The following is a 114,243-nucleotide window of genomic DNA, read 5'->3' as shown; positions in this document are numbered from 1 at the left end:
GCTCTGGCTCCATCTCCGCAGTGGGTGCTGGGTCTGGCTCTGGGGTCATGATGGATGGGAAGTGGGGTTGGACGCTGGCAGTTGGATCCTCAACTACCTCACTCACTATAAAAGAAGATCCTTCCACCCATAAGGCAAAGTTGATATACTCAGCCAGGGTCCAGCAGGAGTTTCCTCTCGGCATCACCACCTGGCTTTGTCATCAAGTCCGACCCAGAACCCCTCCATGAGCATGATGTCACTGCTGGCGGCCCAATGGCAGATGCTCAGATAATTCCAAAATACAAATTGTGGCATAGAAAATTCCCCATAGGCGCTACATTTATGGAGGTAATCTCCATTCCTTTATGGTCTGGTATTCCACAAAGTTGTTGCCCTGCTTCATGTTCTTTATCAATCAACTGTATGAAATGTAAGATGACCTGTAGGTCTGTGGCGGGGCTGTTCTGAAAAGGAACTGTGCCACCAGAGAATGCTGCTAAGTGGCTGCCTTCACTTTTTGTCTGAGCCAGGATCTGGCAATTCTCAAAGCATTTTTTATTACTTCACAATTTTGTATTATTATTTTTTAATGGCTGTATAACAGAGTAACACTAATGGACAAATTTAGTTAAAACAACATTTTGGCTGGAGTGGTCTGGTATAGGAAGCGCAGTGTCCAAGTGGCACATACAAAGAAAGCATAAGATTGAGACAGATAATTAAGACATAAGAAAAGATTATAAAAAACAGAGAAAGAATTTGTTTTGAATGCATGAACCACAACATTCATGTTGAAACAGAAAATCACCTGGCTCACGTGATGATGATCACGCTCTTGACAAAGGTTAAACAGTAGACGTCACAAAGTGCGTCACTATAGGAACAAAGTAGGTGGCAAGAGAAGGGACCTACTGTATGTGAAGATAGCAAAAAAAGGTATAACCCATGGAAGCTGAACAGCGTAAGATGCTGTGAGAAGAATATTAGATGACCAATAAGGAGGAACAAGGGAGTGAGATGTGTTTAGATGTTAGTGTGCATCGTGTAGATCCAGTGAAAGACATTAGTGGTGATGTTTTAAATAATCATATGGTTCAGAGTCATGTTTGTTTTTGTGCTCAGTGGGTAGCACTGCTCTTCCACAATCCGAAGACATGCAGCATAGGTGAATTGGAGAGACTGCAATCGTCAGTATAGCTGTGAGTGTGAATTATTTACACAATGGCAAGAAAATGTTTTCTTCATGCCTAATATGATGGAAATAAAGATCTAACTAGGATATTGACAACAATGAGGGTATCAACTTTTTGATACTTTCAACTTTCTTTTGAAAATGTACAGATTTTGTATATTTTTAAGTGGATGAAATGCGTTAAAGTTTCAAATCCATGTCTAATAATTAGGATATTTGTGTTGTTGTTTCCCACCAAAAACATCACTTTGCTGGAGTGAAAAAAAGTAATACTAAAAGTTAAAATTAATATTCACAAGAACCTGTGTTTGTTTTAAACATTTTGATTGCAGAAAAGAAACAAATGTTTCTTGATAAATTGGTATCTTTTCATGCTAGAATATTTAAAGGGATAGTTCACACACACACACACACACACACACACACACACACAAAATGCAATCATTTACTCACCCTCATGCCATTCCAAACCCATATGACATTCTCTCTTCTGCGCAATACAAAAGAAGATATCCTGAAAAATGTCAGCAAGTCTATTTAGATTTACAGAATTTGACACATTACGTCTGATTCTCCTGGTTCTGTATTTAATTCAGTTTTTCTGTCAGTGTAATGATAAATGATTGTGATCTGTCCATCCAAAGGTAACATGATGGATGCAGGAAGTGATGAGGAGTGTTATGGCTGACGGTGATTATGGCCTGCTGTAAAGATGAGGAAGAGGTATAGGGCTGTTTTTTTTAAGATGCCATCAAACTAGACTTTGTGCTCCATTTACTTCCATTCAAAATGTGAACACAGGAGAATAGAATTGCATGCTCCTGTCCTTGCCTAACTTTGGTGAGCACTGACCTATGAATTTGCCTAGTGAAAAGGTATTTTACCAACAAAAAAAAAGGATCTAAAGGTCACAGATTGACTTCTTAACTCAGTACATTTAATAATAACACTTTTAATTGAAATTTTTTATGTGTGATTTATTATTTATTAAAGACAAAAGAAATAGAGCATGATGTCATATCCTATTGCCCATTCAGTTCAAGTCATTTCAGATGTTCAAAACTATTATGAAGCAAAGGAGCCAACTGCATTTGGCTGCTATTCTCACCCCCTCTCTGAGACATGTAAATAGCTTCTTTAGGCGTTTCTGATGAGCTCTAAATGTCCGCAGCTGTTTCTCTTGTCACACGATGAGTTGTTCTCAATCGGAAGGCTAAGTCCAATATGGCTGCATTGCTCGGCTGCCAGGTCAAACTCAAAGGACATCCCAATTTAAAGGATCCTTTGAAGGCAGCCTTCATTTGTGTTCTTCATTCTGCCTGTTTTGAGGAATGCATCAAGTGTATCCTTTGTATCCTCCAATCCCACAAACACAATTCGTTGCACACATTTCAATTCACAATAAAAGAATTAGCTTGTCCAATTTCACTATGTAATGCAAGAAAAAAAAAAAGATGACAAAAACATAAAGGCATTGTTTTCTTTTGTTTTGTTTTAAATTAATCAAATAATGCAAAACTGTGCATGATGTAAAATATTGGGAAACCACAGATGGTTGTTATTTACCTGTACTTCATTAATAGAAAGAAATATAATTTCAAATTATAATTTTAATAGTATTTCTGTGTAGTGACCATGGAGTGGAATCATTTATGACGAAGCCATGTGCACTTAGAATGTCTCATTCTTGCATTTAATGCTGTGGACTCTAATGTACAAGCCTCTGAAGGACTGGACTAAGGCCACAGCCTCACTATGGGTGCAGCCTTTTGTTTGAGAAGCACCCAACATTCCTCCTCAAAGATGGGCTTTTGTTGATCTGCTTAGACAGTGTGCGTGCAGTCTGAGATGTGTGTGCATTAACAGACACATGCATATATGTCAAAGTTCTGTTAATGAATCATTAGCTGAGACAAATGATAAGTAGCTGAGATTTTGAACACGTCTCACATTTAACACTGCCCCCTACTATTGCTCAAAAGCTGTGTGTACGTTAATGTTTTTATTATGTGTAAGTTATTCATATGTGGTTTTCTCCTGATATTCCTCATTAGTCTACTGTATAATCCAAAGCAACAGAAAGTGGGGAGTTGCAAAGGTAACAGCAGGTGAAGAGTAAATCAATCTACACACTAATTCTTTCAACAGTCTTTATACATGGGTTTTTTTTTCACCTAATTCAAGACTGTTAAAATGTATATCACGTGTTCTTTATCTGGGTGGTTTTCATGTATTTAAACAAGTTATTGTGCTTTCATTTGTTTTGTAAATGTAAACACCATTATCACAGATTTTATATTTAAAAACACAATGTGTGAATTGTGCTCTGCTGCAGTTGTAACTGCTTTTACAGGTAGGATATATATATATATATACAATAACTACTTGATCAAACATGTACACGTGTTAAAATAAATTCTAAAATCCATGTTATAGCTGGTTTTAAGATCTAGAGCTCATTTTCTTTAGTTTTTTTTTTTTCTTTATTCAAACAAGAACCAAATGTGCTTTTAAAAAAATATATATTTTTAAAGACAATGTAAAACCATCATCTGAAAGACAAAATGTTCCGAAAAATGTGATGTGTTTAAGAGACCTCTGTAAATAGATTGCAGGATGTGCTTAAAAACATCTTTGGTTAGCATTTATGGTTAGCAGAATGACACTTTTTCTGACAATTTGTTTTAAAAACATTCCTATAGCGCAAACAGTATATAGTGCATGTCACTAGCAACACCAAGTTTATGGGTTCGTTTCCCAGGGAATGCATGAACTGATAAAAAAAAAAAAAAACTGTATACCTTGAATGTGATTTTTCAAGTCACTTTAGATAAAAGCATCAACCAAGTGCATGTAAAGTTAAAATAAATGTAACGTTAAAGAAGATAGTACATACTGGCTTTATCATAAGCATGAGTTTACGACTCAGACATTGCGTGCTCCCCCTTAATTCGTAATTATGGCTGGGAAGCTCTGAGATCATTTTGATAACCAAGTTGATAGAATCCTTATCTTTAAAACATAGTGGTTGTATGGTTTCTGTACTAATGCAAAGTTTTATAAATGTTTTCATGCACAGATATCTTGTTAGCATTTGCTGTTTCGGTCATATACATTTTTATATCTTAACAACTATTTGATGCATATTGAATTTTTCTTTCCTATTTTTTTTTCCTATTAACAAAAATAAAATAAAAATAAAATAAAATAAAATAAAATTAAAATTAAAATTAAAATAAAATAAAATAAAATAAAATAAAATAAAATAAAATAAAATAAAATAAAATAAAAATAAAATAAAATAAAATAAAATAAAATAAAATAAAAATAAAACACGCTTCTGTGACACTGAATTGGTGTCTAGTTCAGTGGGACAAAACACTTGAATTGTAATAACCGAAGGTGTTGAGAGCACCTTCGGTGTGTAGCCGCGTCTGGGTATGAGTCTGACCATGCAATCATCCGGTCCGAACTGCATACATTCACTGTTCACTGACAGGGCATGCAAGTCTCCCACTCGTTTCCCGCAGGCTAGCGCGAGCAGAAGTGCCATCTTAACCGAGAGCACTTTAAGGTTGCTAGATTCGGCTGGCTCGAAGGGTGGGTCGAAGAGTGCACTGAGCACTAACGATAGGTCCCAAACTGGCATCTGGCGAAGGCGGGGAGGATTTAGCCGCCTTGCCCCCCGGAGAAAGCTCGTTATCAGGGGGTGCTTCCCCACCGAATGGCCATCTAGTGTGTCACGAAAAGCGGCGATAGCAGCTACGTAAACTTTCGCTTTAGACGGGGAGCTGCCAGCGTCCAGACGTTCCTGCAGGAAGGTCAGAATAATGGAAATCTCACAACCCTTGGGGTCTTCCCGTCTGCCAATACACCAGTTAGCAAACACCTTCCATTTCAGAGCATATAAGCGCCTTGTCGAAGGGGCTCTAGCTTCTGCTATCGTCTGCAGCACTCGCTATGATACTCCACATTGATCTGCCACACATGTAGGTCCCACAGCTCTAGGCTGGGGTGCCATATGGTGCCCCTCGCCTGGGATAAAAGGTCCCTTCTCGGCGGGACTCGCCATGGGGGGAGCTGCTACATGTTCACTAATTCCGGGAACCACGGCTGGTTGGGCCATTTGGTCGCTACCAGAATCAACGCACATCTCTCTTCCCTGATCTTTTGCAGCATTAGTGGCATTAATTTGACCGGGGGAAAAGCATACTTCTGCCCCTTGGGCCAGCGGTTCGACAGCGCGTCCCCTCCCAGGGGAGCTGTTGTCAGTCGATCTCCACTTTGCCAAAAAGATTCCAGATCATATTTATAGTTTGCGGGTGTAGCCTCCACTCTCCGTGTACAATGCCGTCCCAGAACAGCATGTCCACGCCGCAATTCAAACTGCCCGGTACGTGCACTGCTCGGATCGACAAAAGTATCCGATCCGTCCACAAGAGCAGCTGCCTCGCTAAGCCCTGCAGGGACCGCGAGCGCAACCCTCCCTGGCGATTGATATACGCAACCACCGCCATGTTGTCCGTTCTGATGAGAACATGACGGTCTTTCACGAACGGGAGGAAGCTCTGCAGAGCTAAACAAACCGCTTCCATCTCCAAGCAGTTTATATGCCAGCGCTTCTGGTCCCCTGCCCACTTACCGAAGCTCCCCAGCCTGATAGTGATGCATCCGTAGTGACCACCACCCGTCTGACCACTCTGCCCATAGCAGCACCCTGTTCGTACATGGTCGTGCCGGACCAAGGTGCCAGAGTCTCGAGACATGAACGCGTTATGATAAGGCGTTCTGTGCCCGCTCTCCACGCCTGCGGCTGCACTCGGCTTTGCAACCAGTCCTGCAGCGGTCTCATGTGTAGCAAGCCCAGTCTGCAGACGGAGGCTGTGGCTGCCATCAGACCCAGTAGCCTCTGAAACGTTTTTAAGGGGACAGCTCTGCCTTGAACGAAGAGGGCTAGAGTATTGTGAATGGACTGGATCCTCGGCTCTGATAAGCGCGCGATCATCGTGCGCGAGTCCATAACCATACCCAGGAATGTGATCGACTGGCTCGGCTGAAGCATGCTCTTCTGTATGTTCACATACAGTCCCAGGCATGTCAGATGGGCGAGGAGTCTGTGTCTGTGTTCCTCGAGAGCGCCTCTCGATTGAGCGATGACTAGCCAGTCGTCGAGATAGTCCAGTATGCGCATCCCACTGAGCTTCAGGGGTGCGAGCGCTGCATTCATGCACATTGTAAATACGCGGGGGGCCAGAGCCAGCCCGAACGGCAACACTTTGAATTGGTATACGACACCTTCGAATGCAAAACGCAGAAAGCGCCTGTGATGCGGGGCTATCTGAATGTGAAAGTACGCATCCTTCAGATCTACTGCGATGAAGTAATCCTCGGGCTAAATATGTGCAAGGATTTTCTTCACCGTAATCATCTTGAATGCGCGTTTCGCGAGCGCTTTGTTCAGTGATCTCAGGTCTAAGATGGGGCGCATACCTTCATCCTTTTTCGGGACTAGAAAATAGCGGCTGTAAAACCCGCGATTTCTCTGTTCCCCGGGCACTATCTCTACCGCTTGTTTGGCCAGGAGAGAGGAGATTTCTGCCCGTGGTTCTGCTAGAGGCTGGTTTCGTGCCGAAACGGGGCTTCCAGAATTGCCTCTGGTGAAGCGGCGGTTCAGGCTCACGTCGCTCTCTCGCGCTCTGGGATGCGCGCCATCCAGCCGGACGCTGAGCCGAGGACGATCTAGACCTCGCTCTAGGGGGGGCTTGAGATCGTTTAGGTAGGGGATGCGGTATCATCTTTGACTGCTTCAAAGTCTCAGCGTACTTCTCAGAAAAAGCCTCGACTGCAACGCCGAAAAGACCCGACGGGCTTACCGGTGCGTCCAGGGGCTGTTTTTATTCTCAGCATCGTGCATCTCCGTCAACGTCAGCCACAGGTGACGGTGCAACACCACAAGGCTGCCCATATTACTGCCGATACCCTGCGGAACCTTTTTAGAGGCAGCCAGAGCCAGAGCCAGATCCGCAGCCGTGCGCAGCTTCCTGAGAGACTCTGGGTCCGGGCCTTCCTCGTCCAGGGACCCCAAGAGTCGAGTTTGGAAGACCTGCAGCATTGCCATCGTGTGGAGGGCAGATGCTGCATGTCCAGCTGAGATGTATGCCTTCTCTGTGATGTGGGCAGTGGCTCTACATGGCCTGGAAGGCAATGAGGCGGTTTTCCATCTGGGAGAAGGACACAGGTGGGCCGCGACAGCGTCCTCGACGGGAGGTGGTCGTGTGTAACCCAATTTCTCTGCCCCTTCCACTGTTGTCAGCAGCTGGGTACCCTGTGCATGGGCTCGGGCTGAGTGAGGGGAGCGCCATGACCGGGTGAGCTCCTCGTGGAGCTCAGGGAAAAAGGGCGCGGGTCTCTGAGGGGCGAGGAAGGACCTGTCCATCCACTTCCTAGACGGCTGTTCTTTGGGGGCTGCCCAGTCCAGCTCCAAGTCCGCTTTTGCCTCCGTGAGAATAGCCATGAGCTCCGCATCCAGCGAGGTCGGGGTGGCTTCTGAAGGAGCCTCAGACCACGCTCCCGGGTCGGAGGCGCTCGTGAAGCCACCCCGACCGCGCTGGATGCGCTCTCTGCAGTCTCCCGGCCCGCTGTTACGGGTAACGGCCAGCCTTGAACGAAGGATCTTGATAGGGAGTTCCTGACAGGCTCGACAACCTGATCCTTCGAGTGCCGCCTCCGCGTGGGCTCGACCCAGACACAGCACCCACTGCTCGTGTGTGTCCGGGAAGTCGATAGGACCACCACACGTGCGGCAAAGAGACATTTCTTCGATTTAAAGCAAAAAATCCGCCAGAACGCGAGAGGGGATAATCCACTTTGTCCACTCTGTTTGCGTGAATCCATGGCTAAACCAGCCTCCAGGTGAAGAAGAAAGATTCTGAGGTTTTTGGCACCCGATGTCTCAGTCAAATAATAAAATTTCCTGTTGATTCAATAGAACGCGTGAGCTCACTAGGGAATACCAATATGGCAGCGAGGTGGCTTCACTGTTTATGGCGTCATGAGCTATCCAGTCATTCTATATAGATCAGTAGAGGTAACACTTTATTTTAATGGTCCAGAATTCTACTTACCATGAGTAACTTTGCAAGTTAACTTATTCTAACACCTAAAAACCTTGAGAAATTGACATTGTGGTTTTTGTATCATTCTATTTTTTTTTTAAACCAGTGAATCCCTATTTAAATCTCTGCATTACAAAGTGCCTCTTACATTTTCTGATAGATTTAAAATTATAATAATAATAATAATAATAATAATATAGGGGGACAGGGGTTAACTGTGATAAACCTTTGATTATTTCTCATTTTATTTTTGAAAGTCATTTTTTGACATACTTGCCTGCTGTTAAAAAGCTTATTTAGATTATTTTCAGTAACATTTAAAACATCAAAAATGTAATACATAAATACATACATTCAAATAATAATAACAGTTTTTGTTCAGAAGATTGCTTGCATGGTTTATTTGTTCACTTCTAACCCTGATCTCCATATTCAAAGTGCAGTCTGCTTGTTTGGATTTCCACTATTCACCTTAGCAACGTGGAAGTAAGCTATTTTCTGTGATTGTGTGGGGCACTTCCGACTCATTAACCGCTGTATTAAATAACTGGCAGACTAACAAAATGCATTAAATGGTCAAATAATTTGTGGTAAAATAAAAGTGTGGAAAGCACGTAACAATCTTTAAATAACCCGGAGCTGAATCTAGCGGACTGTGGTAGTAGTCGTCGTAGTTCAAAATGACGAAAAAGAGTAAACGAAAAAGAGGAGAGGAAGGCGTTTTTATTAAGCCCCTGAGGAGGAGAGAGATAGACAGACGAGAGCCCCTGAGAGACAGCTGAGGAGGAGAGAGACAGACAGGAAGGAAACATTAACAGGTATGTGTATGTGCGTTTGTGTATGAATAATGGAAGAATCTGATTTATAGAGGTGAGGCAGTATTTGCTTGCATATGCCAGTGAGTTACACTACACAGGGAAATGATATTGATATCTTGATATTTGATATCTTGATATTGTTGACTACAAAACATTGTGCCCAGGGGCACCTGAATTCTTAATCTGCTGCGTCCCCTAGAGGGCGCTATGAGGAACAGAAAACCCATGCCGCCATGCTGTAGGGATGTCGAAGGACTCAAAGGAGTCCTCATCCCTAAGGTGCACACCCGCAATGTGATCCCAATTCCGAAAAAGTTGGGACAGTATGGAAAATGCACAAAACAAACAAAAAGAGTCATTTGAAAATTCAATTCACCCTGTACTATATTGAAAACACATTATTTGATGTTTTACTTTGTGAATTTAATTTATTTTTTAAAATAAACACTGATTAAAATCTGATGACTGCAACACGTTGCAAAGAAGTTGGGACAGGGGCAATTTAGGACTAATAGCGATGTGACAAGTTGAAATAAGGTGAAGTGAAACAGGTGAGGCAATCGTGTAATCATATATAAGGAACCTCCAAAAAAAGGCCTTGTCCTTCAAGAGCAAGAATGGGTTGAAGGTCGCCAATCTGTCAACAGATGCGTCAGCAAATAATCAAACACTTTGAGAACAACATTCCCCAAAGACAAATCGGTAGGATTTTGGGCATTTCACTACGAATACACTACGTCCTACGCCTGTCAAGGAAGCTACATAACAGGGCAAGCAGCCTGACACAATGGGTGGTGCTCAGAGGAGCGGAGGTCTCTAGGGCCTCGTTTACACTGTCAGTGAAATGTGACCCAATTCCGATTTTTTGCTCATATGTGACACAGATCTGATGCGTTCTATGACAGTGTAAACAGGAAAAAAACGTTATAATAAATATTTCGAGATCGGTTTCAGGCCTCATTCATATGTGGAAATAAATCGGATATGTGCCAATGCGACTGTCATGTAAACAGGCAGATGGGATTTTTTGAGGCATTAGGCAACGTCTCCGCTGTTTAATGACGAGAGAAACCCCGACGTGCATCTGCAAAGGGACGGATGGCCCAACGAAACGTTGTGTCGTCGTAGGAGAGGAATGTGAACAAACGTTGACAACATATTGTTGTACACAACAAAATTTCGGACCCACTGCTCCTTGTTAAAGCCAATATTTAAACACAATATGCTCCCACCAGTCCTGAGATCTCTCTCACACACAATAACTGAAGCATAGCCTATGTGCAATGATGGCACTTTTCGTCCTCCTTCGCCTCAAAATCATGGTGATGTTTGGCGAACTTCGCATATATCGCAGAGCTAGCATCAAGCATATTTCGTGTCCGCCCATCTGTGCAAGATAATTTAACCCTTTAAGCATGCGCAATGTTTCAGATAGTATGGCAAGTGTAAACACATGAATCGGATATGGGTCACAGTTGAAAGAACGTGTAAACGGACGGTCAAAAAGAATCGGATAAAGGTAACAGATCAGAATTGGGCATCAAGACCTGCAGTGTAAACGAGGCCTAATAGAACGACTCTCTTTAGAGCTCTGAGGATGGAGGCCTTATGATAACAACTCTTCCAAGAAAGAGGAGGCCTAGCTACATTCAACTTCTGTCAGGGAAGCCTAAAGAAGGCCTAGCAACTTGACACAGATATAACAGATGGAGCTGAGGGGAGGGAACAAACAATGGTTAAAAAAGGACTCCCAACCTAGATGCAGGAAAAGAGTGCTACTACAAATCAGTGCTACTGCCCAATTCTGGCTCCTAACAGAGGCCTCAATATGCTGACTCTCTAAAACGAGAGGAGGCCTAACTACGTTCTATACTCAGGGCAGCTCAAAGGAGGCTCAAAGAGAGCCTACAACTTGGAATTGAATAAAGGGTGGAGCTCTGGGGGAGCAGAAGCTTAAGGCCACGTCCACACGAAGCCGGTGCGTTCCCGATCCGATATTTTTTTTTCCTCGTTCTAAAAAAAAATTCCGTAAACACGGCGTCGTCTCAAGAGATATCTGCGTACACACGAAACCACTGAAACCGACTGAAAACGGTGTAGTATATATGCCAGACCAGTATGGGGCGCTGTAATTCTGCCACAGAGATACACTATACACGGAGAAGAAGACTTTGAGCATGCGCATAACCTTGCGCGCTGTATACGAACCAAGAAGAAGAAGACAAAGATTATCGCTTTTTGCTCACCACAGTTGCAGAGAAGCAATAGATTTTGCTGTAATAAAGCTAGTAGGCTTAGTAGCTTCTGCAGCACGAATACAATCATATAAGTCCGCCTTTATTGTTGTTGCTGTTACTCGTGACACAGACGACACGTGATGTGATGACATCATCGTTTCACAAAATATACGGATTGGCTGTACACACGAAACCGCAAGGGTGTCGTTTTCAGATTTATCCACTTTGGGACCCGGTTTCAAAAAATAGCGGTTTCAGTCTCCCAAAATGCCGGATCCGTGTGGACGAAACGCCAATACGATAAAAAATGTATACAGCGAAACGCGTCTCCGTGTGGACGGGCCCTAAATGTACAATTCTCTTAGAAAAGAGAAGGCCTTGCAACATGTTATCAAAAGAGCAGTCAAGGGGGCTTAAAGGGAGCCTAACAACTCAGCAAAGTTACCACATCAAAGAGGCACGTACTGCACCTAACAACTTGATACTGCCCCAAGGGGAGCAATGAGAAGCAGTGTCAAAAAAAGCTGTACCAAGGAAGCTCAAAGGGAGCCTAACAACATGACAACACTACAAAGCAGGGGCCCCACAGGAAGATTCTCATAACAAGAAGAAGCCTAGCAACACTCCAGACCTAAGCAATAGCTAAGGAGGCTCAGAGAGCCCAAAACAGCTTCAAGAGGAGGCTTGATGGAGCTTAATCAACTCTTAAAAAAAAAAAAGCCCTAACTCGAGTTCGAGGGAGCGGAGGCCTGAAAAAAAGTGATTCTCTATAATGACAGGAGGCCTAACAATGCTCCACTACTGTAAAGGCAGTAGCCAAGGACAACCTAGAATACTGCCTAGCTGAGCTCTGAGGTCAGAGACCTCAGCATAACTCTCTAAAGCGAGAAGCGGCCTTACAAAGTCCAACGCTCAGGACAGCTTAACAAGGAGGGGCCTTAACCGCGGGGCCTGAACCGCAGAGTGCAGGTGCTCAACTCTCATTCCTCAGGAGAGAATCAAGCCCAGGTGGAACAATTACTGCAACTGCATTGTCATAGTCAATCGCACTAGTTCAAACATCAGATTCTATCACTCTGAAAGGAATCATACGAGAACAGACACGAATGCATCGCTATGAGTGCCTTAAACTCCCTTCAGATGAGAGCCGAACGCGCTCATGCAAACGCTTAATAGCCTACTATCTCTCTGGAGAGAGCAGAAAGGAAAAAGCTCCTTACCTGTCTCTTGTTGTCAGTTTTTGAATGCATCATAGCTAGCACATCCCTCAGGAGCTAAACGCACGTGCTCCTCATTCATATACAAACAAACAGTCTCCTGAAAACAAGAAAGAGGATCAAGTATTTCACAGGTGCCCTTTTATACTCTCGGTCACACCAGTGGTGACATCATAGGCTGCCGCCTGCCAATGTCAAGTTCATTGTCGTGTTTAGACTCAGACACTGCTTCAGACACTGTCACACTGGAGGTATTCCCCATAGCGCCCTCTAGGGGACGCAGCGCAAGTTCCCTTTCGAAAGAGAACCTAGTGTACATAACTGATTACAAAAAAGTAAAACTATAAAGGACCAGTTATTTCAACAAAATGCATCAAATGTGAGGTGTCACGCAGGGAATTCAAAGAATGTAATTTTATGGTTTTCACTGTAAATTATTCAGTGACTTGTTCTTTTTCACTACATTAAATGTATGGTTAAATCTATTACAGTTATTCACTGTATATAGTACGGAAACTTTCTGTTAACCAAATAACTGTTTTTCACTGTATTAGGTCTTTTACCATTAAAATCACAATAATTTTTTACATTGTAGAGTATGTGTAGACATGCTACTGACTATATAACTTTGCAAATACATGTCATCTTATTCTAATAAGATGAACCCTAACACTTAACCCTAACCTATCAGTCTTCTAACAGTCTATTAATACTCTTATGAGTTTAGTTGATATGTAGTTGCAAAGTTTCTTATAGTTAGTAGAATGAATAAAGTTGACCATTGAAATAAAGTGTAACCTTGCATTTTCCAGACAGAATTGGCATTTGAATTAAAGCACATTGGAATGAACACTGATTAATTGAAACTTCCTTACGTACACACTCCAAAACATGCTGTCCCTCTTATCTGAATACCAAACAGTGAAGATCTACAATTTTATAAGGATGTCATTTGAGGTTATGTCATGAAAGGCTCGAAAAATAGAATGTTAAAAGAAATCTTTAAAAGACCCAGATGTTATATTTTATTTAATACAGAAGAAAAGTATCATCATAGGGTCAAAGCCATTTGAACAGATTTAATGCTTTTATGAGCATATAAGCATAAAAAGCGTAGAAAAGGCTTTATTTATTTTATTTTTTTTAATGCTGTCTGACTGCTGGGAAAATAAATCACGAAAATGGGGCACAACACTAGCCTAGAAATCTAGACGCACCCTAGCGGCAGCAAAATTATTTTGCAGCCAGGGTGGGTCTAGCAACTCTCAATAGACCTTTTTGCTGCAAAAACCTAAATTGGGTCAGGCCAATCACGTCGTGTATAGAGTAGGCGGGGGCGGGCTTAACATATGACGACAGAGTTGCGACGGTTACCTGCTACTTGAAAACAAAGAATGGCAGCTGCGGATGGAGAACAATGGTCTTTCGAATCGGCTTTGGCCGCAACTCTGGAGGACTTGGAGTTAAGTTTTTCTTTGAGAAAAGAACAAAGAACGGCACTTAAGTCATTCTTAAAAAAGGAAGATGTGTTCGTAGTTTTGTCGGCCAGATTTAAAAGTTGAATCTATCAACTATAAGCTCCGCTGTTGGGAAAACGCTCTGGTTGGTTGAAGCGCTGTCCTATTGCGTGCAGAGGGAATTCGAAAGACTGCCGTTTATCCCGCCCATCAGATTGACCGTGTCTATGGTGAGTTTCCAGACTAAACATCTTGATGTACGTCTGGCTTGCCAGGCTAGCACAACAGGGCATAAGTGACTGAATTTAAGGCTTAGATCAAACCAGCAGTTGGAGATGAGATCTTTTTTTTTCTTTTTCTTCTGGGTCTGATTTGCCTCCTGGGGTGTTTACCAAAAGCATTGTTAGCCAACTGTGGTCACTGTCATTACTGTGGTTCTGTCATAACCAGTTGAATGATTTGGCATTTCCTGAAACCATAGTTTCAATGACCATTCGCAAACACTGTTGCAAACATACGTGGTTGGAACTGTTAGAAGCATCGTTTCTTGTTAAAATGACGTGATCTTAAATAGATCATGCTCTTGAGCACAATAAGCAAGCTAACATTCAGTACATTCTATATCTTTCATCCCATTTAAATATACACATTTTAATCTATATATTTTAGCATGTCATTAATCATCGTTTTTGAGGACTGCAATTGAATTGCAACGTGAATTAAATACAAAGTTCTGTCATTAAACTCCAGATGGTGTGGGCTGATAACTAAGTCCTTAACCCAATCTGCTTGCAATCACATCATTCTCTAGGGCACAGCTGATTGATTCCTTCTGTTTCATTAGCCAATAAACTTACTGCTCAACATTCAGATACTTCCTAATAGTTTGCTGTAGAAGTTTGCAGCGTGCTTTCAGTAACCCTACATCTTCCCCAGCTCCACCTGTATAGATCTGCTAAAGGGGTGATTCGCGCATGCTTGTACAGCAGCGGCATTGTCGTTTGTGTATTGGCAGTGGCAAGTTCCATACTTCCTCTGCAGCAGCAGCAGTTATAATAGTGGCAGCAATAAAAGCAGAAGCAGCAGCAGCATAGCATATTCATTACCATGCCAAACTCTCAGAGAGTTGTCATGACAGAACTATTATAATGTTAAATACATTAACTGCAATCTCAAAATGATTTATTAGCAGAAGTTATTTCTCCACCACCAGCACATGACGTCATTAACGACAATCATAAACTAACTACACTAAGCTAAACTGACGTTAAACTAACGACAATGTTGAACTAACGTGGTTCAAACGCTAGAGGTATTTTTAAATGACATGCCCTAATATGTCCTAAATTGAATATGGTTCACATGATGGTTAACATAAAAATCTTGTCTATAGATTAAAAACGTTCACTAACTTTTTACCCAAACCGTTATACTGTTATGTTCCTCTGGTTATTTAGCATACTTGAATAAGATCTTTTTTTAAATCAAAGATGGCCTGTGTAGAATGCGCAATGTCCCTGGTCATTCACTAGCAACTATCCTGAATTGTTACATGTCTATTATAACGTTATAACATCTATTTTATAAATGTACATGGGTTGCAAACAAAATTTTGCATGAATTAAATATCTTTCTATAATAATTGTGTTGAATTAGCTAATTTTAATAAGATTTGAACAGCAACATTTTGAGGATTTAGTATGATTAGCACTCCTAGTGTTACATCATCTCCTTCACAAATATTTGATTAATACTGTAACAACTGCATGTGCAAATAGTGCAGTCAAACACTTACTAAAATATATTTTCAGAAGATATCACCACTTTGAGAACAGAGTAAAAAAAGCCTTTATAGATTATCCCACAATTGCCACCAAAAAAGTATTACCTTCAAACCTTTTCATTTCAGAATTTATCTCATTCAATTATGTGTCTATTTCTCGAATTAAATAAATCAATCTGTCTTTCACAAATGGATAGTCTAACAGAGCAACAGCTTTTCAACATCACTAAAGAGTGCTTGATAGATTGATATGTTCTTAATATTTTTGACAATAACTTCAAGAAAACAATTTTCCACATGCTGTCTGCATCTTACATTAAATGTGTTTCTCACGACAAAATATATTTTAGTTTGCAGCTCATGTTACAAAAATAGAAACATCTCCAAGACCACCTGATGTATAACATTTTTAATAGTTTATGTATTTAAATTACAAGCAAACATAACATTTTTGGGTTCATTTATCATCTTTGAAATATATACATTGAATTCACAGGCACAGAGGAAACAGGCACAGGCTTAACATTTTACATTATCACCTCATAAATAAGTGTCACCCATATCGTTTCAATTAGTATTTCATTTAAGACCTATAACGGCTTCACATCTATAGAAATTACAACAGTTAATTCTTGCAGAACTATGAAAAATCCAAATAGACATTTATATCTACACACGGTGTGGACAAACACCCTCACACGCACTAACGTCACACAAGATCAAATAGCAACATAGAAATGTATTTTATGCATTAAAATAACTGTGCAACAATACATTCAGTTCTTCTGTGGCTGGATTTAATGGTATGTGGAAAATCCTCTTTTTGCAGCAGTTCAAAGCAAAACACCCACCCACTGGGCAAGAGTATCCTATAAGGATGATACAATACAACAGTCACCTCTGTGTTAGCTTGGTTTAAACAGTTGGCTCCCTTGACAAATCTCTCCGCAGACTAAATGTGCTTTTAGTGTATTTTTTACAATCCTATCACACCATGTCCAGTGCAAATAATTTCCCCAAATTTCCCCAAGCTGGGGCCACTGGAGCAGCCGCTGGGATAAGTGCCTTGCTTAAGGGCACAGTATATCTGCAGTAATTGAGCCAGTTACCTTCTAATTATCACCTCCATTACTGTAGCTGTATCATAGTATTACTGTAGACCTACATTAAAGTCAGGTCAAAGTAGGTAAATTATATTTGATTTATAGGTTTTGTTCACTAAGCATTTTTTTTTATTCTTTGCATATGCACATAAGAAAAGCCCCAGAAAGAGATTTCAAGACTTGGTCCATTGCATGTCATAAGCGGCAAAAAATACTGACAATAATTAACACTGTCAGATAAAGGCTACTGGTCAAAGTGGTCACATTAAACTGCACCAGTTATTCACACTCTCTGCTAGAGCAACGGGAGTTCAGTTCATACATACTTAATGGCGCAAGAATAATTTTAGCAAGTTGTGAATGAAAGCTCACCCCAGAGACCTGGCCAACCTATTATTTTTGCAATAAATACTAACACAGGTAGCATTATAAAAATATAATTGTTGTGATATATTTATATTTTATTTCTTAAGCTCAGATTGGGTACTCTGGGTTCGGGCAAAAATTTCGAGCTTGGAGCCCTCCCCTGGACAGCACGCCAAATGCGCATAATCTTTACTCTGTTTAATTTGATGTAAGTGTGAACTCGTGAAAAGCCCCTTTAAATCCTACCAAAGGTAGAAATACACTGTATGACTTTTGCCCCAGTTTACAGTCTGGACAAGTCGAAGCTTGTAGTCAGAAGCCAGAGACAATCAGCAGATTTTGGACAGGTGGAGTTGACAGATTTCACAGAAAATCACGTAGTGTATGATGTGCACAGACTCCACATTTTCCAGCTTCAGTCTACGATGATCCCCATCCATTAGTAGAAAATCAAACAAGTTTTTAGAACATGTTTTTTATTTATCACGTATCTCCTAGCAACAAGACGCATGTTTCTGAGTGAGTTTGTTGTGTTCAGAATAAATTGAAAGTCTATTAGTGTGTGATCCTCAGTTGTGTATGAGGCCCAGTTTTTCAGCAAGTGTATGATGTCAACGTCTTAAAATCTGTTCTGATTTTAAAAGTCATGTAGTGTGTTCCACTATGGAGTTGATTTGATTTTCTAGCTGTTAGGTAAACTTTTTTTCTTGAAAAATGGAACAGAGTTTCTATTTAACATCTTATACTTCCTGTATTTATGTAATCTCTTCCATGCAACACAGTTTTTTCGAAAGAGATGGTTTTAAGTGTCATTTTCAATAAGATGGAGAGGACTAAATGACAGCCGTGGGTGAGATAAAAATGATAAACCGCATCACCAGGATGGGAGACTGTTATACTGCTTTCATATGCAAATATGTGTTTATAAAAATTCTGAAATTCTAAAAGAGAAAATAGAATGGAGAAATCTTGGGTGCTTCCTTAGGACTGCTGGATGGCATTGCTCTTGACAATACGGCCAATTAGAGGCAGGGCTCTGAGTTCCGCACGGAAGCTGTGATTGAGCCAACAGTATATAAAGGGGTTATAACAGGTAGAGCTCATGGCCAACCAGTGGAAAGTAAAGTACAAGGCATTATTAGCCTGGATCATTTTACTTGACAGCAGCACAACATAACAGTTTAGAGGAAACCAGCAGATAGCAAACACAGCCACCACTGCGATCAGCATTTTCAAAGTCGTCTTCTTCCTCCTGCGATGAGCAGCCGATTGAGCCAGTGTGACATCACCGACGGCATTCCGGAACCAAACCTTCTTGGCCACCACGAGGTATGATAAGGAAATAATCGCTAAAGGCAACACGTAGAGGAGAACAAAGGAGGCAAGATCCAGATATTTCCAGAAGAGATCGGAGGGATGAGGGAAGCTGGGCAGACATACCATCCGTACTCTGTTATTGCTAAAAGAGTTAAGAAGAGAAATCTCTTAAATGGAAAGTACTTCTATCATCAATTACTCGCCCTCATTTTCTGCAAACCCCAAAAGGTTTTGGTTAATCTTCTAAAAAGCCTGGTTTCTCCTAAGTTTTTTTGTTTCTTTTTTCTCCACCCTGTCACCTGATGAAGTTTCAGTTCCTAGTCTTCGGCTTACTTAGTTGGGGACACTTAATATTCATTGACTTGACTGCACTGAAAAAATGTGTATTGTATAAAGCGCTATATAAATAAAGGTGACTTGACTTGACTTAAAACACTGAGAGGTTTTTGTCCGAAGTCTTGTGAAGAGATATGATCACTTTATGTGATTAATAGATTTAATTTAGGCTTTTATTTACATCTAAACATTGATCAACATAAATAAACAAGGCACACTGGTAAAATGGAAGCTCAAACATACATGTGTGATGCACAAGAACAAATGAAACATGCACAAGCTTCTGTGTTTGTCTGATGTGCGCTATGTCCAAGACCTGGATTAAACAGCTTGATTTATATGGATTCGTTTTACGAAGCCTTTGTGACGCGACCTTTCAGATCTTTTAAGTTTTGGTTACCTGGACATTCACTGGAGGGAAAGAAACCTCTCAGGTTTCGTTAAATATATCTTAATTTGTGTTTCGATGTTTAACCAAAGTCTTATGGGTTTGAAATGACATGAGAGTGAGTAAATTATGTCAGAATTTTCATTTTTGGGTGAACTATACATCACACTATTGTTAATGAAGAAAAGCCTATTAATTTTTCATTGTTTTAAGCAATTTCATGCAAAATAATTAATTAACTGTGATAAACTAAATTGCATTTTTCAAGCTCATAACTAGAACTCATTCAGTAGTACAATCAAGGATGACAGATTAAATACAATGAGAGGCTTCACTGGGCAAAAAACGTATCTCTCTGAAGCACTTATCTCTCTATTCAGGCATGACTTTGAATGCAGCTTTTTAATATTTTTTAATTTAACAGTGATTTCTTGTACCCCTGCACTGCAAAAATGTTTTCACTATGACATTATAACATTATTATTATTTCATCTAATTAAATTGTCACAAAGTAATTTTTACTTGATTTTCAAAATAAATAAGAAAGAATAAGAGAAAATTCATACATAAATTCAAAGCGCAGCAGTTTCTGGTAGATGGCATGAGGTAGAGAGAAGCAGGACCCCATCAGCCAGATAACACCGATCCAGGCTACGCCCTGAAGCCGAGACATCCGCTGTTTCATTGGATGCATCACCACCTGATGGACAGCAACAATCCCCATGACTGCACATTGGTATTCACTGATTTACTAAGTTTTGATAAGAGGTGTGAAAAAGCTATTCACTCTAAAGGTTTCATTGACAATATTTTACAAAAGGCTGTTTGTGAGAACATTTACCTGGTGTCTATCAATGGCGATGGCAACCAGTGTAAGAACAGAGACATGGACAGAACAATACTGTGCAAAGCGGCTCACATGGCACATCACTTTCCCGAACACCCATGTACTGTAAACAAACCGAACCTGAGAAAACAAGTGAAGTGGCCTTGGATCCAGATACATGTAAGAATTAAAAAGCATGCATGCACTTGTTCACCCCCACCCAATCACAGAGAGATGAATCATGCACATTCTCTAAGTCTTTGCTAAACAATTAACAATGTTATAGAGACAACACACCAAAAACTTTTGTTTGGAAACACCACCACCAAACACCAGTACATTATTAAACTGCTTCAGCTATTCATCGGCTCAGTGACAAATAAAGATGTCCAAGAAGATAACAGTGAGAAATATTTTATAAATCCTGTTTTAAACCCATGTGTCAAGTTCTTATATTAAACATTCTTATTCATGTTGGATGTATCATTTTAAGAACATTATTGTTGTTTGTTTTTAAAAATATTATGATGTCAAATGCTGTAAGAATAAAGTATTACATAGGCTATAATAATTATTCACGAGTGTACAACAAACATTTTCAAAAATATTTTTTACATTTATTTTTAAAGTAGGCCTAATTAATCAACTCAAAAAGACAAAAAAAAAAAATGTCAAAAAGGTGTAATATTTAATTGTTTTCTTGTCACATGATAAATAATGGCTTTTGTTGGTAAACCCACACATAGATTTGGCAGAAACCTATTAAGAAATAATAATAAATAGCCTACTTAGGTTAAAGGCTACTAAGATTTCAAGAATTTCAGCCTTTTCCAATCTAAGGACAGTTACACATTCAATTTATGTTTTCTTTTTTGAGCGAATTGTATTGTTTAATGCATTTCGAATAGACTAGATAAATCCAAGATTAGGACTATGAGCGATTGACCTGTAACAAAATTGTCTTTTGTATTGTATTTTGTATAAAATTGTATTTTAATAAAATAAAAATAAATTAATAAAAAATTAAGTGAATAAGTGAAACTCGTGTAAACTTACCAGTGTAAAAGGCGTGTTGAGGAGAGTTATAAGGATGTCAGCAATGGCTAAATTCATGATGAACAAACTTGTCACTGAGTGCATTCTTTTATTCTTAATAACAAAGTGACAAACCAAAACGTTTCCGAAAAGCGAGATGACGATAATAACGGAATATGAGACGATGAGAAGCACTCTAATCGTCGGTCTGTGAGATTCAGACTCATAATTCGCTCCTCTCTCGTACATTGCGTCCAAAGAGAAATTAAAAAACGTGGAGAAATTCTGAAAGATATAAAACTGCGAGAATAAATCCAAGGAGGTGTTTCTGAATGTCATCGTAACGAGATTATCCGGAGCAGGTGCAGTGTCAAAAACACCAAAGCGCAGTTCTGAGTCACCTTTGGACACAGTCCGGTGATGTTTGAGTCAGCCTCCTGCGAGACAAACGCTGCGCGAGCGTCAAGTGAAGCGGATTGGATGAAAGCCAGGATCAGTGATGCGTCTCAAACCCTGGCATGATTCTAATCACAGTCTTCGCTGCCACTTCACACTCACACAGTCAGATGTAGGCTACCATCACCACTTCTCAGTATAGCCTATGCGCCTCACTGAAGAAGGTCACTTTTAATTCAGTTGAAACAAGCCTCAATAAACCCATTTATCAAAAGGGGCTTTTTAAATTAAAAAACGTATCCAAAAGAGATATCAATTTAAGGGCTTTCTTATTTTTAACTAATTTTAAAGATTTGCACAAGAGATTAACCTCATTCATCCACTGATTAAAGTTGGGTTTAGATTTAAAGGGCACCTATTATGCAAAATTCACTTTTACATGGTGTTTGAACATAAATGTGTGTTGGCAGTGTGTGAGCAAAACCACCCTAGAATGATAAAAATCCACCCAGTGGTTTTTTTACAATCTCAATAAATCATAAGCACTGTCTCAGAATGAGCTGTTCTCAGATTCGGCGCAATGTGACGTAGAATTGAGCAGGCCCCTCCCACGACTGTTGAGTGACACTTCAGTTTGAGCATAGACCCGCCCTGAGTGAGCTGGACACAGAGTCTGCCATTGTTCGACGCTTGAGCAGCTGTAGACAAGAATGTCTCCTAAGCGATTGAGGTGTGTTGTTGATGGATGTAAGAATGCAACCCGGTATCACGACAAGACGTGAAATAATCACGTTGGTCCCCTTTGGAAAACGTGTAGATGTCACAGTTTAACGTCCTCAAACGTGAATCATACACGTTTGCCATTGAAGATATCTGTACAATTTCCTTACCATTTTCTAGATTATAAATGTAAGATCCCTTCTACTCCCACACCTAAACATACCCATTTTATGGACAATATTAAAATGATAAAACGTATGGACAGATATGTGTATGAAAATGGCATTTTTATGAACAATATGGCATTAAAAGATAGTTTGAGCCACGAATCCTACCCCTAAACCTAACCATAACCATTTCTTAAAACTACCTAGGCAACAATTATAAAGAAAAACAACAGACAGACGAGTATAATCACAATAATTTATTTATCGTTCCTAATAACCATAATATACTGACCTTACAACACAACATCGATTCACAAAATACATCAATTTTATTAGCTTGATGTAATCCAAACCTTCAGAATCCATATATTATTTGCAAGAAAAAGATCCAAACTCAGCCCTTTATCCAGTAATCGTCATCTTGACCGTAAACGTCAAACCCCGCGCTTGTTATGAATTCAAATTCAAAAATTGCGCCCTCAAGGTTACTATGGTTACGGCAATATCAAACGCTCATTGGCTCTCGCCTCGCCTGCTTCGTCACAGATTGCGTCATGCACATTCACATTTGAAATGAAGCGCGCAGCCCTCAGAGCGAACCGAACTACCGAACCGAAGACGGATTAACATTTTCATGGATTTGAATTAATAACTTAAATTCTGCTCTGTTACCTCATACTGCCAGAGAGGACTGCGACACATCGTCACGTGAACAACTTTTGGTACCGATTTTGACATTTTCTCAATAAATAAATTATTGTGGATTATACTTGTCTGTCTGTTGTTTTTCTTTATAATTGTAGCCTACGTAACTTAGTTTTAAGAAATGGTTATGATTAGATTGGGGTAGGATTAGCAAACGTCCCGGGTTAATGGTACGTGTAAGATTCACGTTTGAGGGTAACGTTACATGTGTATGATTCACGTTTGAGGACGTTTTAAGGGATACTCCACTTTTTTTCGGAAATATGCTCATTTTACAACTCCCCCAGAGTTAAACAGATGAGTTTTACCGTTTTAGAATCCATTCAGCCGAACTCCGGGTCTGACGGTACCACTTTTAGCATAGCTTAGCACAGATCATTGATTCTGATGAGTCCAGTAGCATTTCTTTCAAAATGACCAAAGAGTTTCAATATTTTTCCTATTTAAAACTTGACTCTTCTGTAGTTAAACCGTGTACTAAGATCGACGGAAAATGAAAAGTTGCGATTTTCTAAGCCTATATGGCTAGGAACTACTCTCATTCCAGCGTAATAATCAAGGAACTGTGTGGCTGTACCATGGGTGCAGCAGGCGTAATGATATGACACAGCGCCTGAAAATAGTCCCCAGCTCGGTAACTTCTTCCAACGTGACCGGGACTAAGTTTGTCTAACCTATTAGACCTATTTTCAGGCGCTGCGTCATATCATTACGCCTGCTGCACCCATGGTACAGCCGCACAGTTCCTTGATTATTACGCCGGAATGAGAGTAGTTCCTAGTCATATAGGCTTAGAAAATCGCAACTTTTCATTTTCCGTCGATCTTAGTACACGGTTTAACTACAGAAGAGTCAAGTTTTAAATAGGAAAAATATTGAAACTCTTTGGTCATTTTGAAAGAAATGCTACTGGACTCATCAGAATCAATGATCTGTGCTAAGCTATGCTAAAAGTGGTACCGTCAGACCCGGAGTTCGGCTGAATGGATTCTAAAACGGTAAAACTCAACTGTTTAACTCTGGGGGAGATGTAAAATGAGCATATTTCCGAAAAAAGTGGAGTATCCCTTTAAGATTCACGTTTGAGGGTACGTGTAAGATTCACGTTTGAGGGCGTTAAACTGTGACATCTACACGTTTTCCAAAGGGGACCAACGTGATTATTTCACGTCTTGTCGTGATACCGGGTTGAAGAATGAACATAGCAGTCTTCATTTACTCTCGTTGTTACTCAAGGATGGATCTGTAGGCTACTGTTTGTGATCAAGCTTACACTCTCCGGAGCAACAGGCCTAACGTGACTGGACACGGAAGAAATGAAAGTGCGAGCGTGCTCTTTATGACAGCTCTTCGAGTCATTTTACAGATATAAGGTTTACCAGTTTATTTAGCACCCACTGAAAAGGTGTGTATATTTGTTTACTGTTAGTTGTAACAAGTGTTTTGTGTACTTAGCTGTGTATGTTGTTGATAATGAAAGGGAGAGAGAGAGAGAGAGAGAGAGTTTATGGATAAGACTTTAATGCGCACTTCTTATACTATGTTTATTCAGCTCTTACAGAGATTCTCTGGAGTAAAACTAATGCTCATATTTAGTGTGATGTACAATAAACTTAACTGAACTCGTCAGTATATTTTGGTCATCATTCGGACGGGTTTTGCTACAGCAGGCTTGTATTAGTGGATAAAAGCAGATGACAAATAAGTTATAACCATAATTAAACTACACTATACCTGTTCTATCTCATACAGCATATATTCTCTGGCTCTGTGGGCATTACTGTCCGACTCCGAGTCGAAATGAACACTGCAACAGAGAGTTTCTGTTCTGATATTATCAGATGAGATTGTCCTGACTCTGAGCGAGCTCGTGAGGCTCCGCCCCCTGTGCCGTGCAGCAGCAGTTAATTTGCATTTAAAGGGCACACACTAAAACAGCGCGTTTTTCTGAGCCCCAAAAAATTACAATTTAAACATGCTGTAAAAAATGATCTGTTGGGTATTTTGAGCTAAAACTTCACATACATACTCTGGGGACATCAGAGACTTATTTTACATCTTGTGAAAAGAGTCATAATAGGTGCCCTTAAACCATCTGCATTTATGAATGAAAAAACTTTCCAAAACATTACAAGAAATGAATAACAAAATCACACTCTTTGTTTTCCAGACATACACCAAACCTAATTAACTTCACCGTGAGGGGTGGGAGTTCAATCCTCCTAGATCTTAACCAATTCTGCACCTCAATCCAAAAGGGTTGTACCCTGGTAATCCAGAGTTCTCGCGAGAGCACAAGTTGAATTTGCTCAGCAAGATACTCTGGTGTAGAGGCCTGCATTTCAGCCCGAGCCCGACGGGCCCCGACTTATTTACGCCCCTAGGGCCGGTGTCGTGCCGAATTTTGACTCCTGCCAAATTATTACCCCCCTAGTATTGGTAGGTTTAGGATTAGTTGTGGGGGAGGGGTTAGGATTAGGGGTGGGGTTAGGATTAGGCAATCAGGTACTGACTTCAACGAGGGGGGTAATAATTTGGCAGGAGTCAAAATTCGGCACAACACCGGGCTCGGGCCTAGATTTGAGGCCCGTGCAGGGCTCTACTCTGGTGTGGAGTAATGATGCTCATTAAATATGCCCCTCGATCTGAGCTGCACCAATCACATCGGGTTATCTGATATAGGCGGGCCAGAGGCGAGCTAAACAGATGATGACAGCGCTGTGACGTCGAAGTCATTAGTAAACATTGCAAGATGGCTATGGATGAATACCAGTTGTTTGAAACGGCTTTGGCCGCTACAATGAACGAGTTAAACTTGGCTTTTTATCTAAAACAGGAACAGAAGACGCTGCTCAAATCGTTCCTTTGCAAGAAGTTTTTGCTGTTTTGCCGACCGGATACGGTAAGAGTATAATCTACCAGTTAGTATGGAGTTTATTGTTGTGATTGGTCGTAGTGTTATCCAATTGCGTGCAGTGAGATTTTCAAATGCACGCTTGGTGCCGCCCCTCGAGCTGGGCGATTTTCATTAGTCGACGCCAGACCATTAATCTTTTAGATTTAGGTCTGGATTTCCAGGCTAAAAGGGTTGCACCATATCACAACAAAAGATAACGTTCTCTATTTTCAATATTTGTTTCACAAAAAAACACAATTATTCACATCAAAATTACATTTCAATCTTAAAAATTGATTAGTAGGAAAAATCTCATTTAAAATTTTGACGTTCACCTCCTTTAATGGCTCGTCCCTGTTGCCGTGTCCCACTTGTCGCATGTCAATGATGTAATATCCGCGTTATCCCTGGTTTCCGCTCGAACTGCCATAGTATAACCATGGTTAGTTCGTCCGTGACAAACTTCAACTTGATAGAGACGCGCAAATGTAGAGGTGAGCAAATCATAAAACTAATCAATGTTATAAAGCTCAACATGATGAAATGTTAGAATATGATCCGTATGTTATTCTAATATTGATCTAGCTTACTGCTAGTCTCATACAGATAAACTAACATACAAACTATAAACAATAACAAACTAACACATTATAACTTTCAACACACTCAAATGCAGTTTAGTGTGATAGTGTGTAGTAGACCAAATGAAACAGCGCTGCGTTACCTCACAAGTTTCATTCGTCTAATAAACTGACCTGTGTGAGTATTATTCAGCACTTGTGGGTAAGTTAAGTTTGGTAGAATGAATGTCTTTATTCCTTTATATCCACGGGACTCGCGTGTGGCGCTGATATCTGTCTCTCATTAGTAATTGCGCCCTGCTTCATTCCAAAGTCATGTTAAAAACATCAATGTATTCACTCATCCATAAACATTATTAGATCCTCCGGCATGACGGCAAGTTCCATAATTCCGCTTATGCGTCATCAACATACGCCTTTGTTATTGTAAAAGGTTAGTGACCCCTAGCGGCGAAAAAGTGCATAAATATTTTTGTGCATATGTACTTTTGAATTCAGCAGATGGAACCATTTTCACAGCTCCATCATCAACCAGAGAACACTAGCCAAGCCATTCCCCTTAAATGCTAAATGAAGGTTTGATAAGTGTAATCTGTTCAAGATTCTAATCTTGTTTATGCAAGGACCATTCTTTTTTTGTATCTGAATTCTACCAATGGCGACAGGTGAATAACAGTATTAGTGAATAAGTTGGTGCTGTTTAAAAGTGCACTCAGTCAGCCCTTAACACCATTAAGCCTAAAAAATGCAGATAAGCTGTCAATCTGTTCATCAAGGGCATACTCTCTGAGTATCTTAGTTTATGAACTTTTTCTCAAAAGACATCAGTTATGTTTGTTGTACAGAGACATATCTTTAAAAGATATTTCATATCTGAAATCAACACTTTCATAAAAGCTATAGTAAATGTCTGTAAGTAAGCATCTCACCTGGACTATTTAAACATAAATATTCTCCATGTGTATGATTTAGTTTCCTCAGTCATAGATGTGTTTGCGCCTTCAGTCTCTCCAGGTTGTTGGCACAGTGTGGTGGTTGTGTGCTTTCTGTGAAAGGGATGAATTTGAACTTTTACCCTTGATATTATTTGATTCTTGATATTTAATACTGCACTCCTTTTATGGGGCTTTTAGTTGTTGGCGATGCATTGCCTATATTAAGGTCAAGTGCTGATGCTTACTGCATGTTGAGACACCAACGTGTTACATTTGCTGCTTTTGGTTTTTAACTAAAAACGCATCTCTCTTTGTGCACTTTTGAAAATTGCTGCTTTATGTACAGTATGTAAAGGTTGCCATCTCATAGCCTCAAGCAATGTGCTTGGCTTTTAACTGTTGTAACTAAAACCTTACTTAATAGTAAACATATACTTTTATGTTTAGTTTAGTTAAATCTGTAAATTTTTCCAGTGAATTTCTGGCCACCACAGCTGCCAGTTTTTTACTGTAAATTTCACTGGATTATTATTATTTTTTACATTGTACAGGAGTCTCAAAGGCTTTATTCTGTGGAATTTTCAGGACCAAAACATTTTTGTCCAATCATTGCATTTGGTCCAACACTCCTACACTCCTACATTGATGTCCTACACTCAAAAAAATTTATTGTTGAATGAACGTGATTTAATCGTAGCACCCATTATGCATCTAATCAAATCAAGTAAACTTGGACTGCTTTGAATATTTTATATTGACACAATATTGATTTGTAGATTAAACATGATTTTAATATGTCAATGTAACTTCTTTGCAACTAATTGAATCAAAATGTTTGTATTGTGTTAGTCTAATAAAATATATTCTTATTCACTCAATGTTGGTGAAGCACTTCAATTCAACAAAATTCTGCCTTGTTACATCAACTTGTTAATGTCTAGTTCATGTATGTTTTTAGTTTAATGAATATCTATCTTGTTGTTTCAATTAGATTTGTTTTAGATGACAGCACTAAGAAGCATGACATTACCAAAACTTCAGTAATCTACAAAAAAAGCACAGAAAACATGTAAACAATTAAAGAAATGTATTTTATAATTAACATGCACCAATTAAGTTTAAACGGCTTTCTTCACTTTAAGTCTCCTATCCATTTGAGTGTTTCTAACAGAATGTATAAGAAACATTTAGCTAACATAATCTTGGCTCTTGAGAAAACTGATCCCCAAGCAACGCTTGTAGGACTTTAACGACCTTTTGTTCTTAAAACTTCAAAAAATACATGTGCATATACATAAGAAACTCCAAGTGCATTTTGTTTGACTTAAAGGTGTCATATTCTTCATACAGACTTCACATGCACTTTTACAAGTTGATTGTACTGAAATGTGTGTTGGCAGTGCCTGTACACAACCATCATAAAATGATAAAAATCCATCCAGTGTTTTTTTTTTAATCTCCTTATGTTTTCCCCTCTCTCAAATCAAGCCGTTCGATTTTGTGACGTCACAAAATCGACGCCCCTCCCACGATTGTTGATTGACAGCAGCGTTTCAACACAGACCCGCCCTCGCTCGTGAGCGAGCTGTCTGTCATCATAGTCTGCGCGTCATTGTTGATACGCTGGAGCACTGTCTATGAGCAGAATGGCGTCTAAGCGATTGTGGTGTTCTGTGCTTGGGTGTAATAAGGAACACAGCAGTCATTTTGATGTTTCCTAAATCCGAACCGCTGAAGACGAAGTGGCTGAGTTTTGTTTTCAAAGGGAATATTCCCCACGATCAACGTCAATGCTTTCATGTTTGCGCGAATCATTTCACCAGACTGCTTTATAAACGAGAACATTGAAAAAGGTATTAGCTCCTGTCTGAGTATGTGTTGTTTATGTGCCTAATGACTGTCATAGTCTCACAGACTGGTTATTTTTTAAACAGATCAGTAAAAGGTTAGTGCTTCAGCCCTGACAGTTGTACCTAACACTGCATAGATAACGTTACGCATCACGGACAAGCCTACATTTACAGAAAAAATTATTCTGCCATTACCGCTGCCATTCTTCAAAATATAATGTTACCCTCAACTGTTGTCAAGGCAACACTCCACGTGTGTTGTTGTGGCAAAACGCCCACAGAACAGAGGGGCGGGGTGAGCAAAGCTCATTATCATTTAAAGACACATGCACTTAAATGGCGTGCTGAAAACAGAGCTGTTTTTGACCAGGTGAAATTAGTGTTTTCTTACAATACTAATGAGAATTTTGAATTAAAGTATATTACAAACTTTTAATTTAGACCCTAAAGAATCATATTAGCTTGTACAAAAAAGGCATTATATGACCCCTTTAAAAGTCTTGTTCAAGGTTACTTGCTCCAGAAGCTTGTTTTAGAGAAATTGTGCCATTAATAACAGGTGTCCACATATCTACGGAACACCAGAACAGCAGAACTCCAATAGTGCTTTCTCTTTGACTTTTCAGTCTTTTTCAAGCTCACTTACTCCAAAAGCTTGTTTCTGAGAAACTGTGCCTTTGATGACAACATCTGTCCATTTAGATTTAGAAAGATCTTTTGCAAGACTTCAAAACTGCATTTGAGCTCTGGTGGGTATAGCTCAGGTTCAAATAGTATCAGTCCAAAAAACAGAGCACAAGCCTGTGCAATGCTACTCAAGTCACTGAGGACTTAGGACCACACCTTCAATTAGGACACCAATGTCTGCTGGGTCATCGTCAGGCAGCGCTCCCTCCTTCAGTATGACATACACTCCCATCACAATTTGCTCCATGGTACTTTGTGACTCAATGTCTGAATCCTGTGAGACGAAATACATGAAAGATCACAAATTCAAATATTTATTACAAGAATTGCACACTTACACACTCACTGGCCACTTTATTAGGTACATCTGTAAAGTAAACTTCAATCCAATACAGGAGCTAATTCTACTATGTTTATTATTGAGGTCACAGTGGGTGCTGGAGTGTTATTGCAGTGCATTATAATATAAGATTGTTGCCTCTGAGTGAGTTCACGTAGTGTAACAGCACAGCGCTTCTGGGTTGTACGTCACACGCATCACACACTTGACCAGCGTTGGCCAATAGTGAGCCTACGTTCTGACGTACAACACAGAAGCGCTGCGCTGTTACACTACGTGAACTCACTCAAGAGGCCCACATAGAAGAAAATTAATAGTTGAATAAAGTCGTTATTTTTGTGTTTTTTTGCACACAAAGTATCCTCGTCGCTTGATAAACTTTCCAACCTGATGACGTAATGCGTGGCGCATCTTAGAGATGGTACAAGACGGGCATTTGTGGTTAAAAAATATATAATTATCTTTTTTATTTTAGAAAATGTCAGATCGTTTCGCTAGATAAGACCCTTATTTCTCGGCTGGGATTGTGTCGAGCCTTTGAAGCTGCATTACTACTGACATTTACGACCTTCAAACCATTGGTTGGTTGCCATTGAAGTCCATTATATGGAGAAAAATCCTGGAATGTTTTCCTCAAAAACATTCATTTCTTTTCGACTGAAGAAAGAAAGACATGGACATCTTGGATGACATGGGGGTGAGTAAATTATCAGGAAATTTTAATTTGAAAGTGAACTAATCCTTTAAAGGTGCTCTAAGCCATGTTGGGTGATGTCACTTATTGTTGACGTTCTAAGTACTGTCAAACAAAACCCTCCCTCCTCCTCATCCCGTCCCCTCCCTCCCGTGCTTCTTGAAACAGTCATGAACCATTTAGAAAAACCAAACTGGATTTACACACCTGTTCAGCAAAAACAGAGCCACCTGAATGTCGGATCGGAAGCCCTTCTGCCTGTGGAGTTCTCACCACCTTTTGAACGCTTTTCCGATGTAAATTCGGGACTTTGCGCGTTCCTTCTCCTTTTCCCTATTCTTTGTTATGTGTTCATCGGAACGTCGTCTCTTTGGTCGTGTGTCGACCATATCAAAATTCTCAAGAATATAAAATTTTAACTTAAGTCGTTTTCGTTGTCTAGGACATCTCTCCTCTAGCTAACTTCCCTCTTCATGCTTCTCCCCCCCATTCATGTGCATGCGCACTAACCCCCCAACACCTACCCCCAAATCATTCTTGTCGGTTATTGGCTGGAACACTGTTAGTTATGTTTCGTGGTCCAGGCTGGGCCAGTTTGTTTTTCTTGCCGTTTGTGAGCCTGGGCTGTCTACAGAGACCGCGTTTTTTTACAGTGTGCTCAGGGGACAGGCATCTTGCGGATAGTGAGGAGATGTTTGCTGTATGTGACATGTGCTTCGGCCTAAAAAACGCGTGACATCGCTTAGAGCACCTTTGATGGACATGGCTCATGACTGCTCATGCTGTTTTCTCCTAGTCAGCAGAAAATGACTACCACGATCATTCAGTCCATCTTACATTTTCTAACAGCCACACATAAGCTAAGAGTGAAATGAATCATTTAAACCTAAAAGTATTTCTTCCAGAAAAGATGTTTCGTATTACTAATGACCTGCATTATTCATATGGTTTTGACTGTGATTGCAATCACTCACACCATTTAATATGCATCATTTGCATTTATACGACAGACTTCTCTAGATTTCTTCTTTGTCCCCATCTGTCGAAGATGACAATGCATGCGCCCGGTTATAGTCATATTTTAGAGCAGCGGAAACTGAGTGTTCTTTAGCGCACATATAGGTCTCTGCATTCCAGTTTGTTTATAATGGGCTGCATTTAAATGATCTGCCAAATAGGAGGCTCCACACAAATAAACCCATAACAGCTTATTGCTCTCTAAATGCACCACTCTAGCACTTGGGGATGTTTATATGTTGGTTTCTGGTTATTTTGGGGTATTTAATAGCACAATTAATGTCTGCTGTTCTTTGCATTTAGTGATCAGATTCATAACCTGGTCTCTATGTGAACATACCTGGTCTGTACTGCCATCTAGTGGTGTGGGGAAGCATGAAGTAAAGCAAATTATTTGTGAATGATCACATATGGATTGGTATTGCAAAATCACCAGTGTGTTTATTTGTATTTTATTTGGTTTATCCACAGCACACATCATTGCTTCATAAATGCAACCCAACATATGGGTTGCATTTAGGTTGAACTTAATAAATTTTAGTTCAACTTAATGCATTTGTTTAAATGTAGCTAAAATCAATTGTGTGCAACCACTTACCATAATTTTTTTTATTAAATTCAACGAATAATTGTTTTCAGTGTACAGATGTAGTGAAATTCATCTATCTCAATTTATATGAAAAAAAATTTCAAACACCTTTTACTTTGTTCCTGGTGGTTCAAAAGCAATGACAGGAATGTGCTTTGCTGCATTTTTGGCAATGTTCACATTTTTAGGTTATGACACATCTCATGGGCCTAATCAGTTGATAAATACCTTATTTTTGGGGTTGGGCAGAGTGGAGAGATAGAACATGGATGTTGGATGTATAGAAATCATACACAGAATTAGGCTAACTTTGAAGTTTTTCAAGCTCAAGTTCAGTTTCTGAAACATAAACTATTCAACAAGGCAAGCACACTGAAGATTAAGCAACATATCAAACCAGGCATCCAAATTAATTTTGAGTTGGCTAACGAAACCCCTTTCATTCTGATGAAGGACATCCAAATAACCTGATAAAAAAACACAGATAAATAGAAAATCTCCTATAATGAATGTGAGGATATAAACAGCAGAAGCAAATTGCTGTTTTATATTCTGGGAGTGCAAGTGAAAGTAAGTGTACTTTCAGTAAAAGTGAAAGAGATTTGAATGCTTAACTGGTGTGACAGGGTTCACAGTCAACAGCAGGAAAGGAGAAGACTACTCTGAACAATTACAACAAAATCACATACAGAATTATATAAACAAAACTCAAAGGTTTTTTGTTTTTTTTTGGACACAAAACTTGTGAGAGCTTCAGGTCCTCTGCACATTATTCAACTGACTGGAGATATTTCGACAGAAAAGGTAAAGAAAAAGCCCTGGGTCTGTTCACACACACACACACACACACGCACACATGTTCTGTGTTTAAAATGTGAACGAATGGAAAAGTCTTTGAAAGTAGACACTATGCAACATCTTAAAATGTGGCATTATTGTGTGAGACACAAAAAAACAATTCTGTCCATGATTCATGATACAAACATTCTGCTGTTAACAATAATAAGACTTATTGTGTTACTGTGACAATGACGTACATTTCAGTACTTAAACTAAAGACTGTAATAATAAGCACAAAACCAGTCATAAGCAGACAATTACAATAGTTGTTGATATTAGTTGTTGATTAATTCAACAAATGTCAGTATTCAGGTCATTTTGAAATATTTTTTTGTGATGCTGTGATTTTGAGTGGTTAGATGGAAATGTTTTATTTCTTCAACAGCTTTTTTTCTCCCTATATTTAGGAGAGAATAATGGCATCTGCAAGCAGCAGTAAGGCTTACAATTCTGTCACATGATATTATTTCATTAACACACAAAATATAGCATAATTTAGGTCGTGTACACAAGTCCATGTGTTTCTCTCTTCCTTCACAGACGAGTTTCGTCTTATTGTCCCTAATGATTCTCAGAGTGCTGAGGTCAAACTGGGGTCTGATGTCACCATACCGTGTCATCTGTCTCCTGAAATCAATGCTGTTGACATGGAGATCAGATGGTTTAAGGAGACAGACTGTGCTTGTCTCTATAAGAACAGAGAGGTGATAGAAGGAAGGAACTACGAGGGCAGAACAGGTCTGTCCACTAAAGAGCTAAACAGAGGAAATGTTTCCTTGAACTTCAGAGAGTTCAGAGAATCAGACATAGGGGTTTACCTGTGTCAGGTCATCAGTAAAGACAGAGCAGAGGAAATAACAATAGGATTAGAAGGTGAGCATCGGTCCCATAACTTCACACATCAGCTCAATGTCCTCAACGTCTCCTACTAGAAAGAAATGAACCTAGAGGTGATCAGTCAACTGATACACCAAATCCAATAAAACACATGCTCATGCTTTAAATTGTGTCTTGTTCCCTCAGCAAGGGAAGATTCTGATGGCAAACCAGTAAATCAGCCATCAAAGACTCAAGGTAGACAAGTTCATCTGACACTTCATGAGGTAAGTCGACTTAAGAACTACTGTACATTAACCATTAACGTAATGTAATTGCTTTAATGCATTACTGTTTCCCTGACTTATACTCAGTTTTTTTATAGCTTGATTTGATTTAACCATTATGCACAGGGATCCTAAATCCCACACAAAATCCCACCTCAGCAGGATTCATTATAAGCAGCTGTTTTGCTGTCCTTAATAGATTTTTATTTTATTTTATTGTATGTGCCCAGTATTTACATACGCTTTATATTGTAAGCAAGTTTAAATCAGGTCACATGTAATCTAATTAGAAAATGGATGTAAGACATGATTGTTTGACATGAGTGTCTAATGTACCAAAAGTAATATGAATCAGCTCTAATCAGAAGTGACTCTAAAATCAACAACATCAGCTCTATATGGTCATAGTATGGTCAAGACATTTTTGTTTACTGATTCCATGCGTAACTGTAGAAACATAATGGACTCTTAAGACTCTTTTTCTTTACTTCCACAGTCAAATAGAACATGTGGGGAGAATCAGAGAATGAAAATGGAGGAATCTGCTTTAATGACAGGTGAGTGTTGTTAAAGTTCACTATGTTTGTGTGTTATAAATCAGGACAGACACATTAGGGAGTGTTACAAGGTCTGACAGGGCTGCTCCACCACAGCTCTCAAAGAAATTAAAAACAAATTTGGGTTTAGAACATAGAACACCTCAACCCTGCAGACTGGACAGAGGTACCCGGAGTCTCATCTCCCACTCTGAAACTTATATATACATAAACCTCCAGGCAAGGAGTACAATTAAAGAATACGTTTATTTAAACATAGAAAAGCTTCTGGAGAGGGAAAGGCAAAAACAAAACAAAAACAAAGGTAGCCAGGTAACTATGGTTACACATCTTTCCATATAAGAGAGAAAAGGAAAATAAAAAACATGCTTACCTCACTGGCTAACCACATAACTGGAGAAAGCATGGTAAAAAAAATAAAAAAATAAACAGGCACCCTTCTCACTACAAGGTGTTCACAACACACTGTTCCCCTTCGAGGGAACTCGCACTGCGTCGTCGTCGTGACGACACTTTGGGGAACGCCCTTAGCATAGCGCATCTGAAGCATGAATGAAATCCATCCAATCCTGATTGGTGCTGCGTCATGACGTAGTAGATGACGGCATACGTGGAAGATACAAAGGGACGCCAGCACACACACACGTTAGCTTTTTGCTCTTCAGCTAAAGCGCTCTGTGTGAATTGTCTGTCTATTTGGTGTTGTCTGTCTCTATAAAACAGTTTCACAAGCATATAAATGGCAAGCAAGCAGTTTAGGAGGTGTGTGCACCTGTGTCCGCGTTATTTATCGGGCATGGACACACACCAGCTGTGTGTGCATTGCCTCGGTGTGCAGCACGCTGTAGCGAGTGTGAACGGCTGCCGCTCAGGGTGTTGCGCTCACGGCTGGCCGTGTTTGATGAGCACGGCCAGGCTCGCGAGCCCCGCGGTTCTGGGCCCTCATGCCTTCCGAATATATCTGCGTGGGCCCTGCGTACTGTAGAGCTGGGTTACAGACTGCAGTTCAGCTCCCCTCCCCCGAAGTTCAACGGGGTGGTCTGGACTGTGGTCTGCCCAGAGCAGGTTCGGGTTATGGAACAGGAAGTTCAATCCCTGTTGGTCAAGGAGGCCATAGAACGTGTTCCTCTGCCAGACAGGGAGTCCGGGTTCTACAGCCGGTACTTCATAGTTCCCAAGAAGGATGGGGGATTGCGTCCAATAATAGATCTCAGGCACTTGAATTGTTCTCTGAGGAGATTCAGGTTCAAGATGCTCACAATTCCAGCCATCGTGAGTCAGATCCAGTTCGAGGACTGGTTCGTCACGATAGATCTGAAGGACGCATACTTCCATATATCCATCCTTCCATGTCTCAGGAAGTTCCTAAGGTTCGCTTTCGGGGGCAAAGCGTACCAATATCGCGTTCTTCCCTTTGGCCTAGCTCTCTCCCCTCGCACCTTCACCAAGTGCATGGATGCAGCGCTGGCTCCGCTGAACCTCCAAGGCATCCGTGTACTCAATTATATCGACGACTGGCTAATATTGGCCAAGTCGCGCGAGATGGCAGTTCGGCATTGAGATGTCGTTCTGGCCCATATCAAGTGCCTGGGGCTGAGACTCAACACAAAAAAGAGTGTGTTGACGCCCTCCCAGAGGACTACGTTCCTGGGAGTTGTATGGGACTCCACGACGATGCGGGCACAAATGTCTCCCGCGCACGTGGAGTCCATACGGGCGATGGTCTCCAGAGCGAAGCTAGGCCACAACCTCACTGTGAAGCAGTTTCAGAGACTGCTGGGGCTCATGGCAGCAGCGTCCAACGTCATACCTTTTGGCCTGCTACACATGAGACCCCTACAGTGGTGGTTGAGAGGCAAGGGGTTTTCCCAGAGGGGAAATCCGTTCCGTATGATCAGGGTAACGCGCAGATGCCTTCGTTCTCTTGTCATATGGAGGAAACCTTGGTTCCTGTCCCAGGGACCGGTGCTGGGAGCATCATGTTGCCGGAAAACCGTTTCAACAGATGCCTCCCTCACTGGTTGGGGCACGGTCATGGACGGCCGCTTTGCGAGAGGCCTGTGGGAGACCCGGCATTCTTCCTGGCACATCAACTGCCTGGAAATACTGGCGGTCTACAAAGCTCTGAGGAGCTTTTTCCCGGACCTCCGCGGCCACCATGTCCTGATACGCTCGGACAACACATCTGTAGTCGCGTATCTGAATCATCAGGGGGGTCTGAGGTCGCGCCCTCTATGCAGATTGGCACACCAGATCCTTCTGTGGTCCCAGGGGAATCTGTCGTCTCTCAGAGTGATGTATGTCCCCGGGGACCAAAATCAAGGAGCAGATGCCCTGTCGAGGCAGGGGCTGAGGCCCGGGGAGTGGCGACTCCACCCCGAGGTGGTGGAGGCCATGTGCGTGAGATTCGGCCCAGTGGAAGTGGATCTGTTCGCGTTTCAAGAGACGTCCCACTGTCCACTGTGGTTCTCTCTCAGGTATCCAGCTCCGCTGGGGCTGGACGCCATGATGCAGACATGGCCGAGGCTGCGTCTGTACGCATTTCCCCCGATCGCTCTGCTCCCGGGAGTCTTGGAGTGGGTCCGCCGGGAGGGGATCAGCCTACTTTTAGTAGCACCCTGCTGGCCGACCCGGGTATGGTTTTTGGACATTGTAGCACTGCTGGACGGCCTCCCGTGGCAGGTCCCTCTGAGGAGGGATCTGCTGTCGCAGGCAGGGGGCACAATATTTCACCCCCGGCCAGAGCTGTGGAACCTCTGGGTCTGGCCCCTGAGGGGGCTCGGTACCTAGAGGTTGGCCTGTCATCAGGTGTTGTCGAGACCCTACTCAGCTCCAGGGCTCGTTCCAGCCTGAAGTGGAATGTGTTTTCCACTTGGTGTAGAGAGCGTGAGGTGGACCCAGTTAACTGCCCAGTGGCTTCAGTGCTGGAGTTCCTCCAAGATCGTTTCTCCGCTGGTCTTACCCTGTCCACACTTAAGGTGTATGTGGCTGCCATTGGGGCTTTCCACTCGCCTGTAGGTGATGGGCCCTTGGGAAAGCACCATCTGGTTGTATGTTTCCTCCATGGGGCTCGGAGGATGAGGCCTGCGGCTCACTCCAGAGTCCAAACTTGGGACCTGGCGGTGGTACTTGAAGGGTTGGCTGAGGCCCCCTTCGAGCCACTGGAGTTGGCTGAGGCAAAGAACCTGACCCTTAAGGTGGCCTTTCTCCTTGCTATCACCTCTCTGAGGAGAGTGGGGGATCTCCAGGCCTTGGCTATAATGCCAACTTGCCTGGAGTTTGCCCCCGGCGGAGTTAAGGCCATCTTACATCCTAGACCGGGCTATGTGCCCAAGGTGCCGTCTAGTGTGGCACGGTCAGTGGTTCTTCAGGCCTTCCATCCTCCACCTCACGTGACGGCGGAAGAGGGGAGACTTCACCTGCTCTGCCCAGTCAGAGCCCTAAGAGTGTACTTGGAGAGGTCTTCTCAGTGGAGGAAGTCAGACCAGTTGTTGGTGTGCTTTGGTTCACCCAAGAAAGGGCTGCCTGCATCTAAACAGACAATCAGCAATTGGATTGTCCAGGCTATAGCCACGGCTTATCAGGTGCGCATTTTGCCTTCACCTATGACCGTGAGGGCTCATTCCACCAGGGGCATGGCCTCCTCGGTGGCCCTCCTTTCTGGCGTCTCGCTTCAGGAGATCTGCGAGGCGGCCAGGTGGGCCACCCCGCACACCTTCATACGTTTCTACAGTCTGCAACTCCCTGTGACGCCTGGCGCCAGAGTGCTCGTGTCCTAAGTATGCCTGGTCTCCCAGCTTCACACTAGGGCGGGCGTGATTACGGTGTGGCATAGTGGGCATTACGTTCCCCAAAGTGTCGTCATGACGACGACGCAGTGCGAGTTCCCTCGAAGGGGAACGTCTCGGGTTACGACTGTTCCCCGAGAAGGGAACGAGACACTGCGTCTCGTCGCCACACCTATCACGGGCAGAGCGTTTGCTTCATCGCAAAAGAGCTAACGTGTGTGTGTGCCGGCGTCCCTTTGTATCTTCCAGGTATGCCGTCATCTACTACGTCATGACACAGCACCAATCAGGATTGGATGGATTTCATTCATGCTTCAGATGCGCTACGCTAAGGGCGTTCCCCAAAGTGTCATCACGACGACGAAGCAGTGTCTCGTTCCCTTCTCGGGGAACAAGGGTTACAGTCGTAACCCGAGACGTTTTCTTTTTTTCCTTTTGTTTTCTTTTTTTTCACGCTTTGTTTTTTTTTTGGTTTGACATTGCCTGAACCAGTCACATACATTTAATAAGTTATGTATCAGGGAGATATTAAATGCCATCTGGTAGATAAATGTTGACATCATTATGTGATTTCCTTTTTCAGAGCTTGAAGTGAATTATGTGAAGGTACTTCACCAAACGATATTCAGGCTTTTAAAAAATCAAGGGAAAAAACTGGAACAAACTGAACTACAGTTAAAGGCATCCAAGACTGACTTGGAAAGAGTCTTACAACAATTAGAAACAATCAGAGAAAAATCTGGTCTCCTAGAAAATAAAAAAGACCTTGATATGAAAGAATCACAGATGCAACAAATAGAAAAACAACTGCTACAAATAACCAAATACATTGAAGAGAAACAGAATCAGCTTGAAGAGAAAGACACACAACTGGAGGATATGAGCAAACAAATAAGCGAGAAAGAGAAACTGCTGGAGAGCACAATCAAAGAGATGGAAACCAGTAAACAACAATTACAGACACTGAGACAGGAGCAAATGAGACAGCAGGAAATACTGGAGAAGAAAGAACAGTTGAGGATTTCAGGTAAGAAATTTGATCGATATTTTACATTTTTAAATTTTATCAAGAACATATTCATATGGGTGTTTAAGGACAAAACCTTTTTGATCTAACATATGGGATTGTGTTTTTGCTTCTCTCAGAGTTTAATGAAAAATCCAAATGTCATGAAGAAACAAAATCTCTTCTAGAAGAAAGAGATGGAAAGATTAAAGATCTGGAGAAAGAGAAAGACAGACTTGATGAAGAACTTCAAGAAAAAGACAGACGTCTTAAGGACATTAATGCCAAACTGATGCAAACAGTCAGAGAGGTTGAAAAGAAACAGAATCAGCTTCAGGGGAAACACACACAACTGGAGAACATGCACAAAATGATGAATGAAAAAATGAGACGCCCAGAGAACTAATCGAAAGAGCTGGAAGCCGGTAAATGTCAACCAGAGGAACAGGAAACTAAAAGCACACATCTGGAGAAATACAGCAGTGTTTGAGACAGATTTTTTTTAAATACTACGCTGGCAGCTCCATTTTAAGGACATGCATTTGGGGTAGCGCTTTTTAAAATAATGACAATAATTGCAATGTTTCTGGTTGTGTTTATTTTGGTGGTATGTTTATTTCATTTGTGGTTTGTTTTCATATTTTATCTGCTACTGCGCCTTTCCTATAAAATCTCAGTAAATGTGGTGTATAATCGTAAATGTGTGTGTGTGTCTCCCACTGATCTATATTAATGACAGTGGTGCGTCTCCTTTTATTTTACTTTTGTACATGTAACAGGGTCAGATGACATTCCTGAGTTCAGGGCATTCCTGCAAGTCACTGGTTGTGTAAATGGGGTAGCAGCTGTTTAGTTTACTTGTTAACTAGTTTACTAGTTGACCCAGAACTTGGCTATGCAAAAAGCAGCAAAAACTACCCTTTGAAAATGGACTGAACCCTAAGTTTAATGAAATAATAATAATATTAGTTGCCAAGCATTTTAGGGTGAACCCGATGAAAATTAATAACTAAGCATTTTTAAATGGTAGCACTATACTGTATCACTGGTTGTATCTTGCACAGTTTAAAATGTAGGGTACAACAGGGCTAAAGGCAAACCTTAATAATTGTTTTTGCTTTTCACTGCTCCCATAGTGTGTGATTGCAAAAAAAAAAAAAAAAAACACAAAAAAAACTGTATTGAACATTTATGGAGCAACAGATTTTGTGTGAAAAAAAATCCTAACAGTGATTTATTTTGTTTAAATTTTTTATAAATGTATGAGGTGGCTACGGGGGCCTTTTACCTCTCACATGGCATGGGTCAAAAGGCACACAGTATTGATACAAATACTTTAGCTAAAATAATATGTTTTTAATAGCTAATGTCTTAAGTTAATACTTGTTCAAAACAATCACTTTTGCAAAGTTTGTACTATTTTCTGTTTATTTTGATAAATAAAATGATTCATTTTTGTTCAACAAATATATGCTGTCAAACCTAAGTAAAGGTTCTGAAAGCATTGATGGAGAGAGATCCCATAATAATATAATATAGATTTACAGCAACAATAAATTATATTTTATTATATGATATGATTAATATCATTTTGTGTGTGTGTGTGTATTATGGTTTCATTGTAAATATGGTGATTATCTCTAAGGTGGACACCCAACTTAATATATTATTTACCATCTGAATGTAACCATGTCATGTCAACAAATGGAAAAGTCAACCAGCTATTTATTATCATGTTGATTATTGTGCCCTTCGCACCAACAGCAGGTGTGCGTTTTACCCCAGTTACTATAGGCCTACTTTAACATATTCTTCTGTTATTGAAAAACTGTTGCGTTAATTACTGAAAATCATGAAGACCTTTGTCTCAAAATACATTCAATAATTGTAGCAATTCTCATTTGACTTAAATCTATAAAAAATATTAAAACACCAAATATTAAAAACTGATGTTTTGGAAAGTGCTGCGGTCAAGTTTTTGTTCCATTGTTTAGAAGAAAATAAAATAAAAGGCGATCAAAAATCCCCAAATCATCTTTTATTTTTAAATCATTATATGATAGTGATAATATGTCTACATGTTATTGGTAGAATGAAGCCTAGTAGTTGTCCAAAAATATGTGTCTGTTTTTATCCTCCTTGCAGGGTCAGGTTATAGACTACAAGGATGAAACCAAATGTGCAAAAACGCATCCAATTCCCTTTTTTTAGTGTCATTCATTCCATAATGTAACAGATGGCAACATCTAGGCTTATGCTTTATTATTCATATTAAATATTCCTCTCTCTATGCCCAATTTATTTAGTCTTAATAATTCATTTTAAAAATGCAAATGTGGTGTGCTGGAGTCTGACAATCTAATAGAAACACCCAGGATAAAAAAAGCCGTTGTGTTGATATAAAAAGCAAAAGCTACGTGTTTGCAATTGAAAAGTGCGTGGGAGGTGTTTAGCAGTTACGAGAAAGTGAAAGTGAAAGAATTTTTCCTCTGCGATCAGACCAGTGTGACGGCTTGTTCCCATAGGGTTGTTCCGCTCAGAAGAATCAGTTCTGCGCTGCACTTCAGCTGAGACAGAAGATTTGAAGATGGGTAAGAATGCTAACATGCATGCTAACCATACACAACATATGTCAATTAACAACCGAAATCTACAAGGTAACATTTATTGTAATTTATTTTCATTTTCGTTTCATCAACTGGTGTGACGATTTTAAAATACCCTACATCTGGCACAGTTTCAATCCTGGCTGGCAGCATCAGCCACTGAAGGTTTGGTCAATTAGAGAAGACCGTCCTCTTTATGCACAAATAGTCCTTCATAGCTCTATCTATTAACAGCCTCATATGTAGCTGCCTTGGCCATATATGGCAATATGGGCTGCAAACAAAGGTCTACTTTCGATTTTCGATTTGCAATGTCAACTCGAAACTTTAGAAGCGTTTGACCGATTCACAAAACCTGTCTGAAGGATTTGTTCACGAATCGGACTGAATTATTACGAGGGCGTCGCCAGTCGTCAACAACTCAACAGTCAACAAGCCGGGTCTCTGCAATGCAGTGTCTGCATGTGGTTTAAAGGTGCAGTCAGTCGACTGTTGATATTTGAAATCGACTGTATTGTCCACATAAAATAACCCCCCAAACAGCTTTCAATATCAAACAAAAATAATTATTTATCATCATCAAGTCCATCATGTAGGCCTATATTAATTGTCAATCATCAGAGATAAACCACTTAAAAGTAGTTTTTAACAATTCCATGTATTTGTTTTTATTTTTTTGTTATGGGTCAGATAGGGGTCTGACTGAAAATAACTTACAATTCTGCAAAAAAAAAAAAAACATAAAAAAAATAAATAAACAGTGTCTGTCCTTTGAAAAATGAGAGATGTCAGTTGTCAGTGTATCTGTGGCAAGTTCACATTGTTTGACTTTAAAAAAATCACTGTGTGAACTGGTACCGACTATTTTGATTGTTCAATCTGTGTAACAGTGCCTTTTAGAATTAGAATACTATTCATAATAAAGCATACTAAAATTAAAACTGAAATGCCAAATCAATATGCTCATGTTAGAAATTAAGGCTTCGCACCCCTTCTCATTACCCTTCATGGAACTTAGAGCTTGAAGCTCATTCTGTGTCACTTTGTGTGTCATGTTCCTGTTTAGGAGAAAAAATGGAAGTTGATAGCAACAGTAAGTTCTGTTAAAATTTATTTTATTTTATTTTCCTTCATAAAAAAAAAAGAATTCAATTAATATGATATAAATATTAATTTATGTAAGTCCACATTTTTCTCTTTTTTTCTCAACACAGATGAGTTCAAGATAGTTGTGTCTGAGGAAGCTCAATCAGGTGGCACCATTCTGTGTAAGCTGTCTCCTGAAATCAGTGCTGTTGACATGGAGATCAGGTGGTTTAAGGAGACAGACTGTGTTTGTTTCTATAAGAATAAACGGTTGATAGAGGGGGTGAACTTTGGGGGAGCGAGACTACCCAAGGAGGAGCTGGAGAGAGGAAATGTGTCTTTACAACTAAAGAAATTGGATGTTGGTGATTACCTGTGTCAGGTCACCAGTAAAGACAGAACAGAGGAGATAACAGTAAGAATTGGTGAGTGTTTCATATAACCTCATTCTACATCAGCTCTAATCTGTCAGAATGAACTGAAATCTAGAGGATTGCCAAGTGTTGGTTTGTCATGAGACCTATTGATCGAATGTATTTTTAAGATCAGCCCTATACGCACATTACGCAAGTTGCGTAGGGCCCCGCCTCCCCCTCGTATCAAAGTGCGTCAATAGACCTTATTCAGAGCAGTGCCATGACAGGTATGAATGTGAGGGATAAACTTGCCGTGTTTCCAATGGCATCCGCTGTAAAAAGCTGTATAAAGCTCCTAGATTTGTTCTAGCTCCTACAATTTTCCACAGTTTAAATGTCGGGAGTTTTTTGTCAACTGAAATTTCTTGGAAAGATATTTTTCCAGTGTTTCATTAGCAGAACAATCCAAAAACACATTAAATAACAGTACAGCCAATTGAAGAGATACATGTATGTCCCTCACAGCCTCGCTTTCATTACCATTAAAAGTCAAAGATGGCGCTGCTGTTAATAAGGTCTATCAAAGTTTACAACATCAATGAGAAAATTAAGTGGAACTATCCTTCTGGTCAAGAAGAGAGAGAGAGAGAAAAAAACACAATGAGAGTGAATTGCGGGAATAGCAATCAGGACTAATTCTCTCCTCTCCAAGTTTGATGTTGGCAAAGAACAGTTAAGTTGATGTGCTTCTCTCTCTCTCTAGTAGTCTGTCTGTCTGTCTGTCTAGCCTAGCTGGGCAGTGCATCTTTTGTCTTTCTGTCTTGCTTGCTAATGCCGGCCACTTCCAGGGCTGTGTTCTGTGACTTTGTGCCTGACAAAAAAGTGAAATACAATTATTTATTACTTTTAATAAACGACAAAGGGCAACGGTGTTTGTTTATAAACTGCAGCTTGGAAAAGATAACCGCGTCGCGCGTAACATGCGTTCATATGCGCGGGCACGAAATGAAACACGACCTTTCCAGCAAAACATCTGTGGGGACCAGACAATATGGGCGTGATGGCACTCCTCATTATGCGCATATACTTTTTTAAAAAAGACAATGATTATCTAGACTCCAAGTCAGTTCAGTCACAACTCTGCAATAAAGCAAGATAGAAAGCAATGTATTGACATTGACTATTGATTTATTGGCTATATTGCATTTAAAATGTTGATTGGCTGGACATACTGAACTGGGCCCGGTTTCCCAAAGCGTTCTTATCTCTAAGTAGTTCTTAACCTATTCCTTAACCTCTCTCTTAACCTTATGGGACGGTTCCCGAAACGTTCGTACGCTAAGTAGGCCTATATCTTTTGTAAGTCACACTTTTGTAAGGTTGGTCTGGACCATTCGTAGCTCTCTCTTAGCGTTGTTGCAGGTCTAAATGAATATAATTCTGAAGTTTTAATACACCCAGACAGTATTAAATTAGGCTAATTCAAGTGTTTTCATACAAAGAATAAAATTGTCATTACACTGATTGTTGTTAGATTTTTAATTATATTATTATACAATATTATTAATTGAATTAAAACGCTCTTTTAAAGGCCAGTGAAAGCATAGGCTACTGTCAGTTAAGTCCTATTCGGACGCTAATAGTTTCTCATGGGCTCGTCCGGTATTTTAAACATTTATAGGGGTAAGTCGGTGATTTTAGTGCCGTCCGAATCCATAATATCAGTGTTTTTCTCACCCAATCCGCGTAAAAATCCCTGGCCAAATTAGTACCTTCTGCTTTTTGACAAACAGGTCGTGTGGTAATTTAATTGCCGTCTGAATCCACATCTCCGAGTTTACAAGAGATTCAAAATTCACGGTTTAGATCCTTTTTGATCACTGCCGAGCACCGTACGCAAGATGTAAACTTTTATTACTGAAATGCTGTAAAGTATTTACACAAGAACAATATTTCATCGCAGCTCCACCTCAGCGAACAAAAATGGGAAAGAAAAGGCGGCACGTAAATTTTTGAAAAGGTTATTGTGGCAGCAATAGGCTATTTACAATTTTATGTAGGCTACGCTTTTATAGGCTATTATAGTTTGAATTATTTTTTATAATATCCAATAATCATAATAAATTGAAATTTCAACTATTTCTGAAGTGCTTCTTTTATAAAGATGACCGCTTTTTCACATAAACAGCCCCTGCACGAGAGAATAATTGATTCTCGAGCCATCGATTTCAAACAATTCAGCACCATCGCCACGGACAGCGCCGGGTAACGTCCCACGTAAGAAGGTATATCTTTTAAGCAGCTTCCTAAGGTATAGTTCGGGGAACACGCTTAGGAAAATAAACAAATTTGGTAAGATATATCTTTCGAGTCTTCTTAGCAGGCTAAGAGTGAGCGTTATCGGGAAACCGGGCCCTGGTCAATATGGATGTACATCCCTCAGTAAATAATAACCATCAAGTATCAAGTATTGCTTTTATCATTTAAAACACAGTGGCATGCTATGGCAAGCCATTTTAGCTTTTATTCATTCACAGGATGCATTTTTGATATCAATAATTAAATTTTGTACTATTTAAAATGTGAATGCTTGATATTAAGAATGTACTTTTTGTAGTAACAATGTCTATTTCTGATATCAGGAATTACATTTTCATTAGTACTAGTTAAAGAAGGGAGGATTGTAGTGGGAGCACTGGGGTGTCAGGTGTGACTGTGTGGCAATGGCAAATGGTTTACATGGCTCATCATGGGTCAGGTAGGAGGGCCCCTTAACAGGATTTTGCTTAGGGCCCCAGGGAGGCCAGGATCGGCACAATTTAAGACCAATGTGCCCAAAAAAACATTAATAAACCATCCAATGACATGGCATTTTTTTCTGATTACTCTATTACTTTAAATGTTTCATTGTGATTTCACTGTGTCTCAGCTGTGACTCATGAAGATCAGACTGTGCTGCCACAAACAACCAGACTATGTTCCGAAAAGGTAACAGAAATAATATACTACATTTTACTTTAAATACAGTGTTTTTATTACAATATTTGTATACATGAATACAGATTTTTTTTTCCTTAGTATTTATGAAACAAATATAAATAATTGAAATGAGGTTTTATTTAACAAAGTTCGGGAGGAGCAGGTTCAGATAATTAACCAAATTATGCACAGCTGGAGATTAATCAGTAATCAACTCAATGACAGAGTATAAATTCACAGCAGACCTATCTCTGTTCATTGAAAGTTTGTCAGCATCCCTCCTCCACCCCATCTCCTCACTTCCAGTTCCATCTACACTTCCAGTTCCATCTACACTTCCAGTTCCATCTACACTTACCAACTGGGGGGAGTACTTTGGGTTCGGGCCTAACTCCGAGCTCGGAGCCCTCCCCCCGGACAGCACGCCAAATACGCATAAACTTATTGTATTAATTATATGTAGATGTGAACTCGTGAAGTACTTGTTTTTAAAAGTACTTGAGTATCAAGAGTACAAGAGTACATTTTCTAAATATTGCATTACTACTGCCACAGTGCTTACATTGGTAAACACAGCAAACACTTGAGGCGAAAACTATCATTAACTTGTTCAGAAAATTGAAATAGTCTGGCGAGGTGGGGCCACGGGTTGGCACATTCCCGGGATGGACCTGCTGCGTCTTCATCCATTGTTTCGTCCATGGTTTCGTCTCTTATCTAAATCTGACCATGGAGTTGACTTTGGCGGAAAGCTGAAGGTGATTGCTGATAGGCTGTCCCAATCAGTGGCGCCTGCACAATCCAATCACGTTTGAGAGGGAAACAACAAATTGAGGGTTTCCGAGATTTTTTTTTAGAATAAGTAACGGGTACTCACGGTTATGGATAGAAATGTAGCGGAGTAAAGAGTACAATATTTGCCTCTCAAATGTACTTGAGTAAAGTCATGAGTACTCCCCAAAAATGATACTCGAGTAAAGTACAGATCCCTCAAAATTGTACTTAAGTACTGTACTCAAGTAAATGTACTCCGTTACTGTCCAGCTCTGGCCATTTGTCTGTATGGGCCATATGACTGTGGGCCATTTGGTTCACACCTTTACAGACACTGTTTTAAGTTGATTAAATCTAAGTCACAATGTAGATGAATCTGATGACAGACACTGTTTTCAGTTTATTAAATCTAAGTCACAATGTAGATGATTCTGATGACTGAAAATACAAAATCTTTCAGGCAGTACCCTTAAAGAGGCAACTTTGTATCTTATCTACAGCTAAAAGGTGCATATTAGTAAATTAGTGTAATGGTATGCCATGAGCCTTTGAGGGGTAAATCAGGTACAAAGATGTACCTTTAAGGGTATTTAACACGCTTGTTGCACCTCTGAAGGTAAGGTCGTTGCACATTTTTTTCTAAGAGTGTTGGATCATCAAACCAAGTGGAATTTGATTACTCACTTGTATAGTTGTCAGATTATATTCTTACTATATTCAACACTACTTGTATCATCAACCTAAACGGTCATATGAGTATTTCACACAGTTTATATTTGATAAAAGGTTGTTGGACAATGTTCTTTTCTTCAACAGATCGACAAAGAATGGACTTATAAGGAGAGAATGAAAATGGCAAATTCTGCTTTATTAGCAGGTAAGATCTGTTTGGACTAATATCATATTTTTTTGTCAATGATCATGACAGACACAAGGAACTCATTAGACTCCATCTGAAAAACAATAACAAAGCTTAAAGTAGTTTGACAAGAGGACTCTTGATTTATTCAATACAGAATAAATAAAATGTGGTTATCTTGTATATATGAACACTTTTTAAGGATATAATATGCTTGATTTTTTTTTAATCGGGAATTGTGTGTATAGTTTTCTATAATCTAGAAAAAATAGATGCACAGAAAGAAGATCAGCAGACAGAGAAACAGGCACAGACTGAGGAGAACGACAGTGAGAGACTCCCAGTGAAAACAATGAAAGGTATGGAAACCAGTAAACCAGAGGAACAGGAAACCAAACCAGAAAATAAAATAACAGATCAGAAAGTTCTGTTCAAATAAAAAATTACTGGACAATGGTGGGTGTTTGTCACATTTATAGTTTGTCAGGATACATCGAAATAAATCCTTTTTATGTATTCCAAAGTTAAATCTTTACATGCATATCCACATGAGTAGATAACAAACAATGTTGCAATTCATCACACATTCCAGAATGTATTTATCATATCTGCTAGAAACATACTGTCAGTTTAAGAACAATCATTAGAGTAGGTAGATCTCAACATAATCCAAGATGGCGGGATGTATGGTCTGATGTGTGTTTGTCCTCTTATCTATACTCATTTGTTTGCTTTTATGCTCATATATGGAGTACATTTTTTTGCAGATTCTATGATTGAGCTCTTTGGTTTTTAGATGAAATAATTTTTTATTGGATTATGGACTACTTTGCTGCAGAAAAGCTTCCAACTCCAGGCTCTACTTGGATCCTGAGGCCCTGTTAGCCTCTCTAGGCCCTAGCAGTCCAGCTACCATCTCTAGGCTCCAGGCCCTAGCAGCCCAGCTACCATCTCCAGGCTCTGCTTGGATACTGAGGCCCTCCTAGCCTCTCCAGGCCTTAGCAGCCCAGCTTCCATCTCCAGGCTCTACTTGGATACTGAGGCCCTCCTAGCCTCTCCAGGCCTTAGCAGCCCAGCTTCCATCTCCAGGCTCTACTTGGATCCTGAGGCTCTGTTAGCCTCTCCAGGCCCTAGCAGCCCAGCTACTGTCTCTAGGCTCTGTTTGGATCCTAAGGCCCTGCTAGCCTTTCCAGGCTTTACTTGGATCTTGAGGTTCTGCTAGCTTCTCTAGGCCCTAGCAGCCCAGCTAACATCTCCAGGCTCTGCGTGGATCCTGAGGCCCTGTCAGCTCCTCCTGGTTTTGCTAACATCTTCTGCTAACATGGCTCTTCTCTTAATGCTGCTTTGTTCATTGTTTGTGCAGAATCTAAGATCAAGTGATTTATGCTGGGTGAGTACATCTTACAACATTTGTGGCTCTTTGGACATAGCCTATGGATTCAACTGTTCAGCCTTTGTGCATTCCCCTCAAATGCCAAAAGAGTTGGCAGAGGACTTAAATTTAGCCTGGTTTTTACCCAGAGATATTCTTCAGCTTCAAAATCTTTTGATTTTAAATGACTATTTTGCATTTGATGGCAGACATTACTGGGACTCTCATTTTAAAGACTCTACACATTTCATACTGATGGTAAACAGAGATGGTTCATATTTTTATTGCTGCTTTTATCTGGCAATGTGCAGCCAAATCCAGGCCCTGAGTTGCAGTGTATTCCATTGCCATCTGATGTGAAATCCATGTCTGGTTTGAGTGTAATTCACCTTAATGTTCGCAGTTTGTTACCCAAAATGGATCTGCTTAGAATTTGGGTGAATTTAACAGATGCAGATATTGTTGTGCTATCTGTAACCTGGCTGACAAAATCAATCACTGATATGGATATTGGAATGGGTGGTTATAACGTGTTTCGTGCTGACAGACCAAAGAAGGGTGGTGGGGTTGCTATTTATGTCAAATCTAAATTTAATGTGATGTTAGTCTATTCAGAATCAATTGGTAAGCAGCTGGAATTTTTGGCAGTGAAGGTGGAGTTGGCCAAGGGCCTTTATGTTACTGTTGTTGGGTGTTATAGGCCTCCTTCTGCCTTGAGTACTGCATTGCAGACTCTTATTCAACTCCTATCCAGACTGGACTACTCTGAAATTATTTTAGCAGGTGATCTAAACTGGGACTGGCTGAAACCTTGTTCAGATGAATTTAAGTCATTTTGTGATTCTGTCAATTTTACACAGTTAATCAATTCTCCCACTCGTTTAAATCTTAAGTGCCATGATAAATCCACCTTAATTGATTTAATTTTGACTAATGTCCCGCACAAATTTTCTGCTGTTGGTGTTTTTTGCAATGACCTAAGTGACCACTGTGTTGTTGCTGCTGTAAGGAATACTAAGATGCCTAAATGTAAACCTCGCGTAATATGTAAGAGGAATCTCAAAAAATTTAATGAACAGGGCTTTTGCCATGATTTGTTTAATTGTAATTGGAGTAGAATAGAGCTGATTCCCGATGTGGAGTCACCCTGGATTTTTTTCCGGGATAGTTTTTTGCAAGTAATAAATAGACACGCCCCACTAAAGAGATTCAGAGTTAAGGGGCGGGACAATCCCTGGTTTTCCTCTGAGCTTGGAGATATTCTTCATGACCGCAATTTAGCTTGGGCCAAAGCAAGAAAAACGGGCTCTTCGTCTGATTGGCTTGTTTTTAGGCAGTTAAGAAATAAATGTTCTTCTTTTATTAAAAAAGCAAAATCTGACTTTTATCTGTCAGCCACTACTAACACCTTAAATGATCCCAGAAAAATTTGGAAGGCTATAAAATTACTTTCTCTAAACAAAGATAGTATTAATGTTCCTTCTTTTATTATGAAAGAGTCTGTAGTAGTTCATGACAAGCTGGAGATATTGAACCATTTTAATGAGCATTTTATTCAGTCTGGTTCTTTGTTTGACACTGCTTGTCCTTATACTGTGACACCTTGTAGAGATGTACCAGTCTCTACAAGTGTCTTTAATCTCACTCCATTCTTAGTGGCTGACGTTCAAAAAGCCCTAAAAGGGCTGGCTCCTGAAAAACCTCCAGGACCTGATCTTATAGAGCCCTACTTCTTAAAAATAGCTGCTGATTGTGTAGCACAGCCTCTAACGTACCTTTTTAATCTTACTTTAGAGAGCAACACTATTCCTAAAATATGGAAATCTGCATTTGTTTGTCCATTATTGAAAGGGGGTGACCCGTCAAATTTAAATAATTACAGGCCAATTTCTAATTTGTCTGTTTTGGCCAAAACGCTTGAATCCCTGGTGAGTGATCAGATGAAAGACTTCTTGCATGTACAGGACATTTTATCCCCAGTTCAGTCAGGTTTTAGAAAAAAACATAGTACCATCACAGCTGCAATGAAGGTGATAAATGACATCTCTGTCGCTCGTGATAAGAAGCAGCACTGTGCATCACTTTTTATTGATTTGTCAAAAGCTTTTGACACAGTTGATCATGATGTTTTAAAGATTAGGCTTCTTAATTCGGGGTTTTCAGAGAATACTGTCTCTTGGTTCTCAAACTATCTTAGTGACAGAACCCAGTGCATTAAGTATGATGGTGTTCAATCTGGTATTTTACCAATCCTTAAAGGGGTTCCACAAGGCTCTGTGTTAGGCCCTCTTTTATTTACTATTTATATAAATAACCTTAAACAGCATGTGTCTGATGCAAACTTTCATTTTTATGCAGATGACACAGTTATTTACTGCTGTGCACCTTAAACAAGCCATTGCACATTTACAGAATGCCTTCACTGTGGTCCAAAACACTTTGCTACAGCTGAAACTTGTGCTCAATGCAGACAAAACCAAATGTATGCTCTTCACGGGCCCTCGGAATAGACCACTGAATGTTCCCTAAATGATTACTCTTGACGGACGTGAAATACAGACTGTTACAACTTATAAGTATCTTGGTATTGTTATTGATGATTGCCTATCATTTAAGCCTCATGTTCACTGTCTAGTGAGAAAGTTGAGGCTAAAATTGGGTTTTTACTTTCGAAATAAGCTGTGCTTTTCTTTTAATGTTAAAAAACGGTTAGTGGCATCCACTTTTTTATCTGTGCTGGACTATGGTGATATATTATATATGCATTCATCTGCTCAATGCCTTCATATGATTGACGCAGCCTATCATGCATCGCTGAGATTTATTACTAATTGTAAAGCTCGTACTCACCACTGTGAGCTGTACTCTCGTGTAGGGTGGTCTGCTCTGGCCACACAGAGGCTTTGTCATTGGTATACATTTATATATAAGGCTATTCTTGGTGTGCTTCCATCATATTTATGTTCACTTCTTATGAAAAAAAGTGCTGGTCATTACTCTCTCCGTTCTCAGGCTGTTGTCTTGCTTTCTGTCCCACATGTCAGTACTGAGCTGGGTAAAAAGGCCTTTGTTTATTTTGCTCCCTTTACATGGAATTTGTTGCAGAACAACTTAAAACTTAGTAAATTGATTCCTTTGAGTGTTTTTAAGTTAAGAATGAGATGTTTTGAGTTGGACTCCCTTACGTCAATGTTTTTAATTGAGATTTCATTGTAAGTGCATAATTGGCTTTCAAACTGTTTCTATTATTAATTTATGTGTCTTTATTCTCATGTTTTTTGTGTGTATTTGTACGTATGTAATGATGTGATGTAATTCAGCTGCCTATCTTGGCCAGGTCTCCCTTGCAAAAGAGATTTTTAATCTCAATTGGCTTCTCCTGGTTAAATAAAGGATAAAAAAATAAAAATAAAATAGAGTAAATGATAGAAAGACAATGTTACAGATGTCTTCAGTCTTAGTCTTGCCACATGTTAACAGACACAGATTAGCTAGTAATGTAATTTTTATGGGAAAGAAAGAACAGAAACTGTAATGCTGTAATGTATGTCATAATATAAGGTTAAAAGGCTGATACACTGTACATTTGGGTGAAAATGTGGATTTGTATATGTGGAGTCAGAATAGATATGAACTGCATATAAATAACATACGATTTTCTTGTCTCTCTCTTTTTTTTATCTTTTTTTTTTTACTATGCTATTAAATTTTCCAGATGTCAATGTGTGCATATTTCGGACCGGAAAAGCAAAAGCCGCTGAGGAGGAATTTACTGGCATACTGGAAAGGCGAATTCTGAATCTGAGGGAAGTTCGTACAGTGGAAGAGAGTAACATTATTTTGGTTTTCTGTCCTGTTGTTTCCCAAACTGGAACTGATATTGATGAAGCACTTAAAAGATTCAATGGCAAGACAGGTTGTTTGAGTATATTTTCTCTCTATTTTAAGTAATAAATAATGTTTTTATTATTCAGAATATTCTGGACATGAAGTTTTTATCGTGAGGACGTTAGACAAATTTGTCTATTTCCTGAACAGACTCTAAGCTGGTTGTTCTAGTGGTGCTTCATCACACGTTTGACCCAAAGAAATTAGTACCAGACAGCAGCAGATGTGTTAACAGGACAGACATTCTCACAGTGGACTGTCTGTTCTATGAGGAAACAGGATTACTGAAGTGTCAGAAGAATTCAGATGCAATTGACAAAGCTGTGAACTGGTTAAAAGATCAGGTATTTAACAAGATGCAACTTAAAATATGCTCTGAACAATTAAATAAATAAAAAATGTCACTGTTTTCTCAGCAAGCTCATGTTGTAATCGTTCTCTGCAGGGGTGGAAAGCAGGTGTCGAAATATCTCTACGTCAAAGTAGGTTAAAATCACTTTTTAACAGCAAATATAACCTATATGATTTAATCAGTATTATTTATGTTGCTAATCATTTTACCTTATACAAAACCAATATCAAGCAAGGGAAAGCTCACACGAATCAAATAAGGTAAATTTTAAACTGTTACATTTCTCTGGTAAACATCTTATACAGTTTTTATCCAGATACTGTGACTACATTTACCATAAATTGTGTCTGTAGCATGAAGGTGAATTGCAGCAAGTGGTTATGAAGAAGCCGAGAACGGAGAACTACAGTTTTAATACAAGTAAGTTTATCTTATGATGGATTACACAACTGCTTGTTTAGTCACACATTACATTCTTGACTTTTTGATAATAGATCAGAATAACTCATCTTTCAGGACAGCATTCCAGAGACTGGAATTGATTTTTAAAACTGTTGTTATTATCTTGCATTATTTTTATGATCTTATTTGTACATTCCCCTGTTTTACTTGATTCATCCCAATTTATTTTCCAGAGGTCAAAGTGTTCTCCATTTTGGCTGGAAAGACAGATAACTGTGACAAGAAATTTATTGCCAGTCTGGGAAAACGAATTGAGAATCTGAAGGAAGTTGGTAGTGTGGACGAGAGTAACATTATTTTGATTTTCTGCCCAATTGTTTCTCAAACTGGAACTGACATCAAAGCAGCACTGAACAAATTCAATCACTTTACAGGTTATTTGATCATCACACTTTTGTAAAAAAAATATATATATATATATTTTTTTTACTCAAGATTATATATTTTTTAAAGGTGCCCTAGAATTTGAAATTGAATTTATCTTGGCATAGTTAAATAACAAGAGTTCAGTACATGGACATGACATACAGTGAGTTTCAAACACCATTGTTTTCTCCTTCTTATTTAAATCTAGTTTTTGAAAAACACCCCTGAAAAATAGGCGAATCTCCACATAACACCGACTGTGACGCAACAGTCGGGATTATTAATATGTACGCCTCCAAAAATTTGCATGTGCCAGCCCATGTTCAACTTAGTTCAAGGCCAGGCGGATCTGCGCAGCCGAATCATCGTCCGAATAATTTTTCCTCGAGAGACATCATGGCTTGCAAACGAGCGAAGCAGTTGCTCAGTGTTTGGATGTACAAACGAACACAAAGGTATTTTTTTAGTTCCTTCATCCGAGCCTCTGAAGAACCAGTGGGTTATGTGAATGTCTGATGTGTAATTGTTCAAGTTCAGACAGATAATCTTTCTCTCAAAGTCGTTCAGTACTGTTTATGCATCAGTAAATCAAGCCAGTGACTAAACTATGGAGGTATTTTTGGTGCAAAACTACTGGACGCCTGTGACAGTGAAATTTGTAGTTGTAGAGAATAGCCACACATGTGTATCAGTAAATTTGAAGTCACAGAGAGAAATGTTTTAAGAGTTGCAAACTTGTAGACTTTTTTTTATCTTCCACAAACACAACACAACAGTTACACCTTCTCAAATTCTTCATTGCAGGTGCACAAATCCTATTCTACAAATCACAAATTAAGAAACTCATACGCTCACATTTTTGCTACAGTTGCTGCAGTGAATATGGTGCAAAACGCATTTACACACCTGCATAAAAAAATGTGAAGTCACGGAGAAATTTAGCTCATCTGCAAATCAGTATGTGAATTCATCCAATGAGAGATGCACACTTGTAGAATATTTTCTCACAAATGTCTTGTATATTTTTCTAGCACAAACACAAGTACATAACTACAGCTGCTTGAATCTGCTGCGACGAATCTCAAACACTGTTTTTCGCTTTCAAGTGACAAGTTTCGCGCGCTCTCCCTTTTGCACCAAGTGCACCGTGAAATGTGGGGCAAAAGTGAGTTGTGCATCTGTAGAGGCAGTGGGCGGAGCCTACATGAATATTCATGAGTTTCCCGGGCATGCGCGTGGAACTGCTCATTCTAGTTCACGCTCCTCGTTTCTCAGCAGGTTTAATGGATTATTTCAAAAAAGGTAAATATAGTTTCAGCGCGAACTTAAACTACAATTGTGTATCGTTTTGTTAAATTCATAATGTTTTTATTAATTCGTCACTGACTGAATGATTGCTGGCATTCACTTCGTGTAGGCCTATATACAGTAGCTACAGAAAACTTCAACTCGTCGTATAAATTGCACCTTGCGAAGCTTTAAAACTGTGGCTTTTACTAATTGTTATCATTTGTTGATTGCAATTTTTAAATAAACCATCATAAATGTATCTGTGGGCTAACACTTTTTAATATATATATAATATATCCTGGTGTGATTGTTCTTAAATTCTTGTTCGTTTAAATAAGCCAAAATATTTAAGACCAAACTCAAGCATGAATGTGTTGCTTTAATACATACGTACAATTTGGATTAAACAAAATTGTATGGACAAAAGTGGATAAATTACATTTGATACAACTAGGTTACTGTAAATGAGAAACAAAAAAAACACTTAACATTATTTTACAGAATATAATAAGCCACCAATTTGATGTTCTAAAAAAATATTTACAAGCATACTGGCAAAATAATGTAACAATATTATTTTTAATGTTTTGATTGCAAGGTGTGCTTGTGCTGGTTTTGATATAATAATATATACACTGTTCAAAAGTTTGGTATTAGTAAGGTTCTTAGGTAAGGTACCTCTAAGACTACATATTTCTGAAAAACAGTAATATTGTGAAATATTTTTATCAACTGTTTTCTATTTGAATGTTTTTAAAAAAAAATATTGTGATGGCAGAGCTCATTTTACTCTAGATTTCAGTGTCACATGACCCTTCAGAAATCATTCTAATACTGATTTGCTGCTCAATAAACATTTCTGATTATTATCACAGTTGAAAGTGGTTGTGCTGCTTAATGAAGTGTGGAAATTGACCTTGCCTGCTTTAAAAGTATAACATTTCTTAAATCATAGTGATTCCAAACTTTTGTCATGCAAATCTTAAATGCCAGAATGTCATGTTTTAACATTGATCCAACAAAGTTTAAAGGTTTCATTTTCAAGAGTTCAAGTCAGAAGTAGATCATGCATTTGTATCAATGGTCATCATTGTGTATCATCCAGGCACACAGAGCAACACATAAGGTCAAAGAAAGAACATGACAAAGAGAAACATCAGTGTAGGGTGCAAAATGTTTATTTGGACACGGATATGGTTGTGGAGTTATTTCCCAGAGATTTTAGCCAGAGATGACACAGTTGTAAAGCTTCATAAGGTAAGTTATCAGAAGAGCTTAGCAATAAACAAATTAAATGGTAATGGTTCATGTATTTAGGAATATTCTGCTCCTCTGTTGGAAATAAGTGTTGCTGTAATCATTCAGGTGTTCTGGAATTTTTTTATTTTTATTGCAGTGACATTCAACAAATGATAACAAAAGACAGTTTAAAGCATTGCAATGTACAGAGGAAAAGCACAACGAAATGAACGAGTTGAAGTTTGCTGTGCTTTATATAGGCCTACACGAAGTGAATGAATGCCAGCAATCATTTAGTCATTAACGAATGCACAAAACGTGCAAACTAATAAAATCATTATGAACTTTATGAAATGATACACAATTGTAGTTTAAGTTCGCGCTGAAACTATATTTACCTTTTTTGAAATAATCCATTAAACCTGCTGAGAAACGAGGAGCGTGAACTAGAATGAGCAGTTCTACCAGAAAGACTCGAGAGTTATTTCAATAAACCATACATTTATTGACAGCTCAGCAAGCTGATAAACTACAAAGTCATTTGGCGTAGGCCCCGTCCGTAGTGCATAATCCGAGAGTATCGGATCTGCAATTCCTGCCTAAAGATGAAGGCAGGGGCGCAGCCGACCCCCCCTGGGAGGTATGGACGGGACCATCCTGGTGGTGGTGGGGAGGATGGGGGTAATCGTCGCTTCAGTATCTGCGAACTCAAACATGTGTAAGTACCGTGCTTTTATACAGTGAGCATAAGAATATGATTGGATAGAAGTGAAGGCAATAAGTGACGTAGTAATTGAGTCTTCCCAGCAGAACTTATGCTAAAGCTTTCATTTCCACGCGCATGCCCGGGAAACTCATGAATATTCATGTAGGCTCCGCCCACTGCCTCTACAGATGCACAACTCACTTTTGCCCCACATTTCACGGTGCACTTGGTGCAAAAGGGAGAGCGCGCGAAACTTGTCACTTGAAAGCGAAAAACAGTGTTTGAGATTCGTCGCAGCAGATTCAAGCAGCTGTAGTTATGTACTTGTGTTTGTGCTAGAAAAATATACAAGACATTTGTGAGAAAATATTCTACAAGTGTGCAACTCTCATTGGATGAATTCACATACTGATTTAAAGATGAGCTAAATTTCTCCGTGACTTCACATTTTTTTATGCAGGTGTGTAAATGCGTTTTGCACCATATTCACTGCAGCAACTGTAGCAAAAATGTGAGCGTATGAGTTTCTTAATTTGTGATTTGTAGAATAGGATTTGTGCACCTGCAATGAAGAATTTGAGAAGGTGTAACTGTTGTGTTGTGTTTGTGGAAGATAAAAAAAAGTCTACAAGTTTGCAACTCTTAAAACATTTCTCTTTGTGACTTCAAATTTACTGATACACATGTGTGGCTATTCTCTACAACTACAAATTTCACTGTCACAGGCGTCCAGTAGTTTTGCACCAAAAATACCTCCATACTAAACGATCAACTTCACGTCGTTTCTCTCAGTAGGATGAAAATAATCTCACTTAAACTGTGATTAATATACAGATAGCGATCAAAGAACGATCCCTTTCCAGTCGCCCAAGCTGTCAATCACACAGCGCGAGTTTCTGGACACTTGCCAAAACTCGTTATGAAATCAATGACGCTGTTACACTGCACAACGAAGCTCTTACTGTAGGTACATCATGTTTACATTGGTGAAATCATTAGTGAGAGTGCAGAAACTGCGTTGCAATGATAAGATCTTCATTCACGTGATCAACAGGCTTACACTGAAGTCTCACAACAGCCAATCACAGAAGTGGGCGTTTACACTGAAGTCTCACAGCAGACACGCCCCTTCAAACAGAGTGTTCAAATCAAAGGCTAAAATCAGGCTAGGAAAAAATGCCTTTTATTTCTAAATTATAAAAAAACATACTAACATTATAAGGGCACCCCAGGACACATTCTAAAATAATAAAATAATCCATGCAAGGGCACCTTTAAGTATTTCAGATGAATTCATCTTCAATAGATTTGTCTATGTCCTTGAACAGACTCTAAGCTGGTTGTTCTTGTGGTGCTTCATCACACGTTTGACCCAGAGAAAACAGTACTAGACAGCAGCAGATGTGTCAACAGGACAGACATTCTCACAGTGGACCTTCTATTCTATGAGGAAACAGGATTACTGGAGTGTCAGAAGAATTCAGATGCAATTGACAAAGCTGTGAACTGGTTAAAAGATCAGGTATTTAACAAGATGCTCTGAAATGTTCGAACATGTTACTGTTGACTAATTAAGCTCACGTTGCATTTTTTTTTTTTAGGGAAGGAAAATGGGCATCCCAATATCTCCATTTCAAAGTAGGTTAACGTCACTTTTTATCAATAAATAAAACTATAGGCCTATTTAATCTCAAGACATTTTTTGTTGTTGTTGTTCTTTAATATAGAAAATAGGATGCTGCTTATGATTTTAGTTTTTTTCTGCTGTATGTCCTAATTCACAGGAAAACAATAATTGTAAAACTGTTCTTTATTTAAAACAGACCAACGGAGTCGTTCAAGTTGGTTTTCATGGGTAAGAACAAACTCACTTTTGCTTAATACTGAAATTTACTGTCTAAAAAAAATTCTGTAAAACAGATCAAGTATTTCAGAACATACAACAGCTTTCTGAGGTCCTAGTTTGGCTTGAGGAACTGATGTAATTTAATAAATTGTCATTTATAAGATTACATTTTAAATGAACAAAGTAGAACAAATGATTTCACTAAATTAGCTTATTAATTTCAGACACTATATTAACAGATTGTGATTATGACTGAACAAAGACTGTCATAATCAAACTGTCATTATCAATATCTAACTGCACAACAAATCTCTTATTTACGTTGTGTCTACGCTTTGCTTGTTATAATAAGAGGATTTATGAGCGTGTAGAACGTACTCGGTTACTGACGTAACCTCGGTTCTCTCTAGAGAGGGAACGAGTACTGCGTAAGTCTTACGCTAGGGGAAAATCTCTTTTCCGCGAGATACTGAAGCCAAAAATTATCCTTAATTTTGAAATAATGTAAAACGCGTTGCGGCAGCATGCAGACACAGGCGAGACGGCTCGCGCACCTATTGGCTGCCCTGCGGCAACTGCAGCAGCCTTTCGATAAGGCCGTTTCGTGACGTCAGCTCCAATGGGGGCGCTTCGCGCCCAATACGTCACGTCCCGCCAGAATGGGCGTGGCCTAGGGCTATAAATATAGCTTCGAGAGGCTAGCTCACTGTTTTTTCATCGCCGAAGCGAACCAGAGCATGTGCAGGCACGGCAAGATACGCAGTACTCGTTCCCTCTCTAGAGAGAACCGAGGTTACGTGAGTAACCGAGTAAGTTCTCTTACGAGAGGTTCTCTCGTACTGCGTAAGTCTTACGCTAGGGGAACACAGTGTAAAACGCCGTGCATGCTAAGATCCAGCACCAAAGTCCCAAGGGCAAGTGCCCGGGCTTATATAGTACATGATCATAAGGGACTCACAGAGAGCCCAGGAAAGAGTGGCTAGAATAGCATCATTCCTGTAATAATATAACATCCTATAAGGAGCAGTTATACTGATGATGTGTCGTACAGTCAGGGCGACCCCCGGCCTGGACTGACGAATATAGTGGGTCTTACACACTGCCCATAGAGCTGCGCGATCAAACAGCGAGCATTTGCTCAAGCAGTTTCAGTATTCTGGCCCGAACACATCAGGGCAGACAGTACCGATTTTAGACCGAAAGCAGCTTAGCCTGCAAGGCAGGAACCTCTAGGTTATAAAACCTTATAAATGTAGACGGGGAGGCCCAGCCTGCCGCCATACAGATATCTTGCAAGGCAATCCCACTAGACCAAGCCCACGACGAGGCCACGCCTCTCGTGGAGTGTGCTCTGACACCTAATGGGCACTGTAAGCCCTTAGAGGTATAAGCCAGCGCTATAGCATCAACTATCCAACTGGATAGGCTCTGTTTCGACACGGGAAGTCCCTTAGAACGTCCGTAGAGTGAAAACAAAGAGCTGCTCTGTCTGTCTGAAAACAGACGTGCGGGACACATAAGCTCTTAATGCCCTGACTGGGCAAAGGAAGCTTGCGTCTCCTTCCTCGTCAGAGACCGGTAGGGCTGACAGGGAAATGACCTGCGCCCTAAACGGTGTGTTGAGGGATTTTAGAACATAACCGTGCTTAGGTTTGAGTATAACTCTTGAGTCATTAGGCCCAAACTCCATGCACGTCGCGCTTACTGAGAGCGCGTGTAAGTCCCCTATGCGCTTCACTGAAGTGAGAGCCAGAAGAAACACTGTCTTGAAAGACAGGTGTTTAAGATCAATCGTCTGTAAAGGCTCGAATGGGTCACCTTTCATGGCTTCCAGCACTGTAGAAAGGTCCCATACAGGGACTGAGGGAGGTCTGGGAGGATTCAGTCTCTTAGCTCCTCTAAGGAAGCGGATGACTAAATCGTTCCTTCCTACTGACTGACCCAGCGTTGTTTATGAGAACGCTGCTATGGCCGCCACATACACTTTGAGCGTGGAAGGGGTCCTGCCCTTGTCCAACAGCTCTTGTAGGAAGGAGAGAACCTCTGTCACCCCACAGTCTAGGGGCGACACGCCACGAGCTGTGCACCAGCTGGAGAACACTGACCATTTCGAGGAATAGAGACGTCGCGTAGACGGAGCTCTAGCCTGCGTGATCGTGTTTAACACTCCGCTTGGGAGGTCAGCGGGTACCCGTTGATGGCCCAAACATGAAGGGACCACAGCTCTGGACGCGGATGCCAAAACGAGCCCTTGGCCTGAGAGAGGAGGTCCCTCCTCACTGGCACTGGCCATGGGGCAGTGCTTGCTAGCTGCATCAGAACTGGGAACCAGGGTTGGTTTTTCCAGAACGGCGCTACGAGTAGCACTGAGCATCCTTCTCTGATCCGTTCTATCACCTGAGGCAGGAGAGAGACGGGAGGAAAGGCATAGAGCGGGCGGCGGGGCCATACATGAGCCAGCGCGTCCCTGCTCTTGGAGAAAAATTCCAGACAGTGAGCGTTTTCTTGAGACGCGAACAGGTCTACTTCCGCTCTGCCGAATTTCTTCCACAGCAGCTGGACTGTCTGTGGGTGTAGAGGCCACTCGCCTGTCGGAACATTGTTCCTGAACAGTCTGTCCGGTCCTACGTTTAGGAGCCCTGGCACATGTGTTGCTCTCAGCGAGAGCAGGTTGCGCTGAGCCCACACCAGGAGGCGTTCTGTCAGCCTGTGCAGGTTTCGGGACCTGAGGCCGCCCTGGCGATTTATGTAGGACACCACTGACATGTTGTCCGAGCGGACCAGGACATGGTGTCCTTGTATTTGGGGACAAAAACGTGTCAGCGCGTTGTCTACTGCCAACATTTCGAGGCAGCTTATGCAGCTTAAGCTTCTCCCGTTCTGACCATGGCCGAAGAACGGTCTGCCCTTGAGCAGTGCTCCCCATCCCAAGGTGGATGCGTCCGTAGACACTACCTTCACACTCGAGGAAGTCCCCAGGCTTACACCTGATTGGTACAAGTCGTTTGCTTTCCAAGGTTTCAGAGCTGCGATGCATTTCTGATTGACCTTGAGACGAAGCAGACCGGAAGCCCACGCTCGGCGCGGTACTCGCGCTTTCAGCCAGAACTGTAGCGGGCGCATGCGAAGCAAGCCCAGCTGAAGTACTGATGATGCTGAGGCCATGATACCTAGCATCCTCTTAAATTTCTTGAGCGGGACAGATGCGCCGCAGCGGAAAGAGCTCGCTGCATGCTGAATGTCTAGTACGTGCTGTGGTGACAGTCGCGCTATCATAGACAGCGAGTCCAGTTCTGTGCCCAGAAAATATATTATCTGTCTGGGAGACAGAGAACTCTTCGCCCAATTGACTCTGAGACCCAGATTCTCGAGGTGATCGGGCAAAATGGTCCTGTGCTCTATGAGCACCGAGTGAGACTGAGCTAGAATCAGCCAATCGTCCAAGTAGTTCAATACTCGCATGCCCTGTAAGTCTGAGGGGTGCGAGCGCTGCGTCCATGCACATCGTACATGTACGGGGTGCTAGAGACAAGCCGAACGGTAGGACTGAGCACTGATATGCCTGGCCCTCGAAGGCGAATCTCAAATGTCGCCTGTGACGTGACGCTATTTGTATTTTGAAAATATGCGTCTTTCAGATCTATTGACACAAACCAATCTCCTCGGCGAATCTGCGTGAGGATTTTTCTGGTCGTGAGCATTCTGAACTGTCGCTTCGCAAGCACTCTGTTCAGTTGCCTTAGATCTAGTATGGGTCTGAGACCCCCGTCTTTTTTCAGTGCCAGGAAGTATCTGTTGTATAGCCCTCCTTCGCTCTGAGCTTGAGATAAAGGCTCTATGGCCCCTTTGCTCAACAGTTTAAAAATTTCGGCTCGAAGTAGGTGGTGCTACTTCTGTTTTTACTTCTGTTTTTACCTGTTCCTTAATCAAAGGTCACTATCCTTCATTTCATAATTTTGACCCACCAACTGTTCAAGAGGTTCGTAATATTATTTTATCACTTAAAAATGCAGCCCATGGTCATGATGGCATTAAAAGTGTTCTTATTAAAGAGACAATTGATTATATCATTAAACCTCTCACTCATATTCTCTCCCTTTCTCTTAAAACTGGAATTGTTCCTCGGGATTTGAAGGTTGCTAGGGTTATACCAATTTTCAAGACCGGTGACTCCAAGGAATTCGGAAATTATAGGCCAATATCAATTCTTCCGTGTATATCGAAAATCTTGGAAAGACTCGTCTTTTCTAGATTATTTAATCATTTGGATGCTAATAATATTTTATACAAACATCAATATGGTTTTCGGAAGCGACACTCGACTGAGCATGCCCTCATTCAACTTGTGAATTATATTTCTTCAGCTCTTGACAATAAAAAATTTGCTCTTGGAGTCTTCCTGGACCTGAGTAAGGCATTCGATACGGTCAGTCACAATATTTTGATTGCGAAACTTAGCAGATACGGAGTGGAGGATGTTGCCTTGAAATGGTTTAGAAGCTATTTAGCTAATAGAGAGCAATATGTAGACCTGGAAGGCTATACCTCCATGAAGTCACAAATTATGATTGGCGTCCCTCAAGGATCAATTTTGGGGCCTCTTCTATTTTTAATTTATATTAATGATATGGCTATGACTTGTACTAAACTACTCCCAATACTATTTGCTGATGATACAAATCTTGTAGCTTCTCACCAAGACCTTAATATTTTAATTAAAACGGTTAATGAGGAACTATCTTCCATTGTGGAATGGTTTCAATGGAATAAACTTACTCTTAATATAAAAAAATTTAACTTTATGATTTTTTGTAATACTAACAAACATTACCCTATAGAATTATCTAAAATCTTTATAAATAACATTCAAATCGAATTGGTTCAGCATACCAAGTTTTTGGGAGTCATTATAGATAGTGGTCTTAAATGGTCTAACCATATCGACTTTGTATCTAAGAGGTCAGCTAAAATGTTGGGTATATTGAGGAGGGTTTGTCCTTTAGTTCATTTTTCAGCTTTTTTAACCTTATATTATAGTTTTTTGTTCCCATTCATTAATTATTGCAATATTGTCTGGGCAGCTACTTATCCTACTTGCCTTAAGAAATTAATAGTCATACAGAAGAAATATCTTAGATTTATTTCTCATTCAAATAGATATGCACCTTCGGTACCCCTTTATAACAAATTCAAAGTTCTCCCTATTGATAAGGTAAATATTTATCAAACATGCCTATTTATGCATAAGTTTATATATAGGAAACCAGATCTTCCAGATTCCTTTCAGAATTTTTTTATCCCCACTTCACATGTACACTCATATCAAACTAGACACAGCAATAATACTTTACTTTTACCTTACTCACGAACTACAAGACATCAATTTAATATTTCTTATAGAGGTCCTAAGCTCTGGAGTGATTTAAGTCCATCGTTGCGATCAATGTCCTCTTTTTCTGCTTTTAAGAAGCATTTGAAGAGACTACTATTGCCAGCCTGACGCCTTTATGTAGTCCTGTCTAAGTATTGTTTGCTCTTTTTGCGTTTTTACCCAGATTGATAATTTTTTATGTTATTGAATTGTTGCTTTGTATTTTTTTTTTTTTTTTTTTTTTTTTTTCTTCCTGTTGCTTCTGTTGTTTCTTTTTTGCTTAGGCTTTTGCTTTGTTTCGTTTGTTGTTTGTTTGTTTTTGTTTTCATTTTTTTTTAGTGTTTAGTCTGCATGTTTCATGAGCTAATATGAGTAGGAGTGGAACTTTGTACAAGCCTAGACTGGCTTCGTTCCCTCCTTGCATGGTTTTGTACTTGTACTAAACATGTGCTAAACAAATAAACTAAACTAAACTAAACTAAACTGTAGTTTCGACGCGCGTCACATAGTGGCGAGGGCGTTGGCGAAACTGTAGCGAATAGCCTCTTTCTATAATGTCTAGCACCCACTTCAAAACCCACTTGCCCATGCATCTGCACGAATGGCTAGGGGCTGAATGCGGAGCGCGCTCTGGTCGCTCAGCGACAGAGGGGCTTCGGTGTGCTGCAACATAAGCGTCGCGCTTTGAGGCAGGGGGCACGCTGATAACAGCGGGCAGATTGCCCGCGCTCGACTCCTTTGCGGTGGTCAACCGAGAGGGGAGGGCTGGGCGAGTCCCGTAGGACCTGTCATGTCTATGTGTGAATGTGGGCGCGGGATAGCGGGCACATTTACAACACTGAGAGCATTGTCCGCCTGAGCAGAGCGAATGCACGTTGGTTTTGTTTTTACAGAAACCTTGAGATATGCGGAACGTAGTGTTTGTGGGCACTGGGCAGTGGGCACATTTACCACGTTTAATGCGCAATCGATCTGGGTTGATTTCATGTGCGCGAGCCCTGACGGGCTGTGTTTGTGTGTAGGAATGAGCACTGGGCAGTGGGCATTTTGTCTACACTCGTAACACCATCGGCCGTGGCCGGGACACCAGAAAATACACTCTTATGGGATTTATCTGGGTAGCCGTAAAAGCGGCGTTTGTGTGCAGGCAAGCGGGCTGCTTCGCCGACTTGTTTACTGCAGAATACACTGGAACAGTCACATTTACTGAAACTGAACGAGCGAGAAGTTGCCATAGAAACAGAGAGCGTCAACATGCTGGCGTTTGTTTGCAGGCGTGTGTGTATCACAGCAGGCTTGTTCACTGCAATATTGACATTTCCAGTCGTCTGAACTTCAGAGGCGGAAACCATAGAAACAGTGTTTGGGTGCAGGCGAGCGGGTTGTACCACGCGCTCGTTGGCTGCAAAATACACATCTGCAGTCGCCTTTTCAGGGAACTGCCAGAGCGAGCATTGACGGCAAAAAAAAATTCTGCCGGTAGACCCGGGATTCGATCACGGGTCTCTCGCGCGAACACCTGATGATCTACCACTGGACCACAGAGGAAGACACATGGGTATTCAGTTAGCGCGAGTATTATCAGAGAGCGTCACGAAACGGCCTTATCGATAGGCTGCTGCAGTTGCCGCAGGGCAGCCAATAGGCGCGCGAGCCGTCTCGCCTGTGTCTGCATGCTGCCGCAACGCGTTTTACATTATTTCAAAATTAAGGATAATTTTTGGCTTCAGTATCTCGCGGAAAATAGATTTTCCCCTAGCGTAAGACTTACGCAGTACGAGAGAACCTCTCGTAAGAGAACTCAGTATTTTAAGTTCAAAACAGCGAATTTCGCTGAAAGGGGACAAGCTTGCATCCCTATGAGAAAATGTCATGTGTGTCATCTCATTCATTTTTAAAACAAGGTGCTATTTTTTTGTACATCATACGAGTGGAGACTGTAAATTCCCCCCATTACATGTTACTGAAATTTATCAAAAATAACCAATGAAAATAACTGTTCCTTTGTCTCTGGTAAGCACAGTGCTTTAAGTGGGCCGGTACGCGCCGGTACTCAGTACCGCCACTTCCAAATATAGCTCTTGAGCGTACCGCCACCTGTCCGTGGGCCCAGAACGTGCTTTTAGCGTACCGGTACGCTCGTTTGCACATCTGTTTTAATCCTTTGTCTGCGCTGCCGCTTTACTTCACAATGCACGCTTCCTCGTTGTTTATACTTTCGCCTGGCTCCGCAGCGCGAGTCTCCGCAGACTGCGCGCGCAATCCGCGAACCTCCCCAACCGGACAAGGTGTTTATACTTGACGCGCTCGCCGTTGAACTATTCTTTGAAACGATAGGGGCGACTCGAGTAATTGTCCTCTGTCTAAACCATCAGGAATCAGCGGTGAGAAGATGAAAGCTATACACACGTGACAATGTTTATTTTAGTACACCACCACCAATAACACACTACAAACAGAATCGTGTAAAACCCAGTAAACCCTGAGATTATTACTCGTGACAATAAAACAAAATATATGGATATGAGAATGTGTATACAAAATAAATTAACAATATCTTATATTTTCTAATTTCACTAAATATTTCATTAAGTTTCGTGAAGATTTTTACTAAACATGGACCTTTATGTTCATTAAAAATACTTTTTATGCTATTGTATGCTCATTTTTTAAATGTAAGCAACTAATTTAGACTTGCAATTGCAAACTGGGTGCCGGTGTGGTGAGAAGTTCGAGCTCGTTATTTATATTCAGTAGCTCTTTCTACAGTAGCTCTTTCTAAGGGTATTTTTTCAATACCATTTTGCACATTTTATTTATGTTCAGTAGCTCTTTCTAGCTCAAACAAATCCACAAACTAATAAAAGGATTTATTATTTTTTATAAGGTCGTCTGTTGACTGCTGTATATAAAACCCCTTCAGTTGTTGTTACCTCAGGGGAGGAGGGGAGTCAGCAAAAAAAAAAAAAAAAAAAAAAATTTAATAGAGTACCGGCACCTCTTTTGGGCCACTTAAAGCACTGGGTAAGCAAAGAAAAAGATCCATTTGCATGCAATGGACTTATGAGTGGTCTGAGGCTTTTTATTTTATTTATAATCACACTCTACTTCGATAACATGACTTTTGGGAAGAGATTAAGTGCAAACTTTCAAGTACAAAAACGGTCTGGTACAAAAATTCTACTTAGTGAAAACCTGACCAGACAGGCTTCATAATAATATAGTGTGAACTAACAACAGGGGCTGTGTGAGTGGACCAGGTATGTATACAGTATTGTATTTAAATTATACTGTACTGTCTGTTTGGGGTCTTCACTGATGATGAAGGACAGTGAAATGTTCATCTTATTCAGTGGGACACAGAATTAATAATATTTAATAGCAATTAAAGAGTGGCTGCCAAATAAACAGAAATGAAATTTCTAAAGTCTCAAACTTTCTACAGCAGATAAGGTGACCTGATTTTATAGAATAAGTATTACCTATTGCAGACTTTAAACATATATGTTTCAAATGATTAATCGTATATCACAATAACAGTAAAGTCTATGCTTTGTATATTTTAGTGATCTTTAAGGAGTGGGAGTAGAATGAGACTGAAGATAAATACACACCTATCGCTCCATCCACCATTCAGAGAGATCCTGTGCCTCTGAGAGCTACTACTGTACATCCTATGAAAAACTTTTTGACGAAAAGAAAAAAGTTTTATCAGATGTCATTGTCTCATTGTCTTTTGTTGACTTATAGCATGTGCTTAAAGTTGTATTGGCTACAATAGTCCAGTGTATTGACTAGCATTTACAAACCATATATACTGCATAATTCACACATCCTGCTGGTTACTAGTGCATGAAAATAAATAATTATTTGAAATAAATGAGCTGACAATAACTGTACCCTCGCCCCCTTGCTGCTTGGCAAAGCTCTTGAATGACCATCAAACTAATGTTCAGTTCTTCTGTCAATGCAATGCTTTATGTTCATGTAGTGGCAAATATATATAATTTGTTTTAGTTTTTTTGTATTTCATTGAGAGACTTTCATTGAAGTATCTCGGTGGTGTCCATTTTAATATACTGTATTTCATCTGTGTGTTGTATTGAGATTGTATCTGCTAATGTGCATTTCCTCTAAATCTTTGCCTGTAATAATAATAAAAAAAATACTGATCATTAAAAATCACAGTAAATAAGGTGTATAAATGTAAAAATCTGTTTGCATCTTTTGTTTAACTGTGGAAATGTAATTTGTGTATTTATTGTGGTGGTTATAGTAATAATAATAATGTTTAAATTAATAATAGGTAGACCTAAAATGTACAGATATATTCTGACTTGCCATTTTTTAAAAGTTCTTTTATATCATTCTGTTTAGGAGCAGTGCGTGGGTGTAGGTTTGGTTTGCCAATACGAGACGAAATTTGTAATGTAGACAAAAACCAAGCCCATTATTTTATACTTAATACATTCTTGAATGAGACCGTAAATAGGGTGTAATTATTAGACAATTTTAAACCTCTATGCTATGAGACTAATTATGAAATCACAGCTTGAAAAAAAGAATGGTTTTATATTTTACATAGCCTATATTTAAGGCTAAAATCATATTCCAAAATTAATTTTCAAAATCTGACCTTTGATTTTTTTTAGGGTTTCGTCATTCATAACTTTGTTATAGGGTAAATTCTTTGACAAATTGTTTTAATCTTCACACACATGCAAATGCAATAAAGATGCTGACATGCATGCTATTCTTGCCATGGAAGTAGAATAACATTAACTTCCTTAGATGAGAAAAAAAGTTCTTAGTTCAGATTAGTTCTTATTTTTTCTTTTATTTTTCAGTTTAAAACAGTATCTAACGGCATTAAAAAGACGATTAAAAACTCCTTCGCCCTCTGGTTGCTCCAACATGGTGCTAATCAGTGCTAATTACAAGTCAACAGTTAACAGGTGCTATGTGATTTGATGATTTGAACAACACGCTCTGCTCCCGCCTAAAGTGTGATGTGGGCCTAATTTGTATACAGATATCTGCAACGTCATTTGGCCTAGTCAAAACTCTAATTCAAGATATCTGTAATTACATTTTGACTAGGCAGAATGAGAGTTACAGATATCTCAAATTTCAGATATCTCTAATCAAAATTAATTTCAAGATATCTATAATTTGATAATAAATATCTACAATTAAATTATGACTATCCCTAACTCCAGTTTGAGATATCTACAACGCCATTTTGAATAGTCATAACTCCAGTTACAGATATCTATAACGTCATTTCGCCTAGTCAAAACTTAATTTAAGATATCTGAAAAGGAACATGTAGATATCTTGAATTGAGGTGAATTAAAGATATCTTGAACTGGAGTTATGACTAGTCAGAATCAAATTGAAGATATCTCAAACTAGAATTACAGATATCTACAATTCAGTTGCAGTTATCCGTAATTCACATAGTGAATATCTGCAACTGAATTGTAGATATCTGTAATGATAAACCCCATATGAATGGCAAAAGTGATGTCATTTGTCCTAGGAAGAATGTCTTTGTGGATATCTGAAATGACAATTATGGATAGGAAGAATGTAGTTGCGTATATCTGAAATGTTCTTTTTGACTAGGCAAAACTGAATTATAGATATCTGCAACACATATCCAGTCTAGCTGTTAAATGTTAAAATGGCTTGCCATAATACTCCGTAAGGCTGCGTTCCAGTCCAAAATTGTCATGCCCTTCACTCGCTAACTTCCCTCCGTCTCGTTCACTCGGATGTACGTCATTGCTTACGATGCACGAGTGCCCACCACTGGCGGAAACTGCAGTGGGCTGAATTGGATTGTCCTAAGCCCTTGATCACTTGGAATCAGCTATATCGAGTTTATTTATTATTTACATTTTTTTCCCTTTAAGAATTTGTTTAATGCAGCATCCAAATGTATATAGGTGTGTGTGGGTTGTTTTAATTTAAAAAATATATATAATTAATATATCATAGAGTTGTTTGTTGTAGTGGTGATTAGACAAGATTTGTGGTGACACAAATCTTGTGGTGATTGTGTGGTCACAATCGTACTGCATTGTGGGACATATATGTGCCTGAAGTGTACAAATGAAGTAGACTCGCTCCCTCAGTCAAAATTGAGGGAACAAGGGTCTGTCAATATAAACTTCACTCGTCCACTTCACGAAGTGGAACGCACTTCAAAATGGCGGCGGGAATTCCCCCGAGGGGAAGTGCTTAGGGAAGTTCGCAAGTGCGTATCTAAAAGTGGACTGGAACGCAGCACGTGTGTCTACAGAATGAGTTAATGAACGCTGGCGCACCCCGCCGCGCAGCGCGGGCATAAACATGGAAGCGGACGCAGGCACCTTTGTTTTTCGCTGAGGAGCTGAGATAGTTACAGCTGTATAGCGATGGCCAGCAACGGTGGTGACAGGACGTAACGTCTCCTGTTCCCTCCTTCAGGGAACGAGGGTTACATTAGGGATGGGCAAATGAAGCCTCATGAGGCACTGAGGCTTTCCCCTGAATGTTTTGGCCATTGAGAAATCTCAGATTTGATTGTAGATTTTGCAAGTTCAACATGGGTTATAGGTCGAAAGTTGAATGAACGAGTACTTATGTCCTTTCGATTTCTTACAGGTTGAGTTGTTGTTGCCCATAACACGCTAACATTCTGCTAATGAACGCTGATTGGTCAGTGAAGGACTGATTACGACCAGAGATACCGCTTGATGGCATCGTGGCATCCGAAGCGGACCAGAATGTTGTTTTTTTCAACGCAGCAACTTTTTTGGTTGCTGGCACTTTTATCTGCCAGAGCGCGAAAGAACCAAAGTGACTGAAGGATTGCCGTAAAGCAGTATTTCTGGTCGTACGATGTGTATGACGTCATTGAAATTTTTAAAAACTTTTTAAAGCAAATAAGTGACTCTAAAAAAATCTAACACCCAGCAATGTGTAATTTCTTTGCATCTCCTTTCGAATACAACATTCAAATTACTAGACAAAAAATTATATCCTGAGAAAAGTGGATTTTGAGGGGCTCCATAGACCTCCATTCATTCTGCACTCGTCCTGTGAGCACCCTCATATGGAACCAGAGTGGAACTGCAACCAGTTCAGAAGCCGGAAGTTTACTGAGAGTGGAAGTTCTCCCCTTATAAGACATTCTCTGGGGCTCCCTGAAGTGATCCCAATTACGTTGTCACGTCGACTTAACGTCGAATGTGAGCGACTGAAAGGGAACTGTATTTCATTTGGAACTCAAAAACTTGACACAAATTCAGATGCAACTTTGCTGCCTGGAAAGTAGTGAAACCATGTCTTAGTGATTTAAAAAATGTAACCTTGTTTCTTTCTTTGAATTCCAAATCAATGATTGTAGCACAAGTGAAAACCAACAAGACTCTTTCCACAAGTAACTTGATTCTGATTCTTGATTCCTGTTTAGTCATATTTTGATAATTTGCTTATAGACCAATAGGCAGTTGCATCTTTCCTGGCCTCTGGTTGTAGTATCACATCTTCCAAACTGGAATAATGTACCAAAATGCCTAACTGCCACAACAATCTATGACTTACAAGTAATATAAATATTAGAATATAGAATATAAATATTCTTCATCTCTGCCATCACAATCACTGCTTCCAGGGGCGTCCCAAACATGGGGCATGGTCCAGTGCGAGGGAGTGGAAGCGGGGCCCCCCCTCAGTCTGTTCGCGATTGCATTCCTTGGGGAACTTATTCCGTCCATTCACCGCGGGGTCCACTGCTGTCACTGCCCTAAGGACGGCCTTCTTCCATTACCTTATTTTCTGATGCACTGCCAACACTATCATCAATACTTTATGGAAAATGTAAATCTTTTCCTCTCTGTCTTTTATAAAATGTACTAACATCAACCAAAATCACTTTCCAGAACATTCTCATTCACGGTTTCATGCTGGGGGAATGCTATCCCCACCATCATCCGGAATGCAGAATCCCTGACAACATTCAAAAGACAGCTGAAAACCCATCTCTTCCGTGAACACTTAACCTCATAAAAAAAAAAAAAATTAATAAAAAAATATAATTTATAAAGAATAATAAATTCTTTCCTTTTCCTTTAATCCTCCCTTATCGGGCTTATGCTACTCTCAACAATGCCTGAACTTCGTTTTTTTTTTTTTTTTGGTTGAATACTATTATTGAGTTAAAAGCGATTTTCTCAGCGTCATTTGTAAATAGCCTTTTTATGAGAATAACCAGCATAGCTGATGGTTTGATTGATTTGTGAGTTGGAGGCATTAACTGCAACTAAAGTCAGAATTAAATAATACAGGTTCCTGGTTTTTAACTTGCATGAGGCCTGCAGGCAAATCACAGCAAATTTGATAAAAAGGTTTTCAAAAGACAGTGTAAGAATTTATTCATGAGTCTGATGTAAGCAAAAAACGTCAAATTCTCTCCAACATGTGAATTCTTAAAGGTAGGGTAGGCCTTTTTTTAATTTTTATAAACACTTTTTGTTGTACTGGTTGAAACTCTCTTCACATCCTGATAGAAATCAATAATAGAAGTGGTCTACATTTTAAAACATTTAATCCTCTGTGGACGTCTCAGGACCAATCATTGCATTTCATACAATAATAGGATGTCCTACCTGCCTGTCAACATGTATTTCCATACCTCCGGAGATTCTGGAACATAGAATGATGATCCAGTACGACCTCTGGCTTTCTTGGTCCATCTGTGTTGGAAGAAATGCATATAAACTGTTTTGATATATTCTGTTGTTATATTTTAATCTCTTGATTTTAATGTCTGTTGGACCCATTCTGAGTAATGGAATGAGATGGCGCTGTGTTTCTGCCACAGGTCTATTTAACACTGGGGTTAATTAGTGCAGGTGTGGCGTACAGCGAGGCATATGGTTTTTGACCGTGAAACCCATGCGTGAGCCGTGAGACACGGCGAATTGTAGATTGAATTGTTTATGTTTTTTTGTTATTTTATTAAATGGATTGATATATCCAACTTTAAGTTCACAGTTTTGAAAGTGTATTATTTATAGTTTAAGCTACAAGGAAACAGCACGCCGGTAAGCACGCGTGCAAAAACGACTTAAATGTGCGCCAACAATTAGTCAAAAACCACCTCTGTAAGAGAAAAAGACTGATCAAGTTTTAACTACACTATCCTTGTGCGGTGTGAACACCTTGTCTTTGACGGCGATCGGCTGAGTGGAAACGCTGGCGCGTGCATTGGATATAGTAGGCCTATGCTACTGGCGCAGCTGGTCTCACACTGGACAGTGAGGCAGCCATGCAGTGATGATGGGCGGAGGTCGGTGACGGATGAGCGGCGATCGGTAGCGGATGACGGATTAAAACCCTTTGAGCCTCACAGTGGATGGTGTGGCTGTCCGGGCACGGTCACGACGGAGGTTGGTGAGCGTTCTCGCATTGGTCAGTGAGGATTGGACACGGTCACGACGGAGGTTGGTGAGCGTTCTCGCATTGGTCAGTGAGGATTGGACACATCACCAAGTGAAGGAAAGTTCTGTTGGACCTGCACGAGTAAATGAGGTATGAGCAGATAACACACACACGTAAGAAGACATGAACCAGAACTGCCTGCAGTTACTAAAGTGTAAACGGCAAGAGTGACAAGAACACAATGCATTGACATTTGATTTATTGAACTTGACATTTTCAAACGAGGACTTGAAATAAGAGACATTTGTGTTTAAAAAAAAAAAAAAAAAATGATGAAAGTGTTTATGCTTTATTTCTGATTCTGATGCTCGTTTCCATGATATTTTGAAATGTTGCTGTTGTTTTTGGGTTGTTGATTTAAAAACGAGGTAAAATGGATGAAAATAGTCAAAGTACTGAGGTAACAAATGTGGTTTCAGCTGACTTACAAAAAGTTAATGAGGATGAAGCCTCTGTGAGGAAAAGATCTATAAAACTGACAGCAAAAGCACTGCTTTCTAAACTAAGTGACCTAGAGACGTTAAGAAAATCTAAATTAAGTAAAGCTGCCAACATAAAACAAACTGTTCAGGGTTTAATATGTCAGTCTGGTTATAAAACTGAAATAAAAAGTAGCTTCAGCAAATATCAAGCCTTGATTAAAGAAGCAAAAGTTGCACATAACAAGCTGCTTGAGTTGCTACCTGCGGATGAAAAAGAAAAGCATGAAACCTGGTTCAAAGCAAAGCTTTTAAGTGTGAATGAATTTTGCCAGTGTGTAGAAAATCATTTTAAGAGTACAAATGGTACTACTGAAACTGTTTCCCTTGTGGATGATATAAAGCCAACGGACAGTGTATCAAATGTTGAAACATCATCAAGCACTAAAAGCCGCACCAGTGAAAGATCAAGTCGATCAAGCAAAGTTGCATTGGAAGTTGCACATGCACAAGCAAAAGCCAAGAAAGCTGCACTCATAGCACGTGCAGCAGCATTAAAAAAGAAGCATGAATTGGAAGAGGAGGCGGAGTCAATACGTAAAAAACTGGAACAAGTGGAAATGGATGCTGAGATTGAAGCCTCAGATGCAGAGTTGGCAGTACTGCAAACATTTTCAGATCAGGATGGTATGGAATCTTACTTTGAGAAGCAAAAATTGAAAGAAAAATCTGACATTTCTGATGTAAAGTTTGAGAAATCTACCAGATTGATGAGTAGTAAAAATGTACCTATTGCAGTTGCAAGATCCACTGCTAATGTTGCACATGCAGTTGATGACAATTCTACACAACAGATTTTGCAAAGGCAAAATGAAATATCCGAGCTGCTCTTACAACAACACAAAGCAAGCCAACTGCCACCAAGACAAATACCTGTTTTTGAAGGTGATCCACTGAAGTTCGAAATGTTCATGCAAGCCTTTAAGCATTGTGTGGAGGAGAAAGCTGCATCTAAAGGTGATTGCATGTATTTTTTAGAAAGGTACACCAGGGGGCGCCCTCACGACCTTGTGCAAAGCTGTTTACATATGAGTGCGGAGAGAGGCTTTGAAACAGCTAAAGCTCTCCTACGTGAACACTTCGGTAATGAAACCAAGATTACAGCAGCATATATGGAAAAGGTTCTCAACTGGCCTGTGGTGAAGCCTGAAAGTGTTTTGTTACTACAGGATTATGCATTATTTTTACGTGGATGCTATAATGCAATGTCAGATTTGGAGGACATGAAAGAGCTGGACTTGCCGGCTAACCTCAAAATTATTGTTTCAAAACTTCCTTTTAAATTGAGGGAAAAATTTAGAAGTTCTGCATGTGATATTCGGGAGCGACACCTCCGCAGACCTAACTTTAAAGACGTTGTACACTTTGTGGAATATCAAGTCAAAATCTTGTCTGATCCTATTTTTGGTGATATTCAAACTACTGAAAGAGAAAAGCAGGTTAAAAGGGATGTGTATACAGCCAAGTCTAAGTTGAAGCGAGATAACTTTGCTACAAACGTCTGTGCTGTTAGCAAAGTGCAACACAAGGACACACAAGAAGGTAAACCAAGAGACCACAACATCAGCATCAATTGTTTATTCTGTTTACAAGATCACAGTATGGATGAGTGTCAACGATTTGCAAAGAACAAACATCGTGAAAAGATCAACTTCTTAAAGGAAAAAGGGGTATGTTTTGGGTGTCTCAACATTGGGCATTTGAGCAAAAATTGCGATAAGCGTAAAACCTGTAAAAAATGCAAACAGAGCCATCCAACAGCTTTACACATTTACGTCAAACAAGAAGACAAATCGATGAACATCAGCGGCAACATCTATGAACCTAAACCAGCTGTAAACCATACACTTGTGTCAGCTCAGACATTTGGGAGCCAGACCGGGGCCGGTAGTAGTGGAATGCTCTCCATCCTCCCAGTTCAGGTAAAAGCACAAAAGGGCAACAAGGTCATTCAGACTTATGCTTTTCTGGACAATGGCTCAACATCCACATTTTGCTCTGAAGCTCTTATGCGTAGACTTAATCTCTCTGGGACAAAGTCAAAAATATGTTTGTTAACAATGAGCCCAAAAACATCAGTGTCAACCTACATTGTAAATGGACTTGAAGTAGCAAGCCTTAATGGAACAAGGTACTACAGTCTTCCAGATGTTTACACACAGAAAACGATGCCAGTTGATACAGCAAACATCATAAAACAAGAGGACATTACTCAGTGGCCTTACCTTGATCACATTGAAATCCCTGAAATTGATGCTAACGTGGAGTTATTAATAGGTACTAATGCTTCAAAGTTGCTAGAACCATGGGACATTGTGAATAGCCAAGGTGAGGGTCCCTTTGCTGTTAAAACCCTATTAGGGTGGGTGATCAATGGCTTAGGAAAGGATTCCAAAGACAACATGAATGACATTGGTTATCCTACTGTTACTGTAAACCGATTATCTGTAGAATCACTTCAGCTGCTATTGGAGAAGCAGTACCAAAGTGACTTCAATGAAAAAATCACAGACGACAAAGAAGAAATGTCAAGGCAAGAGGCAAAATTTATTGAAATAATGGACCAATCTGTAAAGTTAAAGGACGGACATTACAGTTTAAAGTTGCCATTCAAAGCCCAAGAGGTTACTCTGCCAAACAATCGTTGTATTGCTCAACAGCGCCTCATTGGACTAAAAAGGAAAATGGAAAGAAATGAGAAGTTCCATCAAGAATACACAAGCTTTCTTGAAAATGTCATCAGTAGTGGCTATGCAGAAATAGTACCACAGGATGAATTGCGTTGTGGAGAAGATAACCTGTTTTATATTCCTCATCATGGAGTATATCACTCACAAAAGGGCAAGTTGCGAGTTGTTTTCGATTGTGGAGCATCAGCCTCCTCAGACCTCAGGTGCAGCACGCCGAGGATCGTCTGCAGTTTGCGTACCAGCCAGATGTTGGTGTGGATGATGCCATCCTCTACATGCTGCATCGGGTACACTCCCATCTGGATAGGGGGAACGGCACAGTGAGGATACTTTTTTTGGACTTCTCCAGTGCCTTTAATACCATCCGGCCCCCTATACTCCAGGACAAACTGATGAGGATGGGAGTGGACCCCGTTCTGGTAGACTGGATCAGAGACTACCTCACGGACAGGCCACAGTACGTCAGGATGAAGGACATCATGTCTGACACGGTGGTCAGCAGCACTGGAGCCCCTCAGGGGACAGTGCTGGCACCTGTTCTCTTCACCCTGTACACCTCAGATTTTTGTTACAACTCGGAGCTGTGTCACATACAGAAGTATGCGGATGACACAGCCATCGTTGGGTGTATTAGGGGTGATAGGGAGGAGGAGTATCGGAGTCTGGTGGGGGACTTTGTTCTCTGGAGCCGCACTAACTGCCTACAGCTCAATACCTCTAAGACAAAAGAGCTGGTCGTTAACTTTGGGAGGACCAGATCAAGTCCGCGACCGGTCCTGCTGGAGGGAATGGAGGTGGAGGTAGTCAATTCATACAAATACCTTGGATTGTGGCTGGATAACAAACTGGACTGGACAATACACACAAGCCACCTGTACAGGAAGACACAAAGCAGGCTGTACTTCCTGAGGAGACTGCGCTCCTTTAACATCTGCAGCAAACTGCTGTGCATGTTTTACCAGTCTGTGGTTACCAGTGTCCTTTTCTACTCTGTGGTGTGCTGGGGGAGCAGCATATCCAATAAGGACACCCACAGGCTGGATAAACTGATCAGGCGGGCCGGTTCTGTGATCGGTATGAAGCTGGATACACTGGTGATGGTGGCAGAGAGGAGGACACTGGATAAACTGTTGGACATTATTGGCAATGTTAGTCACCCTCTGCACACCATCATCAGCACTCAGAGGAGCCGGTTTAGTGGAAGGCTGCTCCTTCCCAAGTGCCGGACTAACAGACTTAAGGACTCCTTTGTCCATCATGCTATCAAACTATACAACTCCTCACTTGGGGGGAGGAGGAAATAGGGCAGAGAGGATAACACAACACAAGACAATAGAATACATATACATATACACATATATACACACCTGGACTTACATTATGCTTGGTCACTATATCATCATAACACTGGACTCAACACTGACTCCTTTTAAAATAATTTATGATCATGAATGTTATATGTAAATTTATATTGTTTGTATTGTTAAAATTTGTACTGTTTGAAATTTGTACTGTTTTTGTTTCTCTTTTTTCTTTTTGCTAAAACTGTAGCTGGAACTTTCAATTTCCTTGCGGGAGTCATCCCAAAGGATTAATAAAGATAAGTCTAAGTCTCTAAGTCTAAGTCTAAGTCTAAGTCTTAAAGGAACTTCTCTGAATGAACAACTTCTGCAGGGTCCGAACCTCACAAATTCCTTAATAGGAGTGTTTCTACGATTCAGGCAAGAACCAGTTGCTTTTATGTCTGATGTGAAATCTATGTTCTACCAAGTTAGAGTGGCTGAGGAAGACAAAGACTTTCTACGGTTCCTGTGGTGGCCTAATGGAGATCTGTGCAAGCAAGTAGAAGAATACAGAATGACTGTACATCTCTTTGGAGCAGTGTCGTCGCCTAGTTGTGCATGTTATGCTTTAAGGAAGACTGCAGACGACAATCGGAAGAGTTATTCAGATGAAGTAATTGACACAGTACATAGAAATTTCTATGTGGACGATTGTCTGAAAAGCTCACCGTCTGTGCAGAAAGCAGTAAAGATCGTCCATGACCTGGCTGACCTTTGCCAGAAAGGAGGGTTTCATCTTACACAGTGGATAAGTAACAGTCGCAAAGTCCTTGAAACAATTCCTGAAAAAGAACTTTCTAAAAGTGTGAGTGAACTCAATTTGGACATAGACCAACTTCCAGTTGAAAGAGCATTGGGGCTACATTGGTGTCTGGAAAATGACAAGTTTAACTTCCATGTGAACTGCAAAGAACGGATGCAAACACGACGAGGGATTCTATCGGTCACTAGTTCAGTGGACGATCCCTTAGGGTACGTTGCGCCAGTCCTTCTTCCAGCTAAGCACATATTACAAGAGTTGTGCAGAAGGAATTATGGCTGGGATGAAGAAATTCCACAAACATTAAAACAGCAATGGATAAAGTGGTTAACTGACCTGAAAGAGATCTCAGAGTTCAGAGTGAGTAGGTGCTTGAAACCACACGACTTTGGAACACCAGTCCATGCCCAGTTACATCACTTTGCTGATGCCAGCGAAAGGGGATATGGCACGGTAACTTACCTGAGGTTACAGAACAAAGCAGGTCAAGTTCATGTTTCATTTCTTCTTGGAAAGTCCAGAGTGGCACCTCTTAAACCTGTAACCATTCCTCGTTTGGAACTCACTGCTGCTGTTTTGGCTGTTCGGGTGGACAAGATGGTAAAATCAGAGTTACAGCTTTCTTTGTCAGAATCCTGTTTCTGGACTGATAGTAGTACAGTCTTGAAGTACATCATCAATGAAAACAAAAGATTTAGAACATTTGTGGCCAACAGAATAGCCATCATTAGGGAAGATTCAGACCCAGCACAGTGGCGGTATGTTCACACAAAACAAAATCCTGCAGATGACGCATCTAGAGGACTGACAGTCCATAAGCTTCTGAACAGCAAAACGTGGCTATCAGGTCCAGAATTCCTGTGGAGAGCAAGAGAAACATGGTTACAGTATGAAGTAGAGCCCACATTGGAGGAGGATGATCCAGAGGTCAAAATGGAGATCTCTACAAACACAATAACCATTCAAGAGGATAATGCGACCAGCCAACTCATCACCTATTTCTCTGACTGGAAAAGGTTGAAGGTCGCAGTTGCATGGTTACTCGAGATAAAAAAGACTCTATTGGAGTTGAGTCAAAGAAGGAAGCAACTTGTGAAAGATGGAATGCCTAATCTTGATGTTAACAAGAAAATATTGGAAGTCAGAAAGTCATTGAAACGTGAACGTGTATCAACTGAGGATCTATTAGCAGCAGAAAAAGCTATCCTTCAGTTCTGTCAGAGAGAAAGATTTGACACCGAGATTTGTGCACTAACTACAGGAAAACCTGTAAAAAGGTGTAGCCCTATCTACAAGCTTAATCCTGTTCTTGAGGATGGACTGGTAAGAGTTGGTGGAAGATTGTCCAGGCCTGCAATGCCCGAAGAGAGCAAACATCCAGTCATCCTGTGTAAAGATCAGCACATCTCCATGTTAATTCTTAAAAATATTCATGAACAGACAAGGCACGGTGGGAGAAATTACATCCTTTCCAAATTGAGAGAAAAGTTCTGGGTAACTCATGCCAATGCAGCAGCAAGGAAAATCTTGTCAAATTGTGCTTTTTGCAGACGTCACCAAGGAAAATTGTGCGATCAAAAAATGGCTGATCTGCCCAAAGAAAGGATTACTCCAGACTTACCTCCATTTACTAACGTGGGAGTGGACTATTTCGGGCCCATTGAGGTAAAACAAGGACGTTCTTATGTGAAACGCTATGGGGTTATCTTTACATGCATGGCTAGCAGGGCTATTCATTTAGAAGTGGCACACTCCTTAGACACAGACTCCTGCATCAGTGCTATTCGTCGATTCATATGCAGAAGAGGACCTGTAGCACACTTTCGCTCCGACAATGGCACAAATTTCACAGGTGCAGAAAAGGAACTAAAAAGAGCAATTGTAGAATTAAACCACAAATGAATTGAGAAAGCTCTAATTCATGATAACATCAAGTGGACGTTCAACCCACCTGCAGCTTCCCATCATGGCGGTGCTTGGGAAAGCATGATCAGACTGGTCAGGAAGGTCTTGGTATCTGTGTTACATCTACAGACTTTAACCGATGAAACCTTAGTTACAGTCTTATGCGAAGCTGAAGCAATCTTAAATGATAGACCACTTACGAGAGTTTCTGAGGATCCTAACGATTTAGAGCCACTAACACCTAATCATCTTCTTACTTTGAAAAGGAAGCCAGTTTTGCCTCCAGGTCTGTTTGATGAAAAGGACCAATACGTAAGACGAAGATGGAAACAGGCTCAGTATCTTTCAGATTTATTCTGGAAGAGGTGGACAAAAGAGTATCTTGTTACTCTACAGAAAAGACAAAAGTGGAACAAAACAAAACGTAATCTTACAGCAGGAGATATTGTTTTTATTGCAGATGCTACAGCACCCCGAAATTCTTGGATAATTGGAAGGATTATTAAATGCTTTCCAGACAAATCAGGCCTAGTTAGATCTGTGCAAATCAAAACCAAAACAAATGTAATTGAAAGACCAGTTACAAAACTAGGACTATTGGTAGAGCAGTCAATATAAAAGTGAACGAATACACCAAAGGAGGGGTTTATTTATTTGTTTATTTGATTATTATTTTTATTGCAAAATGTTTTTTGTTGTATGAATGTCTCCATACATGAATATGTTTATAATTGTTATGTCCTGAAGTGCCATGAACAATTAGGGGCCGGTTGTGTTGGAGCCATTCTGAGTAATGGAATGAGATGGCGCTGTTTCTGCCACAGGTCTATTTAACACTGGGGTTAATTAGTGCAGGTGTGGCGTACAGCGAGGCATATGGTTTTTGACCGTGAAACCCATGCGTGAGCCGTGAGACACGGCGAATTGTAGATTGAATTGTTTGTTTTTTTGTTATTTTATTAAATGGATTGATATATCCAACTTTAAGTTCACAGTTTTGAAAGTGTATTATTTATAGTTTAAGCTACAAGGAAACAGCACGCCGGTAAGCACGCGTGCAAAAACGACTTAAATGTGCGCCAACAATGTCATTCTGTCCTTTTTGAGAACTATCATGAATTTGTAAATCAAGCAGGTTGACTGAAAAACCAAGGAGGTATTGGGGAAATTGTAACCTTTGATGAAAACAATATATTATTTAGTGACATTCCTGCAGCTTATTCCTTTGCTTTCTATGCAAACATGTTCCTGTTGAGGAACTCCCCTCTATTATTTATTTTGAAGTATTATCTGATTATGAGTGAATCTTTATGTATCTAGAAGATGTTATTTGTAGAAAGAATGAAGTTGTCAAAAATATTTATATTATCAAACACATGGGCCTGTTTTTGGGTGCCGGCCTTTGCCCCCTTGTTCAAGGACGAAACCAAATATTCAAGTTTAAATATGCTTATAGGCTATGAACAAATATACAGGACCATCCTGATTTTAGTGTCATTCTTTCCATATGTAACAGATGACAACACTTATATAGCTATACTGTAGCTATTCATAATCAACACCCCTCTTCTATGCCAAGTGTATATTAAGTTTATAAGTAAACTAATTAACTATTTTCCTGGGGAGAAATCCATATGTGGTCTGCTCAGGGGTGTAGCCAGAACTTTTTTTCAGGCGTGGCCAGGCAAGACCCAGTGATTTTATTGGGACAGCCTAGTAAAAAAAATCCTGCTTCTAGAGAAAATCACTTAACATGCATCTAAACCCTGCTTAAAACGGATCGATGTGGAATGGAACACACATAAAACGGATTTCATGTAACTGCATCAAAAAAAAAAAAAAACACTGGGTCATCGTTCCTATATAGCGTAATTTTGTGATTTTTTTTTTGTTGTTGCATGGCATAAATAATTTTTCATAGACAATTCTCCGACTCCTCAAACGCAATCAATGCCGGAACCGCTAGAGCTCCTTGAGTAGCCATAACCAATCAAACGGCTTATAGTTGTCACTTAAACATCTCAAAATAATGTTTAAAAGTTTTCATTTATTGAATGTTTTGATTTGTTCATTTATATGCTTGTTGCAAAGTACAAATGCAAATGACTGTGCATTGTTGTGTGCTGTAGGCTGCTGTGTGAGTTAGCGTGTATAACCATATAACCTATTAGCATGGCTTAACCTTACAAATATTTCCCCAATCCACTGCGCTACTTTTTCATTCTTTTTCTTTGTAAACATGCGCTTAAAGAACATGTTTTACTGTTGCGCAGGCGTCTCGCTCTGCTGTGTTTTTGTTTATGCTCGTAAAGCTGCTTCTGCAAGCGCGCATTTGCAGTGTTGCCATGTCCACTTATTCTAGGCATCTTTGTTTGTTTCCATATTAATAGATGAAGTGACAAATTAGTTCAGCTAGACTGTGTATATGGCCTACGTGCCAGTATCATAGTTTACTGAACGGAGAAAAGTCAGCTGTCAATGCGGTCACAATGCTTGCGCGTTGGAGCCCGGAGGGGTGGCCAGCCAAGTTTTGATCAGGAGTGGCACAGGCCACCCCGTAGGTGGAATTGGCCGTGGGAGGTATTTAACTGCAGTTACAGAGAACGTCAGTGAAAAAGATTTGAGCAAGTGAAAGATTTGTCCCCCTCTGCGATCAGACCAGTGTGACGAGTTGTTCCGTTCAAGTTCAGCTCTGAGCTGCACTTCAGCTGATGAGGAAGGAGATTTGAATAAGAAAGGTAAGTCAAAGTCATCATGCTAACCATTCACAAATTGTCAGTTAAGATCAGAGCAGTGTGACTGCTTGTTCAGCTCATATTTAATTAATATGGTTTATGATTTAATTGATATGTAGGCCTACAATAACAACTGCTGAAAAACATTAAAATAAATTAGCATTACTATGTCCAGAAATCAATTTCAATAGTAACCTACATTGAGTTGAATGTATTGACACTGAAGTCATTAACTGACACAGAAGTCATATTTGTGATGTTTCATCCTTACATCTACTATTTAGGCCTAAGTGTTGTTAGTCTCGAGATTCTTCGCGTTAGTGAATAAATATTCACATAGAATAATCGTGTGCTTTAATTGTCTGTGGTGGCCTAGAATTTATGATAAGCGTGTCAGAGGTTTTGGATTCTAATCTGCCCTCGTATTGTTTTTCTTCTCATAAAAGGTGTTCATCAGTAATTGTATATAAATAGCAGGAACACGTTTGTGTGCATTTTGTTTTGTGACATTTTGTGAACAGAGGGTCTTCGCAACGGCGTTATTAAACAATAGCTAGATTGAAGTTACGCCAACTGAGTGGCACTGGCAAAAAGACAGCGGCAGCAGGGGCGTAGTTTGTGGGGGGTTATTTAAATCTATATTATCAATATTTAAATCTATGCATTACACCCCCCCCCCCCCACACACACACACACACAATATTTATACCATGATCACATGAAAAGGAGGCATACCCAAACTTCAACCCCCCCAATGTTCAAACCAAATCTACGCCCTTGGTATGCATTGATGTAACTTTTAATAGTGAAACAGTGAAAACGCGAGTAAAACAAAAGATTATCAGTTTAAACTAAAGGTTGGATTCGATATATTGTGTTTCTTACAACTTACCAAAGATCCAATGATTCATGGTTATTATTGACATGCAGCCAGGAATCGGACATGATTTTGACACCTGGAAATACATTTACATTTATTCATTTAGCAGACACTTTTATCCAAATTAAGTGACTTACAAATGAGAACAATAGACAGTGGCGGATTTAGCAAATTGGGGGCCCACGGCGAAGGTATGGAGTCCCCCCATCCGATCTTTAAAAGAGTACGAAATTTTTTTTTACCGACTGAATGGTGGATAGGCAGGTAAAGCTAATCTATGGGAAAGTAAAGGTTGGAGAGGAGAAAAAAAACATTCCCCTCTGCATACACTTCTTTACTCCAAAATGAAGATGGAAAGCAGAGAGCACACAAAGTGTAGCACTATACAAACTAATAGTCACTGTGGAACCCAACAGAGAATAAGGTTTCAGATAACATCTGCCAGGAAAACCAGCACTGTTTATTCTTTTTTTAAGATCAAATCAATATCAATATAACCAGCAAGACAAGTAGTTATAGGGTAAACCCCCACAAACAGTCATATACTTAGTAAAACATCACAAATAATAGCCATATAACAAATATGCCAAGATGAATAATTGACTTTGTATGTGTGAGTGAGTGAGGCTGCAATTGGCTTTGCACTTGAGACTGACATTTCAAACATTCTACAAACAAACCCATGTACAAGATACAGAATATTGTAAGTGAGTTGATATTACATTTGAGATTGAACATTGAACATTGAACATTGCAGAGCGCAAGTGTCTGGATGGCACGTAAGCCTTAAAGGTATAGCGGAGGATTTTCTTTTTCCGGGTGGATCATCAAGACTATTGGTCCTCCTAAGTGTCAATCATTCTGGTGATATGTTTACGTAAGGCCGTCGTACGTGCCCGTGCACACGATTCTGGCGTGCGCTCAAAACACAGGTTGGGCTTCCCACTGATGCCTCAGTCGCCAAGTTTCTACTTGACAGGTAAAGTTTGGAGAAATCCATTTAAAATCACTGCTAGTAAGTTAATGTAAGCTATGATTAGCTCGTGCATGCTCTCTCGTGCACACGTTTAATAGGCGTTCCCTCTCGGGAGCAGGTAGAGTGCATTTTTTTAAAAAGTGGAGAGGGCGGTTCTTTTCTAAAATTCGGGAAAATCCTCCGCTATACCTTTAAGTAATGAGTTTAGGTTAAAGGGAGCAAAGTCAGTGGTTGTTCTGTAGACAAAAGTCAGTGACTTGAATTTGATGCGAGCAGCAACTGGCAACCAGTGTAAAATTATACCTGATTTCTTGTCACATCTAGCTGTACAGTCAATCGCAAAGCTCTTTCCTGTTTTAGATGTGTTTTGTGTGTTTTTCGCGGCATTCAGCTGCAGAACACACTAAAGAAAAAGGAAAACATGAAAACACATATGACATTATGTCATACACAAAACACGTTATGGCTTTGAAAAACGTGAGACGCTGGCAGTGGAATGAGGAAAATATGCAAGGCTTCCAGATGCGTTTTTTAAAAACTTTTTAACTTGAGCACCGCGTCATGCGAGAGACAGTGCAAAAGATGTGAGACACGAGCACAATGGTCAAACATGTCCATCTAGCACGTGTTTACTTTGAAAAATAAGTAGCGCAGTGGAATGGAAAAATGCGTTCTGTGTGAACGGCTCCATAAGCTGTCAAATGCGGCTTAGCCGAGCTCAACGGCTCTGGCCGTGAGCTGAGATATAAAGGAAAGCTTTTGGCAATTTTTTTCAAAGGAGAGGAGCTGATTGGTATGTCCCGCCCTGTCTTCCTGTTACAATGGAAATTATATCAAACACATTTAATGACGCTGCGCATTTCAAGGCACTTCAGTGGGCCTGTAAGTTCTGCACTGCTCTTCAAGAGATGTGAAAAAAAGTTAAAATGTAAAGTTCATGTGAACACACATGCAAAACCATACACAAAATGTTAGTTAACAAAATCAGATAATATGTGGTCATAGGAGACTTGATGTATATGGAGTATCCGGAAATGTGTCCCGCTGGACTACTCTTTATACGATCGAACAATGCTTAGCGAAAACGATTATGCTGCAGCTACTGCATGGGCCACATTGTAAGAGCCAATTTAATATTGCAATAATTTGTGTATATAATGCAATAATAATTAGTATTGTTTGCTTAGAGTATTGATTTCAAGCACGAACTGAAGATATCATATTTGTATCTTTCTTTCAGAGGCAATTCTGATATTTCCTGTGTTTATTTTATATATATCTATATATATATATGTATATATATATATATATATATATATATATATATATATATATATATATATATATATATATATATATATATATATATATATACACTCACCTAAAGGATTATTAGGAACACCTGTTCAATTTCTCATTAATGCAATTATCTAATCAACCAATAACATGGCAGTTGCTTCAATGCATTTAGGGGTGTGGTCCTGGTCAAGACAATCTCCTGAACTCCAAACTGAATGTCAGAATGGGAAAGAAAGGTGATTTAGGCAATTTTGTGCGTGGCATGGTTGTTGGTGCCAGACGGGCCGGTCTGAGTATTTCAACAATCTGCTCAGTTACTGGGATTTTCATGCACAACCATTTCTAGGGTTTGCAAAGAATGGTGTGAAAAGGGAAAAACATCCAGTATGCGGCAGTCCTGTGGGAGAAAATGCCTTGTTGATGCTAGAGGTCAGAGGAGAATGGGCCGACTGATTCAAGCTGATAGAAGAGCAACTTTGACTGAAATAACCACTCGTTACAACCGAGGTATGCAGCGAAGCATTTGTGAAGCCACAACACGCACAACCTTGAGGCGGATGGGCTACAACAGCAGAAGACCCCACCGGGTACCACTAATCTCCACTACAAATAGGAAAAAGAGGCTACAATTTGCACGAGCCCACCAAAATTGGACAGTTGAAGACTGGAAAAATGTTGCCTCATTTCTGTTGAGACTTCAGATGGTAGAGTCAGAATTTGGCGTAAACAGAATGAGAACATGGATCCATCATGCCTTGTTACCACTGTGCAGGCTGGTGGTGGTGGTGTAATGGTGTGGGGGATGTTTTCTTGGCACACTTTAGGCCCCTTAGTGCCAATTGGGCATCGTTTAAATGCCACGGCCTACCTGAGCATTGTTTCTGACCATGTCCATCCCTTTATGACCACCATGTACCCATCCTCTGATGGCTACTTCCAGCAGGATAATGCACCATGTCACAAAGCTCGAATCATTTCAAATTGGTTTCTTGAACATGACAATGAGTTCACTGTACTAAAATGGCCCCCACAGTCACCAGATCTCAACCCAATAGAGAATCTTTGGGATGTGGTGGAACGGGAGCTTCGTGCCCTGGATGTGCATCCCACAAATCTCCATCAACTGCAAGATGCTATCCTATCAATATGGGCCAACATTTCTAAAGAATGCTTTCAGCACCTTGTCGAATCAATGCCACGTAGAATTAAGGCAGTTCTGAAGGCGAAAGGGGGTCAAACACAGTATTAGTATGGTGTTCCTAATAATCCTTTAGGTGAGTGTGTGTGTGTATATATATATATATATATATATATATATATATATATATATATATATATATATATATATATATATATATATATATATATATATATATATATATATATATATCAGTACTATTTCCTATGTTTTCTGATGTACAGACTAATTTCTGTTCTGTTTCTTTAATGGTTACGCCCACTTGGGAAGGAAGATTGAACTTGAAGTAGTTCGTGTATTGTCTAAACCACGGGAAAAACACATGGAAGCTGCGAAATCATATAGAGAAGGACTTGGTAAGCAGGAAAGAGCTCAAAATTTTGACAAACTTAAGGTAATATGTGGTAAAGATCTGAACGAGCTAGCTTCTCTAGTCCTTACTTCTTTTTCGTATCCCAACATTGGCTACGTTCAGATTGTAAGTCCAAAAAAAAAAGCACATGAAATCAGTTTCAAGCTACATCCAAATGTGGTTTAATATCCTATTCAAATCACATATCAGGAAATCCACCAGTCTGAATGCTCTTTCTCGTGGTTTATGTGACTTTCTCACGCCACGTAAAATATAAACATCAGACGTTGTTATAGGGAACATGCTGAAAGTCGCTGCCGAAACAAGGTTGAGTTGATGCAAAGTGCCGGACGAGCAGAAAATTATTATTTTTGAAAATTATTTTGAAACCGGCGTGGATGAAAAAGAGTTGTGCATACAGTAAGCTACCAGTATGGGAGGCCGTATGGGACGAAACACATTGAAACACTTGCGCTACACACTGAAACACTTGCGCTACACACTGAAACGCTTGCGCTACACACTGAAACGCTTGCGATACACACTGTGTGTGTGTGTGTGTGTGTACAGAGTGTACAGTAGATCAGTGTGTACAGTAGATCAGTGTGTGTGTGTACAGTAGTGATGTTACATATGACACTGAAGCTTCGATGCGCGTATCACATAAGCGACACAATTTCTAGTGAAGCCCCGTATCGAGGCGTGTGTCGGTTTACTAGAGTCACGTGACCGATGACAAACGAAGAGAGAGAGAGAGAGAGAGAGAGAGAGAGAGAGAGAGTAGGCCTACATTAAATTTTATTGAATCATATAAGCTTATAAGCTATTATATTTTATTGTCACACTTTAATGGGAAAATAATTTTTTTTTAATGAACAAATCAAACACAAACATGTAAGGCTTTTATTTGTACACATAACACTGAAACTATGGAGTGTGTTGTGGTTGCTTCATCTGCCAGAGCTTCTAACACAGGCTTCTGGCTGCTTTATTTTAAATAAGCGCCAGATGGCGCTGTTCTCAGTGCTGTTCTCGACACTCTCGAAGCTTTGAATCTTTTCCCGGAACAGTCAGGGGAAAGCCTCAGTGATTCATGAGGCTTCATTTCCCCATCCCTAGTGTACAGAGTGTACAATAGATCAGTGTGTGTACAGTAGATTAGTGTGTGTGTGTGTGTGTGTGTGTGTGTGTGTGTACAGAGTGTACAGTAGATGTGTGTGTGTGTGTGTGTGTGTGTGTGTGTGTACAGTAGATCAGTGTGTGTACAGAGTGTACAGTAGATCAGTGTGTGTGAAGCGTTTCAGTGTGTAGCGCAAGTGTTTCAGTGTGTAGTGCAAGTGTTTCAGTGTGTAGCGCAAGTGTTTCAGTGTGTAGCGCAAGTGTTTCAGTGTGTAGCGCAAGTGTTTCAGTGTGTAGCGCAAGTGTTTCAGTGTGTAGCGCAAGTGTTTCAGTGTGTAGCGCAAGTGTTTCAGTGTGTAGCGCAAGTGTAGCAGTGTGTAGCGCAAGTGTTTCAGTGTGTAGCGCAAGTGTTTCAGTGTGTAGCGCAAGTGTTTCAGTGTGTAGTGCAAGTGTTTCAGTGTGTAGCGCAAGTGTTTCAGTGTGTAGTGCAAGTGTTTCAGTGTGTAGCGCAAGTGTTTCAGTGTGTAGCGCAAGTGTTTCAGTGTGTAGCTCAAGTGTTTCAGTGTGTAGCGCAAGTGTTTCAATGTGTTTCGTCCCATACGGCCTCCCATATACCAGCCTCCTACAGTTATGCAGCTCGAGACGCAGTAGTCCAGCGCGGCGGCTATACATTTCCATATTGTAAAATTTAAATAAGAAAACATTTATATTGCAAATGCAAACCTCTCCATCAACGCAACATCATTGCCATATTGTCAAAGAGCTGCGTGGACACACAAATCGGTTCTGAACAGTTGCAATACAGTGTGGAGTGTGGACATCATTTTAGATCATATTCCAATCGGATACAAAGATAATCGGATTGACAGTGTGTATGTACCCATAGTTAACTATTATACGTCAAAATTTTAGCCATAGTTAACGCTTCATTTACACATGTGGCTGATGCTGTGCCTCTCTCAACCACAAACGCCATCTTTCATCAGTTTTTTGCACTCTTCTCTTTAACTTTCGGCAGTCTATAGAACTAGAAATGTTTTTTCTCGGTGCGACCGATGAGTACAGACCAAAACTTGACCATTTTTCAGAAGCAATAATCAGCCAAATTTGCGAGTCCGTTCAGTTCAATGGCACTGTTTACGTTCAGTACCTCCAAAATGGCCGACTTCCGGATTGATGACGCGTCGTGAAAACCCTCTATTATGCTATTTCCTCATTATTTACACCTGTGATGTTCCATGACAATGCTACATGGTGTCCATCAGCTGATTAGCTGTACTTATAACAGATTTTTTTATAATTGCTGTTAACAAAACTGTTGCAAATAAATATACATTTTATTTAAAAAATATATATTTTAAACTTGCCTTCTCATCTTTGGACCCTGCATTACCTTACCTATGAAACTTATTTAAACATGACAAAAATGTGTGAAATATATCACAAACAAAACAACTTGAATTGCTGTTTGTAAATTAACTCGAACTCTTCCACCATCTAGCTTTAAAATGAATCACGAGTATTTACTGGGTCACATGACCAAAAATGATAAAATTACTTCCTTGAAGCGACCATCGCATGTATCCTTCGCTAACAGCCGTGTGGAAAGGCCCTTCGTGAAGGGATCCAGTTGTTCTCTTTCATTTGGAACACACCTACAAATGGTGTCCCCTTGCTGAAGGGGAAGGCGTTTGGAATTTGGCCAATGTAGCCAGAAAATCAAGTTTAAAAAAAATAAAAAATTAGACACTGTGGATCAGTACACATCTGTCACTCTGTCCACCACTACTTACTGCAATGCTAAATGATTATTTTAAGTGTGCTTTTAAGTGTATAGGTTTAAATTAAGTGTGCAAATAAGAAAATAGTCTGATTAAAATAAACCATTTATGTGATATGAATGATGAATGAAGTAACAGTCTACTTCTATAGATGTCATGTTAAGTACAGATGAATTATGTTTCTGCACATGTCCTCTAATATTTTATCTGAAAAATAATTTTTTCTTTTTGTCTTTTTCATATAGAGGTATAGAGCTGTATCTAACACAGCTTTTGTAGATGGATGCTAACTTGAATATGGTAAATGCTGACAATATAGAAGTCAGAAAGTGAAATCATTTGAGAAGTTACACCGTAGCTAGATGTTAGCTTTAAAATGTAACTCTGTAAAAAAAAAATAAAAAAAAAAACATTCTCTCTTTATCTGTAGGTCTACAGTATACCTCACAGTCATGTCTTTTAAAGATGTTTTTTTTTTATGTTATCTGTGAAGATTTGTATTAGTATTAGTATTATTTAAATATAATGGTACTTTAAAAGTGGACTGTAACAGTATACGGCCAATTTTTGCAGTTACATTTTTATAGATGAATATAATAATATAAATAGATAAATATAATTTAAACACCTGCAAATAAGACAAAGTCACCAAAATCAAAACACCACAGCACACTGATATATACAACCTGTATTTATGAAGTAGTGCAGATATCAGTACATAAATGATTTAATGTCTCATTTCAGCTATACAAGTGATCTGCTCATTCCACTCATTTCTCCATCTCCATCATCATCATCATCATCATCATCATCATCCAAACCCAGTGCTTTGCTGAAGATTGAAACCCTTTTGATAAACATGCACAGCTGTTGCATAGAAATCACCTCTATATTCTCTTTCATGCAACTTAATAGTTTTTCTTTAATTGAATGTGTGAAACAACTGACTTTGAATAAAGAAGGGCAACCCACAATCTCTCTGTCTATTTTAGGGCTTGAATTATTAATTAATTAAATATTTTTTTTTCTTTCAGAAATGAATTAAAATATAGACTTGCTAGTGAGGTCAAGCTGGGGAGATAAGCGAGTAGCACTGCTAAAGAAAAAAAGAAAGGCTTGGCAAACCAAAAACTGACCACATGGTCTAAAAATCACAGATAAATATGCAGTGTAATAATGACCCTGTCTGTCAACGTTTCTGGGTTAAAAAAAAAAAATCAAAGAGTTCAAATAAGGTATTTTAGCTCTGCAATGACTTTGCAACACTGACCTCATGTGGCAACTTTAGGAAATGCAGTGGGTCATGGTGTAGGACAGCATCCAGTGTCTTTTAATACTCCAGATTGTTGTTTGGGGAGAAATTGTGCTTTTTGCAGGTAGAAGGTCACTCTGAAACAAATGTTGGATATGTAGAAGAGTCCGAAAGTGAAGTCAGATGATTTTAAATAGTTTTTGGCTATGCTTTGGGAAGGGGGAGTTGGTTGACTGGTTGTCAGGAGTGAGTTTGCTTCAGCAAAGATTAGACGGAGACATACAGACATTCATTCAATCACATTTATCACTTTTCACAACAATTACTTTAGCAAAGTTTGTACTATTTTCTGTTTATTTGGATAAATAATATTTTAAAAATTCAGAAACAACATTATTTTAAAAAGTAAAGGTTCTGAAAGCATTGTGGAGATCCCATAATAATTTAATTTAATTAATTTAACAATAAATTAGGCTATATTTTATTATATGGTATGATCAATATAATTTTGTATTTATTTGTGTATATACATTTTTTTTTTTTTTTTAGGGATTCATTGTAAATATGGTGATTATCTCTAAGGTGGACACCCAACTTAATATATTATTTACCATCTGAATCTAATGTAATGTGAACAAATGGAAAAGTCAACCAGCTATTTATTATCATGTGGATTATTGTGCCCTTCCCACCAACAGCAGGTGTGCGTTTGACCCCAGTTACTATAGGCCTACTTTAACATATTCTTCTGTTATTGAAAAACTGTTGCATTAATTACTGAAAATCATGAAGACCTTTGTCTCAAAATACATTCAATAATTGTAGCAATTCTCATTTGACTTAAATCTATAAAATAAAAAAAAAACACCAAATATTAAAAACTGATGTTTTGGAAAGTGCTGCGGTCAAGTTTTTGTTCCATTGTTTACTTTAGAGGAAAATAAAATAAAAGGCGATCAAAAAAAAAAAAAAAATATATATATATATATATATATATATATATATATATATATATATATATATATATATATATATATATATATATATATATATATTTCATATCATTATATGATAGTGATAATATGTCTACATGTGTAGAATGTTTTTCAGTGTCATGTCTACATTGGTAGAATGTTTTTCAGTGTCATTCATTCCATACGTAGCCTATAACAGATGGCAACATCTAGGCCCATGCTTTATTATTCATATTAAATGTTCCTCTCTCTATGCCCAATTTATTTAGTCTTAATAATTAATTTTAAAAATGCAAATGTGTGCTGGAGTCTGACAATCTGATAGAAACACCCAGGATAAAAAAAGCCGTTGTGTTGATATAAAAAGCAAAAGCTACGTGTCGGTTTGCAGTTGAAATAGTGCGTGGGAGGTGTTTAGCAGTTACGAGAAAGTGAAAGTGAAAGAATTTTTCCTCTGCGATCAGACCACTGTGACGGCTTGTTCCCATTGGGTTGTTCCGCTCAGAATCAGTTCTGCGCTGCACTTCAGCTGAGACAGAAGATTTGAAGATGGGTAAGAATGCTAACATGCATAGGCCTACTAACCATACACAACATGTCAATTAACAACCGAAATCCAGAGGTGTCAAGTAACGAAGTAGGCTACAAATACTTCGTTACCTTACTTAAGTAGAAATTTGGGGTATCTATACTTTACTGGAGTAATTATTTTTCAGACGACTTTTTACTTCTACTCCTTACATTTTCACGCAATTATCTGTAGGTACTTTCTACTCCTTACATTTTAAAAATAGCCTCGTTACTCCTATTTAATTTCGGCTTGTTTTCATTCCGGCTTGTCGTCGTTAGAAAAAAACATTTACTTGAGTAAAAAGCTTGAGTTGATACTTCAACTTCTACAGAAGTCTTTTATCTATACTTCTACCTGAGTAATGAATGTGAATACTTTTGACACCTCTGCCGAAATCTACAAGGTAACATTTATTGTAATTTATTTTCATTTTCGTTTCATCAACTGGTGTGACGATTTTAAAGTAGGCTACCCTACATCTGGCACAGTTTCAATCCTGGCTGACTGGAGGTTTGGTCAATTAGAGAAGACCGTCCTCTTTATGCACAAATAGTCATTCATAGCTCTATCCATCCATATATGGCAATATGGGCTGCAAACAATTGGTCTACTTTCGATTTTCGATTAGCAATGTTAAATCGTTTAGATGACGCGTTTGACCGATTCACAAAACCTGTCTGAAGGATTTGTTCATGAATCGGACTGAATTATTAGGAGGGCGTCGCCAGTCGTCAACAACTCAACAGTCAACAAGCCGGGTCTCTGCAATGCAGTGTCTGCATGTGGTTTAAAGGTGCAGTCAGTCGACTGTTGATATTTGACATAGACTGCATATCGTCCACATAAAATAACCCCCCAAACAGCTTTCAATGTCAAACAAAAATAATTATTTATCATCATCAAGTCCTTTATCACTGTAGGCCTATATTAATTGTCAATCATCAGAGATAAATAACACCGAAAGGTGCCTTTTAGAATTAGAATTCTATTCATAATAAAGCATACTAAAACTGAAACTGAAATGCCAAATCAATATCACTTTGTGTGTCATGTTCCTGTTTAGGAGAAAAAATGGAAGTTGATAGCAACAGTAAGTTCTGTTAAATTTTATTTTATTTTATTTTTCTTCATAATAAAAAATACAATTAATATAATATAAATATTAATTTATGTAAATCCACATTTTTCTCTTTTTTTCTCAACACAGACGAGTTCAAGATAGTTGTGTCTGAGGAAGCTCAATCAGATGGCACCATTCTGTGTAAGCTGTCTCCTGAAATCAGTGCTGTTGACATGGAGATCAGGTGGTTTAAGGAGACAGACTGTGTTTGTTTCTATAAGAATAAACGGTTGATAGAGGGGGGGGAGCGCTATGAGGGAGCGAGACTACCCAAGGAGGAGCTGGAGAGAGGAAATGTGTCTTTACAACTAAAGAAATTAGATGCTGGTGATTACCTGTGTCAGATTACCAGTGAAGACAGAACAGAGGAGATAACAGTAAGAAAAGGTGAGTGTTTCATATAACCTCATTCTACTGTACATAAGCTCTAATCTCCTGTCAGAATGAACTGAAATCTAGAGGATTGCTACAGTAAGTGTTGGTTTGTCACTGAACTGAGAAATGAGACCTATTGATCAAATTTATTTTTAAGACCAATGTGCCGAAAAAAAAACAAAAAACAAAAATGAATAAACCATCCAATCACATTTTTTTCTGATTACTCTATTACTTTAAATGTTTAATTGTGATTTTACTGTGACTCAGCTGTGACTCATGAAGATCAGACTGTGCTGCAACAAACAAACAGACAAAGTTCTGAAAAGGTAACAGAAAAAAATATAGTGTTTTTATTACAATATTTTTTATACATAAATACAGATCCCCCCCGCCCCACACACACACACATAATATTTATGAAACAAATAAGAAATTAGCTCCAATAATAATTATTTAAATAATTTCCTTTCCAACTGTCATTGTAAAAAAAAAAAAAATCTTAATGCTAAACCTCAAAAGGTCCGCACCTTCATTCAGTGAGGATTTCTTTAATCTTGTTTTATTGATTATAATCATCCAGAGCACGTTTAGTAGAACATTGTTATTGTTGTCCAATTTTGTCTTCTTAGTTTACTGTCAAAAACATTTGCAGTTACAGTTTGCCACTAGTACCCTTAAAAGGGCAACTTTGTACATGATCTACTCCTAAACGGTGCATATTAGTAGAGTAGTGTAATGGTACACAATGAGCCTTTGAGGGGTAAAGCAAGTACAAAGATGTACCTTTAAAGGTATTGCCCCTTTGACACGCTGTTGCACCCCTGAATGCAATGTCATTACACATTTTTTTTTCGGAGAGTGTTGGATCATCAAACCAAGTGGAATTTGATTACTCACTTGTATAGTTGTTAGATTATATTCTTACTATATTCAACAATACTTGTATCATCAACCTAAACGGTCATATGAGTATTTCACACAGTTTATATTTCATAAAAGGTTGTTGGACAATGTTCTTCTCTTCAACGGATCGACAGAGAATGGACTGATAAGGAGAGAATACAAATGGCAAATTCTGCTTTATTGGCAGGTAAGATCTGTTTGGACTAATATCATATTTTTTTGTCAATGATCACGACAGACACAAGGAACTCATTAGACTCCATCTGAAAAACAATAACAAAGCTTAAAGTAGTTTGAAAACAGGACACTTGATTTATTTATTCAATACAGAATAAATCAAATGTGGTTATCTTGTATATGAACATTTATTAAAGATATAATATGCTTGATTTTTTTTTAAATCGGGAATTGTGTGTATAGTCTTCTGTAATCTAGAAAAAAGAGATGCACAGAAAGAAGATCATCAGAATATTAATGCTGCAGAGCTGCAGACAGAGAAAAAGCCACAGCCTGAGGAGAACGACATGGAACAGGAGGATTTGAGCAAACGGATGAGTGACAACGAGAGACTCCCAGTGAAAACAATGACAGGTATGGAAACCAGTAAACCAGAGAAACAGGAAACCAAACCAGAAAATAAAATAACAGATCAGAAAGAGTTCTGTTCAAATCAGAAATTACTGGACAGTGGTGGGTGTGTATGTCACATTTATAGTTTTCTATTTTCTATTAGAATTCTATTCATAATAAAGCATACTGAAATTGAAACTGAAATGCCAAATCAATATGCTCATGTTAGAAATCAGGGCTTCGCACCCCCTCTCATTACCCTTCATGGCACTTAAAGCTCAAAGCTTAAAGCTCATTCTGTGTCACTTTGTGTGTCATGTTCCTGTTTAGCAGAAAAAATGCAAGGTGATAGCAACAGTAAGTTCTGTTAAAATTTATTTTATTTTATTTTCCTTCAGAATAAAAAATACAGTTAATACAATATAAATATTAATTTATGTAAATCCACATTTTTCTCTTTTTTTCTCAACACAGATGAGTTCAAGATAGTTGTGTCTGAGGAAGCTCAATCAGATGGCACCATTCTGTGTAAGCTGTCTCCTGAAATCAGTGCTGTTGACATGGAGATCAGGTGGTTTAAGGAGACAGACTGTGTTTGTTTCTATAAGAATAAACGGTTGATAGAAGGGGGGAGCGCTATGAGGGAGCGAGACTACCCAAGGAGGAGCTGGAGAGAGGAAATGTGTCTTTACAACTAAAGAAATTAGATGCTGGTGATTACCTGTGTCAGATTACCAGTGAAGACAGAACAGAGGAGATAACAGTTAAGGCCTCATTATACTTCTGCGTCGGACCTACGCCGGAGCCTATACGCCGTAGGCAACGTGTTGGTTTTAATTTATACTTCTGTGTCGTTGTCCGCGTTGACGCGCACCTAGGGAGCGTGTGAAACCCCGAGGGAGGGGTTCTGGCAGACCAATCACAGCGCTGGCGTCCGCGTAGAATTGACGCGTTGTTACATTTTTGGAGAGGTGCACGTCAGGTTACGCCGTAGGGTACGCGCGCTACACACAGCCTACGACGTAGCTATGGCGGCAGTTCGACGCAGAAGTATAAATAGGCCTTAAGAAAAGGTGAGTGTTTCATATAACCTCATTCTACTGTACATAAACTCTAATCTCCTGTCAGAATGAACTGAAATCTAGAGGATTGCTACAGTAAGTGTTGGTTTGTCACTGAACTGAGAAATGAGACCTATTGATCGAATTTATTTTTAAGACCAATGTGCCGAGAAAAAAACAACAACTAAAATGAATTAACCATCCAATCACATTTTTTTTTCTGATTACTCTATTACTTTAAATGTTTAATTGTGATTTTACTGTGACTCAGCTGTGACTCATGAAGATCAGACTGTGCTGCAACAAACAAACAGACAAAGTTCTGAAAAGGTAACAGAATTGTTTTTTTTTTTTTATTACAATATTTTTTATACATAAATACAGACCCCCCCCCCCCCCCACACACACACACACACACACACATAATATTTATGAAACAAATAAGAAATTAGCTCCAATAATAATTATTTACATAATTTCCTTTCCAACTGTCATTGTAAAAAAAAAAAAAGAATTCTACATTTCTTAATGCAAAACCTCAAAAGGTCCACACCTTCATTCAGTGAGGATTTCTTTAATCTTGTTTTATTGATTTATAATCATCCAGAGCACGTTAAGTAGAACATTGTTATTGTTGTCCAATTTTGTCTTCTTAGTTTACTGTCAAAAACATTTGCAGTTACAGCTTGCCACTAGTACCCTTAAAAGGGCAACTTTGTACATGATCTACTCCTAAACGGTGCATATTAGTAGAGTAGTGTAATGGTACACAATGAGCCTTTGAGGGGTAAAGCAAGTACAAAGATGTACCTTTAAAGGTATTGCCCCTTTGACACGCTGTTGCACCCCTGAATGCAACGTCATTACACATTTTTTTTCGGAGAGTGTTGGATCATCAAACCAAGTGGAATTTGATTACTCACTTGTATAGTTGTTAGATTATATTCTTACTATATTCAACAATACTTGTATCATCAACCTAAACGGTCATATGAGTATTTCACACAGTTTATATTTCATAAAAGGTTGTTGGACAATGTTCTTCTCTTCAACGGATCGACAGAGAATGGACTGATAAGGAGAGAATACAAATGGCAAATTCTGCTTTATTGGCAGGTAAGATCTGTTTGGACTAATATCATATTTTTTTGTCAATGATCATGACAGACACAAGGAACTCATTAGACTCCATCTGAAAAACAATAACAAAGCTTAAAGTAGTTTGAAAACAGGACACTTGATTTATTTATTCAATACAGAATAAATCAAATGTGGTTATCTTGTATATGAACATTTATTAAAGATATAATATGCTTGATTTTTTTTAAATCGGGAATTGTGTGTATTGTCTTCTGTAATCTAGAAAAAAGAGATGCACAGAAAGAAGATCATCAGAATATTAATGCTGCAGAGCTGCAGACAGAGAAAAAGCCACAGCCTGAGGAGAACGACATGGAACAGGAGGATTTGAGCAAACGGATGAGTGACAACGAGAGACTCCCAGTGAAAACAATGACAGGTATGGAAACCAGTAAACCAGAGAAACAGGAAACCAAACCAGAAAATAAAATAACAGATCAGAAAGAGTTCTGTTCAAATCAGAAATTACTGGACAGTGGTGGGTGTGTATGTCACATTTATAGCTTTCTATTTTCTATTAGAATTCTATTCATAATAAAGCATACTGAAATTGAAACTGAAATGCCAAATCAATATTCTCATGTTAGAAATCAGGGCTTCGCACCCCCTCTCATTACCCTTCATGGCACTTAAAGCTCAAAGCTCAAAGCTCATTCTGTGTCACTTTGTGTGTCATGTTCCTGTTTAGCAGAAAAAATGCAAGTTGATAGCAACAGTAAGTTCTGTTAAAATGTATTTTATTTTATTTTCCTTCAGAATAAAAAAAATACAATTAATATGATATAAATATTAATTTATGTAAGTCCACATTTTTCTCTTTTTTTTCAACACAGATGAGTTCAAGATAGTTTTGTCTGAGGAAGCTCAATCAGATGGCACCATTCTGTGTAAGCTGTCTCCTGAAATCAGTGCTGTTGACATGGAGATCAGGTGGTTTAAGGAGACAGGCTGTGTTTGTTTCTATAAGAATAAACGGTTGATAGAGGGGGGGGAGCGCTATGAGGGAGCGAGACTACACAAGGAGGAGCTGGAGAGAGGAAATGTGTCTTTACAACTAAAGAAATTAGATGCTGGTGATTACCTGTGTCAGATTACCAGTGAAGACAGAACAGAGGAGATAACAGTAAGAAAAGGTGAGTGTTTCATATAACCTCATTCTACTGTACATAAGCTCTAATCTCCTGTCAGAATGAACTGAAATCTAGAGGATTGCTACAGTAAGTGTTGGTTTGTCACTGAACTGAGAAATGAGACCTATTGATCAAATTTATTTTTAAGACCAATGTGCCGAAAAAAATAAAATAAAAAAAATGAATAAACCATCCAATCACATTTTTTTCTGATTACTCTATTACTTTAAATGTTTAATTGTGATTTTACTGTGACTCAGCTGTGACTCATGAAGATCAGACTGTGCTGCAACAAACAAACAGACAAAGTTCTGAAAAGGTAACAGAAAAAAATATAGTATTTTTATTACAATATTTTTTATACATAAATACAGATCCCCCCCGCCCCACACACACACACATAATATTTATGAAACAAATAAGAAATTAGCTCCAATAATAATTATTTAAATAATTTCCTTTCCAACTGTCATTGTAAAAAAATAAAAATAAATAAATAATCTTAATGCTAAACCTCAAAAGGTCCGCACCTTCATTCAGTGAGGATTTCTTTAATCTTGTTTTATTGATTATAATCATCCAGAGCACGTTTAGTAGAACATTGTTATTGTTGTCCAATTTTGTCTTCTTAGTTTACTGTCAAAAACATTTGCAGTTACAGTTTGCCACTAGTACCCTTAAAAGGGCAACTTTGTACATGATCTACTCCTAAACGGTGCATATTAGTAGAGTAGTGTAATGGTACACAATGAGCCTTTGAGGGGTAAAGCAAGTACAAAGATGTACCTTTAAAGGTATTGCCCCTTTGACACGCTGTTGCACCCCTGAATGCAATGTCATTACACATTTTTTTTTCGGAGAGTGTTGGATCATCAAACCAAGTGGAATTTGATTACTCACTTGTATAGTTGTTAGATTATATTCTTACTATATTCAACAATACTTGTATCATCAACCTAAACGGTCATATGAGTATTTCACACAGTTTATATTTCATAAAAGGTTGTTGGACAATGTTCTTCTCTTCAACGGATCGACAGAGAATGGACTGATAAGGAGAGAATACAAATGGCAAATTCTGCTTTATTGGCAGGTAAGATCTGTTTGGACTAATATCATATTTTTTTGTCAATGATCACGACAGACACAAGGAACTCATTAGACTCCATCTGAAAAACAATAACAAAGCTTAAAGTAGTTTGAAAACAGGACACTTGATTTATTTATTCAATACAGAATAAATCAAATGTGGTTATCTTGTATATGAACGTTTATTAAAGATATAATATGCTTGATTTTTTTTTAAATCGGGAATTGTGTGTATAGTCTTCTGTAATCTAGAAAAAAGAGATGCACAGAAAGAAGATCATCAGAATATTAATGCTGCAGAGCTGCAGACAGAGAAAAAGCCACAGCCTGAGGAGAACGACATGGAACAGGAGGATTTGAGCAAACGGATGAGTGACAACGAGAGACTCCCAGTGAAAACAATGACAGGTATGGAAACCAGTAAACCAGAGAAACAGGAAACCAAACCATAAAATAAAATAAAAGAGAATAAAAATGGCAAATTCTGCTTTATTGGCAGGTAAGATCTGTTTGGACTAATATCATATTTTTTTGTCAATGATCATGACAGACACAAGGAACTCATTAGACTCCATCTGAAAAACAATAACAAAGCTTAAAGTAGTTTGAAAACAGGACACTTGATTTATTTATTCAATACAGAATAAATCAAATGTGGTTATCTTGTTTATGAACGTTTATTTATAAAAAAATGACAGGTATGGAAAACCAGTAAACCAGAGAAACCAAACCAGAAAATACAATAAGAGATCAGAAAGAGTTCTGTTCAAATCAGAAATTGATGGACAGTGGTTGGTGTGTTTGTCACATTTATAGTTTGTCGGGATACATCTAAATAAAAACTTTTTGTGTATTCCAAAGTTAAATCTTTACATGAACATGCATATCCACATGAAGATAGTGGATGGAGCAGGTCAGCCATGATCAAGGTTTCAGTTAATGCAGGACATATGGGATCATATAAAACTGGTCTGTTATTACTGTTAATTTAATTGATGTTCTAGACAGGGATTCAGGTAAGATTTATTTAGAGCATCCATTTGCTGAAGACAATTCATCACTCTTCTGGCTGCCTTTAAATATTGTCTGATGATAATTTCATGAGGTAATTTCATGAGATTTCATCTTCAAAGACTGAAAGAAAGAAGAGGTTTAAATTTTAACGATTTAGAAATGAGGGCTGTGCATTCACAGTAGATAACAAACAATGTTGCAATGAATCACACATTCTAGAATGTATTTATCATATCTGCTATAGGAACATTTAAAGGGCAATCATTAGAGTAAATGATAGAAAGACAATGTTACAGATGTCATCAGTCTCCGTCTTGACACGTTAACATAGACACCGATTAGCTATGTAATGTAATTTTCATGGGAAAGAAAGAACAGAAACTGTAATGTTGTTATGTATGTCATAATATAAGGTTAAAAGGCTGATACACTGTACATTTGAGTGAAAATGAGAAAATGTGACGTCAGAATAGACATGAACTGCATATCCATAACATGTGATTTTCTTGTCTCTCTCTCTTTTTCTTTTCTTTTTTTACTATGCTATTAAATTTTCCAGATGTCAAAGTGTACATACATCGGAACAGTAAACCAAATGACGCTGATAAACAATTTACTGGCAAATTGGAAAGCGGAATTCTTCTGAATCTGAGGGAAGTTCGTACAGTGGAAGAGAGTAACATTATTTTGGTTTTCTGTACTGTTGTTTCCCGAACTGGAACTGATATTGACGAAGCACTTAAAAGATTCAATGGCAAGACAGGTTGATTGAGTATATTTTCACTCTATTTTAAGTAATAAATAATGTTTTTATTATTCAGAATATACATAAAGTTTTTATCGTGAGGACATTAGAAAAATGTGTCTATTTCCTTGAACAGACTCTAAGCTGGTTGTTCTAGTGGTGCTTCATCACACGTTTGACCCAGAGAAAACAGTACCAGACAGCAGCAGATGTGTCAACAGGACAGACATTCTCACTGTGGACTGTCTGTTCTATGAGGAAACAGGATTACTGAAGTGTCAGAAGAATTCAGATGCAATTGACAAAGCTGTGACCTGGTTAAAAGATCAGGTATTTAACAAGATGTTCTGTAAAATATGCTCTGATAAATTTAATTTGAAAAATAAGTCACTGTGCTCTTGACAAGCTCATGTTGTAATCGTTCTCTGCAGGGGTGTGCAGGTGTCGAAATATCTCTACGTCAGAGTAGGTTAAAGTAACTTTTTAACAGCAAATATAACCCTATTTTATTTAATCAGTATTAATTATATGTTGCTAATCATTTTACATAATTTTCTACAGATTTGACCACAAAATGTTTTACAAACCCAGGGCCGGGACAAAAACTATGTCAAGAAAAGGAAAGGTCACACAAATCAAATAAGGTAAATTTTAAACTCTTACATTTTCTCTGGTAAACACCTTATACAGTTTTTATCCAGATACTGTGACTACATTTCAACATAAGTTGTGTGTCTGTAGCACGAAGATGAATCGCAGCAAGTGGTTATGAAGAAGCCGAGAACAGAGAACTGCAGTTTTAGTACAAGTAAGTTTATCTTATGATGGATTACACAACTGCTTGTTTAGTCACACATTACATTCTTGACTTTTTGATAATAGATCAGAATAACTCATCTTTCAGGACAGCATTCCAGAGAATGGAATTGATTTTTTAAAACTGTTGTTATTATCTTGCATTATTTTTTATGATCTTATTTGTACATTCCCCTGTTTTACTTGATTCATCCCAATTCATTTTCCAGAGCGGGTCAAAGTGTTCTCCATTTTGGCTGGAAAGATAAATAACTGTGACAAGAAATTTATTGCCACTCTGGGAAACCGAATTGAGAATCTGAAGGAAGTTGGTAGTGTGGACGAGAGTAACATTATTTTGATTTTCTGCCCTATTGTTTCTCAAACTGGAACTGACATCAAAGCAGCACTGAACAAATTAAATCACTCTACAGGTTATTTGATCATCACACTTTTGTAAAAAAAAATATATATATATATATTTTTTTTACTCAAGGTTATACATTTTTTAAGTATTTCAGATGAATTCATCTTCAATAGATTTGTGTATGTCCCTGAACAGACTCTAAGCTGGTTGTTCTTGTGGTGCTTCATCACACGTTTGACCCAGAGAAAACAGTACTAGACAGCAGCAGATGTGTCAAGAGGACAGACATTCTCACAGTGGACTGTCTGTTCAATGAGGATACAGGATTACTGAAGTGTCAGAAGAATTCAGATGCAATTGACAAAGCTGTGACCTGGTTAATAGAGCAGGTATTTAATAAGATGCTCTGAAATGTTCGAACATGTTACTGTTGACTAATTAAGCTCACGTTGCATTTTTTTTAGGGAAGGGAAATAGGCATCCCAATATCTCCATTTCAAAGTAGGTTAACGTCACTTTTTATCAATAAATAAAACTATAGGCCTATTTAATCTCAAGACATTTTTTGTTGTTGTTGTTCTGCTGGATGCTGCTTATGATTTTAGTTTGTTCTGCTGTATGTCCTAATTCACAGGAAAACAATAATTGTAAAACTGTTCTTTATTTAAAACAGACCAACGGAGAGCCTCCAGTTTCCTTCCACGTTTCCTTTCACAGGTAAGAACAAACTCACTTTTGCTTAATACTGAAATTTACTGTCTAAAAACAGTTCTGTAAAACAGATCAAGTATTTCAGAACATACAACAGCTTTCTGAGGTCCAAGTTTAGCATGAGGAACTGATGTAATTTAATAAGTTGTCATTTATAAGATTACATTTTAAATGAACAAAGTAGAACAAATGATTTCACTAAATTAGCTTATTAATTTCAGACACTATATTAACAGATTGTGATTATGATTGAACAAAGACTGTCATAATCAAACTGTCATTATCAATATCTAACTACACACTGCACAACAAATCTCTTATTTACGTTGTGTCTACGCTTTGCTTGTTATAATAAGAGGATTTATGAGCGTGTAGAACTCGATATTTTAAGTTCAAAACAGCGAATTTCGCTGAAAGGGGACAAGCTTGCATCCCTATGAGAAAATGTCATGTGTGTCATCTCATTCATTTTTAAAACAAGATGCTATTTTTTGTACATCATACGAGAGGAGACTGTAAATTCCCCCATTACATGTTACTGAAATTTATCAAAAATAACCAATGAAAATAACTGTTCCTTTGTCTCTGGTAAGCAAAGAAAAAGATCCATTTGCACACAATGGACTTATGAGTGGTCTGAGGCTTTTTATTTTATATATATATCACATTCGATAACATGACTTTTGGGAAGAGATTAAGTGCAAACTTTCTAGTATAAAAACTGTCTGGTTCAAAAATTCTACTTAGTGAAAACCTGACCAGACAGGCTTCATATAATATAGTGTGAACTAACAAACAGGGGCTGTGTGAGTGGACCAGGTATGTATACAGTATTGTATTTAAATTATACTGTACTGTCTGTGACTCAGTGAGATGGAGTCAACTTGTTTAGCTCGATTGACTGTTGCATGCAACTGATATCATTGTATCATGGGTGTCATGGGGTCTTCACTGATGATGAAGGACAGTGAAATGTTCATCTTATTCAGTGGGACACAGAATTAAAAATATTTAATAGCAATTATCTGAAAAACATCTAGTGAGGAAAAATCTAGTGGCTGCCAAATAAACAGAAATGAAATGTATAAAGACTCAAAGTTTCTACAGCAGATAAGGTGACCTGATTTTATAGAATAAGTATTATCTATTGCAGACTTTAAACATAGTATGTTTCAAACGATTAATCGTATATCACAATAACAGTAAAGTCTGTGCTTTGTATATTTTAGTGATCTTTAAGGAGTGGGAGTAGAATGAGACTGAAGATAAATACACACCTATCGCTCCATCCACCATTCAGAGAGATCCTGTGCCTCTGAGAGCTACATATCCTATGAAAACTTTTTTCTTTCGTCAAAAAGTTTTTTATCAGATGTTATTGTCTCATTGTCTTTTGTTGACTTATAGCATGTGCTTAAAGTTGTATAGGCTACAAAAGTCCACTGTATTAACTAGCATTTACAAACCATATATACTGCATAATTCACGCATCCTGCTGGTTACTAGTGCATGAAAATAAATAATTATTTGAAATAAATGAGCTGACAATAACTGTACAAAAGAAGTAAAACTCTCGCCACCTTGCTGCTTGAATGACCATCAAACTAATGTTCAGTTCTTCTGTCAATGCAATGCTTTATGTTCATATAGAGGCAAATATATATAATTTGTTTTTGTTTTTTTGTATTTCATTGAGAGACTTTCATTGAAGTTTCTCGGTGGTGTCCATTTTAATATACTGTATTTCATCTGTGTGTTGTATTGATAGATTTTATCTGCTAATGTGCATTTCCTCTAAATCTTTGCCTGTATAATAAAAAAAAAAATACTGATCATTACAAATCACAGTAAATAAGGTGTATAACTCTAAAAATCTTTTGTTTAACTGTGGAAATGTACTAAGGTGTGTATTTATTGTGGTGGTTATAGTAATAATAATAATGTTTAAATTAATAATTGGTAGGCCTAAAATATACAGATACATTCTGACTTGCCATTTTTTAAAAGTTCTGTTATATCATTCGGGTTGGGAGCATTGCGTGGGCGTAGCTTTGTTTTGCCAATACGAGACGAAATTTGTAATGTAGACAAAACAAATTTAATATTTCTTTTTCTTTATGAGCGTGGAATGATGGGAACTGTCGTTTTCAACTCCACCGTGGATGTAAATCAGTCAGACGGGAATCGAAAAATCATGTTCATGGATGAGGTCAAGTTCTATTTTTTATAAATGTTGCGTTTAATGACATGCTTTTATTTCATTAAAATGAATTAACCACAAGAAAAGTAAGGTTTAATACTAAATAGGGATGGGACGGTATGAAAATTTAATGTCATGATTATAGTGACCAAAATTAATTAGATATACTAGTACTTATTAATTAGCTACTAGTACTTATTCAATAGATACTAGTACCTATTTATTAGATACTAGTATTTATTCCAAATGTTACTAGTGAGATTTTTAATTTTACTAGTAAGATTTTTTATTTAACTCTCCAGTGGGCGTTCTGACTAGTCATAAAATAAGACGAGTAAAAAAGCAGTTGTGACTAGTAAAATAATAGTTACTAGTAACAATTACAAAAGATACTAGTGTCTAATAAATAGGTACTAGTATCTATTGAATAAGTACTAGTATCTAATACATACATACTAGTCACAATTGGAATTCATACTAGTCAGAACTGAATAGCTGATATCTGAATGACAGATCCCCATAGAAGTCAATGGCAAAAAAAACAAAAAAAAATGTGTTACTTGTAACAAAAGAATAATTACTAGTCACTATTGGAATAAGTACTAGTATCTAATGAATAAGTACTAGTATCTAATGAATAAGTACTAGTATCTATTTAATAGGTACTAGTATCTAATGAATAAGTACTAGTATCTAATAATAAGTACTAGTATCTAATAAATAAGAACTAGTATCTAATGAATAAGTACTAGTACCTAAAGAATAAGAACTAGTCACTATTGGAATAAGTACTAGTATCTAATAAATAAGAACTAGTATCTAATGAATAAGTACTAGTACCTAAAGAATAAGAACTAGTCACTATTGGAATAAGTACTAGTATCTAATAAATAAGAACTAGTATCTAATGAATAAGTACTAGTACCTAAAGAATAAGCACTAGTAGCTAATGAATACGTACTAGTACTTAATGGAATAGATACTAGTATCTAAAAAAATAAGTACTAGTAGCATGAAAATAGAGACTAGTCGGTTTAAATGATTAAATGTTAGAACGGCTTGCCATATTTTGACTAGTCATAACTCCAGTTACAGATATCTATAACGTCATTTCGCCTAGTCAAACCTTAATTTAAGATATCTGAAAAGGAACATGTAGATATCTTGAATTGAGGTGAATTAAAGATATCTTGAACTGGAGTAATGTCTAGTCAGAATCAAATTGAAGATATCTCAAACTAGAATTACAGATATCTACAATTCAGTTGCAGATATCTATAATTCACATAGTGGATATCTGCAACTGAATTGTAGATATCTGTAATGATAAACCCCATACAAATGAATGGCAAAAGTGATGTCATTTGTCCTAGAAAGAATGTCTTTGTGGATATCTGAAATGACAATTATGGATAGGAAGAATGTAGTTGCGTATATCTGAAATGTTCTTTTTGACTAGGCAAAACTGAATTATAGATATCTGCAACACATATCCAGTCTAGCTGTTAAAGTGTAAGTTGCAGGTTAAATTTTTCACGAAGTAATGCAATGTGTTTATTAAACATAAAGATAAGAACCGCCCACCATTGTTTTTTATTCCAAAATGCTGATATAATATGAAAAGTTGGCACTTTTAACAGTGGTTTTAACCGCTCCCGCTCCCTTCCACTAGATGGGGCGTGACGTCATAAGAGGAACTCACTAGTAGAGTTACCGTACGCTAGCAGCTATATTCGCCTTACATAACTTCAGAAAAGTTGGTTGTATGTTTTATTTGATAAAAAAAATTATGGATAAAATAACTCCATTGTAAACATACTCGTGTGTGCTGACTTCAAGGGGACCGTGATTCTGCCTGAAATGAGAATACGCTATTCGCAAAACAAACGGGTTCAGGCACGTCAGATCAGCCGGTCCCAGGTCGAGCTGTTCCACTAAACTCCAAAACGCGTTCACCTCACGGCTGCACATACTCTCCACTGCTGATTCAACTGGGTGGCATAGCCCACACAAACACAGTGATGGGGACATCGATCTCTCTTTTTCTTTTCTGACAATAAACATCGCTAATTAAATCGTGAGAAATTGATAACGCGTGGATTGAGGAAGGGTATTATTACATGACGTTTGAGGCGTCGATGAGACTAGCGATTGGTGCCTGTGCAGTGTGTGCATCTCTACAGCTCTGATTTGGACTGACTTACTGTAAGTATATAATGTCTTAAGTCGTTGTCCCTCCTTGCTATTCTACATGACGGCAATATTTTGAAAATACTTGCTTGTTCCGTTATATTATCCGGGTTAAGTTTGCACCAGGCTAGACTAGCTCTAACGTAGCTAACGTTACTCACCAGGACACCTGGCCAGCCCTCCACTAATTCTCCTCACACCAAGCATTAATAACTCTTTGAGTGCCATATGGCTCCCCTCTCTCACGCCTGACCGGTTAAAAATTGTAGGGCTGTGTTCATAAAGAATTTGATGGTTTCCCACATCCTCAGTCATTCTCCAAATAGCCATAATACAGTAAGAATCTAGCAGAGTATGGGTTGCGAGTTCCTCTTGTGACGTCATCACCCAGTAACTGAAAAAACACGCTACCTTTGAAGAAACCCCAATAAATGTTATTTTAATGCATTTTAAGACAGAAATAATTAAATATATACATATAGAGCACTTTAATTTACACATTAATTGGCTGTGGTGGTTAACCTGCAACTTACACTTTAAATGTTAAAATGGCTTGCCATAGTGTTGCCATGTCCACTTATTCTAGGCATCTTTGTTTCCATATTAATAGGTGAAGTGACAACTTAGTTCAGCTAGAGTGTGTGCATATGTGCCAGTATCATAGTTTATTGAACGGAGAAAAGTCAGCTGTCAATGCGGTCACAATGCTTGCGCAACAGGGGTGTCCGGAGGGGTGGCCAGCCAAGTTTTAATCAGGAGTGGCACAGGCCACCCCGTAGGTGGAATTGGTCGTGGGAGGTATTTAACTGCAGTTACAGAGAACGTCAGTGAAAAAGATTTGTGAAAAAGATTTGAGCAAGTGAAAGATTTGTCCCCCTCTGCGATCAGACCAGTGTGACGAGTTGTTCCGTTCAAGTTCAGCTCTGAGCTGCACTTCAGCTGATGAGGAAGGAGATTTGAATAAGAAAGGTAAGTCAAAGTCATCATGCTAACCATTCACAAATTGTCAGTTAAGATCAGAGCAGTGTGACGGCTTGTTCAGCTTATATTTAATTAATATGATTTATGATTTAATTGAAATGTAGGCCTACAATAACAACTGCAGAAAAACATTACAATAAATTAGCATTACAATGTCCAGAAATCAATTTCAATAGTAACCTACACTGAAAAAAATGATTCGTTGAATTTACTAAAAATTTTTATGGTAAGTGGTTCCACACAATTGATTTTAGCTACATTTAAACAAATGCATTAAGTTGAACTAAAATTTAATAAGTTCAACTTAATGCATTTGTTTAAATGTAGTTAAAATCAATTGTGTGAAACCACTTACCATAAAAAAAATGGAGTAAATTCAACGAATCATTTTTTTCAGTGTACATTGAGTTGAATGTATTGACACAGAAGTCATTAATTGACACAGAAGTCACATATTTGTGATGTTTCATCCTTACAGCTACTATCTAGGCCTACAATGTTGTTAGTCTCAAGATTCTTCGCGTTAGTGAATAAATATTTGCATAGATAATCGTGTGCTTTAATTGTCTGTGGTGGCCTAGAATTTATGATAAGCGTGTCAGAGGTTTTGGATTCTAATCTGCCCTCGTATAGTTTTTCTTCTCATAAAAGGTGTTCATCAGTAATTGTATATGTGCATTTTGTTTTGTGACATTTTGTGAACAGAGGGTCTTCGCAACGGCGTTAGACAAGATCTAGATTGAAGTTACGCCAACTGAGTGGCACTGGCAAAAAGATAGAGCGGCAGCAGAGGGTATGCATTGACGTCACTTTTAATAGTGAAACAGCGAAAACGTGATTAAAACAAAAGATTATCAGTTTAAACTAAAGGTTGGACTCGTTATAGTGTTTCTTACAACTTACCAAAGATCCAGTGATCCATGGTTATTATTGACATGCAGCCAGGAATCGGACATGATTTTGACACCTGGAAATACATTTACATTTATTCATTTAGCAGACGCTTTTATCCAAAGCGACTTACAAATGAGAACAATAGACAGTGGCGGATTTAGCAAATTGGGGGCCCACGGCGAAGGTATGGAGTCCCCCCATCCGATCTTTAAAAGAGTACGAAAAAAAAATGTACCGACTGAATGGTGGATAGGCAGGTAAAGCTAATCTACGGGGAAGTAAAGGTTGGAGAGGAGAAAAAAATGTTCCCCTCCGCATACACTTCTTTACTCCAAAATGAAGATGGAAAGCAGAGAGCACACAAAGTGTAGCACTATACAAACTAATAGTCACTGTGGAACCCAACAGAGAATAAGGTTTCAGATAACATCTGCCAGGAAAACCAGCACTGTTTATTCTCTTTTTAAGATCAAATCAATATCAATATAACCAGCAAGACAAGTAGTTATATGGTAAACCCCGACAAACAGTCATATACTTAGTAAAACATCACAAATAATAGCCATATAACAAATATGCCAAGATGAATAATTGACTTTGTATGTGTGAGTGAGTGAGTGAGTGAGTGAGTGAGTGAGTGAGTGAGTGAGTGAGTGAGTGAGTGAGTGAGTGAGTGTGTGAGTGAGTGAGGTTGCAATTGGCTTTGCACTTGAGACTGACATTTCAAACATTCTACAAACAAACCCATGTACAAGATACAGGATATTGTAGTGAACTGACATTACATTTGAGATTGAACACTGAACATTGCAGAGCGCAAGTGTCTGGATGGCACGTAAGCCTTAAGTAGGCCCTAATGAGTTTAGGTTAAAGGGAGCAGAGCATTTGATGCGAGCAGCAACTGGCAACCAGTGTAAAATTATACCTGATTTCTTGTCACATCTAGCTGTACAGTCAATTGCAAAGCTCTTTCCTGTTTTAGATGTGTTTTGTATGTTTTTCGCGATTCAGCTACAGAACACACTAAAGAAAAAGGAAAACATGAAAACACATATGACATTATGTCATACACAAAACACGTTATGGCTTTGAAAAACGCGAGACGCTGGCAGTGGAATGGGGAAAATATGCAAGGCTTCCAGATGCGTTTTTTAAAAACTTTTTAACTTGAGCACCGCGTCATGCGAGAGACAGTGCAAAAGATGTGAGACACGAGCACAATGGTCAAACATGTCCATCTAGCACGTGTTTACTTTGAAAAATAATAAAAAAGTAGCGCAGTGGAATGGAAAAATGCGTTCTGTGTGAACGGCTCCATAAGCTGTCAAATGCGGCTTAGCCGAGCTCAACGGCTCTGGCCGTGAGCTGAGATATAAAGGAAAGCTTTTGCCTTTTTTTGCTGGTAGGTACGTCCCGCCCTGTCTTCCTGTTACAATGGAAATTATGTCTAACACATTTAATAACGCTGCGCATTTCAAGGCACTTCAGTAAGTTCTGCACTGCGCTTCAGTCTTCAGCTAAGAGATGTGAAAAAAAGTTAAAATGTAAAGTTCA

General features: G+C 39.1%; 4 protein-coding genes across 20 annotated transcripts; 3 read left to right on the top strand and 1 right to left on the bottom strand.

Annotated features, from left to right (window-relative positions):
• Positions 1-17,147: 17,147 nt before the first annotated feature.
• On the bottom strand, positions 17,148-21,511 carry gpr83 (G protein-coupled receptor 83; the record flags this gene model as incomplete). Its single annotated transcript, XM_084414888.1, has 4 exons — positions 17,148-18,729; positions 19,878-20,011; positions 20,153-20,278; positions 21,194-21,511. 4 exons carry the CDS (start codon positions 21,509-21,511, stop codon positions 18,252-18,254), a joined length of 1,056 nt encoding a protein of 351 aa, XP_084271014.1. The 3' UTR covers positions 17,148-18,251.
• Positions 21,512-33,355: 11,844 nt separating this feature from the next.
• LOC311294482 (uncharacterized protein) lies at positions 33,356-41,279 on the top strand. Its single transcript, XM_084415391.1, has 7 exons — positions 33,356-33,553; positions 33,997-34,024; positions 34,130-34,462; positions 34,613-34,692; positions 35,189-35,249; positions 39,621-40,064; positions 40,184-41,279. The coding sequence occupies exons 2-7, from the start codon at positions 34,006-34,008 to the stop codon at positions 40,447-40,449; spliced, it is 1,203 nt and encodes a 400-aa protein (XP_084271517.1). The 5' UTR covers positions 33,356-33,553; positions 33,997-34,005; the 3' UTR covers positions 40,450-41,279.
• A 1,232-nt stretch (positions 41,280-42,511) lies between these two features.
• Positions 42,512-69,437, top strand: LOC311293283 (uncharacterized protein). Its single transcript, XM_084413437.1, has 16 exons — positions 42,512-42,634; positions 43,716-43,742; positions 43,864-44,160; positions 47,021-47,079; positions 48,661-48,721; positions 48,952-49,062; positions 53,791-53,991; positions 54,114-54,307; positions 54,409-54,445; positions 54,547-54,575; positions 54,669-54,735; positions 54,951-55,151; positions 59,707-59,900; positions 59,980-60,016; positions 60,202-60,233; positions 69,162-69,437. The coding sequence occupies exons 1-16, from the start codon at positions 42,631-42,633 to the stop codon at positions 69,162-69,164; spliced, it is 1,554 nt and encodes a 517-aa protein (XP_084269563.1). The 5' UTR covers positions 42,512-42,630; the 3' UTR covers positions 69,165-69,437.
• Positions 49,023-108,259, top strand: LOC311293280 (uncharacterized protein). 17 transcript variants are annotated; one of them, XM_084413429.1, is made up of 26 exons: positions 49,023-49,159; positions 96,465-96,491; positions 96,609-96,908; positions 97,167-97,225; positions 97,899-97,989; positions 98,223-98,393; positions 98,703-98,729; positions 98,847-98,900; positions 99,705-99,763; positions 100,459-100,549; positions 100,797-100,952; positions 101,262-101,288; positions 101,407-101,706; positions 101,964-102,022; positions 102,706-102,796; positions 103,030-103,200; positions 104,366-104,569; positions 104,688-104,881; positions 104,983-105,016; positions 105,113-105,195; positions 105,293-105,359; positions 105,577-105,780; positions 105,909-106,102; positions 106,178-106,214; positions 106,387-106,430; positions 107,654-108,259. In XM_084413429.1, exons 2-26 carry the CDS (start codon positions 96,473-96,475, stop codon positions 107,654-107,656), a joined length of 2,739 nt encoding a protein of 912 aa, XP_084269555.1. In that variant the 5' UTR covers positions 49,023-49,159; positions 96,465-96,472; the 3' UTR covers positions 107,657-108,259. The 17 variants fall into 17 exon arrangements, 13 of the variants coding, with proteins under 13 accessions (XP_084269555.1, XP_084269550.1, XP_084269556.1 ...); XR_014627913.1 differs by lacking the exon at positions 49,023-49,159 and adding an exon at positions 95,267-95,383 and having other exon boundaries at positions 104,366-104,560; positions 105,909-106,098; XR_014627915.1 differs by lacking the exon at positions 49,023-49,159 and adding an exon at positions 95,268-95,383 and having other exon boundaries at positions 105,279-105,359.
• The last annotated feature ends 5,984 nt before the right edge of the window (positions 108,260-114,243 follow it).

This window comes from Rutilus rutilus (assembly GCF_951802725.1).
Source record: "Rutilus rutilus genome assembly, chromosome: 7".
NCBI classification, from domain to species: domain Eukaryota; kingdom Metazoa; phylum Chordata; class Actinopteri; order Cypriniformes; family Leuciscidae; genus Rutilus; species Rutilus rutilus.
The sequence above is the reverse complement of the archived record's forward strand: the minus strand, read 5'-3'. Positions and strand labels throughout refer to the sequence as shown.

Bases quoted from the DNA above. Each gene is read 5' to 3' on its own strand.
- LOC311294482 (XM_084415391.1), top strand. The intron at 34,463-34,612 runs GTGAGCATCGGT...TTGTTCCCTCAG, and splicing joins AATAACAATAGGATTAGAAG to CAAGGGAAGATTCTGATGGC. The intron at 34,693-35,188 runs GTAAGTCGACTT...TTACTTCCACAG, and splicing joins TTCATCTGACACTTCATGAG to TCAAATAGAACATGTGGGGA.
- LOC311293280 (XM_084413420.1), top strand. The intron at 96,492-96,608 runs GTAAGTTCTGTT...TTCTCAACACAG, and splicing joins AATGGAAGTTGATAGCAACA to ACGAGTTCAAGATAGTTGTG. The intron at 106,103-106,177 runs GTATTTAATAAG...CATTTTTTTTAG, and splicing joins TGACCTGGTTAATAGAGCAG to GGAAGGGAAATAGGCATCCC.
- LOC311293283 (XM_084413437.1), top strand. The intron at 49,063-53,790 runs GTATGGAAACCA...TAAATTTTCCAG, and splicing joins CCCAGTGAAAACAATGAAAG to ATGTCAATGTGTGCATATTT. The intron at 55,152-59,706 runs GTTATTTGATCA...GTCCTTGAACAG, and splicing joins CAAATTCAATCACTTTACAG to ACTCTAAGCTGGTTGTTCTT.